This window comes from Ranitomeya variabilis, chromosome 2, assembly GCF_051348905.1.
Source record: "Ranitomeya variabilis isolate aRanVar5 chromosome 2, aRanVar5.hap1, whole genome shotgun sequence".
Taxonomy (NCBI): Eukaryota; Metazoa; Chordata; class Amphibia; order Anura; family Dendrobatidae; genus Ranitomeya; species Ranitomeya variabilis.
The window spans coordinates 492,959,253-493,103,431 of record NC_135233.1 but is presented as its reverse complement, the minus strand read 5'-3'; the positions used below and the strand labels follow the sequence as shown (position 1 = coordinate 493,103,431).

Here is a 144,179-nt window from a genome sequence, read left to right as displayed (position 1 = left end):
CATCTTTGATACCAGACCACATGGATCTGAAGCAGGAGATGGCAGCCATCTTAAGTGTCTTACTTTGTCTGGGGAAAACTTATGTAAGGTTAAACAATACATGTTATAGGTTGCCTCTCTCAATTACCTTATGTGTTGAGGTTAATTAAGTATTTGATCTTATGGCTCTCCTCAACAGTCCCCCCTAAATACTTTATTAACCTTTTCTTTTATCTTGATCCCACCGTGGTTCCCTAACCCACCGATGTTAAGTGTTATTATGACATCAGAAGCTTCATGACAATATGGATGCTACTGACACCAGATAATGTGTGACCAATTATGGGTATACTGCGGAGGTATATTGGTGCGCATTACCCATGTCCTCGGGACTTCCCTACCTGTTGGATCTATTACTCTCCAATCTCCCATCTCCATGGTTACTTACAGTAAAATACACATGTGACTAACCCTGATGTACACATCCTAGATCTGACCGTCTTGCCCGGGAGGGGGAATTGGAGTTTTCACCAGTTTGAGACAAGTTTTCCCTTGTGGAAAACCTCCCTTTGTAGCTGGACTTTGACAAGCAGGTCAGATCCTACTCTGTTCCTAACTGTCTAACAAGTTTACAATGTGAGAGATGGATCCAGGAGGCGCTCAGCAACCCTGACCGAAGTAGGAGTAGTCAGGAGCACTTGGTAGGGACCCTTAAATCTCGACTCCAGGAATGTCTTTTCTGATGCACTTCTTTACCAGCATGTAGTCACCAGGTTAGAAAGTATGGGTACCGTCACTGGAATCTGGACCTGGAATGGATGATAAAACTCGTACATGTGTTACTGACAGTTCTTTAGTAACAACAATTGCATAATTTACAAGAGTATCACTTCCTAAGGCTAGCTGTTGTGGAAAATATTGACCCAATCTTGGAGGCCCCCCAAAAAAGAATCTCGAATGGTGTGAGTTTAGTAGAACCCCTCGGAGTGTTTCTGACTGAGTATAAGGAAATGGGCAAAATGTCTGTCCATGGAAGTCTGACCTCCTGACTGGCTTTCAGTATTTTATTTTTCAAGGTGCCATTCAATCTCTCTACTTTCCCACTGCTCTGAGGGTGATATGGAGTATGTAAACCCAAATCCGCTCCCACCAGTGTCCATAGTTCCTTAGTCAGTGCTGCAGTGAACGCAGGTCCTTGGTCACTCTCAATTACCTCTGGGACCCCATATCTGCAGACTACTTAAGTCATTAGTCTCTTAACAGTCACTCTGGCAGTCATGTTTGTTACTGGATAGGCTTCGGGCCATCCTGAGAACATGTCAGTCACTACCAGTACATACTCGTACTTCCCTACTTTTGGCATTCGAATGTGGTCAATCTGAATTTTCTGAAAGGGATAAAGAGGTTTAGCCAAATGTTTCTGAGTAACTTTCTGAGGTGGTGCTGGATTGCATGTTGCACACACAAGTCAGGACTTGCAATATTTTTGGGTAACAGTAGAGATTCCAGGTGCCATATAAGTCTTCCAAATTAGGTCGTTCATCTGATTCTTGCCTCTGTGGGTGATACCGTGTGCCCATTCTGTCACTGAGGGGTACAGATTACGGGGTAGACCTTTATGTTCACCCTCCAGACTCCATCTTCATCCTTTTTTAGCTCCTCCTTCTTGCCATGACTTCTTTTCATCATCTGATGTCTTGTCTTGATGTAGATGGATAATCCTCATAAGAGAGGCTTTAGTCCCTTCTTCAGTGTCTTGTGACACGTACACCGCTGCTTTCTCTTTCCCAAATGGATCCACAGCGTAGGTTTTTGCTGTTTTGTCAGCAAATAAGTAGTTTCCCCTTGCTTCTGGAGAATCCAGTCTCCCGTGAGCTTTGATCTCGATCACTGCAACCTCTGAAGGTAGATCTAGAGCGGCCACAAGTTCTTGTATGATAGCAGCATGTTTTACAGGAGTTCCACTGGACGTTAGGTATCCTCTGGCTGCCCAGATACTGCCGAAGTCATGAGCCTCTCCAAAAGCGTATCTTGAATCCGTGTAGATGTTGACCACCTTCTCCGTCGCTTCCTGACAAGCCAGTGTCAAAGCTTTAAGTTCCGCTTCTTGTGCAGACATGTGCGGTGGTAGCGATCCAGCTGAGATGATCTGGTCATGTGTAACCACGGCATATCCCGTATGGAATCTTCCTGTTTCATCTGCAAATCTGGAACCATCAGTGAAGAACGTCAGGTCAGCATGTGGGAGTGGGTCTTCAGACACGCTTTTCTGGGAGGCTACTTCTTCATGCATTTGTTCAAGACAGTCATGATCCTCTGAGTGTGTAGAGGCATCTTCTCCGAGAGCATCAGTATCATTCACATCCCCCCTGGAAAGAGGAAGCAGCGTGGACAGTTTGAAGATGCTGCAGCGGACAAGAGTGACATTATCCGGAACCAAGAGCCAACATAGGAGTCTCATATGATGCTGTACCAACAGATGTTTAGGTTCCAACAATAGCAATTATGTCGTGTGGAGCCATTAAGAGAACTGGATGTCCTCAGATGATATCAGAAGTTTTGTCCAGAAGCATATGTGCAGCATGAACAGCTCCGAGGCAAGTCGGGGAAGCTTGAGACACAGAGTCCAGGCGGGCAGAGTAGTAGCCGATTGGTCTTGTTCTTCCCCCATGTTTTTGTGCTAGGACTCCGGAAGCATGTCCTGCTACTTCACTGACAAACAAGTAAAAAGGTAGTTGATAATTTGGGATTCCAAGAGCTGGTGCAGACTGTATGGCCTGTTTAAGAGCGTAGAAAGCTTCCACGGATTTAGTACATAGTGGAAACGCTGACGTCTTGAGGTCATCGTACAATGGCTGCATCAGCTTTGAGGCATCTGGAAACCTTTGGCAACAATAATAATTGATAGGTCAGCCAACTCATCCAAGGCCCTTGTCTTAGGTTCTTGGCAGAACTCAACACCAGAGTCCCATGTCTCGTCATGCTCCTGTAGAAAGGCATCGGCTGTTTTTCTGGATCTAGAACTTGGTTCAACAGAGTAGCAGCGTGCCGGGGTGTAAACTTGACACAGACGGTGGGCTCCTCAGACATGAGCATTGGCACTGTTGGCGGTGGCACCTGAGGCGGGAGTAGAGATGGCACCGGGAGTGCAGATGTAGTCCCTTGTGTATGAGGAGCAGGAGGAGTCTTGGAATGAGGAGCTCTATTTGGGCAGCTCCAGTATCATGGTGTGGGGTCCAGGTGACACAAGCAGTCTTAAAAGCTTTAACAGTCCTGTCCTCATTAATGCGAGTTATCGCTGCACGAAGTTGTTGAGCACTAACGTCTGGATGAATAGGGTCATAAGTAGGGGTCACAGTGTGTATGATCATTCTACACAGGAGATTGCCAGCTTTAGTCACCGCTATATCCCCAACAGCTATCTGACCACGTGACTCAACAATGATTCGACTGTCAGCTTGAATAGTCGCCCCTCCTGCTTCCACTATAGCTCTAGCTACACCTCCATTGTGCTCTAACCGAGAATTGGCAGCATTAACAATAGCGTCTGTCTCCATTGTTATGTCACCCTTTCCCACCACTAACAAGGGTCCCTCAGGAAGTTCTTTTTCAAAAATAGGTTGCCAACATTCCCTCCCCTTTGTGCTTCCTGTGCTATTGGTATCCCCCTCCCACATTGAGCCCCCCCTTGATACAGTCGCCACCGTCCCATACAGGTGTGCGCTTGGCTGCGAGACAGCCTGTGAGGTACCAGGTATAGGGTTAGGTAGACTGCATGAGAGTGCTGTTGTGGAAGCATTGGGAGGAGAGGCCACTGTTTGGAGCATCTCATGTGGGTGTGTGGCTAAATTGGCAGTGGAAGTGATAGTAGAAAGGGTTGGTGCCTCATTGGAAACCACTGAGATAGGAAACATGGGTAAAGCCTGTTCACTTCCCGAAGGAATATAGTATTGGCCATCAGTGGTCATTACTAGGTAACAAGGATTTGGTGATGTGGTGTGTAGCCTTAATCTGAGATGTTCACCACCAGGAGCAGCACATTCGCCATCCCCAACATGGCTGCCGTCAGAATTATATTTACCACCAACAAGATGGCTGCCGTCAGAATTGTATTTACCACCAACAAAATGGCTGCCGTCAGAATTGTATTTACCACCAACAAGATGGCCGCCATCAGAATTATATTTACCACCAACAAAATGGCTGCCATCAGAACTGTATTTACCACCAACAAAATGGCTGCCGTCAGAATTGTATTTACCACCAACAAAATGGCTGCCGTCAGAATTGTATTTACCACCAACAAGATGGCCGCCATCAGAATTATATTTACCACCAACAAAATGGCTGCCATCAGAACTGTATTTACCACCAACAAAATGGCTGCCGTCAGAATTGTATTTACCACCAACAAAATGGCTGCCGTCAGAATTGTATTTACCACCACTAACAAAATGGCTGCCGTTATTACATTTACCACATGGCTCTGGGCCACCATTTTGGCTGCTATCACATTTAACACATTCGCCATTAACAAAATGGCCGCTATTACATTTACCACATGGCTCTGGGCCACCATTTTGGCTGCTATCACATTTAACACATTCGCCATTAACAAAATGGCCGCTATTACATTTACCACATGGCTCTGGGCCACCATTATACGGTGGTGGCCGCTCACAAGATATATTTTTGTAATACACAACTCAAAACTCTATTCTTTCTATTCCTTTTCTCTTCTACCCAATTTCCAATTTTTTTCCTTTTTTTTTTTTTTTATACAGACTTTCAGAGACTCTTTCTCCTGCCCTAGCAATAGACAACAATCCATTATCTTCCAGGATACCTTTTCTTTCTTTCAAGACAAGCTTCCACTCCAGGGGCTGTAACCATCCCCCTTCTGGCATTCCACACAATTTCCACTAATGTGCATGAGTCTAACTTGCCATCTGAATTTGGCTTAGTGCCCATACGGCAGAACTGCATTACTTTCTCCATCTTTCTATAGATACACAGTATATATATCTATCTATCAAGATAACAAACACCAAACAAACAATAAGACGGGGGAGATGACTCAAACCTGAGATTCTAAAGGGAACTGAGTCTGCAGTACCCCAGCTCCTATTGCTTATTGTCACGTGGTCCCTGTCTGACTTCCGTGCTCCGTACTTTACAAACCAATTATTCCCTACTTTGTCAAATTGCTCCCTAACTTACCGGTCCCCGTGCAGAGTCAACTCACTCGATGTCACGGGGCAAAAAAAGAAAAACTATAAATTTAATTGGCCCAAACTGAGCCAACTCGCTCCAAGTTTCAATGAGCCGCTACACAATTTATTATGCCCGAACTGAGCCAATTCGCTCCAAGATTTACCGGGCCCCCCTAGGCCGAGTCAATTCACTCAAGGTCCTAGTCTCTCTTGTACAGAACTGAAAATCTTATCACAGGCGACAACCGTATACCACAGACAAAAATTATTTTTCTACACTTGCTTGCTTTCCTTCTCTATAAAAAAACCTGCTTATCCCGTTCTCCACATGCTTTTCTTGCTCATCCTGTTCCAAACACAATGCTTTTCCTAACTACCAGCCATCTCCTTCTGTAAAAACCTGTTTTATCACTTGCCTATAGCCCTCTGTAAACACTTGTTTTTTTGTTTGTTTTTTTTTTTAGAAACCCCTTTGTCTGTCCTTACACAATACTTCTCTTTAACTAGTAGTCATCTCCCCTCTTCACAACATGTAACAGGCAGTAGGCAACTAAAATATGTGACGGTTCTTGCAATTAAATGACCAGCAGCGGAGATACCCTTTCTGCCGTCTTACAGATACCAAGAAAACCGGACACGGTCAGGCAATCTGCACAGGATACCCCGAAAGACACAGGTAAAGACTACAGATTATAAAAATCAGCAGACTTACCGTGTTCTGTTAAGGAGTTGATCAGTCTCCAGGTTCGGGGTACTCAGTGCATCCAGCCGTTCCACTCGCCGGTTTTTCAGGGTTCAGGGCTCTCCTCTGCTGGCCCCAGGTTGGGCGGCCAAATATTAGGGTTGAACAATTAATATAAATGTTCAATTCTCTAGTTGCCTACTCCTGGCCTAATGTATATTGATCATGTGCACTAAAGAAATACACCAGACACAGTCAGCTGTAACTCTCCTTGATCAATGTGTGGCACAGCTCCAAGAAGGGCTTTTATTAGTGAAAACACAATGTTATATATCTCCTGTAAGGGGGCTCGGTTAGCTCTAAAATGGGAGTGATCGGATGTATTCCATTGGTTAGTGGGTTGGGCATGAGCAAGTCCATGGGCGGATCCATGAGGTCATCAAGGTGGGTTGGTCCGTGAGGTCATCAGAGTGGGCGTCGCTGTGGGTGGATCCATGAGGTCATCAGAGTGGGCGTCGACTTGGATACCAGACCACATGGTCTGGTGAAACAGGAAATGGCGGCCATCTTCAGTGTCTTCATTGTTCATCTTTGATACCAGACCACATGGATCTGAAGCAGGAGATGGCAGCCATCTTAAGTGTCTTACTTTGTCTGGGGAAAACTTATGTAAGGTTAAACAATACATGTTATAGGTTGCCTCTCTCAATTACCTTATGTGTTGAGGTTAATTAAGTATTTGATCTTATGGCTCTCCTCAACAATATTACAACACCCGCAAGTAAGAAGCGGTGTGTTTTACACGATTATAAAAAACCAAAGACACGATATTGTAAAAATTCAAAAAGATTTTATTGTTGTAAAATAAAAACATCTCAAAGACATTTCAATACTATAAAAATTATTACAGAGTATAAAAGCAAAAAAATTAAATAGTACAATGATCATACATCAACACAGTTCTTACAAAATAAATAAATAGCATCACAAGTACAATGAACATACATCATTACACTTCTTGCTGAAATAAATAATATAGTGTAACAAGCCAAGTACAGCATTTATCCAGTACATTCTTTACATCGTGAGCCACATGGTTTGTAGCATCGGTAGAGGCCTTTTTTTAGGCATTAGAGTTCCGCGTGTGGTGCCTAATGACGGGGAATGTAAAGATTGAATTGTACGTGGCATCGGAGTTAACTTCTGTGGAGTAGATGCAGCGTGTGTCTCGCTGCTGGAAATTTTTAATTCATCTAAAAGCTTCCTAGTAGTGGGATTACCCACAACTGTAGACGGTATATTTAGCTCGGCCATAGCCTGCATAAATGAATCCCAACCCGGAGGTAAATTCCGGTTGGTCAGAGCATGACTCTGCATTGTACTACGTACCAAATCCAGTAAGTTAGACCCTGGTATTACGGATCCTTTGAAAATAAATTCGGCTTTATTATTCCAGGCTGTAACATTTTTATTCTGCAGTAGCCTGTTTAGTAAAAATTCGGCATTCTTTTTATATCTTTGGTTTATATGACTGACAATTTCAGCGACCTCTTGATTTTTATCAGAGTCGGTATTTGAAAATTGTTGCTGACCAGGATCAGGAGTGCTAACGAGATTTAAAGCCATTACTTCTTTTGAGCTGTGCCGCGTATGTACCAAATAGCGCCGTAGCACGGTGCTATACATTTTAATTTTCACATCATCGGGAATGTCACGACGTTGTAAAATGGCGCTAATTTCACTATCAAGGCTCCGAATAACACTGTCGCGTATGTTATCTGTAGTACTGGGCCTTAGTTTGTCTAGCTCCTGTTTGGGCACTAGATACATTTTCTCTGTATGCTCCATTATCTTCCTGCGAGCAGGCTTGTTATTATTGGAATTGCAAAAGCGAAAAGAGGCCGATAAACCCGCCGGCCCGCTTTAGTAGCCGCTTCTTTTTCTTTATGGGCTGAGATCTGTCGCTCAGGGTTCTTATAGCTTTACGACACTTCTTTAATATACCTTTTTGACGCTCTTTGAGAGGAATCCTGCCTTTTAAGATGTTTAAAGCAATCTCGCCTATGGCTGTAATTAAATCATTGCTTGCATTGCGCAAAATAGACTTTCTGACAGCGGGGGTTGCTTTCACCAGAGTTTTTAAGAGAGCCCAGTTACGCCGGAGTCTCTCAGACATCTTTACATCACAACGCACACAGCGTAGGATGTCTGATACCGGGTAAAATTCACTTTTTAGAAGGTTTTTTCTTTTGAACATAAACAGCAGGCAACGCTGGTGGAAACAATCCAGTCCTTAAGCGATGATCCTCAGGGGTATTCGCTCTCAAATCTACAAGCAAATACCCATAAGGCTACCGCGTGCCATCCTCAAAAGCTTCTAGGAAAAAACGTGCTTTTCCAGGATACATCTGCCGAGCTAGAGTTAAAATTTGTAATTTATCTCGGGGGTTATTAAAAAGCACCATGTACTTTGTGTTTAAATTTATCGTGCGGCTTTTCTTACCCTGACAAAATATGTTTTGTACCAGGTAGAAAATGCTGAGATTTCTGTGGTGCACATACTTGGTAAAGGCTTTTTCTATCTCACAATTTTCACTAGCACTCTCCATGAGATCATCAACAATAGCCAAATTCACCTTCTCCGGTGGGAATAATTCGTCATCTACGAATGTATTCGGCAGACCCTCCACAAATCTGGCGTTGGGAAAAGAGAGAGAGATTTCATCATATAGTTTCTGCCAACACGAATAAAACCAAACAATATTATCAGGTTTCTGAGAAAAATTAGTTTCAATATTATATAGCAGTTGTTTTACAAAATAGCTCTTTCCAGAATTAGACGGCCTGCTAGAATGCATGAGAATGGGTGTTGCAGGCGTGTATCCATCACAATACTCGGCTAATAGCCAAAAGGCAAGGTGGTGAAACCGTCTAATAGTCGCCGATTTGTATAAGCGCACTTTTGGGTTTTGCGTAATTGTCTTGTTTCAATGTCCCAGTACTTTTTATTTCTCACAATGGCCTGCTGCTGTACGACAATACGTTTCTGAGTTTCTGTGGCAGAATTGCGCGGGTAGTCCAGAACTAGATCTTTTAGACTGTTGAAATTAATAGATTGAGAGTTACCAACATTTAATGTTATCCCCTTAACTTTTAAGACAGTTTTACCGGTGTTGAGTTTGTATCCGTAAGTTTTGGGCCCCGCGGATACAAATTCTGTGATGTGTGTACCATCGGGTATTTCACTGGTCAGCTCCCCCAGGTAATCGCCTAAAGGCGGCTGCCACTCACCATCTCTCTGTACAAAAATAACTGAATCTGTGCCGGTCCAGCAGCGAATAGAGCTCTAGCCGGGCATACGCTGTTGTAAAACACGCTATAAAAATGTTTGTGTTTTTGTTGAGTGTGTGGTGGCCTTTTGCGTATTTCCAGTTAATGGTTGCGGTGTCATCATCAAGGAAATGTAGCATCGGAATGTCATGGTAAGGCAGGAACAAATACTTAAAAAGCTCATCTGGATCCCTAAGGGTACCGTCACACAGTGCCATTTTCATCGCTACGACGGCACGATTCGTGACGTTGCAGCGTCATATGATTATCGCTCCAGCGTCGTAGACTGCGGTCACACGTTGCAATACACGGCGCTGGAGCGATAATTTCATGACGTATTTGCGATGTAGAAGCCGTTGGTTACTGTGCGCACATCGTATACAACCTGTGTCACACGATGCAATCATGCCGCCACAGCGGGACACTAGACGACGAAAGAAAGTTTCAAACGATCTGCTACGATGTACGATTCTCAGCAGGGATTCGGATCGCAGTAGCGTGTCAGACACAACGATATCGTAACGATATCGCTAGAACGTCACGAATCGTGCCGTCGTAGCGATGAAAATGGCACTGTGTGACGGTACCCTAACAATGCTGGTACATGATAGATTAGATCTCTGAGCAAACTTTCCCCATAGAGAATTTAAGAAAAGCTTGGAGATCTGTCTCTTAGCAGGATTGACCGCTATATTTTCAGGCCGTAATTGGACACCTTCTTTTTCAAGAAAAGAGTCAATGTACTGCCTTTTCTTGTCGTCATCAGTACACCAGCTAGGGTAACCAGAGGCTTCCTGCTTATCCCTAAGATGTAATTTAATGTAGGGAGCAAACAGTTCATCAGTGGTTTTAGGAAAATGCCATATTTCATAGATGTGCGCGATCCGATACCCTTTATCTATCGCCATCTCGAGCTCTATAGTGCACCAGGTGCCTGTCAGGGCATGTTCTTCATCACTATGAGTGCAAACACCTGCCTGGGAATTTACAGCGCAAGTGTAGCAAAGGGGAAACATTAATTTTTTGTTGAGTTTTACCGGTAGAACTGGAAAAAATAAATCTCTCGGCGGGTAGACCTTGACTTTAGCAATGCCAAAGTATTTTTTAATGAATCCAAAATTGTCATAGATGATGTCTGGATGGCCTACAGGGTATGTTTTAGTTTTGTTTACAAAGGGGTACAGACTGGTGAAATCGTAGTAATGTAAAGTCTCCCCTTCTTCCAGATGGTGATAGAGCTTAATGGTGTTAGTTTGGCCGCCATAAAGCGCATCACGGGGGTCTAAAGGAACGGGGAATTCCATCTGGCGGAGAAATGTTTGAAGGTTAAAATCATTTTCAACCATTTCATTCCACGAATGCTCCCACATCACTCTTACTGTGTACCCACAGCACTGTAAGTAACGCTTTTTAGCTAAAAAGGTATAATATTACTGACCGTAGGACGTGTTTGTGACCTTATTCGTGTCATTTTCATTATAGCACACGGGACATCCGTGGTAAAAACACCCCTGAAATTCAAAGGCTATGTGTCGGCCGTTAACATAGGCATAACCATCTAGAAAATATTTCCCGACTTGTTTTTCACCGCCTCTCAAAGCGTGCTGTATGTCGATGTTCTCGGAGTGGGCTACATACATGAGCCACTAAACCACTAGACCCATCAAAAAATACAAAAGGCACAAAAAACCAAACTTATATAATCAATCACAAAGAGAGAACCGGTATAAAGTGCCAGTATATACTGGAAAATATTTTATTAAATAATCCACATAAGAATGGTGTAGACCAATCTATGTAAGTGCCGCTGTTTACTTTCATATCTTTTCCCAGCACATCACCAATATGTACTTTAACAGGGTGGTTTACCCCTACAATATGTAGTATTTGGAGTTGATGTGCATGGGGATGTGTATATATATATACAGGCATAGGTGTGGTGGTACTACTAACATCTCTAATCAGTTGTGGCTGTCTCTGCTTCATAGTAGCAATCTTGCATGTACTATTATTTTGCGTTTTTCTGTTTATTCTTATGTGGATTATTTAATAAAATATTTTCCAGTATATACTGGCACTTTATACCGGTTCTCTCTTTGTGATTGATTATACATGAGCCACTGTATAGCGGGTGACGAGTAGCGCTTTTTTGCCTTGTGATAATTATCACCAGGTAAAATGGCGATTGTCTTTTTTGGAAGAAATTTAAATCAGTACATTGCCATACACACCGAGGTGAGGAGCTGAAAAGGATCAACACATCTGCTCACTACAATCGTTTGCTTTTGATGCTTACAGTATTTTTTGACATTTTTCTGTGTCATTTGCATAATACGCTCTCTATAGATCTCGCAGGAGCGTCTCAAAATTTCAACATCCTGTTTGCAATAAGATTTTAGCTCGGCCTTGAAGTTAAAATTTGTATTTACCTGTGTCTCAAACCACTCCAGGAACTCTACCTTCTCACCAGGTGACATGTACTCCACCCCATAATATTTTACATCAGGTACGGGGCCTACATAATTTTGATTTTCTCGGGTATTGAAAAAGTGTGGAAAATGTCCTTTGCCGCCTGAAAAGCCCATGGCCTGTGGTAATTTACTGAGTTTCATGGGAATAAAATTTAGAGAGTCTATGAACCTTATAGACAAATCGGGTAGCGTCACACACAAGAGACGGCCACCTTGGGTTATCAACTGTACATCTAGTTTTTCAGAAATCAGTTCCTTAACAATAAAGTACGAGTCGTATTTTCCGCCATTGTGGGCAATAAATGTATGATCTGAGAATTTGCCGCTTGTAAAGAACTGTACAAAGTCATGTGTACAGGTATCCCCCTCAAACTCCCAGGAGGGGTGACCATACAGCGTAGTAGCATAAATGTAATTCGGGATGTGCGTGCCTGTCTCCTGCATATATTCAAAATCATAAAAGATATAACAATCTGACTCATCCTGTGCTACATACTTCCGCATGTAACAGAGATGGGCATCAAATTTATTTATACGTCTGCGACATACAGGACAGCGCAAACCATTACATCTATGCTCAGTCTCGCTATTTCTGAGAGAACGGTTGCATTTATCACAAAATGTTTGTGATAATCTAAGCACTCGCTCGAGCGACAATAAACTCTGCAAACAGGGCACCTGGATTGTTGGTCGGCACTGCTTTCTACACAACCCTCTCTCTGACAGGCTTTACAAAAATACTGACAGGAATGGTTGTTCTTGTGGTGAAACACTGAATTGCAGAGCTCACAAAAGTAATCAGCACTGATAAAACCCTTCATATTTTTGATACCGTAGTAGTGATTATCATGGAACAATATGAATACGGTTTTACCATTCGCTGTATTGCCGCTCTGAAAGTAACGCCAATCACCCTGACTATAGTACAGTACTTTAATGGTGACCCCCAAATATTTTTCAAATGCTGGAATGTCGCTAAAACTCACTAATTGTCCATCAGGAATGCCCAGGGCTGTGTGTATGTTTTTAGAGCGGCTCAGTAAAACAGCATCAGCGACATCCGTGCCGTCCATCAGGGCGCACACACTAGCAGCCAGACACAGATTTGTCGTGTAATTGTTAAAATCATACAGCCATTGCCTCTTTTGTTTAATGATCTGACTGCTCGCTATAGCTTTCAAGCGCCTTTTTACACCACTGCGTCGGTTTTTAATGATGGTGACGACTAGCTTTAGCGAATTGGATGATATGCATTCAGCGTTACTTTGAAGTGTGCTGGCAACAGCATTTAAAAAAGATTCGGAATTAAAATCTTCCCTGGTTTGTTTTGTAGTGAAAATAGGGTCTAAAGTATCTCCACATTCAAGCCTTAACCCCTTTACCCCAAAGCCTGTTTTCACCTAAGTGACAGGGCCAATTTTTACAATTCTGACCACTGTCACTTTATGAGGTCACAACTCTAAAACGCTTCAACGGATCCTGCTGATTCTGAGATTGTTTTCTCGTGACATATTGTACTTCATGATAGTGATAAAACTTCTTCGATATGACTTGCATTTATTTGTGAAAAAAAACAAAATTTGTCGAAAATTATGAAAATCTAGCAATTTTCAAACTTTTAGTTTTTATGCCCTTAAATTAGAGAGTTATATCTCATAATATAGTTAATAAACAACATTTCCCACGTCTGCTTTACATCAGCACAATTTTGGAAACATAATTTTTTTTTGTTAGGGAGTTATAAGGGTTAAAAGTTGACCAGCGATTTCTCATTTTTGCAACAAAATTTGCAAAACCATTTTTTTTAAGGACCACCTCACACTTGAAGTGACTTTGAGGGGTCTATATGACAGAAAATGCCCAAAAGTGACACCATTCTAAAAACTGCACCCCTCAAGGTACTCAAAACCACATTCAAAAAGTTTATTAACCCTTCAGGTGCTTCACAGGAATTTTTGGAATGTTTAAAAAAAATTGAACATTTAACTTTTTTTTCACAAAATTTTTAACTTCAGATCCAATTTGTTTTATTTTACCAAGGGTAACAGGAGAAATTGGACCAAAAAAGTCGTTGTACAATTTGTCCTGAGTACGCCGATACCCCACATGTTGGGGTAAACCATTGATTGGGCACATGGCAGAGCTCGGAGGCGAAGGAGCACCATTTGACTTTTCAATGCAAAATTGGCTGGAATTGAGATCGGAACCCATGTCGTGTTTGGAGAGCCCCTGATGTGCCTAAACAGTGGAAACCCCCACAAGTGACACCATTTTGGAAAGTAGACCCTCTAAGGAACTAATCTAGATGTGTGGTGAGCACTATGAACCTTCAAGTGCTTCACAGAAGTTTATAATGTAGAGCCGTAAAAAAAAATTCATATTAATTTTCACAAAAAATGATCTTTTTGCCCCAAATTTTTTATTTTTCCAAGGGTAACAGGATAAATTGGACCCCAAAAGTTGTTGTGCAATTTGTCCTGAGTATGCTGATACTTCATATATGGGGATAAACCACTGTTTTGGCGCATGGCAGAGCTCGGAAGGGAAGGAGCGCCATTTGACTTTTCAATGCAAAATTGACTGGAATTGAGATCGGAACCCATGTCGTGTTTGGAGAGCCCCTGACGTGCCTAAACAGTGGAAACCCCCACAAGTGACACCATTTTGGAAAGTAGACCCTCTAAGGAACTAATCTAGATGTGTGGTGAGCACTATGAACCTTCAAGTGCTTCACAGAAGTTTATAATGTAGAGCCGTAAAAAAAATTCATATTAATTTTCACAAAAAATGATATTTTTGCCCCAAATTTTTTATTTTTCCAAGGGTAACAGGATAAATTGGACCCCAAAAGTTGTTGTGCAATTTGTCCTGAGTACACTGATACTTCATATATGGGGATAAACCACTGTTTGGGCGCATGGCAGAGCTCGGAAGGGAAGGAGCGCCATTTGACTTTTCAATGCAAAATTGGCTGGAATTGAGATCGGAACCCATGTCGTGTTTGGAGAGCCCCTGACGTGCCTAAACAGTGGAAACCCCCACAAGTGACACCATTTTGGAAAGAAGACCCCCTAAGGAACTTATCTAGATGTGTGGTGAGCACTTTTAACCCCCAATTGTTTCACTAAAGTTTAGAATGTAGCGCTGTGAAAATTTAAAAATCATTTTTTCTTTCCACAAACTGTTGTTTTAGCCTGCAATTTTTTTTCCCCAAGGGTAACAGGAGAAATTGGACCACAAAAGTTATTGTCCAATTTGTCCTGAGTATGCTGATACCCCATACATTGGGGGGAACCACTGTTTGGGCGCACGGCAGAGCTCGGAAGGGAAGGAGCGCCGTTTGAAATGCAGACAGATGGATTGGTCTGCAGGTGTCATGTTGCATTTGCAGAGCCCCTGATGTAGCTAAACAGTATAAACCCCCCACAAGTGACCCCATATTGGAAACTAGACCCCCCACGGAACTTATCTAGATGTGTTGTGAGAACTTTGAACCCCCAAGTGTTTCACTACAGTTTATAACGCAGAGCCGCGAAAATAAAAAATATATTTTTTTTCCACGAAAATTATATTTTAGCCCCCACGTTTTTATTTTCCCAAGGGTAACAGGACAAATTGGACCCCAAAAGTTGTTGTCCAACTTGTCCTAAGAACGCTGATACCCCATATGTTGGGGGGAACCACTGTTTGGGCGCATAGGAGAACTCGGAAGGGAAGGAGCACTGTTTTAGTTTTTCAAAGCAGAATTGGCTGGAATTGAGATCGGACGCCATGTCGCGTTTGGAGAGCCCCTGATGTGCCTAAACAGTGAAAACTCCCCAATTCTAACTGAAACCCTAACCCCAACCCTAACCCTAGCCCTAACTCTAGTCCTAACCCTAGCGCTACTTTTACACTAGCGTTTTTTTGCATACGTCGCAATGCGTCGTTTTGGCGAAAAAACGCATCCTGCAAAGTCATCTGCAGGATGCGTTTTTTCCCCATAGACTAACATTAGCGACGTATTGACACACGTCGCAAGCGTCGTGCGACGGTTGCGTTGTGTTGTGGCGGACCGCCAGCAGCAAAAAACATTACATGTAACTTTTTTTGTGCCGACGGTCCACCATTTCCGACCGCGCATGCGCGGCTGGAACTCCGCCCCCACCTCCCCGCACCTCACAATGGGGCAGCGGATGCGTGGAAAAACAGCATCCGCTGCCCCCGTTGTGCGGCGCTTGCACAGTATGCGTCGGTATGTCGGGCCGACGCAGCGCGACGGCCCCGTACCAACGCTAGTGTGAAAGTAGCCTAACGGGAAAATGGAAATAAATATATTTTTTTAAATTTTATTATTTTTCCCTAACTAGAGGGGTGATGAAGGGGGATTTGATTTACTTTTATAGCGTTTTATGGGCGGATTTTTATGGTTGGCAGCCGTCACACACTAAAAGATGCTTTTTATTGCAAAAAATAGTTTTTGCATCACCACATTTTGAGAGCTATAATGTTTCCATATTTTGGTCCACAGAGTCATGTGAGATCTTGTTTTTTGCGGGACGAGTTGACGTTTTTATTGATACCATTTTCGGGTACATGTCATTTTTTGATCGCTTTTTATTCCGATTTTTGGGAGGCGGAATGAACAAAAACCAGCAATTCCTGAAATTCTTTTAGGGGGGGCGTTTATACCGTTCCGCGTTTGGTAAAAAGGATAAAGCAGTTTTATTCTTCAGGTCAGTACGATTACAGCGATACCTCATTTATGTAATTTTTTTATGTTTTGCCGCTTTTACACAATAAAAACTACCGTATTTTTCCGACTATAAGACGCACTTTTTTTCCTCCAAATTTGGGAGGAAAGTGTGGGTGCGTCTTATAGTACGGATATAGCATGTGGGGAGGGGGGCAGCAGCGAGTGGGATCACAATGATATCCCACTTCAGGATGTCCCCGCTGCCGGAATCAGCTGCTGGGGAAACCACATGGCCCCGCTGATTAAGTGCAGTGAATATTCATTAGCGGCTCCCTGCCCACCGATCAGCTGAGCGGGGAGCAGCAAATGAATACTGCACTTAAGCAGCGACACACAGTTTCCCCAGCACTGATTCTGGGGAGAATCTGTGTGTCCGGGGGAGGAGGCAGCAGCAGCAGGGGCCAGGAGATCGCTGCATACCTGCCTTTGCTGGACGCTGAGCTGTCTGTGGTGCACAAGGAGGACCTGTGTGATGTCAGAAGTGAGCGGGCTGGAGCATCACATGGCAGCTCAGAGCCCTCCCTCTTCTGACATCATCATAGGTCCTTCAGACTCCCACCTAGAATCTGCAGCTTCCTCTTATGTCCTGCGCGTGCGCTGTGGAAAGGCAACAAGAGAGAGGGCTCTGTGTGTGCAGCCATGGGATGCTCCAGCTTTTACCTCATCACAGGCTGGCTCCCACAATTAAGAGGTTAGTCTTTACAAAACACAATAAAGCACTCTGCCACTCCTTTGGTGAACTATAACTCCCAGCATGTCATAGGATCTGCAGGACATGTGGGAGTTATAGTTCTCCCATGGGATTTTAAAGCAGCACTCCAGTGTTATTTTGCAGTGCTGGAGTGGTGCTTTCACTATAAGCCCAGTGCCCCCATTCTTATACTCACCCTCCAGTGTCTTCATATAGTACTTTACAGACACCACACTGGTCCTGCAGCTTCCAACATAATAACGTACTATTATATATAATAACACCACATATAATAGTATGTTATTTATGTTATTAAATATTTTACCACATTTTTTTTGCTTCAAATATTTTTTTCCCTATTTTCCACCTCTAAAACCTGGGTGCGCCTTATAGTCCGGTGCGTCCTATAGTCCGAAAATTATTTTTTTTATATAAAATACCGTATTTGTTTTTGCATCCCTTTATTCTGAGAGCTATAACTTTTTAATTTTTCTGCTGATGATGCTGTATGGCGGCTTTTTTTTTGCGGGACAAGATGACGTTTTCAGCGGTACCATGGCTATTTATATCCATCTTTTTTATCGCGTGTTATTCCACTTTTTGTTGGCGGTATGAGAATAAAGCGTTGTTTTTTGCCTCGTTTTTTTTTTTTTTTACGGTGTTCACTGAAGGGGTTAACTAGTGATAGTTTTATAGGTGGGGTCGTTACGGACGCAGCGATACTAAATATGTGTACTTTTATTGTGTGATTTTTTTTTTATTTAGATAAAGAAATGTATTTATGGGAATATATTTTTTTTTTCTTTATTTAGGAATTTTTATTTTTTATTTTTTTTTACACATGTGGAAAAAATTTTTCTTTACTTTTTTACTTTGTCCCAGGGGGGGACATCACAGATCGGTGATCTGACAGTGTGCACAGCACTCTGTCAGATCACCGATCTGAGAGGCACGTTCCAGAGGCTTGCCGGCGCCTGCTATGAGGAATTCTCAGCAGGCGCCGGCAAGCAGGGTCATCTCATGACCCGGAAGGAGTCCCGCGGCCATCTTGGATCCGGGGACTCCTTCCAGGTCACCGGAGCAGCGCGATCTCATCGCGTTGCTCCGGTGGGAGAGCGCAGGGAGCCCCCGTCCCTGCGCGATCCCCCTCTATGCCGCTGTCACTATTGACAGCGGCATCAGAGGGGTTAAATGCCCGCGATCGGCGATAGCACCGATCGTGGGCATTGCTGCGGGGTGTCAGCTGTCATATACAGCTGACACCCGCACCCCTATCACCGCGGCGCTCAGCGCGAGACCGCGGTGATCGGGGCGCCGTACTAGTACTGCGGCTGGCACAAATGCAGTGCCGCCAGCGCAGTACTAGTACAGCGCATGTCGCGAAGGGGTTAACTGTACAAAGTCGCCAGGTTCAATGTCCCTGATGATTCTATCCAGTAATGCCTGAATACCGTCATGAACAATATTCACACCCTCCTCAAATGATCGTACACGCTCCAAATTTACAAATCTAAAATGATTTGTATGTATATGACCATTGAAATTGCGGAGGGCCCTTTGATGATGATGGATGCGCTGCAAAAATACTGCATGATCGGGGTACGGCACATCACCATCAGCGACAAAGCCAGCGTCTGAGGCTTGTGAATTTTGTGTAGATGCATGCATGACATTTGCAGAGTTGTCTCGGGTATGTGAATGCTGTTCTGACTCTTGTGACGACAGCTGGGGTGTCTGTAGAGGCATTGCAGGACACATGCCACCACGACGCCTCCTAGCGCATAGCGCGCGTCTAGCGCTGGCCAACAATTTTAGAGTCCTCTTTATAACTCTAGCCCTATTATGCCTGGGTAGTGCTGGTTTAGGTGGTATATGCAGCCGGTAGCCGACCATATCCAGTCATAATGGGCTAGCTGCAGATGTTGTCTCCCCATCCAGCTGCAGATTCCGGAGTGCATATAGTTCGACCTTATTAGCATGTGTTGGGATTAGTGTTGATAATAATTTTTCAAAAGTATCACAAAAAAACATTATTTTGGGGACCCGGAGTTTGTAGCGTAAGTAGCGGCAGAACTGTTCCTGAAACACCGCCATTTCAGCGGTGCCCCAGCCGATGGAATCATGCCGCAGATTTGTAGATGCCGCCTGAATCCTTGGCTTTTTACACACCTTAACAGCCGATGGTAACGACCTCTTTAACCGTTTCTTAACATTAATAGAGTTGGATACACAGACATGAGATGTGCCACCCAAATTAGAGGCTCCTGAGGGGCCGGCCCCAGAGGAATTAGCAGGTACAGTTAGACATGCCGCTGGCGGTTGCATAGTGTGTGCCACGCGTATAATGAGCGGTTCTACGGATGATTGCTTACCATCAGCGAGCTGATCAATTGCGCGATCAAGCACTTCACCAGCCATCGGAGCTGCGGTACCCACGGCGCTGGATGTGGTCGGTGGCTCTGTAATATGCTTTGTTTTTCGCTTATGTTTTCAGGGTGGCTCTACCACTTCTTGGCATAGTTGCGGTGGGTCGTTCACACAGCTGGTCGATGGCTGTCCAGCACTTGAATGGAGTATTTCACGCTGGTCCGCCGGTACAGGGTTTCCTGCGCCCTGCACCACACAGATCGGTGATAGCGGGATGTTCTAACAACTCCATTAGCCGACTGTATTGCCGTCCACACTGGTACTGCGCCATTCTCGGAGAGCTGTAGCGGCTGTAGAGGTGCTGGAGGTGTTTTTCTCATGACTTTGCTTTTAGCTGCAGGAAAGATTATACATGTGAACCCTTAAAAAATTTCCTTCAGACCAGATTATATTAAATAAAATATATTTTTTATTAAAAATAAATTGCAATCACAAAAAACATCACCAAAACGTATGGAAATTTTTATTATTATTAAAATTGTATAATCTACAACAGATATTTATTTATTAAGAATATAAAACATACAACTATAGATAATATGTATCTCCTCCAATCGAGGTTTACTTAGGGATAGATAAAAAAAATATATATAAAAATCCCGTATGTGCAAGACAGGGCAAGTCCAAACTGATCAGTATAATAAACATAAAAATATATATAATGCAGCAAATAATAATTTAATAATATAATATGTGATAAAAATCAGTCAAATAAATTTGTGAATAATATGTGTGTATATCCATATACAGGTCCTTCTCAAAAAATTAGCATATAGTGTTAAATTTCATTATTTACCATAATGTAATGATTACAATTAAACTTTCAGATATTATAGATTCATTATCCACCAACTGAAATTTGTCAGGTCTTTTATTGTTTTAATACTGATGATTTTGGCATACAACTCCTGATAACCCAAAAAACCTGTCTCAATAAATTAGCATATTTCACCCGTTCAATCAAATAAAAGTGTTTTTTAATAACAAACCAAAAAACCAACAAATAATAATGTTCAGTTATGCACTCAATACTTGGTCGGGAATCCTTTGGCAGAAATGACTGCTTCAATGCGGCGTGGCATGGAGGCAATCAGCCTGTGACACTGCTGAGATGTTATGGAGGCCCAGGATGCTTCAATAGCGGCCTTAAGCTCATCCAGAGTGTTGGGTCTTGCGTCTCTCAACTTTCTCTTCACAATATCCCACAGATTCTCTATGGGGTTCAGGTCAGGAGAGTTGGCAGGCCAATTGAGCACAGTAATACCATGGACAGTAAACCATTTACCAGTGGTTTTGGCACTGTGAGCAGGTGCCAGGTCGTGCTGAAAAATGAAATCTTCATCTCCATAAAGCATTTCAGCCGATGGAAGCATGAAGTGCTCCAAAATCTCCTGATAGCTAGCTGCATTGACCCTGCCCTTGATGAAACACAGTGGACCAACACCAGCAGCTGACATGGCACCCCACACCATCACTGACTGTGGGTACTTGACACTGGACTTCAGGCATTTTGGCATTTCCTTCTCCCCAGTCTTCCTCCAGACTCTGGCACCTTGATTTCCGAATGACATGCAAAATTTGCTTTCATCAGAAAAAAGTACTTGGGACCACTTAGCAACAGTCCAGTGCTGCTTCTCTGTAGCCCAGGTCAGGCGCTTCTGCCGCTGTTTATGGTTCAAAAGTGGCTTTACCTGGGGAATGCGGCACCTGTAGCCCATTTCCTGCACACGCCTGTGCACGGTGGCTCTGGATGTTTCCACACCAGACTCAGTCCACTGCTTCCTCAGCAATCTTCCTCAGGGTCCGGTCACCTCTTCTCATTGTACAGCGTTTTCTGCCACATTTTTTCCTTCCAACAGACTTACCATTGAGGTGCCTTGATACAGCACTCTGGGAACAGCCTATTTGTTGAGAAATTTCTTTCTGGGTCTTACCCTCTTGCTTGAGGGTGTCAATGATGGCCTTCTTGACATCTGTCAGGTCGCTAGTCTTACCCATGATGGGGGTTTTGAGTAATGAACCAGGCAGGGAGTTTTTAAAAGCCTCAGGTATCTTTTGCATGTGTTTAGAGTTAATTAGTTGATTCAGAAGATTAGGGTAATAGGTCGTTTAGAGAACCTTTTCTTGATATGCTAATTTATTGAGACAGGTTTTTTGGTTATCAGGAGTTGTATGCCAAAATCATCAGTATTAAAACAATAAAAGACCTGACAAATTGCAGTTGGTGGATAATGAATCTATAATATATGAAAGTTTAATTGTAATCATTACATTATGGTAAATAATGAAATTTAACACTATATGCTAATTTTTTGAGAAGGACCTGTATACACACACACACCTATTGTGTGCAGCAAAATAAATCAATTCATAATAAAGTGCAATAGTGCAATAAAAAATAAATTGCATACAAAACAACCAGTGTGTCCACAAAAGTTGTGAGCCAAAAACAAAAAACAAATAATTATATATTACCCAGTAAAAGCGCTGACAAATGTGCCAAAATATATTATGAATACTGACCAGTTAGGAGTACCACTGCCCTGCACACACCACTCCAATGCCGTTTCGCTCACTGCTTCATCAGGGCAATTTATTTTTTATTGCACTTTATTATGAATTGATTTATTTTGCTGCACACAATAGGTGTGTGTGTGTATATATGGATATACACACATATTATTCACAAATTTATTTGACTGATTTTTATCACATATTATATTATTAAATTATTATTTGCTGCATTATATATATTTTTATGTTTATTATACTGATCAGTTTGGACTTGCCCTGTCTTGCACATACGGGATTTTTATATACCGTATTTTCCGGCGTATAAGACGACTTTTTAACCCCTAAAAATTGTCCCAAAAGTCGGGGGTCGTCTTATACGCCGGGTACGGCGTGTGCAGGGAGCGATCCTGGATGTTCCCAGGGTCTGAAGGAGAGGAAACTCTCCTTCAGGCCCTGGGATCCATATTCATGTAAAAAATAAAGAATAAAAATAAAAAATATGTATATACTCACCCCTCCGAGAAGCCTGGCTCTCACCGGTGTAAGCGTCTGCCTCCGTTCCTAAGAATTGCAGAGCGTGAAGGACCTTCGATGACGTCACGGTCAGGTGACTGGTCACATGAGCGGTCACGGACCAATCACAGGCCGGTCACCTGACCGTGATGTCATCGAGGGTCCTTCATGCTGCAATTCTTAGGAACGGAGGCAGACGCTTACACCAGTGAGAGCCAGGCTTCTCGGTGGGGTGAGTATATACATATTTTTTATTTTTATTCTTTATTTTTAACATGAATATGGATCCCAGGGCCTGAAGGAGAGTCTCCTCTCCTTCAGACCCTGGGAACCACACGCTGTATAAGATGACTGGGCGTATAAGATGACCCCAGTCTTATACAGCGGGCATATACCAAATTCCATATTTTATATGGAAAAGTTGGGGGTCGTCTTATACGCCCAGTCGTCTTATACACCAGAAAATACGGTATATTTTTTTTATCTATCCCTAAGTAAACCTCGATTGGAGGAGATACATATTATCTATAGTTGTATGTTTTATATTCTTAATAAATAAATATCTGTTGTAGATTATACAATTTTAATAATAATAAAAATTTCCATATGTTTTGGTGATGTTTTTTGTGATTGCAATTTATTTTTAATAAAAAATATATTTTATTTAATCTAATCTGGTCTGAAGGAAATTTTTTAAGGGTTCATTTCTATAGTGTTTTTCCTCAGTTTATAAAAATTATTATCTCTGGTGTTTCTTTCTATATAGGTTGAAGATTATACATGTGTCAGATATGTGCGAGACCGCCGCATGTCGCTGCGCTTACCTGGGGGAGAGATTATACATGTGGCAGATATGTGTGGTACCAGGATCTCATTGGAGAAGCACGTGTATTATTGATTGTACAGAGACTGTGCATGTATATCAAAATATACACTTACGGACTAGCGATTGTGGGGCGGATGATTGCCGTGGCGGCTTCTGGAGCTTCTATGGGGTTCTCCATTAGCAGGTGTATATTCTCTTTTGTGAAAATTCTTCTAGGCTTCAGTTTACAAGCTATAAAGATATAGGACTTAGTAGAGGCGTGGTGGATTTACTCAGAGCGGTTGTACAAAAACGCGTTTTCATACGATTGCTGCCTTTTCCTTTCTTGCTCGCTGGCCCTCGCGGTTTTTTAGGAGTTCTAGAAACAGGGCTGTTTCTCGGTGTGGGGGCCTGGTACAGCAGGTCTTCAGCGGACATCTGATTGTGTTCCGAGGTAATTGGTTCTGGAATCAGGTCGATATCTGTAAAGAATTAATATATATTTACACGTCTAAATACTTAAAAGATATTCAGGCCGACATCTGTAAAGAATTAATATATATTTTCACGTCTAAATACTTAAAAGAGATATATATATATATATATATATATATATATATATATATATAAATATATATATATATACACACACACACAACGCACCTATGATTTCTTGTGCCAAATCCCACAAAGCCGCGTCAGCGTCACTAGTGTTACTATACTCAGCTCCGGCTGTATCACACTCCAGAGCAGGCATGCTGAAGCTGTTTAAAAAAATCAGTGGGCATGGTCCTGATAAATTCATCTTAAACAAGAAAGAATAAAACAATATAAAAATAATATACAAAACAGCCCTTACTTAGAATGGCACACTAACAGATGCATTTATATAAAGCTTGAAACATACCTAATACCGAATCCTCAACTTGGTTGGAAAAATCCAAAAAATTTTGGGATTCCATCTAAAATAAATTATCTGTGTAAATTTTTGTGCTATCTATATTAATTTTACAACACAGACAAACTCATTTATATACCCCAACAAATAAAATTGCGCCTAGTGTATAAATATGTTTATACTAAGCAAATCATAGGTAATACAGATAAGTCTTAAACTATAATATACAGCGCAACTAAATTTGCACCACTGTATAAATATGTCTGTCATGCAAAACATAGGTAATGAGTAAGTACGCTAGTTAGGATGTATTAACAGCTATTAACTACTGTATTACACAAATTATGTCATAATAAATGTGCGGTTAAATTATTAAAACAAATAATGCCGCTAACTATCAGTATAATACTAACTTATTAAACAAATAACATCCTTAATTATGGTTTTAGAGATGCATAGTTAAATATAATTAGCCACTTGCGAATAATAAGACAAAATAGAATAATGCTGTACTCTGTATATACTTACAATTAGAATAGCTCTGCTGTTAGTCTAGTCTGACTTCTGGTAGCTGTCTGGTGTAGGGCAGTGGTTCAGACAGCTGTATTTATCCCGAGTGTCAGAAACCAGCCCTTCTGTTATCACCCAGAAACACACCCAGTTACGCCCTGCCACACGTCTTCTGTTAACACCCAGAACACACCCATACAGACAATTATTGCTTGTATTAACTCAAGCATGATATAGCCGGATTAAAACAGGAAATTTTATACAGCTGAATTTCTGAAAGAAGCAGATGGTTATTGATCATCGAGACACAATCATTTTATTCAATCATGACCCCTAAATCGTATGATGCCACATTAAAAAAACAATATTTTACAGCTAAGGGGCCCGGATCATTCTGCGGAATTGACAAATTATTTAGAGAGACGAGAGACCGCGGAATAAAGAAATCTGATGTGTCTGAGTGGTTGAATAAGCAAGATGCCTACACTCTACACAAACCTGTTAGAAAACGCTTTTTGACAAATAAAATTTACGTCTCGGACATTGATGCGCAGTGGCAAGCGGATCTTGTAAGTTTAATTGACTATTCAAGGGAAAATGATAATGTCAAATACATCCTGACGGTGATTGATACTCTATAGAGATACGCATTGTGCGTGGCCTTGTCAAACAAGACCGGCGCGAGTGTCGCCAGATCGTATGAATTAATATTTCAAAAGGATAAGTGCATACCGAAGAAATTGCAGACGGATCGCGGCAAAGAATTTATAAATTCACAACTCAAGCAACTATGTAATATGCATAATATTCATCACTTTTTCACCAATAATGATGTGAAGGCATCTATGGTAGAGCGCTTTAATCGCACATTAAAAACCCGTATGTGGCGCTATCTTACACAGCATAATACCTTTAGGTATATTGATATTTTACCGGATTTGGTGCATAGCTACAATCATACTTATCATTCTACCATACGCTGTAGTCCCGCTGAAGTGAGTAGGCAAAACGCTATGCAAATCTGGCGCAATATTTACAGTTCTACTATTACTAATAAACCGATTAAACCGTCTTTAAAGGTTGGAGACCATGTCAGAATATCGCGCTATAAGGGAACATTCTGTAAGAGCTATGAGAAAATGTACAGCGAGATTTTTTTAATTACCGCAGTCTCCAATAAATTTCATAAACCTCTTTATAAAATTAGTGATTTAGCCGGCGAGGCTGTAGAGGGGTCATTTTATAAGGAAAAGCTGCAAAAAATACCTATGGATGAGAATCATGTCTACAGAGTAGAAAAGATTTTGAGAAAAAAATGTGTCGGGGGTGTGAGTCACTGCTTCGTCAAATGGCTGGGGTACCCCGAAAAATTCAATAGTTGGATCCCGGCTTCGGAGTTGACAGATATATAGCCATGGAAGGGGGTTCGTTTTTCGTCACATTACCCAGCAATTCCTCAATTAACATCTACGCCGACAACACCATATCGAATTACAATACCAAGTTAGCGAGGGCCGTTCATCTTTCAGACGCTTATGAAGTGGCATTAACGGAAATACAGTACCCCCATACGTGGAACACGTTTGAGGCTTTTGAAGGGAACTTCTACGCTGCAAAACACAACGATCCGATAGAACATTATCACATAAAATCAGGATTTTACTCGAACATTCATAAGCTGGTTGGCGCGGTCAATGCCCGAATAGAGGCGCTGAATTTATCCACGCCTGCCTACAGAATACGGTGTGATGAGCTACGCCGAGAGGTGATCCTGCCCGACTGTTGGAGACAACATGGACAATGCATGTATCATAGAAATCACTGAGATATATTGAATTTATGAGTGCTGAATATGTCCAGGACTCTGTTGATGATATAAACCAGTTACAAGACTGTAAACGTATTTTTGCAGTCAGGCCTGAGTTCTTTTGTGTTATGTCCTTTGTTTCAGTGATAAGGCAGAGGTGCATCTACATACGAAATGAATATTGGCCCTAAAGCCTAATGGAAGACACAGGTATACACTGTGGAAATCGTGATTGAATAGCCTCTATCCTGTTTGAGACCTATCATTATCTACATATGTACACAACTCCTGTGGGTTTCCATTATAAGCCAGTGGTCCTGAGATAGACATCCTGTCTTCAGCCTATGGATATGTATATTGATACACAATGCCTGTGGCGTTTGGGTGACAAACCATTGTTCTTTGAATAGACATCTTGGAGCCATCCCAAAGGGGGTTGAACTGTCCTACACAAGAACTTTCTTCCCAAGTACGAGGATGCCATCTGCAGGAAGGTGATGATTACTGCAGCCAATGACAGTGTTCACATTGCCAGAAGACGATTGGACATTTGCCACAGAAGATACCGGAAGCGAGGGTGGAGTCATGGCTTGTATGTGGGTGTGGATGTGTATTGGTTTAATATATATGTAAGGATCAGTTATGCATCCTCTCCTTCCCACATCCCAGTTTCCTCTACCCTCTCCCATGACCTTTTCCCTTTAATTTACCCTTGTCCCTTAGTTACACTTCCCTTATGTATGTCATTGTAAATACCTTGTTTGTAATAAACCCCCTTTTAAAGATCTAGTAGTTCTTGTTAATTAGTATTAACTGGCACCCCAAAGCTCAGCAGATTCTACATTTGGCACCCCAGATAGGACTGTGATTAAATTCCACAGAGAATTCGCAAGAAATTAATCTGCTTTATTTCACATTTGGAAAAAGTGTGGAAACCAAAGAATCGAGGAGTCTGGATCTTGATTTAAAAGAAAATATTGGTGAGTAAAGAATTTCCTTGAAGATTATTTTGTGTGCTTGTGTATATTGTGTTGTATTGACAGTTTGTTGTTGGATGCATTTAGCAAAAGAGAAATATCTTTTGTAGATAGGACAGTAATTTATATCAGAATTGGATCTGTGTTTGCTAAGTGTAGGAGTATTGGAGCAAAGAGTTTAGACTTTTGGGAAGATTGTAGTGTAAGGTCTAGTTTTTAGTTTTCACTTTGTAATTTTGTAAAGTAAAGTATTTGCAGTTTGTTGCTGAAAATGGAGTTTGTGGAAAAGTTTGTGAAGAAGTACGCCTCTGCTGTTGATCATGTCAGTGTCGATAAATCTTTGGAAGACCAGTACAATGACTTGATAGCCCAATGTAAAATCTTTAATAATAAGTTGAATAGTAAAGTGCTGAGCAAGAATTTGAAAAAGGAAAAGTTAAGCAATGAAATTTCAGTGTTGCTGAAGATGAAAGAGTTGGCTGAATTAAAAGAAGCAAATTATTTGATGCAAAGGCTACAAGCCAAGGAGGACATAGACAAAATTAGTGATTCTGTTATTGGAATTTCTGATAAAACAGCTAGTAAAATACATGATTTGCAATCAGATGTAAATGAATTAGCTGTGAGAAATAGACAGTTGGAGGAACAATTGAAGGTGTGTAGACTGAGCCTCACTTCACATGCAGCTCAGGTTTATTCTTTAGAACTGAAAAATAGTCAAATGGAGAAGTTAATTGCAACACTGGAGAGTCAACTGGATAAAGCCAATTGTCAATTGCATGACAAAGAGCAATGTATACAGTCTCTTACATCAGAGAAATGCAGCACTGAGACAGTCAATGTATGTACTCTTTCTAATGAGGGTACAATGGATGCCGGATATAGATCTCCACTCATTGATAATTCTCCATTGCTCACTATTTCTAAGAAGCTTCATCTGTGTCAACTTCTTGGTAAATTTGAGTCACATATTTCTCCAGTCATTCTGTCCAATAGATTTGAACATGTTGTCCAACAGTATAATCTGAACAATAAAAATGCTTGGTCTCTATTACAAGTTTGGCTTCCAGGGCCAATTGCAACACAACTAAAAACAGAACAAATGGGTGATAGTTGTAATGATGCAGAGATAAGAAGGAAGGAATTACAACGCATCATAGGTGGACGAGACATTAGAGGTGAAAATGCCCTAGCAATGACCAGATTCAGGCCATATGATGATCCATTGCTCTTTTGTAATAATTATCTGTCCCTATATAGGACTGTTTACAACTGTCAGGAAATTAGCATCATCCTGAGACATTTCCAATGTTCAATGGCAAATCATTGTAATGTAGATTACACCACAAGAATGACTCTAAGGAATACTAGCTCCTATGAAAACTTTGTGAATATACTTAGGGACTGGTGTAATGAGTCTAAAGAGCAATATGAACCGTCAGAAAATGTATCTGCTGTATACAGACCCAGGAGGCGAGGATATGTTAGGTATTGTTATAAATGTGGTCAACCAGGACACATTAAACGGTATTGTAATACACCTAACATGTACCCAGAAAGCAAAAGTCATTCGTTGCACCAAGAAATTGATAGTGTTGAGGCTGAAGAGGAAAGTATCTCCTATCACACAGAGTTCATAGAGACATGTGAGGAGATAGGTAATGTAGAAGCTGGCCCTGATGCAACCCAAATGACAAAAGTAAGACAGAAAAACGTCAGGAGATGTCATATAATAAACAACAAAAGGAAGGTGCTAATATCCCTATGATCGATCCATGGGTATCTCTACCATTCTGGTTATTTTGGAGTTGGTCACAAATTGCCCTACCGCTGTTGCTAAGCTGCCCAGCACCATTTGCCAATATGGTTAGGTAAACATAGAGAGTTTGGCTGCCATGTTAGATGTGAATCAATTAGCATATGGATAATGGACAGGATAAAGTAATGTTTTGTGTATGGTTTGAATTGTGTTCTAACTATGTTTGTGTTTCTTTTTAGACTGGAGACCATGTATCGTGTGATATTAAAGCAAGGAGGTTAACCAGTGTGTTTTGTTCAACAGATCATATACAGCACTGTATCCATAGATGAAACAGGTTATTTCTCTGTAATAATTAACTATATGAATGCATTCATAAGGCCAAATTTAAATCCACGCGGTTTAGACAATGAGCTCAAAGTTAAAGGTTTAAGAAATTGTTTGCAAACAATTAAACAAGTAGTCATCCCATTGTGATTGTGTGTATTGTATTTACCTAATGCATGATTGTTTGTTGTGTATGTATGTTCTTTATCTTGTTTCACAGGTAAGGGTACTGTCACACAGTGGCACTTTGATCGCTCCGACGGCACGATCCGTGACGTTGCAGCGTCACTTGATTATCACTCCAGCGTCGTAGACAGCGGTCACACTTTGCAATGCACGGCGCTGGAGCGATAATTTCATGACGTAGTTGCGATGTAGAAGTCATACGGGACATTGGGAATATCGTGCACACCTTTGTTACACGCTGCGATCATGCCGCCACAGCGGGACACTTGACGACGAAATAAAGTTTCAAACGATCTGCTACGATGTACGATTCTCAGCGGGGTCCCTGATCGCAGTAGCGTGTCAGACACAGCGATATCGTAACTATATCGCTGGAACGTCACGGATCGTGCCGTTGTAGCGACCAAAGTGCCACTGTGTGACAGTACCCTAATAGTCTTCAATCAGCACCTGAAGTTGGATGGTTAATTTACATGATAGTGCTAACTAGGGCAAAGCTGAGGTTTCTATATGAAATCTGCAGATTCAGCTTTGGTCATCTTTAGTCATCATGAGACAGATAAAGTTGAGTCGCCCTAATTGTTTTATGTTTGTCTGTTTTATGTCTTCCTGTGCAATGCATTGAATCACAGTATTATTTTTTTTATTCTTTTAAATATTCTTGCTGCTCAGAATTTTTTTTTTTTACATCCAGAATCATTATTTTGAAAATTTTCTTACCTCGCATTTAAATTCTATTTTTTTTTTCTCTCCCTTTCTTTTTGTTTAACCCCTTAATCCCGTATGACGTACTATACCGTCGAGGTGGGGTGGGCCTTAATTCCCGGTGACGGTATAGTACGTCATACGCGATCGGCCGCGCTCACGGGGGGAGCGCGGCCGATCGCGGCCGGGTGTCGGCTGCATATCGCAGCTGACATCCGGCACTATGTGCCAGGAGCGGTCACGGACCGCCCCCGGCACATTAACCCCCGGCACACCGCGATCAAACATGATCGCGGTGTACCGGCGGTACAGGGAAGCATCGCGCAGGGAGGGGGCTCCCTGCGGGCTTCCCTGAGACGATCGGTACAAGGTGATGTACTCACCTCGTACCGAACGTCTTCTCCCTGCAGGCCCCGGATCCAAAATGGCCGAGGGGCTGTATCCGGGTCCTGCAGGGAGCACTTCCGGGTCGGAGCAGGCTGCAGATGAAAGCTGCAGCCTGCACGGCTGTAAGTGAGATCGGAGATCTCACAGAGTGCTGTGCACACTGTGAGATCAGCGATCTGTAATGTCCCCCCCTGGGACAAAGTAAAAAAGTAAAAAAAAAAATTTCCACATGTGTAAAAAAAAAAAAAAAAAATTCCTAAATAAATAATAATAAAAAAAAAAAATATTATTCCCATAAATACATTTCTTTATCTAAAAAAAACAAACAAAAACAATAAAAGTACACATATTTAGTATCGCCGCGTCCGTAACGACCCAACCTATAAAACTGGCCCACTAGTTAACCCCTTCAGTAAACACCGTAAGAAAAAAAAAAAAAAAACGAGGCAAAAAACAACGCTTTATTACCATACCGCCGAACAAAAAGTGGAATAACACGCGATCAAAAAGACAGATATAAATAACCATGGTACCGCTGAAAGCGTCATCTTGTCCCACAAATAACGAGCCGCCATACAGCATGATCAGCTAAAAAATAAAAAAATTATAGTCCTCAGAATAAAGCGATGCCAAAATAATTATTTTTTCTATAAAATAGTTTTTATCGTATAAAAGCGTCAAAACATAAAAAAATGATATAAATGAGGTATCGCTGTAATCGTACTGACCCGACGAATAAAACTGCTTTATCAATTTTACCAAGCGCAGAACGGTATAAACGCCTCTCCCAAAAGAAATTCATGAATAGCTGGTTTTTGGTTATTCTGCCTCACAAAAATCGGAATAAAAAGTGATAAAAAATGGTCACGTGTCCGAAAATGTTACCAATAAAAACGTCAACTCGTCCCGCAAAAAACAAGACCTCACATGACTCTGTGGACCAAAATGTGGAAAAATTATAGGTCTCAAAATGTGGAGACGCAAAAACTTTTTTGCTATAAAAAGCGTCTTTTAGTCTGGTTTCACACTTGCGTTTTTATCTGCATGCGTTTTTTAAAAAAACCGCATGTGTGAAAAAAATGCATGTAAACGCGGTAAAACGCATGCGTTTTTATAGAAAAACACAAGAAAACAAGAAAAAAACAAAAAACCCTAACCCTACCCCTAACCTGAAATACGTGGCACTGAAATACGTGGCACTGAAATATACGTTTATATACGTATATACGTATATAAGTGCCACGATATTTCAGTGGCCACGTATATAAGTGCCACGTATTTAAGTGCCACGTATTTAAGTGCCACGTATTTAAGTGCCACGTATTTAAGTGCCACGTATTTAAGTGCCACGTATTTAAGTGCCACGTATTTAAGTGCCACGTATTTAAGTGCCACGTATTTAAGTGCCACGTATTTAAGTGCCACGTATTTTTCAGTGCCTGAAATACGTGGCACTGAAATACGTGGCACTGAAATATCGTGGCACTTAAATACGTGGCACTTAAATACGTGGCACTTAAATACGTGGCACTTAAATACGTGGCACTTAAATACGTGGCACTTAAATACGTGGCACTTAAATACGTGGCACTTAAATACGTGGCACTTATATACGTGGCACTTATATACGTGGCACTTATATACGTGGCACTTATATACGTGGCACTTATATACGTGGCACTTACATACGTGGCACTTACATACGTGGCACTTACATACGTGGCACTTATATACGTGGCACTTATATACGTGGCACTTATGACTGTCAGAAAATGTTCAGTAAACGGTTAGGGGTGAGGTTAGGGGTAGGGTTTCAGGTAGAATTGGGGAGTTTCCACTGTTCAGGCACATCAGGGGCTCTCCAAATGCGACATGGCGTCCAATCTCAATTCCAGCCAATTCTGCGTTGAAAAAGTAAAACAGTGCTCCTTCCCTTCCGAGCTCTCCCGTGCGTCCAAAAAGGGGTTTACCCCAACATATGGGGTATCAGCGTACTAGGGACAAATTGAACAACAACTTCTGGGGTCCAAGTTCTCTTGTTATCCTTGGGAAAATAAAAATTTGGGGGGCTAAAAATCATTTTTGTGGGAAAAAAAATATGTTTTATTTTCACAGCTCTGCGTTGTAAACTGTAGTGAAACACTTGGGGGTTCAAAGTTCTCACAACACATCTAGATAAGTTCCTTGGGAGGTCTAGTTTCCAATATGGGGTCACTTGTGGGGGGTTTGTACTATTTGGGTACATCAGGGGCTCTGCAAATGCAACGTGACGCCTGCAGACCAATCCATTTAAGTCTGCATTCCAAATGGCGCTCCTTCCCTTCCGAGCTCTGTCATGCGCCCAAACAGTGGTTCCCCCCCCACATAGGGGGTATCAGCGTACTCAGGACAAATTGGACAACAACTTTTAGGGTCCAATTTATCCTGATACCCTTGTGAAAATACAAAACTGGGGGCTAAAAAATCATTTTTGTGAAAAAAATAATAATTTTTATTTTCACGGCTCTGCGTTATAAACTGTAATGAAACACTTGGGGGTTCAAAGTTCTCACAACACATCTAGATAAGTTCCTTGGGGGGTCTAGTTTCCAATATGGGGTCACTTGTGGGGGGTTTGTACTGTTTGGGTACATCAGGGGCTCTGCAAATGCAACGTGACGCCTGCAGACCAATCCATTTAAGTCTGCATTCCAAATGGCGCTCCTTCCCTTCCGAGCTCTGTCATGCGCCCAAACAGTGGTTCCCCCCCACATAGGGGGTATCAGCGTACTCAGGACAAATTGGACAACAACTTTTAGGGTCCAATTTATCCTGATACCCTTGTGAAAATACAAAACTGGGGGCTAAATTTCATTTTTGTGAAAAAAAAAAAAAAAAAAATTATTTTCACGGCTCTGCGTTATAAACTGTAGTGAAACACTTGGGGGTTCAAAGCTCTCAAAACACATCTAGATAAGTTCCTTAGGGGGTCTACTTTCCAAAATGGTGTCACTTGTGGGGGGGTTTAATGTTTAGGCACATCAGGGGCTCTCCAAACGCAACATGGCATCCCATCTTAATTCCAGTCAATTTTGCATTGAAAAGTAAAATAGCGCTTCTTCCCTTCTGAGCTCTGCTATGCGCCCAAACAATGGTTTACACCCACATATGGGGTATCGTCGTACTCAGGACAAATTGCACAACAACTTTTGTGGTCTAATTTCTTCTCTTACCCTTGGGGAAATAAAAAAATGGGGGTGAAAAGATCATTTTTGTGAAAAAATATGATTTTTTATTTTTACGGCTCTGCATTATAAACTTCTGTAAAGCACTTGTTGGGTCAAAGTGCTCACCACACATCTAGATAAGTTCCTTAGGGGGTCTACTTTCCAAAATGGTGTCACTTGTTAGGGGTTTCAATGTTTAGGCACATCAGGGGCTCTCCAAATGCAACATGGCGTCCCATCTCAATTCCAGTCAATTTTGCATTGAAAAGTCAAATGGCGCTCCTTTGCTTCCAAGCTCTGCCCTGCGCCCAAACAATGGTTTACACCCACATATGGGGTATCAGCGTACTCAGGACAAATTGCACAACAATTTTTGGGGTCCAATTTCTTCTCTCACCCTTGGGAAAATAAAAAATTGGGGGTGAAAAGATCATTTTTGTGAAAAAATATGATTTTTTATTTTTACGGCTCTGCATTATAAACTTCTGTAAAGCACTTGTTGGGTCAAAGTGCTCACCACACATCTAGATAAGTTCCTTAGGGGGTCTACTTTCCAAAATGGTGTCACTTGTTAGGGGTTTCAATGTTTAGGCACATCAGGGGCTCTCCAAATGCAACATGGCGTCCCATCTCAATTCCAGTCAATTTTGCATTGAAAAGTCAAATGGCGCTCCTTTGCTTCCAAGCTCTGCCATGCGCCCAAACTGTGGTTTACCCCCACATATGGGGTATCAGCGTACTCAGGACAAATTGTACAACAACTTTTGGGGTCTATTTTCTCCTGTTACCCTTGGTAAAATAAAACAAATTGGAGCTGAAATAAATTTTGTGTGAAAAAAAGTTAAATGTTCATTTTTATTTAAACATTCCAAAAATTCCTGTGAAACACCTGAAGGGTTAATAAACTTCTTGAAAGTGGTTTTGAGTACCTTGAGGGGTGCAGTTTTTAGAATGGTGTCACACTTGGGTATTTTCTATCATATAGACCCGTCAAAATGACTTCAAATGAGATGTGGTCCCTAAAAAAAAATGGTGTTGTAAAAATGAGAAATTGCTGGTCAACTTTTAACCCTTATAACTCCGTCACAAAAAAAAATTTTGGTTCCAAAATTGTGCTGATGTAAAGTAGACATGTGGGAAATGTTATTTATTAAGTATTTTGTGTGACATATGTCTGTGATTTAAGGGCATAAAAATTCAAAGTTGGAAAATTGCGATATTTTCAAAATTTTCGCCAAATATTCGTTTTTTTCACAAATAAACGCAAGTTATATCGAAGAAATTTTACCACTAACATGAAGTACAATATGTCACGAGAAAACAATGTCAGAATCGCCAAGATCCGTTGAAGCGTTCCAGAGTTATAACCTCATAAAGGGACAGTGGTCAGAATTGTAAAAATTGGCCTGGTCATTAACGTGCAAACCACCCTCGGGGCTTAAGGGGTTAATACCAAGTTTTGGTATCAAAGGGGCATAAGTGTAACAATTACCATGCAATACCATAAATGCAATGGTGTTAGAATTTTTGTAATTAAAATTTTATTTTTGGAATTTATTTATTTTTCCACGTTTGATATATTTATTTCTTTTTTGATTCTTGTAAAAGAAACAATATATATAGATTACAACTGCTAAGAATCTGATACTGCTCTTGTTCTTTATTTCCAGGATCTATGATAGAGCATAAATTTGCATCCTGGATAAGCTATGATTTGATGGCAATTTGATTCATAAACAACTTTTATGGAACATCTTCTTGACATGGATTATCCTGTATATAAAACTCGTGGAAGGCCATGTTTTAACCGGGCATTGGATACCCCTTATCTATTGATACCGTGTGCAGCAGCAGAGTCTACATAAGCAGCATGAGTCGCATGTGATATATTGTTGTAAACTATTCATGTTCTGAATTTATTAGATATATTCAAAGCACAAGGGGATTGTCTAAAAGTATGACTAGCAAACATCATGATCAAAATGAATTAGGAGGTTACCTATCTATTGGAAAATAATGCTAAGGGTTATTGGTGGGAGGTCATATTTTGTCATTCAAATGCAGAAAACGGCATTCTGAATTATTTAATCCATCTGATTTTTATACTACTCATTATTTATCTAATTTTGTCCCTGCTACAAAATATACATGTGCTATGTTACCTGTTACTTATATAAGACGATTCAGATGTTAAATGTGAATGAACAAACCGCTGTTAAAATTGCATCATGTGACACAAATGTACAAACTCCCATTGAGTTAGAGGAAATTGTAGTATGTGAGAACTGTGACAGAAGAGGGCACAGTAGGAAAGACTGATTCCAGAATGAAACAAAATAGGAAAATCCTAGTGGGAATAGAAATCAAGCTATAACAAAGTTAATTTTTTTTCGGAGTGAATGTTGCTAGATGGTGAAGTGAATGTGTCAAGACTCCTTGCCCTAAGAGGAATCAACTACAGTGGTGAAGAGGATTATGGATTTGTGGCCCTTTAACAGTTATGTGTCATTCAGACACAAAGAGGTGAATCTCAAACCAATAAATACGGCCTCTTAAAGTGACGCTTCCCTAAATTATACAAATACCAAAGAGAGAGAAACACCAATGGAAGCACCGTCACAGTATTAAAAGCTGGTAAATTTTATTAAAGGTCAATTGACACAAACATTATAAATAAATATTCATATAAAAATATTAATATGATACCATCCTCTGGGGAACAACATACAGTCTGAGACCACAGGTGCAAGGCCCCATATAGCAGCCACATATAAATGCTCAAAAGACACTCAGAGTAATCAAGAAGGTAGATATATAGAATTCCCATTAAAAAGTAAGTCCATGTTTTTTACTATGTTAGTTCTTAGTAGGGGTTCCACCCCTTACCACAGTATGCCTGGATCAGTACAAAAAAAGGAACTATAAATATAACTATATATTATATTTACCTTTAATAAAATTTACCAGCTTTTAATACTGTGACGGTGCTTCCATTGGTGTTTCTCTCTCTTTGGTATTTACAAAGAGGTGAATGTTGGAGACAACATGGACAATGCATGTATCATAGAAATCACTGAGATATATTGAATTTATGAGTGCTGAATATGTCCAGGACTCTGTTGATGAGATAAACCAGTTACAAGACTGTAAACGTATTTTTGCCGTCAGGCCTGAGTTCTTTTGTGTGATGTCCTTTGTTTCAGTGATAAGGCAGAGGTGCATCTACATACGAAATGAATATTGGCCCTAAAGCCTAATGGAAGACACAGGTATACACTGTGGAAATCTTGATAGAATAGCCTCTATCCTGTTTGAGACCTATCATTATCTACATATGTACACAACTCCTGTGGGTTTCCATTATAAGCCAGTGGTCCTGAGATAGACATCCTGTCTTCGGCCTATGGATATGTATATTGATACACAATGCCTGTGGCGTTTGGGTGACAAACCATTGTTCTTTGAATAGACACCTTGGAGCCATCCCAAAGGGGGTTGAACTGTCCTACACAAGAACTTTCTTCCCAAGTACGAGGATGCCATCTGCAGGAAGGTGATGATTACTGCAGCCAATGACAGTGTTCACATTGCCAGAAGACGATTGGACATTTGCCACAGAAGATACCGGAAGCGAGGGTGGAGTCATGGCTTGTATGTGGGTGTGGATGTGTATTGGTTTAATATATATGTAAGGATCAGTTATGCATCCTCTCCTTCCCACATCCCAGTTTCCTCTACCTTCTCCCATGACCTTTTCCCTTTAATTTACCCTTGTCCCTTAGTTAGACTTCCCTTATGTATGTCATTGTAAATACCTTGTTTGTAATAAACCCCCTTTTAAAGATCCAGTAGTTAATTAGTATTAACTGGCACCCCAAAGCTCAGCAGATTCTACACCGACCCAGCCCCTATACAGTTTGCTCTGGGTACTAAGCTAAAATTTATTTTCGGCCTACAGACCATCGATGACTCCCCCATTGCTTTAATGCCGTGGAATTGCCGCTTTTACCCCGATTCAAAGGCGGGTTTTTATTCGCTTTTTGTATACACTGATATAATTCAACATCAGCTTGTAGGCGACAGTTACGTTCAACTGTTACGAACCGTAGAAGTTAGCGGCGATGATAATGATAGTCACGATGCGCTAAACGCGTCCCGATTACATACCGCTGTGCAAACAACACTTTGACTCCATAAACATTACAGTCATGTCGGACCAGGCTACGCCGGTTAAATTCAGATACGGCAAGTCTATAGTGCGATTACATTTTAGACCGCGACAGTATTGACACGATAAAATGGTGTCTCAAAGGGTGTATGGAGATCCCGCTGTTTATGCCCGCTACTATACATCGCGACGGACGCCATCACGACCGCCTCAACGGCTCTTATGAAACGGATAAATACACAACCACAGCAAGACGGATCTGGGGTAATTTATGTCGCTAAAAAAGCACAAAAAAGAAAGAGGCGCGCTTGCCCCCCTTTACCGCCGATGCTCATAAATAAAACTACCACCAAGAGACGCCCCCGTCAGAAACGAGTAAGACGCTCTGCGGACGACATCTTCTAATCAGTTATCATGGCTTTCCTGCATGACGCTTCTGTAGATTGCGCAAAATCTGAACTGGATATTTTTGACGTCCCCCGACACAAACAAGTATAGAGAAATCTCTATTTGTAGAAGTACAACCGGTTGCGGCTCTGTCAGACAATGGACCGTTGGAATTTTTCATATCTGGGAGCGGCGATTATTATTATGATCTGAACAACACGCTGTTGTACATAAGCTGTCGCATCGTGAAGCATGATAATACGGCTATCGCCGATGGTGCCCGTGTGGCCCTCATAAATTACCCTCTAGCCACTCTTTTTAACCAGGTCGATATTACTCTGGGAGATCGACTTATCTCACAATCGGACAATCTCTACAGCTATAGAGCGTACATAGAGACTCTTTTAAATTACAGCTCGCAGACGCTGTCATCACAATTTACAGCCAGTTTGTTCTATAAAGACACTGCGGGCCATCATAATGACCGGAGCTTGGATGGCGCAAATGCAGGGTTTATCAAAAGAGCCAATGCCGCTTCTCGCTCAAAGCCCATCGACCTCTTGGGGCCCATTTTTGAGGATATATTTAATCAGCCAAAGTTAATATTGAATGGTCTTGACCTTAAGGTTAAGTTAACAAGAAATAAGGATGCTTTCTGCCTCATGTTCGCAGAAGCCGAGCCGCTGAAGGTGCAAATCTCGCAAGCAGCTCTCTATGTGAAAAGAGTGCAGGTGTCTCCGGCTGTCCGAATCGGCCACAGCCAGGCCCTCCTATCCGCAACCGCCAAGTACGCTATTGAACGAACATGTCTGAAAGTGTACAGCAACGCCGCAGGGGCGCGGATCACGAACCACGAGAACCTCTTCCTAGGCCAGATACCAAAGACTGTTATATTGGGGTTTGTAGATAATGATGCCTTCAGCAGTTCATACTCGAAAAATCCGTTGCACTTCCACCACTACAACATCAACCACGCCGCTTTATATCTGGACGGCCAGGAGATACCCGCGAGACCTTATAATCCTAATTTTAATGATGATTTAGCCATCAGAGAGTATATGGCACTTGCCCATATATCTGGCAAGCAGAAGGCTGATTGTGCCATGGCGATAGATTGTGAAGAATTTATGGCCGGATTCACTCTATTTGCTTTTGATTTATCGCCTGATCAAGAGCCTGGAGGCCATTTCTCGCTCATTAAAACAGGCAACCTACGTGCTGAAGTTCGCTTTGCTCTAGCAACACCCCACACGATAAATATGATTGTTTTTGCAGTCAACCACACCATTCTGGAAATTAATAATAGACGTGAGATCTTGTACGATTTTAATTAAGTAGCGATGGACAGTCTGCAGCTTACAGCGATACTGAAGGCCGATAATTATACAGACCGCATATTCGCCGGTGTGTTTCCGTGTGATTTGCTTCCGGAAGAAAGAGTGACTCAGAGACCCGCGGCATATATCGTGAATACAGACCCGGCGAATCAAGCTGGACGCCACAGGGTATTAATCGTACTCTGCGATGATAAGACGGGCATATTTTTTGATAGTTATGGGTTTTGTGCGGACAATATTATCTTCCCACGCGATTTTGTGGCATTCCTGAACAAGAATTGTGACTCGTATTGTTATCAAGACGCCCAAATCCAAGATGTGTATAGTCGTGTATGCGGCCATTATTGCATATATGTTCTGCACCATTTAGCGCTCGGGTTACCATTCAAGAAACTTTTACAACATTTCACTCCTGACTTGCAAAGAAATGATAGAATCGTATCAGAGTTTGTGGAATCAAAATTAGCAACTTTAAAGGACCGTTATAACACTCGTCATCTTTTTCATCAAAAATGTGTCTTTGTGCGCAGTTGTATTGAGATTTAGCCAACAGTTGTGCACAGTTGTATTGAGATTTAGCTAACATTATCATGCTGTGTATATCACGCTGTAATCCACATACAATGTATTGTGTCTGATACATACTTTAATAAAGCCTTTTTAAAAACCCATACAATGATTGTCATCTTTTCATAATATTGAGAATTACACTATCATGCAATGATGAGAAGAGAATTATACTATCATGCAATGATGAGAATTAGCTAACATTGCAAAGTGTTAAGCCGTGTGATTGTGGTTAGCTGACTGCGCTTTGCATGGCCGTTATCTGTACAGGGTGGGGCGTTATCACACCTAACACAACCCTGGACACGCTGAAATGCTGATGGTGCTTTCATTCTAAATATGTCATGGTCAGCTCCCTGCGCAGCACTTGCAAATAAGGCTACTTTCACACTAGCGTTAACTGCAATACGTCGCAAATGCGTCGTTTTGCCGAAAATACGCATCCAGCAAAAGTTCTTGCTGGATACGGTTTTTCGTCATAGACTAACATTAGCGACGCATTTGCGACGCATTGCAAAACGTCGCGTCCGTTTTGCGACGCTTGGGCGTGTGGTAGCGGACCGTCGGGAGAAAAAAACGTTACATGTAACGTTTTTTGCTCCCGACGGTCCGCTTTTTCCGACCGCGCATGCGCGGCCGGAACTCCGCCCCCACCTCCCCGAACTTCCCCGCACCTCACAATGGGGCAGCGGATGCGTGGGAAAAGTGCATCCGCTGCCCCCGTTGTGCGACGGAGACCATGCTAGCGTCGTGAACGTCGGCCCGACGCACAGCGACGGGTCTTTCCCGACGCTAGTGTGAAAGTAGCCTAAGAGTAAACTTAATACAATACACATTACAGAAGCCACAAACAACTGTTTGTGTTAATCTCGCAGCTCCATATAATGAGGCTGTTGTTATAAAAGAAACACGACATACCATGGGGGTAATAAAACACAGGGCGCTGATTACAGAATGCAATCGCTGTATCAAATTAACAATATCAAAATCTAATATAAAAACAATACTGGGATAATAATCCCTGGATCCAATTAACAATTCAAACTGTATCAAAAGCTGACAGCCAGACAAGGAGGGACAGCTGGCTGACAGGGCGGGGAGGGGTTACACCCTTTTGATACATCTTGATAGGGGCAGGGCACCTGTCAGATTGAGTTTGACGAATGGACCCGATTATACACTAATGGTATTATTATCTTCATTTAATTTGTCTTAAATGAAAAAAACACAAAAAGAATTGTCCTAAAGCCAAATTGGATATAATTCCACACCAAACATAAAAAAGGGGGTGAACAAAAGTATTGGCACCGTTCGAAAAATCATGTGATTCTCTAATTTGTGTAATTAACAGCACCTGTAACTTACCTGTGGCACCAAACAGGTGTTGGCAATAACTAAATCACACTTGCAGCCAGTTGACATGGATTAAAGTTGACTCAACCTCTGTCCTGTGTGCACCACATTGAGCATGGAGAAAAGAAAGAAGACCAAAGAACTGTCTGAGAACTTGAGAAACCAAATTGTGATGAAGCATGAGCAATCTCAAGGCTACAAGTCCATCTCCAAAGACCTGAATGTTCCTGTGTCTACCGTGCGCAGTGTCATCAAGAAGTTTAAAGCCCATGGCACTGTGGCTAACCTCCCTAGATGTGGACGGAAAATAAAAATTGACAAGAGATTTCAACGCAAGATTGTGCGGATGTTGGATAAAGAACCTCGACTAACATCCAAACAAGTTCAAGCTGCCCTGCAGTCCGAGGGTACAACAGTGTCAACCCGTACTATCCATCGGTGTCTGAATGAAAAGGGACTGTATGGTAGGAGACCCAGGAAGACCCCACTTCTTACCCCGAGACATAAAAAAGCCAGGCTGGAGTTTGCCAAAACTTACCTGAAAAAGCCTAAAATGTTTTGGAAGAATGTTCTCTGGTCAGATGAGACAAAAGTAGAGCTTTTTGGGCAAAGGCATCAACATAGAGTTTACATGAGAAAAAAAGAGGCATTCAAAGAAAAGAACACGGTCCCTACAGTCAAACATGGCGGAGGTTCCCTGATGTTTTGGGGTTGCTTTGCTGCCTCTGGCACTGGACTGCGTGACCGTGTGCATGGCATTATGAAGTCTGAAGACTACCAACAAATTTTGCAGCATAATGTAGGGCCCAGTATGAGAAAGCTGGGTCTCTCTCAGAGGTCATGGGTCTTCCAGCAGGACAATGACCCAAAACACACTTCAAAAAGCACTAGAAAATGGTTGAGAGAAAGCACTGGAGACTTCTAAGGTGGCCAGCAATGAGTCCAGACTTGAATCCCATAGAACACCCGTGGAGAGATCTAAAAATGGCAGTTTGGAGAAGGCACCCTTCATATATCAGGGACCTGGAGCAGTTTGCCAGAGAAGAATGGTCTAAAATTCCAGCAGAGTATTGTAAGAAACTCAGTGATGGTTACCGGAAGCGGTTGGTCGCAGTTATTTTGGCTAAAGGTTGTGCAACCAAGTATTAGGCTGTGGGTGCCAATACTTTTGTCTGGCCCATTTTTTGAGTTTTGTGTGAAATGATCAATGTTTTGCTTTTTGCTTCATTCTCTTTTGTGTTTTTTCAATTAAGACAAATTAAATAAAGATAATACCAAAGAATTTGTGTTTGCAATCATTTTCAGGAAGAAACTGAGTATTATCTGACAGAATTGCAGGGGTGTCAATACTTTTGGCCATGACTGTACAGTAACCATTTTTTATTTTTTTTAACATTAGATCTTTTTACTATTGATGCTGCATAGGCAGCATCAATAGTAAAAAGTTGGTCACACAGGGTTAATAGCAGCGTTAACGGAGTGCGTTACACCGCGGCATAACACGGTCCGCAAACGCCGCCATTAACCCTGTGTGAGGGCTGACTGCGGGGAGTATGGAGCGGGCACTGACTGCAGGGAGGAAGGAGCGGCCATTTTGCCGCTGGACTGTGCCTGTCGCTGATTGGTCGTGGCTGTTTTGCTGCAACCAATCAGCAACTTGGGATTTCCGTTACAGACAGACAGGACAGAAAGACGGAAGTGACCCTTAGACAATTATATAGTAGATATATATATTTTTTTTTTTACAATGATTTAAAAACAATTTTTTTTACTTTGTCCCACTATGGGACAATCAATTTTTGCAGGCTGACAGCTTCTATAGCATGTAGATGCAGTAGCTGTATAAACCCTATGCTGTAGAAACTGTCAGCTCTACACTGACAGAGAAACTTGCTGATCATGTACTGCACATGATCATTATGTTACCTAGCTCTGGTGACCTGGATGTCGTTATGACGACATCCGGTCACCATGGCAATGATCGGGACCCCTTGTCAAAGGCAGAGGGGCTGTCAGCAGTCCCCACTACTCCCTGTATAGATCCCTGCGGTACCCCACTGCTCCCAGTACAGATCATTGTGGCCCCACTGATTCCAGTACAGATGCCTTCAGTCCCCACTGCTCCCAGTTCATAACCCTGCAGTCCCCACTGCTCTCAGTACGGATCCCTGTGGTCCAACCTGATCCCAGTACAAATTCCTGCAGTCCCCACTGCTCCCAGTACAGATTCCTGGGGTCCCCACTGCTCTCAATACAGATGCCTGTGGTCACCACTGCTCCCAGTACAGATCCCTGCGGTCCCCACTGCTCCCAGTACAGATCCCTGCGGTCCTCACTGCTGACTATATCCCATTTACAGAACGTACCATTTATGATAACTTTGTTTCCTATCATTTAGCCAATTCCGAAGGGTATGTGTCCACGTTCAGGATTGCATCAGGATTTGGTCAGGATTTTTCATCAGTTTTTGTAAGCCAAAACCAGGAGTGGAACAATTAGAGGAAAAGTATAACAGAAACATATGCACCACTTCTGCATTTATCACCCACTCCTGGTTTTGGCTTACAAATACTGATGAAAAATCCTGACCAAATCCTGATGCAATCCTGAACGTGGACACATACCCTTACCCATCTGCATAGTTTCCCCCAGTCCTTGCTTCTGTAGCTTCAGTATAAGGCTGTTATATTGAACAGTATCAAATGCCTTTGCAAAGTACAGATAAATCGCATCAGCCGCATTACCTACATCCAGATTTGCAGTTACCTCCTCATAGAAACCCAACATGTTAGTTAGCGATGACCTACCCTTCACGAATCTGTGCTGGTTGTCAGTTATTATATTATGCTCTGTAATCTATTTCTGCAGGTCATCTCTTGCAATGCGCCAAAAACTTTGCACACTACTGATGTCAGGCTTACTGGACGGTAGTTGCCTGGATCCACCTTCTTACCTTTCTTAAATATCGGTACCACGTGAGCCATCCTCCAATCCTGTGGCACAACCCATGTTACAAGACAGTCTAAGAATATAAAATACAGCGGTCTGTCAGTTATTGAGCTCAACTCCCTCAGTATGGTGGGGATGGAGACAATAGGTTGAGGATTGTAGGAGCTCCGATGTTGGTGAGGCGGTAGCTTCAGTAGTGGTGAGGAGGCAGCGGGGTCAGTGCAGGCTGTAGGCTTTCCTGAAGAGGTGGGTTTTCAGGTTCCGTCTGAAGGATCCAAATGTGGTTGATAGTCAGACAGGTTGGGGCAAAGAATTCCAGAGGATGGGGGTTATTCGGGAGAAGTCTTGGAGGAGGTTGGGTGAGGAGCGAATAAGTGTGGAGGAGAGAAGGTCTTGGGAGGACCGGAGATTACATGAGAGAAGATATCAGGAGATTAGTTCAGAGATATATGGAGGAGACAGGTTATGGAGGGCTTTGTAGGTCAGTATTCGTCATTTGAACTGGATACGCTGAGGGAATGGGAGCCAGTGAAGAGATTTGCAGAGGGGGGAAGCGGAGGGGTAGCGAGATGAATTAGTCAGGCAGCAGAGTTAAGAATGGACTGTAGAGGTGCAAGGGTGTTAGCAGGGAGGCCACAGAAAATGATGTTGCAGTAGTCTAGGCAGGAGATCATGAGGGCGTGCACAAAAATTTTAGTAGATTGACAGTTGAGGAAAGGACGGATTCTGGAGATATTTTTGAGCTGGATGCGACAGGAGGTGGAAAGAGCTTGGATGTGTGGTTTGAAGGACAGGGCAGAGTCAAGGGTTATTCCGAGGCAACGGACTTTCGGTACGGGGGAAAGCGTGATGTCGTTAATTGCGATAGATAGGTCAGGTAAGGAAGATCTATGAGATGGAGGAAAGATGATGAGTTCAGATTTGTCCACATTGAGTTTGAAGAAGTGAGAGGATATGGCTGATAGACGCTTCGGGATTCTGGACAGCAGGGAGGTGACGTCTGAGCCAGAGAGGTAGATCTAAGTGTCAGCATAAAGGTGGTACTGGAATCCATGGGACCTTATGAGTTGTCCCAGGCCAAGTGTATAGATTGAGAAGAGTAGGGGTACTAGAACAGAGCCTTGGGGGACTTCAACAGAGAGAGGGCGGGATGAGGAAGTGTGGGAGACGCTGAATGTGCGGTTGGAAAGGTATGAGATCCAGGATAGGGCGAGATCTTTGATGCCAAAGGAGGATAGGATCTGTAGTAGGAGGCAGTGGTCAACTGTGTCGAAAGCAGAGGACAGGTCTAGGAGGAGTACAGAGTATTGTCCAATAGCTTTGGCTGTAAGTAGGTTGTTAGTAATTTTGGTCAGGGCGGTCTCAGTTGAGTGATGGGGGCGGAAACCAGATTGTAGAATGTCAAAGAGCAAGTAAGATGAGAGGTGTTTATTAACACAATCGTCAGCAAATATTTAAACATAAGGCGACTCAAAATCATATTATAAATTTTTGGAGAACAAAGAGTCAAGAAATGGCCCAAAAGTATTAAACATTAAAATGATCTGAACACTCATGGGTAATTAGCCTTTATACTTTTATGTTTTATAAGTTGCAAGAGATATATATATACATGTATGGTCATATGATCAGTACCATTGATAGATGCTAACACTTGTTTTTGACTGCCATGTATTAGATCTAACTCTCCTTATTTATATGGAGTTTATTGCCATCTGTGCTGCAACATACAGCTTATATTCTGATTACAATTGAGCCCTGATCTGTGAACCTGGTGTATTGGTTGCACCAAAGGACACAGTCACAAATCACTATTTTACCACATGAAGCTTTTTCTACATGTGCTATGTATGTGCTTATATGTAAAGTTGAACTACTAATAAATATATTTTAATGTTTAATACTTTTGGGCCATTTCTTGACTCTTTGTTCTCCAAAAATTTAAGATGAGAGGTGGGAGGAAAGTTCAGCGTGGACGTGCTGCTCCGGGAGTTTGGAAGCAAATGGGAGCAGCGATATTGGGCGATAGCAGTTGGATCAAGGGTTGGTTTTCATGATTGTGGCATGTTTGAAAGCAGAAGGGAAGGTGCCAGAAGTTAGTGATAGGTTGAGGTGGTGGGTTAGGGATGGGATAAGAGTGGCGGTGAGATTGGGGAGGAGGTGGGATGGGGTCGAGCGCATAGGTCAGTGTTCCCCAACTCCAGTCCTCAAGAGCCACCAACAGGTCATGTTTTCTGGATTTCCTTAGTATTCCACAGGTGATGGAATTATTGCCAGTGAAGGTGATGCAATTATCACCTGGGCAATACTAAGGAAATCCTGAAAACATGACCTGTTGGTGGCTCTTGAGGACCGGAGTTGGGAAACACTGGCATAGGTGATGAGGTGCAATTTGGATAGGAGACAATTAAGCCCCCCCTTCAGTAATGTTGGATAGGGAGGTTATGAGGTTTGGGAATTGGTCTGGTATACAAAGGGGTTGTGGTGGTTGAACAATGAAGATTTGCCTCGTTTGGTTGATCTTATTTTTAAAGTGTGTGGCAAAGTCCTCAGCAGAGATGAGGTTGGAGGGGGCAGTGGAGGGCGGAGTTAAAGGTATAAGATCTTTATACTCCTAAAGTGCTATTTCTGTATTCTTGGCCTTCAAGATTTTGAATGACCTTTGTTTTTGTCATATTACACTATGTCAGGCCTTTTTATCCATAATGGTTTCTTTTTATTCCTGGACATTTTATTACCCTAGGGTATACATTTCCTACAGGATTCTAGTAGTATTTCCTTAAACACATCCCATTTATGGTCGGTATCCTCAGTTACCAGGACATAGTCCCAGTCTACTAGATTAAGCTCTTCCTTTAATTTGTTGATATCGGCTTTCCTAAAGTTCCAGGTTCTTGTTTTTTCCCCTTTGAAATGTTTAATTGAATATTTCATTGAAACTTACCATGTTATGGTCACAGCTTCCCAAATGCTCCTTGTCCAGTAGATCTAAAATTGTATCTGGTCTATTTGACAGATCCAGATTACCTTCCTTGGTCAGTTTATAATCTTATGTTATTCTTCCAGGCTCCGGGGTGTGCGGTGCCTGGAAGAAATCATTGCCTCCCCACTTCATTATCATGGTACCCCCTCTGATCAGCATCGTACTGACCTGGTCAGCGCTGTAATCCCGCGCTTGCGCTGTGCGATGACGCGGTTACTCAAACACTGTCCATCCTTGTATGGGCAAGGTCTGAATTGATGTTCTGTGCAGGCACCGCAGAAGATATATACTTTAATTTGTAAAATCAACCAAATATTCTGGACCTTGTGCGTATTGTTCATGACACTCGTGTGTGTCCAGTGAGGCTTAGCCGCCACATACAAAAGTGATGCACGACACAAGCAATCACGGTCTTCTATTATGGTGTGCTATCTGGTTTAACGGTTTGAATCTGGCGTAAAACTTTCCAAAGCCCCTGATTTATCAATCTGACAAATTTGAGGCAGACTGTCATCTGGCTGTTAAATATTTGTGTCTCTATTCCAATAGTTTTTGTCTCTTTAGAATGGTAGGTCTTGCGGATATGAACCTGCTCCCGATTTACGTATGTGCCAATTTTGGTGTAGGTTAGTCATTTGGTAGCAAATTAATATTTGCTCACATATTCCAAATATCTCGTGAATGCTTTTGTTTTCAATTTTTTTTTTTGCTAAATATGGCCACTGGTCACTTAAATAGCGTTAAGTATTTATAGTGCACCAGCCCCAGACAAAGCTTTTGTGAAGGCGAAACTTGAGTTGGGTGCAATGACTTCTGCTGTTCTTTTTGCTTTGTCTTCAGTAATAGTAAATTTTGTGCAAGGGTGAATTTGTTCTTCTACAATGCAGCCGTTTGTCGATTGTATGTCCACAGCATTGCACTTTCACTGCCCTTGTTGTTATATAATATACTCCAGCTTTTGAATGTTGTTATAAGGCCTTTTTGTCTATTACAGGAGGAGTATGCTACAGTGGGGAAAATAAATATTTGATACACTGCCGATTTTGCAAGCTTTCCCACCTAGAAAGAATGAATAGATCTGTAATTTTTATTGTAGGTACACTTCAACTGTGAGGCAGAATCTTAAAAAAAAAAAAAAAATCCAGAAAATTGCATTGTATGATTTTTACATACCGTAATTTGCATTTTATTGCATGAAATAAGTATTTGATACAATAGTAAAACAGATCTTAATTGCAATTACAGAGGTCAGATGTTTCCTGTAGTTCTTCACCAAGTTTGCACACACTGCAGCAGGGATTTTGGCCCACTCTTCCATACAGATCTTCTCCAGATGTTTCAGGTTTTGGGGCTGTCACTGGGCAACACAGAGATTCATCTCCTTCCAAAGATTGGGTTTTATTGGGTTCAGGTCTGGAGACTGGCTAGGCCACTCCAAGACCTTGAAATGTTTCTTATGGAGCAACTTCCTTAGTAGCCCTGACTGTGTGTTTCGGATCAGTCATGCTGGAAGACCCAGCCACGATCCATCTTCAATGCTCTTACTGAGGGAAGAAGGTTGTTGGCCAAAATTTCACTATACATGACTCCATGCATCCTCCCTTCAATACCGTGCCCCAAAGTGTTTCTCCCACCATGCTTCATGGCTGGGAGGGTATTCTTGTGGTTGTACTCCTCCTCCTTCTTCCTCCTCCAAAAACATCAAGTGGAGTTTATAACAAAGTTCTATTTTGGTCTCATCTGACCACAGGACTTTCTCTGGATCATTCAGATGGTTATTGACAAACTTCAAAAGGGCCTGGACATGTGCTGGCGTGAGTAGGAGGACCTTGATACACACCCCCTAAGGAAGAAGCTAACGCAAAACGTGCATTTGGGCGTCTCATCTGTTTACAGATCAGGTATATGGGCTGGTGGGACTCATACTCACACAATCGAAAGCTGCTTTATTTTGACACAACCTAATGGTCTTCACTGCTATGCACTCTTGCACCTTATGAGGCAGCTATTATATTGGGTAATTCTGGGCACAGGTCTCTTATCTAACTTAATTTGGACAATGTATTTACTCCCATTTAGTCTGTTTATTATGCACAGATGCACTTTTAAGCATATATACCACAATTAAGAGATACGTATGACCCTAAACTCAGCCAGAGTAGCCTAAGTTATGCATTAAAATTACCGTATATACTCGAGTATAAGCCGACCCCCCCCTAATTTTGCCACAAAAAACTGGGAAAACTTATTGACTCGAGTATAAGCCTAGGGTGGAAAATGCAGCAGCTACCGGTGAATTTCAAAATTAAAAATAGATGCTCCATACAGTTCATTATGGCCCCATAGATGCTCGACATAAAGCTGTGCCACATATAATGCTCTGCACCGTTCATTATGGCCCCATAGATGCTCCACATAAAGCTGTGCCATATACAATGCTCTGCACCTTTGATTATGGCCCCATAGATAGCTGTGCTATATATTACCTCTGCACCTTTGATTATGGCCCCATAGATAGCTGTGCCATATATAATGCTCTGCACCTTTGATTATGGCCCCATAGATAGCTGTGCCATATATAATGCTCTGCACCTTTGATTATAGCCCCATAGATGCTCCACATAAAGCTGTGCCTTATATATATAGTGCTCTGCACCGTTGCCCCATAGATGCTCCACATAAATCTGTGCCATTGCTGCTGCTGCTGCAGCAATAAAAAAAAAACAAACACATACTCACCTCTCTTGCTTGCAGCTCCTCAACGTCCCGTCCTGGCGTCTCTCCGCACTGACTGATCAGGCAGAGGGCAGCGCGCACACTATATGCGTCATCGCGCCCTCTGACCTGCAGTCAGAACAAGAGGACGCGAAGACTGAGCGGTGCCCGGCGTGTGGAATGAGGGAAGGTAAATATGACATACTTACCTGCTCCTGGCGTCCCGCTCCTTCCCCCGGACAGCTGGTCTTCGGTGCCGCAGCCTCTTCCTCTGTCAGCGGTCACCGGCACCGCTGATTAGAGAAATGAATTATGCGGCTCCGCCCCTATGGGAGGTGGAGCAGCCTATTCATTTCTCTAATGAGCGGTCCCATGTGACCGCTGAACAGGGGAAGAGCTGCGGCACCGAAGACCGTGGGACGGGCAGGGGGAGCGCCAGGAGCCCCGGAAGCAGGTAAGTATGCCTCAGCGCCCTCTCCCCGTGACTCGAGTATAAGCCGAGGGGGCACTTTCAGCCCAAAAATTTGGGCTGAAAATCTCGGCTTATACTCGAGTATATACGGTATATATATATATATATAATTTTTTTTTTTATACACCAGCCCAATGTCTATATACTGAACACATACAGTACTTTCAGGGATTCATTATTTGCTATACCCCTATGCCCATTGTTAATCTGGCTTAATGTCACCTTACAATAGCAAGGTAACATTAACCCTTCATTACCCCATGTCCCACCACTACACGGGAGTGGGAAGAGAGAGGCCAAGTGCCAGAATAGGCGCATCTTCCAGATGTGCCTTTTCTGGGGTGCCTGGGGGCAGATGTTTTTAGCCAGGGGGGGCCAATAACCATGGACCCTCTCTAGGCTATTAACCCCTTCACCCCCAAGGGTGGTTTGCACGTTATGGACCGGGCCAATTTTTACAATTCTGACCACTGTCCCTTTATGAGGTTATAACTCTGGAACGCTTCAACGGATCCTGGTGATTCTGACAATGTTTTCTCGTGACATATTGTACTTCATGATAGTGGTAACATTTCTTTGATATTACCTGCGTTTATTTGTGAAAAAAATGGAAATTTGGTGAAAATTTAGAAAATTTCGCAATTTTCCAAATTTGAATTTTTATGCAATTAAATCACAGTGATATGTCACACAAAATACTTAATAAGTAACATTTCCCACATGTCTACTTTACATCAGCATCATTTTGGAACCAAAATTTTTTTTTGTTAGGGAGTTATAAGGGTTAAAAGTTGACCAGCAATTTCTCATTTTTACAACACCATTTTTTTTTTAGGGACCACATCTCATTTGAAGTCACTTTGAGGGGTCTATATGATAGAAAATACCCAAGTGTGACACCATTCTAAAAACTGCACCCCTCAAGGTGCTCAAAACCACATTCAAAAAGTTTATTAACCCTTCAGGTGTTTCACAGGAATTTTTGGAATGTTTAAATAAAAATGAACATTTAACTTTTTTTTCACACAAAATTTAATTCAGCTCCAATTTGTTTTATTTTACCAAGGGTAACAGGAGAAAATGGCCCCCAAAAGATGTTATACAATTTGTCCTGAGTACGCCGATACCCCATATGTGGGGGTAAACCACTGTTTGTGCGCATGACAGAGCTTGGAAGCGAAGGAGCGCCATTTGACTTTTCAATGCAAAATTGACTGGAATTGAGATGGGACGCCATGTTGCGTTTGGAGAGCCAGTGATGTGCCTAAACATTGAAACCCCCCACAAGTGACACCATTTTGTAAAGTAGACCCCCTAAGGAACTTATCTAGATGTGTGGTGAGCACTTTGACCCACCAAGTGCTTCACAGAAGTTTATAATGCAGAGCCGTAAAAATAAAACAAAATTTTTTTCCCACAAAAATTGTATTTTAGCCCCCAGTTTTGTATTTTCCTGAGGGTAACAGGAGAAATTGGACCCCAAAAGTTGTTGTCCAATTTGTCCTGAGTACGCTGATACCCCATATGTGGGGGGGAACCACCGTTTGGGCGCATGGGAGGGCTCGGAAGGGATGGAGCGCCATTTGGAATGCAGACTTAGATGGAATGGTCTGCAGGCGTCACATTGCGTTTGCAGAGCCCCTAATGTACCTAAACAGTAAAAAAAAAACCACAAGTGACACCATTTTGGAAAGTAGACCCCCTAAGGAACTCATCTAGATGTGTCGTGAGAGATTTGAACCCCTAAGTGTTTCACTACAGTTTATAACGTGCAAATAAAAAAAATTGTTTTTTCCACAAAAATTATTTTTTAGCCCCCAGTTTTGTATTTTTCCAAGGGTAACAGGAGAAATTAGACCCTATATATTGTTGTCCAATTTGTCCTGAGTACGCTGATACCTGATATCTGGGGGGGGAACCACCGTTTGAGCGCATGGCAGAGCTCGGAAGGGAAGGAGCATCATTTGCAATGCAGACTTAGATGGATTGGTCTGCAGGCGTCACATTGCGTTTGCAGAGCCCCTAATGTACCTAAACAGTAGAAACCCCCCACAAGTGACCCAATATTGGAAACTAGACCCCCCCAAGGAACTTATCTAGTTGTGTTGTGAGAACTTTGAACCCCCAAGTGTTTCACTACAGTTTATAACGCAGAGCCGTGAAAATAAAAAAATAAAAAATTTCCCCCCAAAATTATTTTTTAGCCCCCAGTTTTGTATTTTCCCAATGGTAACAGGAGAAATTGGACCCCAAAAGTTGTTGTCCAATTTGTCTTGAGTACGCTGATACCCCATATGTGGGGGGAACCACCGTTTGGGCACATGGGAGGGCTCGGAAGGGAAGGAGCGCCATTTGGAATGCAGACTTAGATGGAATGGTCTGCAGGCGTCACATTGCGTTTGCAGAGCCCCTAATGTACCTAAACAGTAGAAACCCCCCACAAGTGACCCAATATTGGAAACTAGACCCCCCCAAGGAACTTATCTAGTTGTGTTGTGAGAACTTTGAACCCCCAAGTGTTTCACTACAGTTTATAACGCAGAGCCATGCAAATAAAAAATATTTAGCAGAATTGGCTGGAATTGAAATGGGACGCCATGTCACGTTTGGAGAGCCCCTGATGTGCCTAAACAGTGGAAACCCCCCAATTATAACTGAAACCCTAATCCACACACACCCCTAACCCTAATCCCAACGGTAACCCTAACCACACCTCTAACCCAGACACACCCCTAACCCCAACCCTATTCCCAACCGTAAATGTAATCCAAACCCTAACTTTAGCCCCAACCCTAACCCTAACTTTAGCCCCAACCCTAAATGTAGCCCTAACCCTAACCCTAACCCTAGCCCTAACCCTAGCCCTAACGGGAAAATGGAAATAAATACATTTTTTAAATTTTTTAAATTTTTCCCCAACTAAGGCTACGTTCACATTAGCGTCGGGCGCCGCAGCGTCGCCGCATGCGTCATGCGCCCCTATATTTAACATGGGGGCTCATGGACATGCGTTGCACTTGCGTTTTGCGACGCATGCATCACTGCGGCGCACGCGTCATGGCGCAGAGGACGCAGCAAGTTGCATTTTTTGTGCGTACAAAATCAAGCAAAAAAAGGACGCATGCGTCGCAAAATGCAGTGTTGTGCATGCGGTGTTCCTGCTTTGTGCGTTGCGTCGCCGACGCTGCGGCGCACAACGCAAATGTGAACGTAGCCTAAGCGGGTGATGAAGGGGGGTTTGATTTACTTTTATAGCGGGTTATTTAGCGGATTTTTATGATTGGCAGCCGTCACACACTGAAAGACGCTTTTTATTGCAAAAAATATTTTTTGCGTTACCACATTTTGAGAGCTATAATTTTTCCATATTTTGGTCCATAGAGTCATGTGAGGTTTTTTTTTTTGCGGGACGAGTTGACGTTTTTATTGGTAACATGTTCGGGCACGGGAGATTTTTTGATCGCTTTTTATTCCGATTTTTGTGAGGCAGAATGACCAAAAACCAGCTATTCATTAATTTCTTTTGGGGGAGGCGTTTATACCGTTCCGCGTTTGGTAAAATTGATAAAGCAGTTTTATTCTTCGGGTCAGTACGATTACAGCAATACCTCATTTACATCATTTTTTTATGTTTTGGCGCTTTTATACGATAAAAGCTATTTTATAGAAAAAATAATTATTTTGGCATCGCTTTATTCTGAGGACTATAATTTTTTTATTTTTTCGCTGATGATGGTGTATGGCGGCTCGTTTTTTGCGGGACAAGATGACGTTTTCAGCGGTACCATGGTTATTTATATCCGTCTTTTTGATCGCGTTATTCCACTTTTTGATTGGCGGTATGAGAATAAAGCGTTTTTTGCCTCTTTTTTTTTTTTTTTTTACGGTGTTCACTGAAGGGGTTAACTAGTTATGTAGTTTTATAGGTGGGGTCGTTACGGACGCGGCGATACTAAATATGTGTACTTTTATTGTTTGATTTTTTTTATTTAGATAAAGAAATGTATTTATGGGAATAATTTTTTTTTATTATTTATTTATTTAGGAATTTTTTTTTTTTTTTTTTACACATGTGGAAATTTTTTTTTTAATTTTTTTTACTTTGTCCCAGGGGGGGACATCACAGATCGGTGATTTGACAGTGTGCACAGCACTCTGTCATATCACTGATCTCACTGACAGGGCTGCAGGCTTACCAGCGTCTCCACTGAGCAGACACTCTGTAAGCCACCTCCCTCCCTGCAGGACCCGGATGCCGCGGCCATCTTGGATCCGGGACCTGCAGCGAGGAAGGAGGTAGGAGACCCTCGGAGCAACGCGATCACATCGCGTTGCTCCGGGGGTCTCAGGGAAGCACGCAGGGAGCCCCCTCCCTGCGCGATGCTTCCCTATACCGCCGGTACACCACAATCATGTTTGATCGCGGTGTGCCGGGGGTTAATGTGCCGGGGGCGGTCCGTGACCGCTCCTGGCACATAGTGCCGGATGTCAGCTGCGATAGTCAGCTGACACCCGGCCGCGATCGGCCGCGCTCCCCCCGTGAGCGCGGCCGATCGTGCTGGACGTACTATTCCGTCCTTGGGAAGTAGGGCCCACCCCACATGGACGGAATAGTACGTCCAATGAGAGAAAGGGGTTAATATCTGCCCTCAGTCACTGGCTTTACCACTCTGGCGGAGAAAATTGCGCGGGAGCCCACGCCAATTTTTTCCGCAATTCAACCCTTTAATTTATAGCGCGCCGAAGTAAATATATATACATACATATATATATATATCTCACTGACATATATATATATATATATATATATATATATATATATATATATATATATATATATACACACATACATATATATATAAATATATATATATATACACCTATTCTACAGTATGTGTACACATTTATTCTACCTATTCTATTCGTGTGATTTTACTGTACACCGCAATGAATTGCCGGCTTTTCTAGAGAACACCGCTGCGGCGTATTTCTCGCAAGTCACAGGCATGGTCCGTGTGTAATCCGTATTTTTCTCACCCCCATAGACTTTCATTGGCGATGTTTTTGCGCAATACGGTGACAAACGCAGCATGCTGCGATTTTCTATGGCCGTACAAGACCGGATAATACGGATCAGTAAAATACGGCAGATAGGAGCTGGGCCATAGAGAATCATTGTACCGTATGCAATCCGCATTTTCTGCACCTCTCATACGTCCGTAAAACTCGCTAGTGTGACGCCGGCCTTATAGATCTGAGTGTCAGCCTCCAGTAGTGGTACATGCCTGAAAATGAGGCCTCGTTGGCGCACAAGTCCAAATCCCATTTTGCAGGGGGCGGGTGGTGTGTTTGGAGATATGCCCCGACGTGACCACTGAGCATGTGGTAAACAATGTGAAAGCACCCTACGGTTGGTCAAGCAATGGTCTGGAACCTAGTTCTTAAGTTGACCTGAAGATTTAAAGAGCAAGTGTGTAGTTGGCATTATGACATACAAGTTAAGATTGAGTGTTTTCGATTCACTCTTTGGCCACCCCTTGCGAACTCAATCTGCAAACGTTAATGAGTCCTATATAATCTCGATATGTGTAGTGCTTTCTTTTCTATATTCAGCACATCATATTATCTTGGTATAATGAAAAAGAAGAAGACTCATGTAAAATATTGACAACGTTATCAAGTTTATTCACAATTCCCAGATAGAGATAATGAATGTTTGGTGGAAAGGGTGAATTCCTCACTGCTCTAAGGCAAGGGTATTAAATGGTGTCTTGTAAGCTACAATATCCCACTGTAGATGCGCAACTAAAAGTCTTGATACAGTTTTCATTTTTTTTAATTAAAAAAAAAAGTTATAATTTTTAGACCAAGCACTGAACTCACCTCTCTCACACCCAACCAGGTTAATGCACTCCCTCCATACAACCTAAAATACTATGGTATTAAGATCATGGGGCAGGGAGTTAGTTCAGTTCTCCAGTTCCCCTCAACACTGAATGGTTGTCTCATACAACACATTCTGCAGCATTTTCCAGCACACCTTACCCATTCTGGCAACCATGAGACAAAAGGGGGAAGGGGATCAAAACAGGCGGTATTATGTCAGTGCACTTACAGAACAGAGATGGAACTTACACGTGTCACTGTATAGAAGTTAGATCCACTTTAGATAAATAATAATCTCTATATGAACAGAACTGCAACAAGAACAACAAGAGAACACATGGAGGAGTAGAAAGAAATTTGTTATTGTCTGGTGAAACCATGGAAATCTTTCCAAAGCAAAAAAATATTCATCTTGGGAAACAGACAGAACGGCCTGCACAGATGAGAGGCTGCATCTTCTGAGTTTCCGGGGCAGATGTGTTGATTTGGGAACGGATGGAGAGAGCTGTGCTTTGTAATGGAGAGATGATGGTCCCTGCATGAAATGGAATAAATCCCAGGGAAGGGGTGCAACAATTTGAAGCTGGAGGGTCAAGCATCAGCTGTAGGTCACAGCAACAAAATTGTCCCTCTTATTAAAAAGAAAAAAAAAAAATGTGTGCATCATCCTGGAGACCTGAAAGAAGAGATCATTGCTGTTACATAGTTCTTTACTATACACTAAATAAATCTCAATGCTGGATGTTGGTCTTGTATGACCAACTGTTATACTGCATTATGTTTCTGTTTTACGTTGATCTGTTCAACCTTAAATGTAATTAAAAAAATTAAAAAAAATGGATATAATATAAATGTCCAATATATTTACCGTATTTCTCGGACTACAAGATGCACCCCAGGTTTAGACAGCAGAAAATAGGAAAGACATTTTTCCTATTAGTTGAAACTTCCCTGTCGGCTAAAGTGGAAGCATCATTATCACTAATTTTAAAGGGAATCTGCCACCACTTTTTTGGCATATCACGTAAAAATAAAATTCAATTCAGTGCCAACTCTGCATTATAACAGTACTTTAGATACCCCTTGACTCCCCACCTTTGATTAATAAATACCGTTAATATTCCTCCCACGGTGTATGTAAATCAGCTTGGCCCGGTCCGATGGGCGGGGCTTATTGTCCGTCTCTCCCCCCTCCTGGCTTACTCTACATATTCTTTTTGTTGAATAACATAGATCGCGTATAGTTTTGGCGCATGCGCATTCAAATGGCCTCTCGCGTGTGGGCAAAGCATACAATCATTATTACGCATACGCCATAGCTTTCATTGGCCTGTAAGTATACTTCCAGGCCATAAAACACAATTGCGTATGCCGGGGCATGCCCAATACTGTTTTTCGGCTTCGCGCACACGCGAGAGGGAGAGACAATAAGCCCCGCCCATCGGACTGGGCTGATCTGATTTACATACACCGCGGGAGGAATATAAACGGTATCTATTGATCAAAGGTGGGGAGTCAAGGGGTATCAAAAGTACTGTTATAATGCACAGTTGGCACGGAATTAAATGATATTATTACATGATATGCCAAGAAAAGTGGTGGCAGATTCCCTTTAATGTACTGGAGGTAATAGATCTATTGTTAGTGTGTATTATACACATACACAGCTCTGTTACAGGGCAGAGCAGGGGGAGAGAGGGCATTCTCTGATCGAGAACGACGTGGTGTCAGCGTGGTCCTCCATCACAGGAAATTTCCTCCGGTCTATAAGACACACACACTTTTCAACACATTTTTTTTGTTAAAAAATGTGTCCTAGAGTCCGAAAAATATGTTATGCAATATCAGAATATGATTATACACACAGACACATTTACATGATATCAAATGAACAAAAATCAATGAAAAAAAAATTAAACAACAAAAACAGGAATGGCAAAAAACGTATCCTGTATAATCCATGTGAAAATTTTATACCAAACATCAAACCCCCAAAAAAGGATGTATAAGGATGTATATAGGGTAAAAACTGTTGTTTTTTTTTCAATGATACGAAATGATTTAACCCTTTGACCAGGCTACAAAAAAGTATATATTACATTATAATAAATAAATATATCTATTTATCTTGGTCAAGGGGCTAAATCACTGTGCATCATTGATTAAAACGGTTTCTGCTAGGAAATGATCTTTCAGCAATACCTCTCTCCACTATTACCTGTACTAACGATGACGATCTTTATCGCGATGCCGGTCATGATAATAATCATCTGATCGATCTTCATGTGGGTCTCTGTGACGTCGACTGCTGCCTTCCCGTGACCGGCTAGGTGATCTCTCTCTGGAGCGGTGTCGCTTCCTGTTGGAGTAATATGTCAGTTGTGTGAAATGGTATGGCGGATAACGTCTTGTGCTGTCACATGCAACCCACACAGCAAAGCTGATTTACCCAGTCCCTCGTTTGCCATAGGGTCCCAATTAAAAATACACTGCTCAAAAAAATAAAGGGAACACTTAAAGAACAGAATATAACTCCAAGTAAATCAAACTTCTGCTAAATCAAACTGTCCACTTAGGAAGCCACACTCTTTGACAATCAATTTCACATGCTGTTGTGCAAATGGAATAGACAACAGATGGAAATTATTGGCAATTTTCAAGACACACTCAATAAAGGAGTGGTTCTGCAGGTGGGGACCACAGACCACATCTCAGTACCAATCCTTTGTGGCTGATGTTTTGGTCACTTTTCAATGTTGGATGTGCTTTCACACTCGTGGTAGCATGAGACGGACTCTACAACCCACACAAGTGGCTCAGGTAATGCAGCTCATCCAGGATGGCACATCAATGAAAGCAGGTTCACACTGGTTGGCCCCCGGTTCCTCCTAATGCAAGACAAAGCCAGACTTCATGTGGCTGGAGTGTGTCAGCAGTTCCTGCAAGATGAAGGCATTGAAGCTATGGACTGGCCCGCCCGTTCCCCAGACCTGAATGCGATTGAACACATCTGGGACATCATGTCTCGCTCCATCCACCAACATCATGTTGCACCACAGACTGTCCAGGAGTTGGCGGATGCTTTAGTTCAGGTTTGGGAGAGTTCCTTCAGGAGATCATCCGCCGACTCATCAGGAGCATGCCCACGCTTTGTAGGGAGATTATACAGGCAAGTGGAGGCCACACATATACTACTGAGCATAATTTCCTTGTCTTGAGGCATTTCCACTGAAGTTGGGTCAGCCTGTAACTTCATTTTCCACTTTGATTTTGAGCATCATTCCAACTCCAGACCTCTGTGGGATTAGTTGTGATTTACAGTGATCATTTTTAGGTTGTATTGTTTTCAACACATTCCACTATGTAATGAACAAAGATTTACAACTCTGGCTGGAGACACAACGTTCCTGAAAATTGAGAAACTCCTTTAACCTACTTAAGGAGACTTAGCTGCTTCTAAATGCTTAATCTACGATTCTCACTACTTACAGCAGACCTCCGCCTGCAGCTCCATAATACACAGGAATCCATTTTTATACAGCACTATGTTAAGTATTAAGCCCACACAAAGTCTCCCCCACACAGTGATATCTCTGAGAGCAAAGGCAGTAAGTCTCCCAACTGTCAAGATAGTGAGACGGTGGAGAGCCCAACTTTAGCCTCCCTCTATGAAAGAGCCATCTGTGGCGGAGCCAGACTTGTCTCGTCACTGATTATGGTCTTCATCTGGATCTTTAAAGTATGTATGTGTTCTCTGAAATGCCAGAGAATTTAACAGAGAAATGTACATGTGTGCAGCCAGGTTCAGATTCATGAAGCCCAAGGTTTGGCCAGCAGTAATCAGATGACAGCTTATTTTTATATAATATGACTTACACGAATGTTGCACAGTCTGCCTAGGATATATATTTTTTTAAATGCTCAAATACAGTAACTAAAGCAGTAAACCAGAAGGATTGCTAGAGGTCTGGATCTCCAGGTACTCAAGCATCTATAAAATGTGATCTGTCGTATCCCGGTGGATGATGGAATTAGCTCACATTGCTTGCCTGGAAGAGTTGGCCTTGTCCTGTATTCCATGTAGGCAATCTCTGAGGGAGGTCAGGAGGACACGACACCGATCATCGTTGGCTACACGAGACTCCTTGATAACTGCAATAGCTGTCTCTAGGGTTTTTATGGCATTTGCATAATCTCCTGAAAGGTAAAAAATATAAAATGTCAACTACTATAGGGGAAAATCAACCTATGTCCAAATTGTGCTAAGGGCACTTTACAATAATGCAACAACGACTCCCAAAATCATGAGTAGAGGGCCATATTCTACCATAGTCAATCAAATTTAAAATATTCACAAATATATAGGCTCTCTCGTAAGTATCCAATATAAATAAATAACTCAAACAGTATTATAGGTGGCAATTCCCAATAAAAATAACCTATTCTTACTACGGTAAAGGACTGAAAGCTCCAGAGAATCACAAGGTATATATAACTAAGGTCAAGTGAAAATCACAGTGTCCCTGTGTATGGTGACACAAGGGTACATAGGAGCTAGGTCACAAAAGTTAAACCTCCAATCTCGATAACAAATAAATTAAGATAATCAATATAACTATACCAAGAGACAGATCATAGTGGAGAAAATTACTACCAGGTGGAATGCAGTAGAGAGTTCAGTCCTTTACTGTATTCAGAAGGGGTTATTTTTATTGGGAATTGCCACCTATAATACTGTTTATGGAGTTATTTATAAATATTGTTGGATACATAGGAGACAGCCCATATATTTATGTGAATATTCTAAATTTGATTGACTATGGTAGAATATAGCCCTCTACTCATGATTTTGAGATTTTGGAGCTAATTTTTGTATTATACTGTTTAATACCCCTTTTGGAATTCTATCTATTTATGTAGTGTGTCCTAGCGTCCCCTAGATGGCATTTTGGTTTTTTACACATATGTTCTTTTTAAATGATGATCAATAAAAATTTTGTTTTTATATTTTAATTTTTGGGATCTCTTCTTTGTCCTATATGTATATTATATGGAATTCGTTGTTGTACTATTGGGGAAAGCAAAACTATGACAAAAGACAAACAAAGCAAAAAAAAATCGGAAACAAAAGGCAGAAGATGAATTTATACCCGACGTTGCTCCACAAACTGCATTGGAAAGAGCACTCCTTGATATTGCTCGGTTTCTGTTCATTAACTCTTCAAATTCTGCATCACTGACAGGGGGTTGGTGGAGTTTCATTTCACTAAAACATTACAAAAAAAATTGATTCACTGTTTTTACTAAATCCCAGAGGATAAGCAAATGCAAATAGCACTTTATCTCTATAAAGGGCAGCACGGTGGCTCAGTGGTTAGCATTGCAGCGCTGGAGTCCTGGGTTCAAATCCCACCAAGGACAACATCTGCAAGGAGTTTGCATGTTCTCCTTTTGTTTGCGTGGGTTTCCTCCGGGTTCTCGGGTATCCTCCAGGTTCTCCGGTTTCCTCCCACATTCTAAAAACATACTTATAGGGAGTTTAGATTATAAGCCCTATCGGGGACAGCAATGATAAAGTGTGCAAACTGTAAAGCCCTGCGGAATATGTTAGCGCTATATAAAAATAAAGATAATTATTAAGAAGTATAAAGTATAACCTAGACAGACTGTGCAACATTCATGTCAGTCATATTACATAAAAATAAGCTGTCATCTGATTACTGCTGCCCAAACCTTGGGCTTCATGAATCAGAACCTGGCTGCACACATGTGTATTTCTCTGTGAAATTCTCACCTCTCTGCTGCCCAGAATCCAAGAGTGTCTATCAGCCATATCCTTCTTCTCCTCTCGCTTCCTCAAACTCAATGTGGACAAATCTGAACTCATACCTGACCTATCTATCGCAATTAAAGACATCACGCTTTCCCCCATACCGGAAGTCCGCTGCCTCGGAGTAACCCTTGACTCTGCCCTGTCCTTCAAACTGCACATCCAAGCTCTTTCCACCTCCGGTCGCCTCCAGCTCAAAAAAATCTCCAGAATCCGTCCATTCCTCAATCATCAATCTACTAAAATGCTTGTGCATGCCCTCATCATCTCCCGCCTTGACTACTGCAGCATCCTTTTCTGTGGCCTCCCTGCTAACAACACCCTTGCACCTCTCCAGTCTGTCCTCAACTCTGCTGCCCGACTAATTCATCTCTCTCCTCGCTACTCCTCCGCTTCCCCTCTATGCAAGTCTCTTCACTGGCTCCAATTCCCTCAGCGTATCCAGTCCAAATTACTAATACTGACATACAAAGCCATCCATACCCTGTCTCCTCCATATATATCTGAACTAATCTCCCGATATTTTAATCTCCGGTCCTCCCAAGACCTACTTCTTTCCTACACACTTATTCGCTCCTCACCCAACCGCCTCCAAGACTTCTCCCAAATATTCCCCATCCTCTCGAACTCTATTCCCCAAAACGTCCGATTATCCACCACCCTTGGATCCTTCAGACGGAACCTGAAAACCCACCTCTTCAGGAAAGCCTACAGCCTGCACTGATTCTGCTGCCTCCTCACCACTACCGGAGCTACAGCCTCACCAACAGCCTCCTGCAACCCTCAACTTATTGTCTCCTTCCCCTCCATCCTGTAGAATGTAAGTTCGCAAGGGCAGGGTCCTCGCCCCTCTGTATCAGTCTGTAATTGTTCGTTTGTTTACTGTAAGTGATCTGTAATTTGTATGCAACCACTTCTCATGTACAGCACCATGATTCAATGGTGCTATATAAATAAATAATAATAAAATAATAATTTCAGAGAACACATACATACTTTAAAGATCCAGATGAAGACCATAATCAGTGACGAGACAAGTCTGGCTCCGCCACAGATGGCTCTTTCATAGAGGGAGGCTAAAGTTGGGCTCTCCACTGTCTCACTATCTTGACAGTTGGGAGACTTACTGCCTTTGCTCTCAGAGATATCACTGTGTGGGGGAGACTTAGTGTGGGCTTAATACTTAACATAGTGCTGTATAAAAATGGATTCCTGTGTATTATGGAGCTGCAGGCGGAGGTCTGCTGTGAGCAGTGTAAGTAATGCGAATCTTAGATTAAACATTTAGAAGCGGCTAAGTCTCCTGTAGTAGGTTAAAGGAGTTTCTCAATTTTCAGGAACATTGTGTCTCCAACCAGTTTGTTGTATAAAAATAATAAAAATTGTGCTTAACTCACACACCCAGGGCCCAGCACTTAAGTCTCCGATGCTGCGCTGGTGTTAGTTGTTGCCTGCAGCATTGACATCATGTTGACAGCTCTGCGGCCAAACACTGAACTCAGTGGCTCTGTCCGTGTAGGCAGCATAAGCGCTGCTGCCAGACGCCGGAGGCCGCAGCAGCAGAGATTTAGTACCAAGACCCGTGACGTGTGAGTAATGCACAGTTTTGTTTTTTTTTAACATACAGGAGATTGGGACATTGGCATGCAAGACAGGAGGGACAGGTTGATTCTATGACTTAATGCACATACAGCTTTGCATAACATCTTATATTCAGTGTACTTAACACTTACCGTCCTTGTAGATATGGATTGGAAATCATCTTGTATGGATCAGGTGGAGGACCAACCATGGAATTTGGTGGAGGGAAAAACGCAGGGTTTAAGTGAAGAGCTGGAGGCACACCTCCTGGAGGAGGCATGCCTAGTGGAGGTGGCAGCCTTGGGGGTGGGGGCATGAGATGAGAGTAATGCAGAGGAGGAATAGGAGGAGCGCGGTATACAGCTGGCAAGGCAGATGAAAGAGGTGGAGGAACAGGCATTGGGGGATGAGGGATGCTCATAAGAGGGATGCGGGAATTGTTCTCAATGAATGGTGGCCGTGTAAAGTATGGGAGAACATTTTTGGGAGTCTCTATCCGTGGTGATGACACAACAAGCTCAGTTGGGCTAAAGAAGCCATCTGCAGGATCCACAGAGTCCTTTGAATTAGAGACACCCTCCGCTGTAAAAATAATAAGATAGTAGATCACTTATTAATTTATGCCAAGCCCATTATTCTGACTAGTTGTCCTTAAAACATAAAAATCCCATTTTTTTTTCTTTTTGGAGGGGGGGGAACTGTTCTTTGGTTAATACCACCTTAAAGGTATAGTCCAGTTAAAACAAATTGGGTCCTGCACTGGTCAGCAAAGCAAGAAACGTTTCACCCAGTTAGAAATGGCTGGCAGTGTGCATGCTGGACCGCCAGTACATTCATTCCCTATGGGGCTATCGAGCGCTGCACTAACAGCAGCCTAACAGTGAAAGAATCAAGCATCTGATTCTGCTGATACACTTTGGAACAGTTGATAAAAGTCGCAATTCTGCTACCGGACACCCACCGATCAATTGATCACACCCCCTGTGGATAGGTGATGTCTGACTAATACAAGATAACCCCTTTGATCCATTATGTGGAAATATGATGACTAAGATATGACTATCAGAATACGCAAACTTAATCCAAGACCACCATTTTTTGGTTTTCTATGGAAATGCATATGTTCTTACTTTTTCGTGCAATTGCCTCAAAGAATGATAGGTTCTGCCTGTTAGCCGGTCGAACATCAAGCTTCTTTCCATTTACTTTCTTTGTAGGCAACTGCTCCAAAACGTGACTTAAAGAGGCTTCAGAAGAAACGATCACCTCAGCATACCTACATTACAGAGACCGTCCGTTACCAATGGTGCACACGGGGTGAAGTCCAGAACAAGACAGTGCATTATGCTCTTATGTGAGGAAGCATTTGGTAACATTCACAAACGTACGTGTTCTCGTTTCCATACCAGAAATAGGAAACTCTGTGTGGCTTCCAGACCGAAGTCAGGCAAGGGGAAGGGGTTTCCTTTGCACTTCTCACTGGGCACTTTATTCATAGGCTCTTGCTTGAGAAGGATAAAGGAACATTGCTTCCTCTGTGTTCAATTGCCTTAAAGCACAATTAAACGCAAAAATAAAAACACTTTAGTTGAATCTATAGACTGATTTTGATAGGCTAAAAAAAAAAAATAATCTATATATATTTCCTGCCTCAAGTATTTAATGACGCTCAAATAAAAACTTAGAGCTTGTTAACACAGCCGTATTGTCCACCTGTCTTTAATTTACAGATAAACAGCTGTGCATTGCAAATGCTATAGTTAAAGGGGTTGTGATAAAAAGCTCTTTAGATACTTAAGGTACCTTCACACTGAGCAACTTTCCAACGAGAACGACAGCGATCCGTGACGTTGCAGCGTCCTGGATAGCGATCTCGTGTTTGACACGCAGCAGCGATCTGGATCCCGCTGTGATATCGCTGGTCGGAGCTAGAAGGCCAGAACTTTATTTCGTCACTGATCACCCGCTGTCATCGCTGGATCGGCGTGTGTGACGCCGATCCAGCGATGTGTTCACTTGTAACCAGGGTAAACATCGGGTTACTAAGTGCAGGGCCGCGCTTAGTAACCCGATATTTACCCTGGTTACCATTGTAAAAGTTAAAAGAAAAAACACTACATACTCACATTCTGATGTCTGTCACGTCCCTCGGCGTCCACAGGGTTAAAACTGCTTTCGGCAGGAGCGCTTGCTAATGCTGCGCTGCTGCCGAGAGCTTCCTGCACTGACTGTCAGCGCCGGCCGTAAAGCAGAGCACAGCGGTGACGTCACCGCTGTTACTGCCGGCGCTGACACATTCAGTGCAGGAAGCTCTCGGCAGCAGCGCAGCATTAGCAAGCCCTCCTGCCGAAAGCAGTTTTAACCCTGTGGACGCCGGCGGGGGACCTGACAGACATCAGAATGTGAGTATGTAGTGGGTTTTTTTTTTTTTTGTTTTTTTACTTTTACAATGGTAACCAGGGTAAATATCGGGTTACTAAGCGCGGCCCTGCACTTAGTAACCCGATGTTTACCCTGGTTACCCGGGTGCTGCAGGGGGACTTCGGCATCGTTGAAGACCGTTTCAACGATGCCGAAGTCGTTCCCCTGATCGTTGGTCGCTGGAGAGAGCCGTCTGTGTGACAGCTCCCCAGCGACCACACAACGACTTACCAACGATCACGGCCAGGTCGTATCGCTGGTCGTGATCGTTGGTAAATCGTTTAGTGTGAAGGTACCCTTAAGTCAGCATAGAAAACAGTAATAAATACCAGCCATAACAGTGAATGGCTCACCACTGACAAGGCCATAGAAGCACCTCTGGCTAGTAGATATGGTCCCCTAACAGGATATATAGTATATAGACAAAATTATTGGGACGCCTATGAATTACACCTACAGGAGCTTTTCTGACTTCCCATTATATAATCATAGCCATTAATAGGAGTTAGTCCCACCAGTGCTGTGGAGTCAAGAGTCCATTTTGGTGAAGTAGGTATAAAATGGAAAATAAGTGGGTACAGTAGTTCAGTGCAGGATGTGCTGTAAATGTTTTCATAATAATTTGGGAAAGTTATAAAATGTCCTATAAATGTATGTTCTGTTCCTGATCTAAGGATCTAGGCTTTTAGTTGAGATGAATATGTGCTGCACTTTATGTACATGCTCAGTAGTGACCAGTGCTGTGGAGTCGTAGATGAGATGAATCTGTGCTGCACTTTATGCACATGCTCAGTAGTGACCAGTGCTGTGGAGTTGTAGATGAGATGAATCTGTGCTGCACTTTATGTACATGCTCAGTAGTGACCAGTACTGTGGAGTTGTAGATGAGATGAATCTGTGCTGCACTTTATGTACATGCTCAGTAGTGACCCGGGCTGTGGAGTCGTAGATGAGATGAATCTGTGCTGCACTTTATGTACATACTCAGTAGTGACAAGGGCTGTGGAGTCGTAGAGGAGAGGAATCTGTGATGCACTTTATGTACAGGCTCAGTAGTGAGGCAGGGCTGTGGAGTAATAGAGGAGATGAATCTGTGCTGCACTTTATGTACATGCTCAGTAGTGATCAGTACTGTGGAGTCGTAGATGAGATGAATCTGTGCTGCACTTTATGCACATGCTCAGTAGTGACCAGGGCTGTGGGGTTGTAGATGAGATGAATCTGTGCTGCACTTTATGTACATGCTCAGTAGTGACCAGGGCTGTGGGGTTGTAGATGAGATGAATCTGTGCTGCACTTTATGTAAATGCTCAGTAGTGAGGCAGTGCTGTGGAGTCGGGAGTCAGGGAAATTGAGGAGTGGGAGATTTGGCTTACTGACTCCACAACCCAGGGTCCCACCTTTGCAGATATAACAGCTTCCACTCTACTGGGAAGTTTTCTACAAGATTTGGGAGAAGCCTGTCGGAATTTTTTATTCTTCGCACAGAAGAACATTTGTGAGGTCAGACCCTGATGTGGGAGGAGAGATCAAATTCACAATCTAGTCTAGTTCATTCCAAACGTGTTGGATGGGGTTGAGGTCAGAGTTCTGTGAGGTCGGTCATGTTTTTCTGCACCAAACTCCCCCAACCATCTCCCTATGGACCTGGTGCATTGAGCACAGTAATGGGGAACTGAAAAGGGCCTTCTGAAAACGGTATCCCTAAAATTGAAAACTACAATTGTCCAAAATATTGTGTGTGCTGAAGCATTATATTTTCCCTTCACTGGAACTAAGGGGCCGACCTCTGACAAATAAGCACATTATTATCCTCCTCCACTAATCTTTACAGCCGCACAGTGCAATTCTGAGGTAAAATCTGTATTCAGAGAAGACTCTCCCATTACTGAGATAGGCGATGATGGCTGCTACTGATAAGATTCTGTGTATATACAAAGGAGAGGAGTTCTGACTCTAGCTCCTCCAGTCTACATGGAATAGAGTCAGAGCTCCTCTTCTTTGTATATACACAGAATCTTAGCAGCAGCAGCCGCCATCTCCTCCCTCACTAATGGGAAAGTCTGTCTTCACTAAATACAGATTTTACCTCAGAATTGAGATTTTAGATAATGACTGAAAAACTGATCGAGAAAGAAGCAAATGTCTTTGATAAGACATATTACACAGTTTATTTTCAAGTGTACTATTGATTTATGAAATAAAAATTAAAACACCGGTTACGCTTTAAGGATTAAAAGCCAATTTCTGATTGGTTGCTATGGGCAACTAGGCCTGTTTCTCTATTAAATACCGCAGGATCTCATAACAATATAACTCTAAATTCACTATATCACAAAAAAAACCCCGTTGAAAATTAATCAAATGAGGTCAAGAGTATTTTAACAAAATATTAATATTTTATTATACACACAAAATTTGTTTACATAGGATTAGAGTACCACAAACCAAGCAGGTTAAAGGGGAATTATAACCAGGTATGTTATAAATCACATTTTACACCATCAATATTTTATAAATATAGATATCAAAACTGCCATATCAGGTGCCATATACATCCATATCATATTTATTATTACTTATGCAAAGTTGCTATATATAATAAAAATTAAAAATAAAAAGAGTGTCTGGTCCTTTAAGCAGAAAAGTAAGCAAAACATAAACTGGGCTGTTTTATATATAAGTAACTGGATTATCTTGAGCATTCATTAGGGCTGATATAGAGAATTTCTTGTAAATCTGCAGGTGCCATGTATCACAGCCCTACCAAAAAGATAAATGCCAGGTGCTATAATAAACCTAAGTTAGGCGACCCAAATTAAGGATAACTTACTTAGAAATGGAAACCTGGTATCCCCGCCTGCCGCCCCGACGCGCGTTTCTGTTTTCTTCTTCAGGAGGCGTATACACTTTTGAGAAGTGAGACCAAATAATTTTAAACAAAGACAAAAGGCCTTGTTGCCCATAGCAACCAATCAGAAACCTGCCTTTATTTCCTAAACTACTATGAGAAAATGTCAGCTGCACTTGCGGTAGAGGCAAGTCTGGTTGCTGTGGACCCAGTTGCTGATTTTCACATGTACTATTGATTTATTAAATAAAAACTAAAACGACATGTATGCTTTAACCTTCTGTGCGAAAATAAAAGCAGTGTTGTGATTGATCTCTACCACATTGCAGCTTTCATTTTCCCATAGCCGTTTAGGAAATGATGGCCAGTGAGGTGTGTTTCTGCCTACTTGGCCTCATTTTTCAAACACGTCTAGGATAAGTGTCCCTATTCATTAAGTTTACACCGGAACAGGCGTACATTTGGCAACTTTCTGCGTTTTTACGCCAGTCATGGTCAGCATTGGCAAAATTGTCAGTGCATGGGTAGGATGGGGTATAGCTACATGCGCCCCTCTAATTACTGAAAAGTTATACCAGTTTAGTAGTGTAAATTATGCCAAAAATGTATTCTAGTCCCCCACTGGAGTACATCTCTGACGGAGACGTGCGGCACTTGTAAGATGCGGCAAATTTATTAAGTGGTGTGTGCCTCTCAATGAATTACATAGTTACATAGTTATTATGGTTGAAGGAAGACAGTCCATCTAGTTCAACCCATAGCCTAACCTAACATGCCCTAACATGTTGATCCAGGGGAAGGCAAAAAAAACCCATGAGGCAAAGAGTAAGCTCCACACTGGGGAAAAAAATTCCTTCCCGACTCCACATACGGCAATCAGACTAGTTCCCTGGATCAACGCCCTATCAAGGAATCTAGTGTATATACCCTGTAACATTATACTTTTCCAGAAAGGTATCCAGTCCCCTCTTACATTTAAGTAATGAATCACTCATTACAACATCATACGGCAGAGAGTTCCATAGTCTCACTGCTCTTACAGTAAAGAATCCGCGTCTGCTATTATGCTTAAACCTTCTTTCCTCCAGACGTAGAGGATGCCCCCTTGTCCCTGTCTCAGGTCTATGATTAAAAAGATCATCCGAAAGGTCTTTGTACTGTCCCCTCATATATTAATACATTAACATAAGCTCACCCCTTAGTCTTCGTTTTTCCAAACTAAATAACCCCAAGTGTAATAACCTATCTTGGTATTGCAGACCCCCCAGTCCTCTAATAACCTTGGTCGCTTTTCTCTGCACCCGCTCTAGTTCAGCTATGTCTTTCTTATACACCGGAGACCAGAACTGTGCACAGTATTCTAAGTGAGGTCAAACTAGTGACTTGTATAGAGGTAAAATTATGTTCCCATGAGCATTTATGCTTCTTTTAATACATCCCATTATTTTATTTGCCTTTGTAGCAGCTGCCTGACACTGGCCACTAAATGTGAGTTTGTCATCCACCCATACACCCAGGTCTCCTTCATTGACGGTTTTGCCCAGAGTTTTAGAATTAAGCATAGCTATACATCTTATTACTTCTACCCAAGTGCATGACCTTACATTTATCCCAGTTAAAGCTCATTTGCCATTTATCAGCCCAAGCTTCTAGTTTACATAAATCATCCTGTAATATAAAATTGTCCTCCCCTGTATTGATTATACTGCAGAGTTTAGTGTCATCTGCAAATATTGAAATTCTACTCTGAATGCCCCCTACAAGGTCATTAATAAATATGTTAAAAAGAAGAGGGCCCAATACTGACCCCTGTGTTACCCCACTGCTAACCGTGACCCAGTCCGAGTGTGTTTCATTAATAATCACCCTGTTTTCTATCCCTGAGCCAGCTCTCAACCCACTTACACATATTTTCCCCTATCCCCATTATTCTCATTTTATGTATCAACCTTTTGTGTGGCACCGTATCAAAAGCTTTTGAAAAGTCCATATACACTACATCTACTGGGTTCCCTTGGTCTAGTCCAGAACTTACCTCTTCAAAGAAGCTGATGAGATTAGTCTGACAGGAACGGTCCCTAGTAAACCCGTGCTGATACTGGGTCATGAGGTTATTCCTCTTCAGATACTCCAGTATAGCATCCCTTAGAATGCCCTCCAGGATTTTACCCACAGTAGAGGTTAAGCTTACTGGCCTATAATTTCCGAGTTCAGTTTTAGTCCCCTTTTTGAATATTGGCACCACATTTGCTATACGCCAGTCCTGTGGTACAGACCCTGTTATTATAGACTCTTTAAAGATTAAAAATAATTGTCTATCAATGACTGTACTGGATTCCTGCAGTACTCGGGGGTGTATCCCATCCAGGCCCGGAGATTTGTCAATTTTAGTGATTCTTAGACGCCGCCGTACTTCCTGCTGGGTTAAGCAGGTGACATTTAATGGGGAATTTTTATTGTCTGCCATGGGATTTTCTTGTGTAAATACTGATGAAAAAAAGTCATTAGACACAAGTTACTCCACTACAGCCCTCCATTATGACTGGTGCATACAATGCCAATTTTACTGAATCGACCCCATACTTGTCTCAGCCTGCCCTGGCTGATGGGCAGTAATTGACCAATTATTCTTTTAAGTAAAGCTGTGCTCTGCTTTACGGCCGGCGCTGACAGTCAGTGCAGGGAAGCTGACGGCGGGGGACGTGACAGACATCGGAATGTGAGTATGTACTGTTTTTTTTTTAACTTTTACAATGGTAACCAGGGTAAATATCGGGTTACTAAGCGCGGCCCTGGTTTACCCTGGTTACAAGTCACACACGCCGATCCAGCGATGACAGCGGGTGATCAGCGACCAAAAAAAGGTCATGATCATTCCCTACGACCAACGATCTCCCAGCAGGGGCCTGATCGTTGGTCGCTGTCACACATAACGAGATCGTTAAGTGGGATCGTTGCTACGTCACCAAAAGCGTGACGTTGCAACGATATCGTTAACGAAATCGTTATGTGTGAAGGTACCTTAAGCATAGGCCATCAATATAAAAGAACTGGGCAACCTCTTTAAACATTATAAAGAAATTAGGCAATTGAGAGCTTATTTCTAGTGATGTCTGGGGGGGGGGGGGGATTTCTGTAGACTCACTGCATTACTTTTGCTTCAAGGCAGACTTTTGCTAACCATGCACAAGAACTGCACTGTACTTCTTTGCCAAGGACATGAAAGTTGCATCATTCTCACCAGGCCAACCTTGAATGTCAATAATGCCTTATACTCCTGGACACAACCGGTTTCCCTGCAGTGTATGTTCAACTATGATGAGGATAACAATGTCATATTAGAGAACGGCTATTAAAGCTATTCTCTGATATAAGGAAGTTTTCTTGTCATTGACAGGTCTATGAGGGCCTACACATTAAGATATAGAAACTAATTTGTGAATGTTACAAAATGTACTTTAATTGCACAGGGAGTTAAAAAAAAAATGTAAGGCGTCCCAATTCTCACCCTTTTGATTTGCCATTTGCTCGATTTTCTGCAAACTTCAGCTCCACAGGGTCATGGACGCCAACAGAACGAATGGCGGCGAGGAGCTGCTGATCTGTTGTCCACTGGTAAATAAAAGAGCGAATAACATCAGGTTCAATCTATCATTGCTTATCAGAAGCACTCAGAATCTGAGCCCAGTGGCAGTCGGCTTGTTGCTAACATCATTTTGCCAGAAAAAAAATGAGTCCATCTAAGCATGATCCCTTACCATTTTTCAGTCCTAGGCCCTAAAACCACCAATCCATTGACCTCTGGCTGAACCGACCTCATGGCTGCTACATGGTAGTTATATGGTTTCCAAAATGACACCATTGCAAACCTTCAGACCCATAGGGGTCAAATGAAGTATGATCAGACCATAACACACTGTTCGCTAACTGAACTTAAAAAGGTGGTCCAAAACTAACACTGATTTAATCCTAAATGTCTATTTAATGTAATCTAATAGCTTTTCCAATATGCAGTGGGTATGGAAAGTATTCAGACCCCTTTAACGGGTCAGCAGTTTTGCCCAATATAAGATACGGCCATTGCCTTTCAGGGCTTATATACAGTATTCTATAATGCCGTAGATAAACTCTCGGTCCGACCTGAAAGATAAGAAAAATAAGTTTTATTATACTCACCCGGGGGGCGGTCCGGTCCAATGGGTGTCGCAGGTCCGGCGCCTCCCATCTTCTTGCGATGCCGCCATCCTGTTGCTTCATCGCTCCAGGTTGGATGGTGAACAGCCATTTTCAGGTCTCTCCAGAGATGCTCAATTGGGGTTAGGTCAGGGCTCTGGCTGGGCCAGTCAAGAATGGTAACAGAGTTGTTCTGAAGTCACTCCTTTGTTATTTTAGCTGTGTGCTTAAGGTACCTTCACACGAAACGACTTTACAACGAGAACGACAACGATCCGTGACGTTGCAGCGTCCTGGATAGCGATATCGTTGTGTTTGACACGCAGCAGCGATCTGGATCCTGCTGTGATATCGCTGGACGTTGAATAAAGTTCAGAACTTTATTTGGTCGTCAGACCGGCGTGTATCGTCAGGTTTGACACCAAAAGCAACGATGCCAGCGATGTTTTACGCTGGTAACCAGGGTAAGTATCGGGTTACTAAGCGCAGGGCCGCACTTAGTAACCCGATGTTTACCCTGGTTACCAGCGTAAAAGTAAAAATAACAAACAGTACATACTCACCTGCGCGTCCCCCGGCGTCCGCTTCCTGCTCTGACTGAGCGCCGGCCCTAAAGTGAAAGTAAAAGCACAGCGGTGACGTCACCGCTCTGCTGTTAGGGCCGGCGCTCACACAGTACAGGAAGCGGACGCCGGGGGACGCGCAGGTGAGCATGTACTGTTTTTTATTTTTACTTTTACGCTGGTAACCAGGGTAAACATCGGGTTACTAAGCGCGGCCCTGCGCTTAGCAACCCGATGTTTACCCTGGTTACCCGGGGACCTCGGCATCGTTGGTCGCTGGAGAGCGGTCTGTGTGACAGCTCTCCAGCGACCAAACAGCGACGCTGCAGCGAACGGCATCGTTGTCGCTATCGCTGCAGCGTCGCTTCGTGTGAAGGTACCTTTAGGGTTATTGTCTTGTTTGAAGGTGAACCTTCGGCCAAATCTGAGGTCCAGAGCACTCTGGAAGAGGTTTTCATCCAGGATATCTCTGTACTTAGCCACATTCATGTTTCCTTCAATGACAACCAGTCATCCTGTCCATGCAGCTGAAAAACACCCCCATAGCATGATGCTGCCACCACAATGTTTCACTGTTGGGATTGTATTGGGCAGGTGATGAGCAGTGCCTGGTTTTCTCCACACATACCGCTTAGAATTATCACCAAAAAGGTCTATCTTCATCTCATCAGACGAGGGAATCTTATTTCTCATAGTCCTGGAGTCCTTCATGTGTTTTTTTTTTAGCAAACTATGTGGGCTCTCATATGTCTTGCACTGAGGAGAGGCTTCCGTTGGGCCACTCTGCCATAAAGGCCCGACTGGTGGAGAGCTGCAGTGATAGTTGACTTTGTGGAACTTTCTCCCATCTCACTAATGCATCTCTGGAGCTCAGCCACAGTGATTTTGGGGTTCTTCTTTACCTCTCTCAGGAAGGCTCTTCTCCCACAATTGCTCAGTTTGGCTGGACGGCCAGGTCTAGGAAGACTTCTGGTGGTCCCAAACTTCTTCCATTTAAGGATTATGGAGGCCACTGTGCTCTTAGGAACCTTGAGTATTGCAGAAATTATTTTGTAACATTGGCCAGATCTGTACCTTGCCACAATTCTGTCTCTGAGCTCCTTGGCCAGTTCCTTTGACCTCATGATTCTTATTTGGTCTGACATGCACTGGGAGCTGTGAGGTCTTATATAGACAGGTGTGCGCCTTTCCAAATCAAGTCCTATCAGTTTAATTAAACACTCCAATGAAGGAGTAGAACCATCTCAAGAAGGATCACAAGGAAATGGACAGCATGTGACTTAAATATGAGTGTCTGAGCAAAGGGTCTGAATACTTATGACCATGTGATATTTTAGTTTTTCTTTTAATATATATGCAAACATTTCTACATTTGTTTTATCCCAGTAAAGATGGGGTGCAGAATGTACATTAATGTGAAAAAAATTGAACTTTTCTGAATTTACCAAATGGCTGCAATGAAACAAAAAGTGAAAAATTTAAAGGGGTCTGAATACTATCTGTACTCACTGTACTTTAATTAAAAATGCTTTACCATTCCCTTTCTACTATAACTGCTTTATTTTATTTTTTTATTCATGCTGAGATACTCAAACGAGACGTCATAAGGGGGCATCATCGCAGTCTCTGACCCCACCCTCAAATGAAGCATCACCTCCATTTCAGAAGCTGGGCTAGTTCCTTCTCTACTGTGCATGCGTCGCTTGTCAATTCTGACGTATGCGCAGTAAGATCTTGTCACTGCAATATTCTTTATAATGCCCAGTGACAGTGCGCTTGCTCACCAGCTATGATGAGAAGTGATGAGCCAGCGAGAGAGCACTGTCAGTGCGCATTGTAAGGAAATAACCCAGTGAGCAGAAACTAGCCTTGTTCCCAAAAGTAACATAGGTTAACTGGCCACATGCAGGCTAGTCCAACACCACCTGCAACACTAATTAGCAGTTCTCATCCACTACACAATGTACAAAGAAAGCAGTGGTGTGGATGGGATTAACACCTGAGATCTGCAAAATCTGCAGCAGAGAAAATGATAATTTCATAATTGGTACATCCCTGGAATCTGGGTCTTTGCCTTCCTACTCCATGCTGCTGTCGTATTACATAGCAAAAACCTGCTGACAAATTCCTGTTAATTATTTGATCAGTTAATTAAATGACTAATGTTAATTACTTGTGCAAAAGCATTAAGATTGGTATTTCCCTCCTGTGCAGCATCATTAGATGTGGCTGTAGCAATCCCGCAGTAATTCACATTTCAATGAATGGATGCAATAGAAAACTAGTTATAAAAAAAATAAAATCATCTTACCCATGTAAAGTTTCCAATATATACAGATGCCTTCTTTTTGACATTCTTGTATGTGTACAGTACGGCAGGCGCCTTTTTTGATTCAGCATTGACCTGTACAGGGGAGGTTGGCTCAGATTTCCCATCATGGTGAGACGAGCCAAGAGATGCAACTGCCAAGACATCATCATACAAATCTACCTGCTCAGCAGCAAAATCAGCTTCCTAGGAAAAGAGAATCAATATTAATTCTGAAAAACAAACAAAAAACAACAATGCGACATGCAGAGGGATGGTGATCATGCCACAGAAATCAAGACATTCGGAGTCTAAGGCTACATTCACAAATTTGTGTGAATTTTACCATCCATGAGAAATGGACCAATCTTTTCACTGGTGGCATTCTGGTTTCATAATTTTTTTTTCATTGAAAATAAGTTTTCCTTCCCATATTAAAAAACACCCTTGAATTTGTTCTTTTTAATTAAAAATATATTCAAAATCAAGTACTAAACAACAGAAAGCAAGCATGGATCAGATTACGAACATTCCAGAGTCTCCCTCCCAGATCCATGTTTCTCATGTATAGGTGAACAGATCCATGAAACTTTATAGGTCCATGTGCTATCCGAGAAAAACAAAACAAAATTGGACAACACATGGATATTTCACAGATGTGTGAACATAGCCTTAGTATGAGGAAGGAAAAAAAAATCATGCACAATTCTAAAGAGTGTTCCCACCAGGGCAGTGCAGTCAGAGTCGGTATAAAATGGACTGACTCCAACTCCTAAAATATATAATTGTGCACAGTAGTACAATGAAGGAGGTGCTGTGAATGTTTTCATAATAATTTGGGAAAGTTATAAGACGTCATATAAATTAAGGATCTCGGCTTTTAGTGGAGATGAATCTGTGCTGCACTTTATGTACATGCTCAGTAGTGACCAGTGCTCTGGGGTCATAGTGATCAATCTGTGCTGCACTTTATGCACATCCTCAGTAGTGACCAGTGTGGTGGGGTCATAGATGAGATGAATCTGTGCTGCACACTTTATTATTATTAATTTATATAGCACCATTAATTCAATGGTGCTGTACATGAGAAGGGGTTACATAAAAAGTTATAGATATTGGTTACAGTAAACAAATTTACGCTGACAGACTGGTTCAGAGGGGAGAGGACCCTGTCCATGCGGACTTACATTCTACAGGATAATGGTGAAGAGATAGAAGGTCGGGGGTGCGGCACCTCTGGTGGTGGTGGTGAGGCGGCAGAATGGTTATTGCAGGCTGTAAGCTTTACTGAAGAGATGGGTTTTCAGGTTCCATCTGAAGGATTCGAGGATGGTGAATAATAGGACGTGTTGAGGCATGGAATTCCAGAGGATGGGGGATATTCGGGGGAAATCTTGGAGGCGGTTGTGTGCGGAACGAATAAGTGTGGAGGAGAGTAGGAGGTCTTGAGAGGATCGACGATTACGTGAGGGACGATATTGGGAGATTAGTTCAAAGATATAGGGAGGGGACAGGTTGTGGATGGCTTTGTAGGTCAGTGTTAGTAGTTTGAACTGGATTCGTTGAAGAATTGGGAGCCAGTGGAGGGATTTGCAGAGAGGAGAAGCAGGGGAGTAGCGAGGAGAGATGTGGATTAGTTGGGCAGCAGAGTTGAGGACAGACTGGAGTGGTGCAAGAGAGTTAGCGGGGAGGCCACAGAGGGTGTTGCAGTAATCAAGGCGGGAGATGATGAGGGCATGCACAAGAGTTTTAGTAGATTGAGGGCTGAGGAAGGGACGGATTCTGGAAATATTTTTGAGTTGGAGGCGACAGGAAGTGGCAAGAGTTTGGACGTGCGGTTTGAAGGAGAGGACAGAGTCGACAGTTACTCCAAGGCAGCGAATTTCAGGTGCAGGAGAGAGCGTGATGCCATTTACCATAATAGATAGGTCGAGTAAAGGAGATACGCGAGATGGAGGAAAGATGATGAGTTCGGTTTTGTCTACATTGAGTTTTAGGAAGCGAGAGGTGAAGGAGGATAAGGCTGATAGACACTCCAGGATTCAGGACAGCAGAGAGGTGACATCTGGGCCAGAGAGGTAGATATGAGTGTCATCCGCATACAGGTGGTACTGGAAGCCATGAGACTTTATGAGTTGTCCTAGGCCAAGGATATAGAAGGAAAAGAGTAGGGGGCCCCAGGACAGAGCCTTGAGGGACTCCAACAGAGAGAGGCTGGGATTAGGAGGTAGCGTGGGAGTGGGAAACGCTAAATGTGCAGTTGAAAAGGTATTAGGCAATCCAGGACAAGGCAAGGTCTTTGATGCCAAGGGAACAAAGAATCTGTAGCAGTAGGAAGTGGTCGACTGTGTCTAAGGCAGATGACAGGTCGAGGAGGATGGAGAACTGTCTGTTAGCTTTGACTGTGAGTAAGTCATTAGTAATTTTGGTCAGGGCAGTTTCGATGGAGTGGTGGGGGCGGAGGCCAGATTGGAGGTCATCAAGGAGAGAGTTAGATGAGAGGTGGGAGGAAAGTTGAGCATGGACATGCTGCACAAGGAGTTTGGAAGCAAACGGAAGCAGTGATATGGGACGATAGCTGGGCATAGCAGTTGTGTCAAGGTTAGTTTTTTTTGAGAATGCGTGTGATGGTGACATGTTTGAAGGCAGAGAGGAAGGTAACAGAAGATAGCGATAGGTTGAAGAGATGGGTTAGGGCTGGAATGAGTGTGTTAGTGAGGTTGAGGAGCAGGTAGGAAGGGATGGGGTCAAGTGCACAGGTGGTGAGGTGTGATTTGGAAAGGAGATGAGTAAGCTCTCCTTCAGTGATGTTGGAGAGAGAGGTTATTAGGGATGGGCAGAGGTCTGGTATATGGAGTGGTTGGGGTGGTGGAGCAGTAAAGGATTGCCTTGTTTGGTCTATCTTATTTTTGAAGTAGGTGGCAAAGTCCTTGGCAGAGATTAGGGAAGTTGGAGGAGGCAGTGGTGGGCTGAGGAGAGAATTGAATGTGCTGAACAGCTGTTTCGGGTTGTAGGATAATGAAGATAAAAGGTTTGTGAAATAGGTTTGTTTAGCAGATGTGAGGGCTAATTTGAAGGCAAGTGTAGCTTGGTTGAAAGCGGTGAAGTCGTCTGGCAGGCGTGTTTTCTTCCAACACCACTCCGCAACCCTGGATGCTTGTCGAAGTTTTTTGGTGAGACTGTTGTGCCATGGTTGCCTATTGATTTGACTTTATGTACATGCTCAGTAGTGACCAGTGCTGTGGGGTCGTAGTTGAGATGAATCTGTGCTGCACTTTATGTACATGCTCAGTAGTGACCAGTGCCATGGGGTTGGCATCGGAGTCAGGGAAATTTAGGAGTTGGAGGTTTGACTTACTGACGCCACAGCCCTGATTCCCACCCAAAATGCAGGACAAGGTAGGTCATGTAAACTGCTTAAATTTGCATCCATTTTTTCCTAATAATTGCTACCAATACCCATATTACAAATCTGCACTATTTTTGGAGAAAGCTGATGTAAAAGTAGCCAATTCGTCATCACACATCTTTCTCAGAAACTATTTTAACCCCTTCACGACATGCACCGTACTAGTACTGGGCATGTCGTGTCTCCCCCTTTGATGTGAGCTCCGGAGGTGAGCCCACATCAAAGTCGCGACATGTCAGCTATTTCATACAGCTGACAAGTGCGCGCAATAGCGGCGGGTGAAATCGCGATTCACCCGCCGCTAATAACCTGTTAAATGCCGCTCTCAAACGCTGACAGCGGCATTTAACTACCGCTTCCGGCCGCGCGGCCGGAAATGAGCGCATCGCCGACCCCCGTCACATGATCGGGGGTCGGCGATGCCTCAGGATGGTAACCATAGAGGTCCTTAAGACCTCTATGGTTACTGATGCCGGCCTGCTGTGAGTGCCACCCTGTGGTCGGCGCTCATAGCAAGCCTGCAATTCAGCTACATAGCAGCGATCTGATGATCACTGCTATGTAGCTGAGCCGATCGAGTGGTGCCAGCTTCTAGCCTCCCATGGAGGCTATTGAAGCATGGCAAAAGTTAAAAAGAACTGTTTTTAAAAAAAAAAATATATATATAAAAGTTTAATTCACCCCCCTTTCGCCCCATCCATAATAAAACAATTAAAAAAAAAAAAATCAAACCTACACATATTTGGTATCGCCGAGTTCAGAATCGCCCGATCTATCAATAAGAAAAAAAAGCATTAACCTGATCGCTAAACAGCGTAGCGAGAAAAAAATTACGTCTTTTTGGTCACCACGACATTGCATTAAAATGCAATAACGAGCGATCAAAAGAAAGTATCTACACCAAAATAGTATCATTAAAAATGTCAGCTCGGCACACAAAAATAAGCCCTCACCCAACCCCAGATCATGAAAAATGGAGACGCTACTTGTATTAGAAAATTGCGCAATTATTTTTTTTAGCGAAGTTTGGAATTTTTTTCACCACTTAGATAATAAAGAACCTAGACATGTTTGGCGTCTATGAACTCGTAATGACCTGGAGAATCATAATTGCAAGTCAGTTTTAGCATTTAGTGAACCTAGCAAAAAAAAGCCAAACAAAAAACGAGTGTGAGATTGCAATTTTTTTTGCAATTTCACTGCATTTAGAATTTTTTTTAAACCAATGGTGTCGTTCAAAAGTACAACTCGTCTCGCAAAAAATAAGCCCTCACATGGCCACATTGACGAAAAAAGAAAAAAAAGTTATGGCTCTGGGAAGGAGGGGAGCGAAAAACGACAAAAGCTCCGGTTATTAAAAGGTTAAAGAGTGAAGGACTAGAAAAAAAAAAAAAACAGGTTTGCTTCCATCCAAAACCACTGCCAGACCTCACCAAAAGTGATCTGTGGTATAGCTCAGGTTTAATAAATTCAAGTTTTGCACTGTTTATGTTTTTTTTTTAATCCTCTTATCTCTTTGAGACAGCCATAGACCTAAACCAACAGTTTACCTGACAGCCTTTTATCCAGACCCCATCATGTTGTACATGCTCATGTTTATTCAAATGAGGAAAGCTGAAAGAGTAGCCTCTATGGGTTCAATGAATGGAACCCCCATTGAACACCAAATTAAGGGTCCCAAATCCACTGTTTGACTGTAGTGCGCAAAAACAGGGCAGTTTCTTTCAGAGGGCACTTTCGGAAACTAGTTCTTGGAATAAGTGGGGGCCACAGCAGTCACATCCAATCATACACTTGTCATCTTCCCTGTGAATGGCTGATTAGTGAACACATATAACAATAATATAAACGATGTTCTACACTTTTTCTGATGAATACTGCCGCCTGAGATAGGGACAGGAGTGACTGCCGCTGAGCCGTTTCCACCTTTGTGGTCAGCTTCAAACATTATACAGGTGAAATTTATCTTGCGGAGACTCATGTCTGGAAAGACGCGCCGCATGTCCGTCTCCGCCGCGGACGGATAGTGGACATGGGATTTCTTTCTTCTTCCTCTTTCCAGACCACAGCATGTCGACTTCTCTTGGAGATCCACTAGAGAAATTCCCCCATAGAATGTATTGGATGCAGTGAATCCGCACGGTTCAGTGAACACATGCGGATTCAATAGAACGCAGCGCTTCGGACGCAGTAAACATGTGATGTGTCCAAAGAACTGCTACTTCCGAATCGTGTGCACCCACCCTTATTCTTGAAGATTTCTAATAAGATGTAATTGGCTAAGTTGATGGTATGTATAATTTTACCAAGAGATAACCCCTTTGTGGTGAAATGTGTGTGTGCGTGTATATACATATATACACATAAATATATATATATATATATTTATTTGTTTAAGGGTCACTTCCGTCTGTCTGGCTGTGCTATATGCTACGTGGGCTGTGCTATATGCTACGTGGGCTGTGCTATATGCTACGATGCGTTAGAATCGGGCCACGGCCTATGTACAGTTGTGGCCAAAAGTATTGACACCACTGCAATTCTGTCAGATAATACTCAGTTTCTTCCTGAAAATGATTGCAAACACAAATTCTTTGGTATTATCTTCATTTAATTTGTCTTAAATGAAAAAACACAAAAGAGAATGAAGCAAAACATTGATCATTTCTCACAAAACTCCAAAAGTGGGCTAGACAAAAGTATTGGCACCCTCAGCCTAATACTTGGTTGCACAACCTTTAGCCAAAATAACTGCGACCAACCGCTTCCGGTAACCATCAATGAGTTTCTTACAATGCTCTGCTGGAATTTTAGACCATTCTTCTTTGGCAAACTGCTCCAGGTCCCTGATATTTGAAGGGTGCCTTCTCCAAACTGCCATTTTTAGATCTCTCCACAGGTGTTCTATGGGATTCAGGTCTGGACTCATTGCTGGTCACCTCAGAAGTCTCCAGTGCTTTCTCTCAAACCATTTTCTAGTGCTTTTTGAAGTGTGTTTTGGGTCATTGTCCTTGCTGGAAGACCCATGACCTCTGAGGGAGACCCAGCTTTCTCACACTGGGCCCCACATTATGCTGCAAAATTTGTTGGTAGTCTTCAGACTTCATAATGCCATGCACACGGTCAAGCAGTCTAGTGCCAGAGGCAGCAAAGCAACCCCAAAACATCAGGGAACCTCCGCCAAGTTTGACTGTAGGGACCATGTTCTTTTCATTGAATGCCTCTTTTTTTCTCCTGTAAACTCTATGTTGATGCCTTTGCCCAAAAATCTCTACTTTTGTCTCATCTGACCAGAGAACATTCTTCCAAAACGTTTTAGGCTTTTTCAGGTAAGTTTTGGCTTTTATATGTCTCGGGGTAAGAAGAGGGGTCTTCCTAGGTCTCCTACCATACAGTCCCTTTTCATTCAGACACCGACGGATAGTACGGGTTGACACTATTGTACCCTCAGACTGCAGGGCAGCTTGAACTTGTTTGGATGTTAGGGTACCGTCACACAGTGCAATTTTGATCGCTACGACGGTACGATTCGTGACGTTCTAGCGATATCGTTACGATATCGCAGTGTCTGACACGCAGCGTCTGACACGCAGCAGCGATCAGGGATCCTGCTGAGAATCGTACGTCGTAGCAGATCGTTTGGAACTTTCTTTCGTCGCTTGATCACCCGCTGACATCGCTGGATCGTTGTGTGTGACAGCGATCCAGCGATGCGTTCGCTGGTAACCAGGGTAAACATCGGGTAACTAAGCGCAGGGCCGCGCTTAGTAACCCGATGTTTACCGTGGTTACCAGTGTAAAAGTAAAAAAAAAAAAACCGTACATGCTCACCATCTGATGTCCGTCCGGTCCCTTGCCGTCCGCTTCCCGCTCTGACTGTCTGCCGGCCGGAAAGTGAGAGCAGATCACAGCGGTGACGTCACCGCTGCACTCTGCTCTCACTGTACGGCCGGATCTGTCAGAGCAGGAAGCGGACGGCAAGGGACCGGACGGACATCAGATGGTGAGCATGTACGGTTTTTTTTTTTTTACTTTTACGCTGGTAACCACGGTAAACATCGGGTTACTAAGCGCGGCCCTGCGCTTAGTAACCCGATGTTTACCCTGGTTACCCGGGGACTTCGGCATCGCTCCAGCGCCGTGATAGCAACGTGTGACCGCAGTCTACGACGCTGGAGCGATAATCATACGATCGCTGCGACGTCACGGATCGTGCCGTCGTAGCGATCAAAATTGCACTGTGTGACGGTACCCTTAGTCGAGGTTCTTTATCCCACATCCGCACAATCTTGCGTTGAAATCTCTTGTCAATTTTTATTTTCCGTCCACATCTAGGGAGGTTAGCCACAGTGCCAGTGGCTTTAAACTTCTTGATGACACTGCGCACGGTAGACACAGGAACATTCAGGTCTTTGGAGATGGACTTGTAGCCTTGAGATTGCTCATGCTTCATCACAATTTGGTTTCTCAAGTCCTCAGACAGTTCTTTGGTCTTCTTTCTTTTCTCCATGCTCAATGTGGTACACACAAGGACACAGGCCAGAGGCTGAGTCAACTTTAATCCAGGTCAACTGGCTGCAAGTGTGATTTAGTTATTGCCAACACCTGTTTGGTGCCACAGGTAAGGGTACCGTCACACAGTGGCATTTTCATCGCTACGACGGCACGATTCGTGACGTTCTAGCGATATAGTTACGATCTCGCAGTGTCTGACACGCTACTGCGATCAGGGACCCTGCTGAGAATCGTACGTCGTAGCAGATCGTTTGAAACTTTCTTTCGTCGCTGGATCTCCCGCTGTCATCGCTGGATCGGTGTGTGTGACAGCGATCCAGCGATGCGTTCGCTTGTAACCAGGGTAAACATCGGGTTACTAAGCGCAGGGCCGCGCTTAGTAACCCGATGTTTACCGTGGTTACCAGCGTAAAAGTAAAAAAAAAAAAAAACGTACATACTCACCATCTGATGTCCGTCAGGTCCCTTGCCGTCTGCTTCCCGCTCTGACTGAGTGCCGGCCGGAAAGTGAGAGCAGATCACAGCGGTGACGTCGCCGCTGTGATCTGCTTTCACTTTACGGCGGCACTCAGTCAGCGGGAAGCAGACGGCAAGGGACCTGACGGACATCAGATGGTGAGTATGTACGGTTTGTTTGTTTTTTACTTTTACGCTAGTAACCACGGTAAACATCGGGTTACTAAGCGCGGCCCTGCGCTTAGTAACCCGATGTTTACCCTGGTTACCAGCGAACCTCGGCATCGTTGGTCGCTGGAGAGCGGTCTGTGTGACAGCTCCCCAGCGACCACACAACGACTTACCAACGATCACGGCCAGGTCGTATCGCAGGTCGTGATCGTTGGTAAATCGTATAGTGAGACAGTACCCTAAGTTACAGGTGCTGTTAATTACACTAATTAGAGAAGCATCACATGATTTTTCGAACAGTGCCAATACTTTTGTCCACCCCCTTTTTTATGTTTGGTGTGGAATTATATATCCAATTTGGCTTTAGGACAATTCTTTTTGTGTTTTTTCATTTAAGACAAATTAAATGAAGATAATAACAAAGAATTTGTGTTTGCAATCATTTTCAGGAAGAAACTGAGTATTATCTGACAGAATTGCAGGGGTGTCAATACTTTTGGCCACAACTATATAGGTATTGTGTGACTAGTAACATCTGTCCTGAAGGCTGCATGTCTCACCCAGGTGTTAATATGTATTTTCCTGAGACAAGCAGACTCCTGTCTCCAAATCTCACCAGGGGGTCCAGCTAGGACCAAGAAGAAAGGGAACATTTGACAACTCCTAGCCCTTGGAGGAGAGATGTCAATTACGGCATGATAGTGTCTCTGAGAACTTTTACACAAAGGATCTCAAGAGAAAATAATATATTCATTGGTAGCGCGGCCATGGTCCAATCAAAAACAAGCAATTATGATATCAACCTGAGGGGCTAGAAATCTGACCTCTAGACCAAAGCTATAAATTAGATCTGTATACCTAGAATTGTGTTCACATGTGAACATATTTTTATACCTTTTCCTTATTGTAAGCACTGAACCTTTTTGTATTAAAGCATAAAACTTTAACAAGTTGAACCTTGAATGTTCTAAAAGAATCCATAGCCTTAAACTGTATGATCCGTATGAGTGGTAGACAGTATTAGTACTATTTCCGGGACTCATCGCCCGTGTATTTGGTGAGTGGTGGCAGCGCGTATGAGCGGATGTGTGGCCTGGGTTGGTGTGTGATTTATGCTCCCATTACAGCATAGGACAGAGGTTGAATGCTGGACAGAGTGGGGAGATAAATTAACCCTTGCAGGCACAACCCTAAGTCACGTGCTGAGAGCGGGTACGTGACAAATTAGTGACACCACGGAGAGGGATCCGTGACACCCTTTAAGAAGCTTTTCCAAGTATGAACATTAAAATTAGACCTCTACTAACAGAAAAGGGAATCCTGCTAACCCCACCTATTGGCGTATTCGATTATTTACAAGTATATACCCTGTAAGGGTATTAATAATATGTAATATTAGGGTGCTTTCACATTGCGTCTAGGGACACATTTTCTGTTGGGCATACATCCAATCCCCCAGCAAAACAGAATCTGATCGCATGCGCAGGCAAGGCCATACATTAAAGGGAACTTGTCACCCCCAAAATTGAAGGTGAGCTAAGCCCACCGGCATCAGGGGCTTAGCCACAGCATTCAGTAATGCTGTAGATAAGCCCCCGATGTATCCTGAAAGATGAGAAAGAGAGGTTAGATTATACTCACCCAGGGTGGTCCCGCTCGGATGGGCGTCGCGGTCCGGGGCCTCCCATCTTCTTACGATGACGTCCTCTTCTTGTATTCATGCTGTGGCACCGGCATACTTTGTCTGCCTGGTTGAGGACAGAGCAAAGTACTGCAGTGTGCATGCGCTGCGCCTCTGACCTTTCCCGGCGCCTGCGCACTGCAGTACTTTGCTCTGCCCTCAACAGGCCAGACAAAGTACGCCTGCGCCGAGCCTGAAGACAAGAAGAGGACGTCATCGTAAGACAGGAGGCCCTGGACCGGACCGCGATGTCCATCGGACCAGAACTGCAGCGGGAACGCTCCTGGGTGAGTATAATCTAACCTCTTTTTCTCATCTTTCAGGATACAACAGGGGCTTATCTACAGCATTCCAGAATGCTGTAGATAAGCCCCTGATGCCGGTGGGCTTAGCTCACCTTCGATTTTGAGGGTGACAGGTTCCCTTTAATGGGGATGGCAGAGTGAATGTGTCCCTAGACGCAATGTGAGAGCACCCTTAGCCGGATTAGACACCCATCTACAGATAACTGTAATACGGGGGTACTTTCTGTATCCAAAATCAATTAAACCAGCTCCCCAGTGTAGATATGCACCACTAATCCCGGGCACGAATTACGCTCCTGTTTAGAGTTCCAACAGGAACAACAAAGAAACATTCATAGTCCAGCCAGATGGTTTAAACAATTAATTCTTAATTTATTGAAAAGCCAATAAAGTCCCAGCAGACAAGGTAACATGCACACTGACTATATGTTTTAAGCAGTTAGACCGTCCTTTTTATATGCAGCGGGTGTCTGGTTTGGCTAATAACCCTGGTTATGTTACAATGTGCTCTAAAGGGATGGACATTAAAGTACATTTACACTGACCAATCCAAACTAGTAACTGCAGAGCGAGGCTCTCATAGACTTGCATTGAGAGCTTGTAACAGTTACCTCTGACTTCCAGGCAGGCAGAAGTTACAGTCACAAGTTGGTGCCGTGGGACCAGGAAAAGCTGAAGACGGCAGCTAGTAAGTATACGATTTGGGGCAGGGAACATACAGTACATTAGTAGCACCACTCCAATAAATAAATAAATTCTGGAGTGCTGCTTTAAGAATTAAAGGGAATCTATCACCTACATGCAGTACAATCTGTGGACAGGAAGACACAGAAGAAGTTGATTAGAATTATATATAGGATTTTTGCAAAAGATTCAGTAAAACTTGCATTTTATTCATTGACATCCCTGGTGTTTTCATGTATACGAGTCCAGTGGATGGGCCTACTAGTGACTGACAGCTATATCCGCAGGCGGTGATACATTGAAGACTGTCAATAGAACCGCCCACTGGACTAATATATACAAAACACAAGGGATCTCAATAAAATGCATCTTTTGCTGAAAATAAAGTACCGTATATACTCGAGTATAAGCCGACCCGAGTATAAGCCGACCCCCCTAATTTTGCCACAAAAAACTGGGAAAACTTATTGACTCGAGTATAAGCCTAGGGTGGAAAATGCAGCAGCTACCGGTGAATTTCAAAATTAAAAATAGATACTCCATACCGTTCATTATGGCCCCATAGATGCTCCACATAAAGCTGTGCCACATATAATGCTCTGCACCGTTCATTATGGCCCCATAGATGCTCCACATAAAGCTGTGCCATATATACAATGCTCTGCACCGTTGCCCCATAGCTGTGCCATATATATAGTGCTCTGCACCGTTGCCCCATAGCTGTGCCATATAGTGCTCTGCACCATTGCCCCATAGCTGTGCCATATAGTGCTCTGCACCATTGCCCCATAGCTGTGCCATATAGTGCTCTGCACCATTGCCCCATAGCTGTGCCATATAGTGCTCTGCACCATTGCCCCATAGCTGTGCCATATAGTGCTCTGCACCATTGCCCCATAGCTGTGCCATATAGTGCTCTGCACCGTTGCCCCATAGCTGTGCCATATATATAGTGCTCTGCACCGTTGCCCCATAGCTGTGCCATATAGTGCTCTGCACCGTTGCCCCATAGCTGTGCCATACAGTGCTCTGCACCATTATTGCCCCATAGCTGTGCCATACAGTGCTCTGCACCGTTCATTATTGCCCCATAGCTGTGCAATATAGTGCTCTGCACCGTTGCCCCATAGCTGTGCCATACAGTGCTCTGCATCATTATTGCCCCATAGCTGTGCCATATAGTGCTCTGCACCATTATTGCCCCATAGCTGTGCCATATAGTGCTCTGCACCATTATTGCCCCATAGCTGTGCCATACAGTGCTCTGCACCGTCCATTATTGCCCCATAGCTGTGCCATACAGTGTTCTGCACCGTTGCCCCATAGCTGTGCCATATAGTGCTCTGCACCGTTGCCCCATAGCTGTGCCATATAGTGCTCTGCACCGTCCATTATTGCCCCATAGCTGTGCCATATAGTGCTCTGCACCGTCCATTATTGCCCCATAGCTGTGCCATATAGTGCTCTGCACCGTCCATTATTGCCCCATAGCTGTTGCTGCTGCTGCAATTAAAAAAAAAAAAAAAACATACTCACCTGTCTTGCTTGCAGCTCCTCGGCGCCATCTTCCCGGCGTCTCTCTGCACTGACTGATCAGGCAGAGGGCGGCGCGCACACTATATGCGTCATCGCGCCCTCTGCCTGAACAGTCAGAGCGGAGAGACGCCGGGAAGATGGCGCGACGCCCGGCGTGTGGAACGAGGACAGGTGAATATGTAATACTTACCTGCTCCCGGCGTCCCGCTCCTTCCCCCGGACAGCTGGTCTTCGGTGCCGCAGCCTCTTTCTCTATCAGCGGTCACCGGCACCGCTTCATTAGAGAAATGAATAGGCGGCTCCGACCCTATGGGAGGTGGAGCCGCCTATTCATTTCTCTAATGAGCGGTTCCACGTGACCGCTCAGGGGAAGAGGCTGCGGCACCGAAGACAGTGTGACAGGCAGGGGGAGCGCCAGGATCGCCGGGACTAGGTAAGTATATGACAGTGCTCACCCGCCGACCCCACCACCGATCATGACTCGAGTATAAGCCGAGAGGGGCACTTTCAGCCCAAAAATTTGGGCTGAAAATCTCGGCTTATACTCGAGTATATACGGTACCCAAATAGATAACTAAAAAAGAATACAAATATACACTCCCTGACAGAAGTTATGTCGCTTATCCATGTTATGTAAATAAAAGCTTGTAACCTGACCTGAAATTCATCCATTGGTTGTATAAATTATTCTTTTGAAAGCTGAAACCCTCCGAAGTGTGGTTTAGGTTAAGAAAATAAATTGGCATCAATGCTGAAATATTGATCAGTTAATGGAAGCAGAATGGTAAGATTTTGGCAAGACAAAAGTTTTGTCGCCCACAGAAAGTAATGTGATATTCAAACAAATAATTTAGGCTACTTTCACACTGGCGTTTTTTGTCCTCCGTCGCAATGCGTCGTTTTGGTCAAAAAACGCATCCTGCAAAAGTGCTTGCAGGATGCGTTTTTTCTCCATAGACTAACATTGGCGACGCAGTGACACACGTCGCAACCGTCATGCGACGGATGCGTCGTGCTTTGGCGGACCGTCGGCACAAAAAAACGCTACATGTAACTTTTTTTGTGCGACGTGTCCGCTTTTTCCGACCGCGCATGCGCGGCCGGAACTCCGCCCCCGCCTCCCCGCACCTCACAATGGGGTGGCGGATGCGCTGGAAAAATGCATCTGCTGCCCCCGTTGTGCGGCGTATACAACGCTAGCGTCGGTAACCTCGGCCCGACGCACTGCGACGGGCCGAGCCCGACGCTAGTGTGAAAGTAGCCTAACTTAAAATACAAATATATGTTGCATACCATTGGTGAATGAAGTTGTGGTGCTATTAGAGTCATATTTAATATTTTGTGTGACTTCCATGAGCTTGAAGGACTGCATCCATACGTTTCAATAATGATTCATACAATTTATTAATGAAGTCATCAGGAATAGCAAAGAATGCAGTCTTACATGCCTCCCAGAGTTCATCTAGATTCTTTGGTTTTGTCATCCAAGCTTCCTCTTTCATCCTACCCCAAACATGCTCAATGATGTTCATGTCTGGTGACTGGGCTGGCCAGTCCTTGAGCACCTTGATGTTTTTTGCTTGGAGGAACTTTGTTGTAGAGATGGATGTATGAGATGGAGCACCATCCTTCAGCAGAATTTGACCCCTTTTATGATTTGGAATCTAAGAGGTAGCTAATACTTCTTGATATTTTAGGCTATTGATATTGCCTTCCACCTTGCAAATGTTTTGCACACCCCCATACAGAATGTAACCCCAGACCATGATTTTTCTACAACCAAATGTAACTGTTTTCTGGGTGTATTTTGGATCCATACGGGCTCCAGTAGGTCTCCTGCAGTATTTGCGGCAGCTGTGGTGTAATTCTACTGAAGATTCATCAGAGAAATCCAGCTTCTGCCATTTTTCCAGTGTCCATCTGTTTAGCAGGCTGTGGGACTTTGCAAATGCCACACGGTTTTTTACTTGCCTTTTGTTTAGTGCTGGCTTCTGGGCACTGATTCGACCATGGAGGCCATTTTGAGACAGAATCCTACGAACTGTTCTAGTTGACACAGGGACTTGAGGTGACCAGGCCTGTTGGAGCTCTGCTGCAGTGGAAGAGGGGCTTGCTTTGGATTTTCTAACCAACAAACGTTCCTCCTGAGCAGTTGTCTTGCAGGGTCTTCCGCACTTGGGATTGTCAAACATGTCCAGTCTCTTCAAATCTTTTTTTTTTATTCTTTGTACTTGACGATGAGACACATTAAAGGTGCCAGCCACCTCTGCAGTGGATCTGATCTTCAGCCTCTTGATAATCCAGGCTTTGGTCACAGGGTGGATTTTTGGCATGTTGTCAGAGCTCAAGTTGCAGTTCAAGTGAAGGTCTTGGGTGCTGGGTTTCTTTTTATACACACACTAATTAACCGATCATTTACTGAGCACAGGTGAGGATGTAAAGTAGGATTGGGGGCATTATACGACCAGCCAACAAAACTTTTGTCTTGCCAAAATTTGACCATTCTGTGTCCATTAACTGATCAAAATTTCTGCATTGATGACAATTTATTTTCTTAACCTAAACCACATTTCGGAGGGTTTCAGCTTTCAAAGGAAAAATTTATACAACCAATGGATGAATTTAACGTCAGGTTATAAGCTTTAATTTACATAACAAGGATAAGCGACACAACGTCTGTCAGAGTGTAGTACAATCTGATCAGCTTCTACTGAAGAAGGCTATGGAGGGAGCATAGTATGGTGTGAAAAGGAAGAAGGCCGCACTATGGAGGGAGCAGTCAGGTGTGCATATGAGGCCGCACTGTGGGGGGAGCACAGTGTGTATAGGAGGCAGCACTGTGGGGGAAGTACAGTGTGTATAGGAGCCCGCACTGTGGGGGGAGGAGTACAATGTGTAAAGGAGGCCGCAATGTGGGGGGAGCAGTGTGTATAAAAGGGCGCAATGTGGGGGGGGAGTACGGTGTGTATAGGAGGCCGCACTGTGGGGGGAGCACGGTGTGTATAGGAGGCCGCACTGTGGGGGGAGCACGGTGTGAATAGGAGGCCGCACTGTGGGGGGAGCACGGTGTGAATAGGAGGCCGCACTGTGGGGGGAGCACGGTGTGTATAGCAGGCGGCACTGTGGGGGGGAGCACGGTGTGTAAAGGAGGCCGCATTGTGGGGGGAGCACAGTGTGTATAGCAGGCCGCATTGTGGGGGGAGCACAGTGTGTATAGCAGGCCGCATTGTGGGGGGAGCACGGTGTGTATAGGAGGCCGTACTGTGGGGGGGGGGGAGCACGGTGTGTATAGGAGGCCGCACGGTGTGAATAGGAGGCCGCACTGTGGGGGGAGCATGGTGTGTACAGGAGGCCGCACTGTGGGGGGGGGGGGGAGCACAGTGTGTATAGGAAGCCGCACGGTGTGTATAGGAGGCCGCACGGTGGGGGGAGCACGGTGTGAATAGGAGGCCGCACTGTGGGGGGAGCACGATGTGAATAGGAGGCCGCACTGTGGGGGGAGCACGGTGTGTATAGGAGGCCGCACTGTGGGGGGAGCACAGTGCGTATAGGAGGCCGCACTGAGGGGGGAGCACGGTGTGTATAGGAGGCCGCACTGTGGGGGGAGCACGGTGTGTATAGGAGGCCGCACTGTGGGGGGAGCACGGTGTGTATAGGAGGCCGCATTGTGGGGGGAGCACGGTGTGTATAGGAGGCAGCACTGTGGGGGGGAGCACGGTGTGTATAGGAGGCAGCACTGTGGGGGGAGCACAGTGTGTATAGCAGGCCGCATTGTGGGGGGAGCACGGTGTGTATAGGAGGCCGTACTGTGGGGGGAGCACGGTGTGTATAGGAGGCCGCATTGTGGGGGGAGCACGGTGTGTATAGGAGGCAGCACTGTGGGGGGGAGCACGGTGTGTATAGGAGGCAGCACTGTGGGGGGGAGCACAGTGTGTATAGCAGGCCGCATTGTGGGGGGAGCACGGTGTGTATAGGAGGCCGTACTGTGGGGGGGGGGGGAGCACGGTGTGTATAGGAGGCCGCACGGTGTGAATAGGAGGCCGCACTGTGGGGGGAGCACGGTGTGTATAGGAGGCCGCACTGTGGGGGGAGCACAGTGTGTATAGGAGGCCGCACTGTGGGGGGGGGGGGGGGAGCACGGTGTGTATAGGAAGCCGCACGGTGTGTATAGGAGGCGGCACTGTGGGGGGAGCACGGTGTGAATAGGAGGCCGCACTGTGGGGGGAGCACGGTGTGAATAGGAGGCCGCACTGTGGGGGGAGCACGGTGTGAATAGGAGGCCGCACTGTGGGGGGAGCACGGTGTGTATAGGAGGCCGCACTGTGGGGGGAGCACGGTGTGTATAGGAGGCCGTACTGTGGGGGGAGCACTGTGGGGCGAGCACGGTGTGTATAGGAGGCCACACTGTGGGGGGAGCACGGTGTGTATAGGAGGCCAATCTTGTGGGGAGGAGCACTGTGTGTACAGCAGGCCGCACTGTGGGGGGAGCACGGTGTGTATGAGAGGCCGCACTGTGGGGGGAGCACGGTGTGTATGAGAGGCTGTACTGTGGGGGGGGGGGGGGGGGGGGGAAGTACAGTGTGTATAGGAGCCCGCACTGTGGGGGGGGGGGAAGAGTACAATGTGTAAAGGAGGCCGCAATGTGGGGGGAGCAGTGTGTATAAAAGGGCGCAATGTGGGGGGAGTACGGTGTGTATAGGAGGCCGCACTGTGGGGGGGGGGGAGCACGGTGTGTATAGGAGGCCGCACTGTGGGGGGAGCACGGTGTGAATAGGAGGCCGCACTGTGGGGGGGGAGCACGGTGTGTATAGGAGGCCGCACTGTGGGGGGGAGCACAGTGTGTGTAGGAGGCCGCACTGTGGGGGGAGCACGGTGTGTATAGGAGGCCGCACTGTGGGGGAGCACGGTGTGTATAGGAGGCCGCATTGTGGGGGGAGCACGGTGTGTATAGGAGGCAGCACTGTGGGGGGGGGGGGGAGCACGGTGTGTATAGGAGGCAGCACTGTGGGGGGAGCACAGTGTGTATAGCAGGCCGCATTGTGGGGGGAGCACGGTGTGTATAGGAGGCCGTACTGTGGGGGGGGGGGGGGGGGGGGGAGCACGGTGTGTATAGGAGGCCGCATAGTGTGAATAGGAGGCCGCACTGTGGGGGGAGCACGGTGTGTATAGGAGGCCGCACTGTGGGGGGAGCACGGTGTGTATAGGAGGCCGCACTGTGGGGGGTGGGGGGGGGGGGGTTAGCACGGTGTGTATAGGAAGCCGCACGGTGTGTATAGGAGGCCGCACTGTGGGGGGAGAACGGTGTGAATAGGAGGCCGCACTGTGGGGGGAGCACGGTGTGAATAGGAGGCCGAACTGTGGGGGGAGCACGGTGTGTATAGGAGGTCGCACTGGGGGGGGGGGGGGGAGCACGGTGTGTATAGGAGGCCGCACTGTGGGGGGGGGGAGCACGGTGTGTATAGGAGGCCGCACTGGGGGGGGGGGGGGGGGGGGGGGGGGGAGCACGGTGTGTATAGGAGGCCGCACTGTGGGGGGGAGCACGGTGTGTATAGGAGGCCGTACTGTGGGGGGGGAGCACGGTGTGTATAGGAGGCCGCACTGTGGGGGGGGAGCACGGTGTGTATAGGAGGCCGCACTGTGGGGGGGGAGCACGGTGTGTATAGGAGGCCGCACTGTGGGGGGGGGAGCACGGTGTGAATAGGAGGCCGAACTGTGGGGGGAGCACGGTGTGTATAGGAGGCCGCACTGTGGGGGGGGAGCACGGTGTGTATAGGAGGCCGCACTGTGGGGGGAAGAGTACAATGTGTAAAGGAGGCCGCAATGTGGGGGGAGCAGTGTGTATAAAAGGGCGCAGTGTGGGGGGAATACGGTGTGTATAGGAGGCCGCACTGTGGGGGGAGCACGGTGTGTATAGGAGGCCACATTGTGGGGAATGCGGCTGGAGCACGGTGTGTATAGGAGGCCGCACTGTGGGGGGGGAGCACGGTGTGTATAGGAGGCCGCACTGTGGGGGGAGCACGGTGTGTATAGGAGGCCGCACTGTGGGGGGGGAGCACGGTGTGTATAGGAGGCCGCACTGTGGGGGGAGCACGGTGTGAATAGGAGGCCGCACTGTGGGGAGAGCACGGTGTGTATAGGAGGCCGCACTGTGGGGGGAGCACGGTGTGTATAGGAGGCCGCACTGTTGGGGGGGAGCACGGTGTGTATAGGAGGCCGCACTGTGGGGGGAGCACGGTGTGAATAGGAGGCCGCACTATGGGGGGAGCACGGTGTGAATAGGAGGCCGCACTATGGGGGGAGCACGGTGTGTATAGGAGGCCGCACTGTGGGGGGAGCACGGTGTGTATAGGAGGCCGCACTGTGGGGGGAGCACGGTGTGTATAGGAGGCCGCACTGTGGGGGGAGCACGGTGTGAATAGGAGGCCGCACTGTGGGGGGGAGCACAATGTGTATAGGAGGCCGCACTGTGGGGGGGGAGCACGGTGTGTATAGGAGGCCGCACTGTGGGGGGAAGAGTACAATGTGTAAAGGAGGCCGCAATGTGGGGGGAGCAGTGTGTATAAAAGGGCGCAGTGTGGGGGGAATACGGTGTGTATAGGAGGCCGCACTGTGGGGGGAGCACGGTGTGTATAGGAGGCCACATTGTGGGGAATGCGGCTGGAGCACGGTGTGTATAGGAGGCCGCACTGTGGGGGGGGAGCACGGTGTGTATAGGAGGCCGCACTGTGGGGGGAGCACGGTGTGTATAGGAGGCCGCACTGTGGGGGGGGAGCACGGTGTGTATAGGAGGCCGCACTGTGGGGGGAGCACGGTGTGAATAGGAGGCCGCACTGTGGGGAGAGCACGGTGTGTATAGGAGGCCGCACTGTGGGGGGAGCACGGTGTGTATAGGAGGCCGCACTGTTGGGGGGGAGCACGGTGTGTATAGGAGGCCGCACTGTGGGGGGAGCACGGTGTGAATAGGAGGCCGCACTATGGGGGGAGCACGGTGTGAATAGGAGGCCGCACTATGGGGGGAGCACGGTGTGTATAGGAGGCCGCACTGTGGGGGGAGCACGGTGTGTATAGGAGGCCGCACTGTGGGGGGAGCACGGTGTGTATAGGAGGCCGCACTGTGGGGGGAGCACGGTGTGAATAGGAGGCCGCACTGTGGGGGGGAGCACAATGTGTATAGGAGGCCGCACTGTGGGGGGGAGCACAGTGTGTATAGGAGGCCGCACTGTGGGGGGGTAGCACAGTGTGCATAGGAGGCCGCATTGTGGGGGGAACACGGTGTGTATAGGAGGCCGCACTGTTGGGGGAGCACGGTGTGTATAGGAGGCCGCACTGTGGGGGGGGGAGCACGGTGTGTATATGAGGCCGCACGGTGTGAATAGGAGGCCGCACTGTGGGGGGAGCACGGTGTGTATAGGAGGCCGCACTGTGGGGGGAGCACGGTGTGTATAGGAGGCCGCACTGTGGGGGGAGCACGGTGTGAATAGGAGGCCGCACTGTGGGGGGAGCACGGTGTGAATAGGAGGCCGCACTGTGGGGGGAGCACGGTGTGAATAGGAGGCCGCACTGTGGGGGGAGCACGGTGTGAATAGGAGGCCGCACTGTGGGGGGAGCACGGTGTGAATAGGAGGCCGCACTGTGGGGGGAGCACAGTGTGAATAGGAGGCCGCACTGTGGGGGGAGCACGGTGTGAATAGGAGGCCGCACTGTGGGGGGAGAACGGTGTGAATAGGAGGCCGCACTGTGGGGGGAGCACGGTGTGAATAGGAGGCCGCACTGTGGGGGGAGCACGGTGTGAATAGGAGGCCGCACTGTGGGGGGAGCACGGTGTGTATAGGAGGCCGCACTGTGGGGGGAGCACGGTGTGTATAGCAGGCGGCACTGTGGGGGGAGCACGGTGTGTATAGCAGGCGGCACTGTGGGGGGAGCACGGTGTGTATAGGAGGCCGCATTGTGGGGGGAGCACGGTGTGTATAGGAGGCCGTACTGTGTGGGGGGGAGCACGGTGTGTATAGGAGGCCACATTGTGGGGAATGCGGCTGGAGCACGGTGTGTATAGGAGGCCGCACTGTGGGGGGGGAGCACGGTGTGTATAGGAGGCCGCACTGTGGGGGGGGGGAGCACGGTGTGTATAGGAGGCCGCACTGTGGGGGGAGCACGGTGTAAATAGGAGGCCGCACTGTGGGGGGAGCACGGTGTGAATAGGAGGCCGCACTGTGGGGGGAGCACGGTGTGTATAGGAGGCCGCACTGTGGGGGGAGCACGGTGTGTATAGGAGGCCGCACTGTTGGGGGGGAGCACGGTGTGTATAGGAGGCCGCACTGTGGGGGGAGCACGGTGTGAATAGGAGGCCGCACTATGGGGGGAGCACGGTGTGTATAGGAGGCCGCACTGTGGGGGGGGGGGGGAGCACGGTGTGTATAGGAGGCCGCACTGTGGGGGGGGGGGGGAGCACGGTGTGTATAGGAGGCCGCACTGTGGGGGGGGGGGGGGAGCACGGTGTGTACAGGAGGCCGCACTGGGGGGGGGGGGGGGGGGAGCACGGTGTGTACAGGAGGCCGCACTGTGGGGGAGCACGGTGTGTGTATAGGAGGCCGCACTGGGGGGGGGGGGGGGGGGAGCACGGTGTGTGTATAGGAGGCCGCACTGGGGGGGGGGAGCACGGTGTGTATAGGAGGCCGCACTGGGGGGGAGCACGGTGTGTATAGGAGGCCGCACTGGGGGGGGGAGCACGGTGTGTATAGGAGGCCGCACTGGGGGGGAGCACGGTGTGTATAGGAGGCCGCACTGGGGGGGGGAGCACGGTGTGTATAGGAGGCCGCACTGGGGGGGGAGCACGGTGTGTATAGGAGGCCGCACTGTGGGGGGAGCACGGTGTGTATAGGAGGCCGCACTGTGGGGGGAGCACGGTGTGTATAGGAGGCCGCACTGTGGGGGGAGCACGGTGTGTATAGGAGGCCGCACTGTGGGGGGAGCACGGTGTGTATAGGAGGCCGCACTGTGGGGGGAGCACGGTGTGTATAGGAGGCCGCACTGTGGGGGGAGCACGGTGTGTATAGGAGGCCGCACTGTGGGGGGAGCACGGTGTGTATAGGAGGCCGCACTGTGGGGGGGAGCACGGTGTGTATAGGAGGCCGCACTGTGGGGGGGAGCACGGTGTGTATAGGAGGCCGCACTGTGGGGGGGAGCACGGTGTGTATAGGAGGCCGCACTGTGGGGGGGGGAGCACGGTGTGTATAGGAGGCCGCACTGTGGGGGGGGGGGGGGAGCACGGTGTGTATAGGAGGCCGCACTGTGGGGGGGGGGGGGGAGCACGGTGTGTATAGGAGGCCGCACTGTGGGGGGGGGGAGCACGGTGTGTATAGGAGGCCGCACTGTGGGGGGGGGGGGGAGCACGGTGCGTATAGGAGGTCGCACTGTGGGGGGAGCACGGTGTGTATAGGAGGCCGCACTGTGGGGGGGGGGGGGGAGCACAGTGTGTATAGGAGGCCGCACTGTGGGGGGGGGGGGGAGCACGGTGTGTATAGGAGGCCGCACTGTGGGGGGGGGGGGAGCACGGTGTGTATAGGAGGCCGCACTGTGGGGGGGGGGGGGAGCACGGTGTGTATAGGAGGCCGCACTGTGGGGGGGGGGGAGCACGGTGTGTATAGGAGGCCGCACTGGGGGGTGGGGGGAGCACGGTGTGTATAGGAGGCCGCACTGTGGGGGGAGCACGGTGTGTATAGGAGGCCGCACTGTGGGGGGAGCACGGTGTGTATAGGAGGCCGCACTGTGGGGGGAGCACGGTGTGTATAGGAGGCTGCACTGTGGGGGGAGCACGGTGTGTATAGGAGGCCGCACTGTGGGGGGAGCACGGTGTGTATAGGAGGCCGCACTGTGGGGGGGAGCACGGTGTGTATAGGAGGCTGCACTGTGGGGGGGGAGCACGGTGTGTATAGGAGGCTGCACTGTGGGGGGGGAGCACGGTGTGTATAGGAGGCTGCACTGTGGGGGGGGAGCACGGTGTGTATAGGAGGCTGCACTGTGGGGGGGGAGCACGGTGTGTATAGGAGGCTGCACTGTGGGGGGGGAGCACGGTGTGTATAGGAGGCCGCACTGTGGGGGGGGGAGCACGGTGTGTATAGGAGGCTGCACTGGGGGGGGGGGGAGCACGGTGTGTATAGGAGGCCGCACTGTGGGGGGAGCACGGTGTGTACAGGAGGCTGAACTGTGGGGGGAGCACGGTGTGTGTGGGGGGAGCACTGTGTGTGGGGGGCCGCACTGTGGGGGGGGGAGCACGGTGTGTGTGGGGGGCCGCACTGTGGGGGTGACCGTGGGACCATCACCCAAGACTTCCCACCTCTGGCCTCATTGATACCCCGGCCCCTCCCCCCGCCTTTGTGGCGGATAACAGACCCCAGCAGCACATTGCATGCAGACAGCCCCATGCACCTCACTCCGCCCGCGTCCATCATGCGCCCCACATATAAGAAGTAAATAAATGCTGTACATCTCTCTTGGCGGTGGCGGCCCGGGTCTCTCCCACCTGCATGAACTCTTCATCGGCGTAAATATCTATAAGATCCGCCCCGTCCGCCATACCCAGCCCGGAACCCCGGATGTACGTGTCCGGCGCTGTGTCCCCGTGTGTGACGTCAGTCCGGGCTGCAGTCGTTCCTGGATCCCGCGCGCGTCTCTCCGCTCTGAGAATGGAACTCCACAGCTCCCACAATCCCGCGCTCACCGGAACTTCCGGCCTGCAGGGTTCCTGCTCTCAGCAGCTTCCGGTTCCGAGGGTCGGATTGTGTGAGTGACGTCAGAGGCGCGCAGGATGCTGTCGGGGAGCAGAGCCCGGGTGAGGACCTCCAGCTCAGTGATAGGGGGGCGCCCGGGGACCTCCGTCCTCCCCTGTTACATGTTACTGCTCGACCACCTGTGTGTGCGACTATTGTGTATGTCTGAGTGTAGTCTGGACATCTGTGCTTTGGAAACTACACTTCCCAGCATGCCCTGGCTAGCTGCAGATATTGGGGCATGCTGGAAGTTGTAGTTTAGCTACATGTAGGTGCTTTGGCTTAGTACAGCTTGTCCTGTGGGTTGTTGTATGGCAGCATTCACAGTCCGCAGATTTACATGTAGATATTGATATGCCGTAAGGACTTTAAAGGGGTTGTTGGTTAACCGGGCTAAAGACTTGGTGGGTCCGGCCACTGGGTCTCGCGCTGCAGAATGGGAACTTGTATTCCTGTTACCGACCGCAGCCCTATTGGTTTTCTATGAGGCTGACACATAAGCCGGTATAGAGCTGTGGTTGGGTATGTGCACCGCCATTCCAGTCTGTTGTGCTGGTCGGTGCAGGACACAGCCCCAGCAGTCGGACCGCCACCTATCCGTAAATTGCCACGTATCCTGTGGATATGTGACGACTTGTTTTCACTGGACAACCCCTTTAAATCCACAGAATGTCAATTCCTTTTGCAGATTTCGCCCTTTGCAATGTGGATTTTTGCCATCTTTGTGAACGTCCTCTTAGACCGTATGTAAATGAGGCGTGAAGCAACAGCTGGACATTTCCAGCTTTCTGTATAGCCGGGCCGGAGCATGCACACAAGGGAGTAAAGCCTTTATCCACTACGGGCAGTTCCCAATGTGCATGCGCCGGGCCCAGTTTGGGGAAGAATGTGGGTGAGGCAGGAGACGCCATCTTCAGTAATCAATACCTGATCACAATAATCAAGTCAGCCTTCTAAGAATGTGATTAGTTTCTGTTACATTTGAGGCATGATCTTTGCTCACCCTGTGCAGAAACTGCAGCATTTCCCCATTTATTCAACTCCTTCATGACATCCGCTGGACGTGTACGGGGCGATTTGGAAGGGTGTGCATGGAGCAGACTCACGGGGTGAGATGGCTGTGTGATACAGCCAGGACCTGCCTCTAACAATCACTGGTGGAGGACACTGACAGCGTCATTTATAACATGCTGGCATAGGTGCACTTTATTCAATGCACCCATCAATTCCGTGTTCTGATTGTGGGAACCCTATGGGTTGCTATGACAGCTGGGGGTCTGCTGAAGACCCCTGTGCTTTTCACTATGAAGTTCCTTTGAATCCCTGGGACTAACAAGAATAGTGAAAAGAAAAAAGAAAGTATAAATGAAAAAAAGACCAAAAGCTCCTTTTCCCCCATTTAAAAATAAAGCTATTGAAAAAAACTAAAAAAAAGAAAACACTACTCACAAAAAGTTAGGGGTATTTGGCTTTTGGGTGAAATTTCAGGATTATCCTAATATGCATTTTAAACCAAAGACTGAGGAGAAAATTAGTACCCAAGTAAATATACGTAACAAAAGTTCAAGTAGACACCACAACACGGTTTTAGAAAAAAAACTACTTGAGAAACTAATCACCAAAAATCATTCAATGTAATACATTTTCATTTTATTAAATAAAGACACCGATAAGGACAAAGGTACCGTATATTAAAACATTTGACAAGACATACTGAAAGAAAAAACATATAATAAAAACCAAGGGGAGCAGGTCAGCACATACAGCAATATTCGTGATCACCATATATCAAAAGTAAACACTAAAGATTGGAAACCATAGTATGAAAACCAAGGGAAAAAAAAAATATATATATATATATATATATATATATATATATATATATATATATATATATATATATATATATATATATATTCCCAAGATAATATAAAGTGCAGTACAGCGTAATATATATGTACGGTATATTTTATCTAATAATAATCATTTAAATTGTATTAGTTTTATTAATTACCTAAGAAATTCATATCACAGGTCCAATCAACAGTAATCATGATCCTCTATGTACCATTACCTGTTGAAAAAGTGCACAGTGCGATATAACATAAAGATATGCAGTGTTTTCCATAGGTATAAATGGAGGAAAGGGTAATGCTAACTGAAATTCATGCTTCATGTTCTGGCGCCCCACACTCCAAGGCGCGTTTCACACGTTGCTTCGTCTGGATTATCCTAATATGCCCTCTAACCTTTTCAGGAGAACTAAATATGACCATATCTAAACTTCTGAGTGCCCGTGTCCAACCGGTCAGTGTTTCAGTACTTTTTGCACAATTTGCTCTTCTCTAACAAGGAGCTTAATGGCAAAATTCTCATCAAATGTTTTATCCATGAATTGGCCAATACATTTTCGGGGTTCAGTTAGAATTGGTACTACAGTTCTTCTCATCACCCTGTTCACATTTTGACATCATGAGACCAAGACAAGACCTATCAAATGCAAATAAAGGAGGACAGCGCCACAATGGAAGGTGAGAAAATACAGCTCACACTTTATTCTGCCTACTGCGGCGACGTTTCGGTCAACAGACCTTTATCAAGGTCTGCAGGAGGCAGAATAACGTGTGAGCTGTATTTTCCAGTTCACCATCCTGACAGCACCATTGGAGGACGTCCTTCTTACCCTCAGTGGGACAGGAACAACAAGCGGTTAAAAGGACCTTCCCCACTCCACCCACCAGTGTTTTTCCTGTCCCACTGTGGATAGGAACAGCAAGCTTTTCCTCCGACGGTGCGGTGTAGATGGTGGGGATCGGGGGGCCCAGCCTTTCCCTTCCCTGCCGCAAGATATCTGCGGCTGATACCTACTATGGGGGGTCCCTCAGCCTCTCCAGTGCAGCGCTGCTCCTGGGGTCGGGTCCGTCTCCTCCGCTCAGGGGGCTCTCGATCCGGGCGCTTTCTGCCGGGGGGTGAGTGCGGCGGCCGCTTCCAGCAGCGGCCGGCTCCAGCAGGCGGCCGCAGCGTTCCCCATCAGCTTCCATGGCTTCCGGGTCCAGCGGCCGCGTCACTTCCGGCCGCGGCAGCGTGGGAGAATGGCGCCGGCAGCAGCGCCTGCCTCAAGGCATGGCAGCACCGTAAACCGCAACGGCGGTAAGGAGGGCAGGATCAACCAGGTAAATCCTATATACACGTCTTATGGGGGTCTGTATGCCGCCGACCATCCTGACAAAGGAGCACTAGGCTATATGGTAAATTGTCCTCACTATGGAGGAAACAGCCAGACCTGAGGGGACTGACCAGCTTCAGGGGCACGTGAGTAGGCTATACTAAGCCATACCACAATGCTCACCCCTCCCCCTACTTCCCTATCTACAAGGTGTACCGATGTATTTCTATCTATCCTAGGCAGAGCCTCCTATCCCCGCATCCGAAAGGAAAAAATGAGGGAAAAGTAAATGCCCGATATGTGCTGCTAAATTTCCGGAAAATTGGCGGAAGCCACTATGCAAGTCGTGCACATCTAAAATTGTGGGTGATGAACAGACTGCATTATTAGCCAGTATGAGGACATTGATTCGTCAAGAGGTTCAGGCATCCATCTCAAGCTTGAATCTTCAAGCCAGTCGGAACCGCAAACATCACGGAAAAGGCCAAGAGAGTCTAGTCCCTCTTCCGAAGGAGAGATTTCGGAGGATTCAGACCAGGAGCGGATCATTGGGCAGAGGAAAGAGATATCTCTTCTCGGCGGCAGATACAGATGAGCTTCTTCATGCAGTTCGTAACACCATGCAGTTACAGGACACGCCAGAGGAGACCTCGATCCAGGATGAGATGTTTGGCGGATTACATGCCCAGGTCACAAAGGTTTTTCCAGTCAACAATCACATCCGTTCCATGATTCTAGAAGAATGGCAGGAAGCGGAGAAAAGACTAGTAGTTCCCAGAGATTTCAGACTCCGTTTGCCTTATAATCCAGAGGACATTAAAGTGTGGGATGAAGTTCCCAAGATTGATGTTCCGTTGGCAAAAGTGGCGAAGCAGACCTCAATTCCATTTGAGGACTCCTCTGCTTTAAAGGATCCAATGGATTGCAAAGCAGATGGACTGCTCAGGAGAACTTGGGAATCCTCCACAGCAATAATACGGGCCAATATAGCTGCAACATCGGTAGCCCGGTCAATGCATCTATGGATAGATGATTTGGAGGAACATCTCAAAGCTAAGACTTCCAGAGATGTTATTCTCAAATCTCTACCGTTACTTACGCTCCCAACAGGCTTTATGGCAGACGCTTCAGCAGAATCTGTACGCTTCGCCGCCAGAAGCGAGTCCTTATCCAATGCGGCCAGAAGAGCTATCTGGCTAAAGACTTTGTGGGGGGATATCCAATCAAAAAATAAATTGTGCGGAATCCCATTCTCAGGGAATAAAGTATTTGGGCCTATTCTAGATGACATCTTAGAAAAAGCCTCTGATAAAAAGAAGGGGTTCCCTGAGGAAAAGACAAAAAAGTACCAGCCCTTTCGTAGATCCCGACCTAGTCAGAAGACAGACTACAAGGGGAAAGGGAAGACTGGGAGGTGGTCTTATCCCAAGGGTGGAAAGGGTAGAGACTCCATCTTCCCAAGTGCAGGTGCAGGAAAGCAGAATAAATTACATCAAGGTGGGTGGTCGGTTACAAACATTTCTAGGGGGTTGGCAAAAAGTATCCCAAAATCCTTGGATTCTGCAGGTAATTGCTCAGGGGTACAAGCTAGAGTTCTCCAGCAGTCCCCCAGAAAGATTTGTTGTAACCCGACCCTGTCCGCTCTCAGACTCCTCTATGTAGACAAACATCCAGGAGTTGATAGAGTTAGACGCAATAATCCCAGTACCCATCTCAGAAAGAGGCAAGGGCCATTACTCTCACTTATTTTCAATAAAAAAAACGTCGGGGGACTCCCGAACGATCATAAATTTAATACCCCTAAACAGGTGGATCCGGTACAAAAGATTCAGGATGGAATCTATAAAGTCCACAACGCCTCTCATAGACAAGGACATGGTGATGTGCACCTTAGATCTAAGCAATGCATGCTACCATGTCCCAATACACACTGCCTACCAAAAGTTTCGCCCTAATGAACAAGGGAATAATGTATCACTTCCAGTTCAGATGTCTCCCCTTCGGACTTGCTTCGGCGCCCAGAATATTCACCAAACTAATGTCAGAAGTTGTGGCCTATCTAAGGAACCTGAATGTGACCATAGTGCCATATCTGGACGATTTTCTGATAATGGCGAGATCAGAGAAACTTCTCAAAATAGACTGCAGCTTCACATTTTCCATCCTACAGGATGAGACCACTTGTGAGGAAATCAACTCCTCCTTGGGACCTAAACCTGGTCCTTAATGCCCTGTGTAAAACCCCGTACTTGTTATCAGAAGATATGGGCATAGCCAATCTCTCCTTTAAAACTGCCTTTCTGATTGCCATCACGTCAGCTAAAAGATTGGGGGAGATGCAGGCTCTTTCCACTCAGGACCCATATCTTCAGATCTTTGACGACAGGATAGTCTTAAGACTTAACCCAGCCTTCCTCCACAAGGTAGTATCCTCAACGAATATAAATCAGGAGATAATCCTTCCCTCATTCTGCCAACACCCTAGAAACACAAAGGAGGGGGTCTACCATAACCTTGACGTTAGGGATACTGTTCTAAAATACCTGGGGGCGACGGAAGGTTGGAGACGAGACACTAACTTGTTCATACAGTACGGGGGTCCAAATAGAGGTTGCAAGGCAGCAAAATCAACCATTGCTAGGTGGATCAAAACCATGATAAACCTAGCATATTCAGACCAAGGGAAAGATCCCCCGGATATTCTTAGAGCCCATTCAACCCGAGCTATCTCAACATCATGGGCGGAGAAGGGGGGAGCCTCAGCTGAGCAAATTTGTAGGGCGGCGACTTGGACCAGTCTTTCTACCTTTGCTAGACACTATAAATTAGATGTCTCATCAGATCAGTTAGCTTTTGGTAGAAAAGTATTACATGCAGAAGTCCCACCCTAGTTTAACATCCTTTGGTATTTCTCCAATGGTGCTTTCAGGACTACTAGTTCCCTCCCACTGCAAGTTTATACTATTGACTAATGTGATGTAACATTGGTATATACTGTTAATAAACTCTCTCTTTGCATCCATCCAGATGTGGTACTTAGAAAATCACTGGTGGGTGGAGTGGGGAGGGTCCTTTTAACCGCTTGTTGTTCCTGTCCCACTGAGCGTAAGAAGGACGTCCTCCAATGGTGCTGTCAGGATGGATTCCTGGAAATACAATTACCGGTAAGACTAATTACCGTTTTTCACCTTCCATTGTGGCGCCGTCCTTCTTGATTTGCTTGGATATGGTACGTTTGCTGGGATGGACTTTCCTGTTTTGGGACGTGCGCTCTAAAGTCCTTGGAGACTGGACATCTTAAGGGTGCTGTTTGACTTTTCTATTTTTGTGACATTTAAGACCTATCAACTGGTCACCAGGACCTCGCCATTGTGAGGCTTCAAGCAGAATGTTCTCAGACGGAAGTGACCACTGAGCTTAGAGAGTCTGTCATCAGCAGGTGACAACAGAGAGACTGGAAGAGTCAGAAGAAGTGGACAGCCTTTGGCCACATCGCACATTGATGACCGCTTCATTGTGGACAATGCCCTTCGGCACCTGATGATGAATGCCACACAACTCCAGCCACATTTAGAGGAGGTGGAAAGCATCCAAGTGTCACGTCAGACCATTCAAAACCGTTTACACCAGCGAGGTCTGCGTGCTAGATGGCCTGCAAGGGTACCTGACCTCACCACCAGGCATAGGAGTCATCTACGCTGGACGAGGGACCAGTGGGCCTCAGGACTGTGCAGTGATGAAAGTGGATTCACGCTGAGCAGAAATAATGGCCGCCAACTATGTTGGAGACATCAAGGAGAGCGCTATGCATCAGCCACTGCTGTCTCCAGACGAGCCTTTGGTGGTGGTGTTAGTGTGGCCAGGGGTGCCTAGTCAATACAGAAATGCCCTACACTTTGTGAATGGCACAGTGACAAGCCCCTACCACTTGAAGGACATAATTAATCCAGTCATTGTGCCGCTGCATGAACACGACAGGCTAAATTTCATCTTCATAGATGACCATGCTCCAGCTCATCGAGGTCACATAATTAGGGAATGGCTGCTGGAGACTGAGGAACCTCAAATGGAGCGGCCTGCACTTTCTCCAGACCTCAATCCCATAGAAAACCTATGAATGAATGAAATGTCATTGTCAGCTCTAATAGATGCTCAAGGCCACATAAAAAGTTATTGAGACACTGACATTTTTTGTTGTTGTATATCCACCACTGTTGTTGGCTTTTGTTTCAATAAATTGTTTGGGATGAGGAAATCACCATTGCTGCTTCTACTTAAATGTCCTTCGTTCATAATAAAATATCACTGTAGCGTGAACTTTTTAAGTTATCCATAAATTTCACCCAAAAGCCAAATATCTCTAACATTTTATAACTAGTGTATATATGTGGTATCGCCACATCGAGAAAAGTCCAATCTATCAAAATAATAAACCCTATCAGTAAACACCGTAAACGGAAAGAAAAAAAATTAAGAACTCCCAAATTCCATTTTTTGGTCTCTGCAATTCCACAAACAATATAACAAGCCATCAAAACCACATATATCCCACAATGATATCAATTAAAACGTTGTTTCGTCCTGCAAAAAATAAGCCATCACACAGTTCCATCCACTGAAAAATAAAACGTTATTGCTCTCGGAAAATAGCAACACAACCCTAAATTTTGTTTTTTGTTTAAGCTTCTGATTTTTTTCATAAATGATAAAAACTGGACATGTTTGGTATCACCATTATCGTACTGATGAGCAGAATCCTATTTTTATGGTAATTTTTAGTACATAATGTACGCCATAAAAATAGTTCACAAAAAAAAATGTAAAATTTTTATTTATTTTTTTTTTTTTTTTAGACAATTTTTTCCCACTTGGAATTGTTTTCCAATATACTATGTGCTAAAATGATTGGTGTCATTTATAAGTACAAGAAGTCTCGCAAGAATCAAGCCCTGATACAGTGCCTTGCAAAAGTATTCGGCCCCTGGAACTTTTCAACCTTTTCCCACATATCATGCTTCAAACATAAAGATACCAAATGTAAATTTTTGTTAAAGAATCAACAACAAGTGGAACACAATTGTGAAGCTGAACAAAATTTATTGGTTATTTTTACATTTTTGTGGAAATTCAAAAACTGAATAGTGGGGCGTGCAATATTATTCGGCCCCTTTAACTTAATACTTTGTTGTTCCACCTTTTGCTGCGCTTACAGCTGCAAGTCGCTTGGGGAATGTCTCTATCAGTTTTGTACATGGAGACACTGAAATTCTTGCCCATTCTTCCTTGGCAAACAGCTCGAGCTCAGTGAGGTTTGATTAGGATCGTTTGTGAACAGCAGTTTTCAGCTCTTTTCACAGATTCTCGATTGGATTGAGATCTGGACTTTGACTTGGCCATTCTAACACCTGAATACGTTTATTTGTGAACCATTCCATTGTAGATTTTGCTTTTATGTTTGGGATCATTGTCTTGTTGGAAGACAAATCTCTGTCCCAGTCTCAGGTCTTTTGCAGACTCCAAGAGGTTTTCTTTAAGAATGGTCCTGCTCCATCCATCTTCCCATCAATTTTAACCATCTTCCCTGTCTCTGCTGAAGGAAAGCAGGCCCAAACCATGATGCTGCCACCACCATGTTTGACAGTGGGGATGGTGTGTTCAGGGTGATGAGCTGTGTTGCCTTTATGCCAAACATAGCGATTGGCATTGTTGCCAAAAAGTTCGATTTTGGTTTCATCTGACCAGAGCACCTTCTTCCACATGTGTGGTGTGTCTCCCAGGTGGCTTGTTGCAAACTTTAAACATCACTTTTATGAATATCTTTGAGAAATGGCTTTCTTCTTGCCACTCTTCCATAAAGGCCAGATTTGTGCAGTGTACGACTGATTGTTGTCCTATGGACAGACTGTCCCACCTCAGATCTCTGCAGTTCATCCAGAGTGATCATGGGCCTCTTGGCTTCATCTCTGATCAGTCTTCTCCTTGTTTGAGATGAAAGTTTAGAGGGACGGCCAGGTCTTGGTAGATTTGCAGTGGTATGGTACTCCTTCCATTTCAATATGATCGCTTGCACAGTGCTCCTTGGGATGTTTAAAGTTTCGGAAATCATTTTGTATCCAAATCCGGCTTTAAACTTCTCCACAACAGTATCACGGACCTGCCTGTTGTGTTCCTTGGTCTTCATGATGCTCTCTGTGCTTCAAACAGAACCCTGAGACTATCACAGAGCAGGTGCATTTATACGGAGACTTGATGACACACAGGTGGATTATATTTATCATCATTAGGCATTTAGGACAACATTGGATCATTCAGAGATCCACAATGAACTTCTGGAGTGAGTTTGCTGCACTGAAAGTAAAGGGGCCAAATAATATTGCACGCCCCACTTTTCAGTTTTTGAATTTCCACAAAAATTTAAAATTACCAATAAATTTATTTCAACTTCACAATTGTGTTCCACTTGTTGTTGTTTCTTCTCCAAAAATTTACATTTGGTATTTTTATGTTTGAAGCATGATATGTGGGAAAAGGTTGAAATGTTCCAGGGGGCCAAATACTTTCACAAGGCACTGTATGTTTATGTCGACAGAAAAATAAGAGTTATGGCTCTGGGAAGAAGGGAGGAAAAAACGAAAATGCTAAAGTGAAAATTGGCCCTGTTGTGAAGGGGTTAAAGGGAGTCTTTCAGCCCAAACTGACAGTATAAGCTCAGCACATAGCTTTGTAGGGTATATAGTAGGGATGTGTGAGTGTGCTCGGAATTCGTGTTATCAGAGCACTCTTGCTCATCACTAGTATATAGCTAGTATAAAGGATACTCGGTGCACCCATGGTGTGGCCAAGATACTCAGTGCACTGCTGTGCTCAATGGCTTTCCATGGCCTTGCCTCCCTCCCTCTCTGTTGGTTGTCAGTGCTGTCTTTCCTAGAACTGCACTCTGCAGACAAAGTTCGGGAAAGCCTGTGCTGTTAATCAGCAAGGGAGGACGGGACATGGAAAGACAGTGAGTATAGCAGTGCACTGTGCCGCTTAGGTACACTCAGGGTGCACCAAGTAGCCTACTTAGCATATGTCATTAAGCCTTAGTTCCTGCAGATCAGAGGCAGTGATTAGAGCACTAATGTTGTGATCATTACAGGGTCTATATCCCCTACAAAGCTATGATGCTTAGTTGTCATGATCAGTTGGGGCTGACAGTCTCCGTTTAAAATTAGGCTTCTGTAAGAAATGCCAGCTTTTCATGCTCTCGAGCAGATTTGTCTTTTCGAACCTTTGCATTACCGCTCTTTTTGTTTTTGTTATAGTTTGCACTTCTCTCATCTGTGTTAATACGCCAAGGACCACGGTACATGACATCTGGTGATACCGGAAGGAATGCCGGAGAGATACATTTGCCTGTTTGGAAGGAGCGAAAAAATGAAAGTACAAAAATAAAGAGAGCAAGATTATTATATGAGAGCCGCAAGAGAGGCATGCTGGAAAACTGTATACTGCTCAGGTACGGTGTGTGTCTCTGCTTGGGCTTGCTCAGGTTTTCTCCCTGACTGATTGTAGGTGAAGGTGAGAACTTTGCTACAACCCACTATCACACCTACAGTTTCCCCCTTCCTGATTTCCTATTCTTTTGCATGTTTGTCACACTTAAATGTTTCAGATCACCAATGTAAATATTAGACAAAGATAACATATGTAATCACAAAATGCAGTTTTTAAATTAAGGTCTTTATTATTAAGGGAAAAAGAAATCCAAACCTACAGGGAAAAAGTAATTGCCCCTAAACTTAATAACTGGTTGGCCACCCTTAGCAGCAACAACTGCAATCAAGTGTGTCACGGATCCCTTCTCCGTGGTGTCACTTATTCGTCACGTGCCTGCTCTCACACGTGAATTGGGGTTGTGCCTGCAAGGGTTAATCTGTCTCCCCACTCTCAGTCCAGCATTCAACCTCTGTCCTATGCTGTAATGGGAGCATATATCACACACCGACCCAGGCCACATACCCGCTCATACACGCTGCCACCACTCACCAAATACATGGGCGATGAGTCCCGGAACTAAGAATACTAATAAAATATGTCTATCACTCATAAGGCTCACACGCCTTAAGCTGTGGATTCTTTTAGAACATTCAAGGTTCAACTTGTTAAAGTTTTATACTTTAATAACAAAAAAGGTTAAATGCTTACAATAAGAAAAAGGTATAAAAATATGATAATAAAAAGACCTACAACTTATGCAAAACAGTATAAAATAAAGAGGCGAAACTTACAGAAATGGTCTAACTAGTAGTTGCTTTCTGCTCCCTGAGGGTAGGACGAATGTAGATTGGATCACATCAGCTTCTCAGGCTGCCCCCATCATGTGAACACAATTCTCTGTCTGCAGCCTAAATTTATAACTTTGGTCTGGAGGTCAGGTTTCTATACCGGCCCCTCAGGTCAATATCATAACTGCTGCCTGTTTGATTGGGCCACGGCCGCGCCCCCAATGAATATATTATTTTCCCTTGAGATACTTATGAAAAGGTTCTCAGGAATAGATGCCCTCCGGCCGCAATTAACATCTCCCCTCCAAGACCTGAGAGGTGCCAAATGTTACCTTTCTTCTTGGCCCTAGCTAGACCTCCTGGTGAGATATGGAGACACAATTTCTACTAGTCCCAAGGAAGTACCTATTAACACCTAGGTGCGACTTGCCTTCAGGACAGATGTTACATTATCACTAGTCACACATATAACCCTAGACATATGTCACTACACACATATAGATATATATACACACATATTTCACCACACCTCCCTCCTTATGAACGTGCATGGGGGTTGACTTACAGGTCAGCTCCCTAGCACGTATCTGGTTCTTCCCCATCTTGGCGAGATAGGCCATCAGCATTGCCGTGATCGACTCCCTTCTTATGCTGAATTGTAAAATCATATTGCTTGAAGTATCAAACTCCATCTAAGCAATTTCCCATTGTCCCCAACTACTCTGTTGAGCCAACTCAATGGGTTATGATCTGTGATCACGGTGAAGTTGCGCCCATAGAGGTATGGTTGCAGCTTCTGCAGAGCCCACACAATTGCCAAACATTCTTTTTCAATGGTGGCATAAGCCACTTCTCTGGGCAGGAGTTTCCTGCTTAGGTACAGAATTGGGTGTACCTCTCCTTGTTGGTTCACCTGGCGGAGAACTGCACCTAGCCCATAGGTGCTGGCATCTATCTGCACTACAAACCGGCGAGTGAAATCTGGGGCCTGCAGGACAGGTGAACTAACCAATGCCAACTTTAGGGCAGAAAATGATTCCTCACACTGAGGACTCCAGGAGACAATTTTAGGAAGTCTCTTCCTGGTCAGATCAGTTAACGGTTTGGCCAGAGCACTGTAGTTTGGTACAAACCTCCTGTAGTAGCCAGCCATACCCTGGAAGGACAGTACCTGCTTCTTGGTTCGTGGGGTGGCCCAGGCTGTAATGGCTTCTACCTTCCCTGGCTCAGGTTTTAGCAGTCCTCCCCCCACCCGGTGTCCCAGGTATTGTACTTCCCGCATGGCTACCTGACACTTCCCTGGCTTAACAGTAAGACCTGCAGTTTTAAGTTTTTGCAACACCTGAGAAAGATGTACGAGGTGTTCCTCCCAAGAATCACTAAAGATGGCTATATCATCAAGATAAGCAACGGCAAAACCATCACATCCTTCCAATAAGTGATTGACCAACCTCTGGAAGGTCGCAGGGGCATTCTTCATACCAAAGGGCATCACCAGAAACTCAAACCGCCCGAATGGCGTTATAAAGGCAGACCTCTCCTGAGCTTCTCTGGTCAGGGGTATCTGCCAGTATCCCCTACTCAGGTCCATGATGGTATGGTACGATGCTTTAGCTAGCTGCTCTAACAGCTCATCTATCCTCGGCATGGGGTAGACCTCACATGTAGTGAGTACATTTAATTTCCTGTAATCTACACAGAACCGGGTAGTACGGTCCTTTTTTGGGACAAGAACCACAGGCGAGGCCCAGGCACTCTGGGATTTTTGTATCACCTTGAGTTTCAGCATCTCCTCTACCTGTACCCTCATGTGTGCCTTCACCTCTGCTGACACACGGTATGCAGACTGCCGTACTGGGGAATTAGTACCAGTGTCCACATGGTGAACTTCTAAGTGTGTCCTCCCAGGCTGCCCTGTGAAGACTTCGGTGAACTCGCTGAGCGCCCCCATCAGCTCAGACCTCTGACTGTGGGATAGCTCAGGTTTAAACTCTGCTGACTCCAGGGACTCCATGTACTGAGTCCCGTCCCCCACATCCAGTAACAGATCAGCCTCCCCCTCTTCAGGCAGGTTACAGACAGGTAAGACACAGGCCTCCCTGGCATGATGAGCCTTCAACATATTTACATGAAACACTTTCTGACGCTTTGCATGCTCATCTAGTGTCACCACATAATTAACATCATTCAGCCGCTTATGTACAGTATATGGTCCCTCCCATGCGGCCTGCAATTTATTCTGTAGCATAGGTACCAACACCCAAACTTTCTGCCCTTCCTCGTAGGCCCTCAGTCTGGCATTACGTCTTACCAGACCTTCTGGTTGATTTGGGCCTGGGTCACTTTCTCATGGGCCAGGTTGCTCAGTTTTTGCATTCTCTCTGAGCCGCAGTACATATTCGACCACTGAGACTCCAGTAGTTCTGGGGTCGTCCTCCCAACAGTCCGTAATCAAATCAAGTGGCCCCCTGACTCTCCTCCCATAAACCAGTTCAAAGGGGGAGAATCCAGTAGACGCCTGGGGTACCTCTCTGTCGGCAAACAACAGATGGGGGAGGTACCGCTCCCAGTCTCTCCCTTCAGTCTCCACCAGCATTTTGAGCATTTGCTTTAATGTTCCATTAAAACGCTCACAGAGTCCTTTGGTTTGGGGATGATAGGCGCTGGCCACAAAATGCTGTACTTGTATTCTTTCACAGAGGCTTTCCATCAGACCAGACATGAACTGGGTTCCCTGATCGGTCAACATTTCCCTGGGGAAACCCACACGAGAGAATACAGTCAGTAAAGCATCCGCCACTTTGTCTGCCCGAATGGAGGACAGTGCCACAGCTTCCTCGTATCGTGTAGCATAGTCCACCACTGTAAGGATGTCCTTTTTTCAGAGCTGCTAGGGATTGCAAGTGGCCCTATGATATCCACAGCCACTTGCTGGAAAGGTTCATCAATCACAGGCAGTGGTATCAATGGAGCTTTCTGTATATTCCCGGACTTCCCAACTCTCTGACAAACTACACATGATCGGCAGTAATTGGCAATATCTGTCCCCATCTTGGGCCAATAGAAGTTGTGTCAGGCGAGCTTTAGTCTTTTGTATTCCAAGGTGTCCGGCCAAAGGAATTTCATGGGCAATCCTCAATAATTGTTCCCTAAATGGATAAGGGACGATCAGCCGCCGTTCATAGTCCCAAGATTCTGTAGTATCCGTGGGGATAGTCTCTGTATACAGTCTGCCCTGGTCCCAGTATACTCTCTCTTTGTCAGAAGCAGCAGGGGGTCGGTCTGCAAGACATCTGAGCTCCTCCAGACTGACATCTGTCTGCAGGGCCTCCTGGAAGCTCTGACGGTCAGCCTGCAGGCCCTGGCCTAGTGTGACTGCCAGGCCCTGGTCTGAAGCTGAGTTTTCAGTGTCTGTTATCAGGGACCTTGGTGGGTCTGCCATGTATGGAGGCTCCGGGACCACAGTATGGGCCTCCTGTCCTGGAAGTTCTGTCTGAGACTCATCCTCTAATCTCTGGGCCTGAGTCTGAGCCGCAGCCTGACTCCGGGTCACAGTTGCCACATAATTACAGTCCTGTGCATTGGGACATTTTCCCTCCTCGCACGGGATCTCAGGTGGGTCACTTTCTTCCACCTTCTCTGCATCATTTACTTGCAAGGGAGGAACATAGTGGGACACCATCCTCCCCAGGTCCGTGCCTAGCAACACATTGGTAGGAATAGCCTCTGATACTCCCACTTCCCTCAGTCCCTTCCCTGCTCCCCAGTCCAGGTACACACGGGCCATGGGCACGGCAGGGCTGACCCCTCCAATCCCGGTTATAGACATAGTCTTTCCTGGTATGATATCAGCAGGGGTTATCATGGCTGGACGCACCAGGGTCACCTCTGCCCCAGTGTCTCTGAGAGCAATGGTGACTTTATTGCCAACAGTGACAGATTGGCAGTTCTCATTCGCCCTCGCATCAGAGACAGCTACAAAGAGGACAGACGGTGGGGGCACAGACAGCTTTGTGGTGGTAGTTGGGCGTTTCTCCCTATCAGGGTAGACAGCGCTAACCTGTCCCACTTTGTTGCAGGAGAAGCACCGGCATGCATCGCCTAGAGCAGAGGTGTCAAACTGCATTCCTCGAGGGCCGCCAACAGGTCATGTTTTCAGGATTTCCTTGTATTGCACAGGTGATAATTTAATCACCTGCACAGAATGATTCCAGCACCTTGTGGAATGCTAAGGAAATCCTGAAAACATGACCTGTTGGCGGCCCTCGAGGAATGCAGTTTGACACCTCTGGCCTAGAGAATGTCTATTCCCCACATAGCAGTCCGCAATCCTTGGAGCCTGATCCACAGTTTGTGGCTCCCGATTACACACAAATTGTCGTACATCAGTGGGGCACATGTGAAGAAATTGATCCTTGACCATAAGATCCGTTAAGTCCTCAAAACTGTTAACAGAAAGTCCCCTAATCCATTGGTGGAATGTGGTCCTCAAGGTGCTCACAACATCTGCATAGCTGTCCGTTGATCCACGTTGTAGGTTCCGGAACTTTCTACGATACACTTCTAGTGTCAGGTTGTATTTCCTGATCAGGGCCTCTTTTATGGCCTCATAGTTCGCATCTAGCTCTGGTGGGAGGCCAGCAAAAACTTCCAGGGCTTTGCCTCTCAACCCTGGGGTTAGATACTGTGCCCACTGCTCACGGGGTAGATGGTACTGCCTGCAAGTTTTTTCAAATCCCCGCAGGAAAGTATCTAAGTCCGTATCCTTCTCCATCACAGGGAAGTTTTCTAGACGTGGTCTCCTTGGATTTATGTCCTGGGAGGGGGTTATCTGAGGACTGATACCCCTCTCTATTTGAGCCATCTGAAGCTGGAAAGTTCTGTCCTCCCGGCGTTCTGCAGCCTCTCTCTCAGCCCGGTCCCGGCGTTCTGCAGCAGCAGCCTGGCGTTCTGCAGCCTCTCTCAGCCTGGCGTTCTGCAGCCTGTCGGTACTGTAGAATAAGCTGCATGCGCAGATTGGGATCACTTGTTCCCAGCCGTTGTAAGTCCATTTGTAAAGTACAGTCCATAGGCTCCTCAGCACTGGCATTTCCAGCAGGTATCTCCGGTGCAAGAGCTGGCATTGCTGGGTCTCTGAGGTGTACTCTCTCCTTGGCCAGATGCTTCAGCACTTTGCTCCATGTCATGCTCTATCAAGGAACATATCAGCCACTCTCTGGATCTGTCGGCTGTCTCTATTCCTCTCTGCTCACAGAGGCTGGTCAGAGCCTCTTTGCTCAGCTTCTTGTACTGGGCTGCCGTATCGATGAACAGCCTTTGCCAAATAAAAGATAGAAAAGAAAAACGGGGAAGGGAAACTGTTTGCAAGTATGTCTAAGTAAGCACTGAGTTGAAGAACTGGTGCACTCCTCGCAAGGATACCAATTCTTTAGTACAGGCAATAGTTGCTTAAACCATGCACTAATGCTCTAATAGAAATAATTCTATCCCACCGCTGCCACCAATTGTCACGGATCCCTTCTCCGTGGTGTCGCTTATTCGTCACGTGCCTGCTCTCACACGTGACTTGGAGTTGTGCCTGCAAGGGTTAATCTGTCTCCCCACTCTCAGTCCAGCATTCAACCTCTGTCCTATGCTGTAATGGGAGCATAAATCACACACCGACCCAGGCCACACACCCGCTCATACACGCTGCCACCACTCACCAAATACATGGGCGATGAGTCCCGGAACTAAGAATACTAATAAAATATGTCTATCACTCATAAGGCTCACACGCCTTAGGCTGTGGATTCTTTTAGAACATTCAAGGTTCAACTTGTTAAAGTTTTATACTTTAATAACAAAAAAGGTTAAATGCTTACAATAAGAAAAAGGTATAAAAAATATGATAATAAAAAGACATACAACTTATGCAAAACAGTATAAAATAAAGAGGCGAAACTTACAGAAATGATCTAACTAGTAGTTGCTTTCTGCTCCCTGAGGGTAGGACGAATGTAGATTGGATCACATCAGCTTCTCAGGCTGCCCCCATCATGTGAACACAATTCTCTGTCTGCAGCCTAAATTTATAACTTTGGTCTGGAGGTCAGGTTTCTATACCGGCCCCTCAGGTCAATATCATAACTGCTGCCTGTTTGATTGGGCCACGGCCGCGCCCCCAATGAATATATTATTTTCCCTTGAGATACTTGTGAAAAGGTTCTCAGGAATAGATGCCCTCCGGCCGCAATTAACATCTCCTCTCCAAGACCTGAGAGGTGCCAAATGTTACCTTTCTTCTTGGCCCTAGCTAGACCTCCTGGTGAGATATGGAGACACAATTTCTACTAGTCCCAAGGAAGTACCTATTAACACCTAGGTGCGACTTGCCTTCAGGACAGATGTTACATTATCACTAGTCACACATATAACCCTAGACATATGTCACTACACACATATAGATATATATACACATATTTCACCACAAAGTGTATACGATAACTGGCAATGAGTCTTTTACACGCTCTGGAGGAATTTTGGCCCCCTCATCTTTGCAGAATTGTTGTAATTCAGCCACATTGGAGGATTTCAGAACATGAACCGCCTTTTTAATGTCATGTCACGGCATCTCAGTCGGATTAAGGTAAGGACTTTGACTAGGCCACTCCAAAGTCTTAGGGTATGTGCACACGTTGCAGATTTGCCTGTGGAATTTTCTGCGCAGATTCTTCATCTCTTGGCAGAAAACGCAGGTAAAAATCCACATGGATTTGATGCTTTTTTTATGCAGATTTTCATGCATTTTTTCATGCGGATTTGTATGCATCTTTGTTGGCTAAATAAAGATCTATTTAACAAAAAAAAAAAAAAAAAAAAAGAATTGTGATGTAATTTCTTGTCCAACCTCTTCATTTACATACTCCACTAAAGAGTAGTGTTTACACACACAGATAGATAGATAGATTGATAATAGATAGATCTATAGATAGATGATAGATAGTTCCATACATGGATAATAGAGATATATATATATATATATATATATATATATATATATATATATACATACATACATACATACATACATACATACATACATACATACATACATACATACATACATACATACAGTGGGGCAAAAAAGTATTTATTTAGTCAGTCAGCAATAGTGCAAGTTCCACCACTTAAAAAGATGAGAGGCGTCTGTAATTTACATCATAGGTAGACCTCAACTATGGGAGACAAACTGAGAAAAAAAAATCCAGAAAATCACATTGTCTGTTTTTTTATCATTTTATTTGCATATTATGGTGGAAAATAAGTATTTGGTCAGAAACAAACAATCAAGATTTCTGGCTCTCACAGACCTGTAACTTCTTCTTTAAGAGTCTCCTCTTTCCTCCACTCATTACCTGTAGTAATGGCACCTGTTTAAACTTATTATCAGTATAAAAAGACACCTGTGCACACCCTCAAACAGTCTGACTCCAAACTCCACTATGGTGAAGACCAAAGAGCTGTCAAAGGACACCAGAAACAAAATTGTAGCCCTGCACCAGGCTGGGAAGACTGAATCTGCAATAGCCAACCAGCTTGGAGTGAAGAAATCAACAGTGGGAGCAATAATTAGAAAATGGAAGACATTCAAGACCACTGATAATCTCCCTCGATCTGGGGCTCCACGCAAAATCCCACCCCGTGTGGTCAGAATGATCACAAGAACGGTGAGCAAAAATCCCAGAACCACGCGGGGGGACCTAGTGAATGAACTGCAGAGAGCTGGGACCAATGTAACAAGGCCTACCATAAGTAACACTACGCCACCATGGACTCAGATCCTGCAGTGCCAGACGTGTTCCACTGCTTAAGCCAGTACATGTCCGGGCCCGTCTGAAGTTTGCTAGAGAGCATTTGGATGATCCAGAGGAGTTTTGGGAGAATGTCCTATGGTCTGATGAAACCAAACTGGAACTGTTTGGTAGAAACACAATTTGTCGTGTTTGGAGGAAAAAGAATACTGAGTTGCATCCATCAAACACTATACCTACTGTAAAGCATGGTGGTGGAAACATCATGCTTTGGGGCTGTTTCTCTGCAAAGCAAAACGTGGCTGGGTCTTTCAACATGACAATGATCCAAAGCACACCGCCAGGGCAACGAAGGAGTGGCTTCGTAAGAAGCATTTCAAGGTCCTGTAGTGGCCTAGCCAGTCTCCAGATCTCAACCCTATAGAAAACCTTTGGAGGGAGTTGAAAGTCCGTGTTGCCAAGCGAAAAGCCAAAAACATCACTGCTCTAGAGGAGATCTGCATGGAGGAATGGGCCAACATACCAACAACAGTGTGTGGCAACCTTGTGAAGACTTACAGAAAACGTTTGACCTCTGTCATTGCCAACAAAGGATATATTACAAAGTATTGAGATTAAATTTTGTTTCTGACCAAATACTTATTTTCCACCATAATATGCAAATAAAATGATAAAAAAACAGACAATGTGATTTTCTGGATTTTTTTTTCTCAGTTTGTCTCCCATAGTTGAGGTCTACCTATGATGTAAATTACAGACGCCTCTCATCTTTTTAAGTGGTGAAACTTGCACTATTGCTGACTGACTAAATACTTTTTTGCCCCACTGTACATACATACATACATACATACATACATACATACATACATACATACATACATAGCGACTGAAAAAATGGAAGGCAGCACTCCAGGTTTTAGCAAAAATATAAGTGGACTTTATTTGGCCCACATGGCGTGGTGCAACATTTCGGCTTCTAAAAGCCTCTCTCAAGCAGATCTATAGATAGATCTATATATAGATGATCGATAATAGATAGATGATAGATAGATAGATACATATATAGATAGATACATCTATAGATAGATAATACCAAGCCCAATGTTTAGTAATAAACATAATAAAATGGTACATAAAGAGTTAAATAAAGACACACACCCACACAATCTGCGTTAAGCAGAGGTCACACTTGCGAGAAACTCGCACAAGTCTTGTACCTCAGTACCCGGAGCGTGCAGCTATATAGAAATACATGCAGCTGCACACTCCGGTCCCGAGTGCCAGGGGCAGTGTCGGGTATTGAGGTGCGAGTTTCTTTCTAGTGTGACCCCGGCCTTAAACGCAATATCTGTTTAATTTTTTTTTAAAAATGCCGTGGGCTCCCGTGCAATTTTATGCGCCAGAGAGGGAAAGCCAGCCACTGGGGGCAGATGTTGATAGCCTAGGAAGGGGTTAATACCCATGAATATTAGCCTGCAGCTGTATATTTAGCCTTTACTGGCTATTAAAATAGGGGGACCCCGAAAAATAAAATGACATGGGGTCCCCCTATAATTAATAGCTAGGAAAGGCTATGCAGACAGCTGCGGACTGATCTTCATAGCCTAGGAAGGGACCATTGTTATTGGCCCCCTCTGGCTACAAACACCAGCTCTCAGCTGCCCCAGAAATGGCGCATCTCTAAAATGCGCCAATTCCGGCATTTCGCCTCTCTCTTCCCACTCCCCTGTAGCAGTGACATATGGGGTAATAGGGGGTTAATGTCATCTTTGTGTTGTAAAGTGACATCAAGCCCGCTTAGTAATGGAGAGGTGTCAGTAATACACCTATCCATTACTAATCCTATAGTTGTTATAAGTTAAATAAACGCACAGCCAGAAAGTATTTTAATGATATAAAACACCACACAGTTTTCCCATATTTATTGTTCTGCTAATCCATGCGACTCCCTCGATCACAAGTAAAAAAATAAAATAAAATAATAAACCAACACAAATATTCCCTGGTACGGCTTAGTCCATTTATTAACGAGTGTCCCACGACCATCTCCCCTATAGAGCTGTCACATAAGGAGATTTGACTGCTCTATAGGCCTCCCACGATGCATTGACAGGAGACAATGGCTCTTACAGTGCATCACTGAAGAGGTTACCCAAGTTCGGGCTCTCACTTTACGGCTACGCTGCGTGTGAATTTTCCCACGCAACGTTGCCAGTGACAGCAACCTCTGACGGAGGAGTGATACCCTGCGGAAGGATACCTTCTGTCATTGTATCACTGGAGCCCCTGGAGAGCGGTCACATCTGCTGATGTGACAGCTCTCCACAGGAGATCATCGTGGGACACTCGTTATTTAATGGATTTATTAAATGGATTACATCGGAACGGAGTATACTGTTGGTTTATTTTATTTTTATTTTTTTACAGGTGATCCAGGGCATCAGGGATTAGTTGTATGGTGAGTACATACTATATATGTCTGTATGTATTTTGTTTTTCTTTTACACAGTAGCCGGATGATGGGACTACTACTGTCCCATCATCGGCTAGCTGTCTCTGTAGCAGGCATAGTCGGATGGGACTAGTAGTCCCATCGGACGATGCCTGCCTACATACAGACCCACATACACACACACACACACACACACACACACACACACACACACACACACACACACAGATACACAGACACCCGCACACAGACACGCACATCTTCTCCGCACATGCACAGTCTCCGCCCACACACTCTTCCTCCTCCTGATCTGCAGCGTTTCTCGCACCCAACTCCGCAGCAAAACTGCAGATCTTTTTAAACCTGCGGTTTTGCTGCGAATTTGTCTGAATCAATGGAAGTCAATGGATGCAGAAACGCTGCAGATCCGCAAAAAGAAGTGACATGCTGCGGAAAATAAAATGCTGCAGATCCACGCGTTTTTGTGCATGTGCACACCAAATGTCAATTTCCCATTGACTAACATTGCTTATGCACTACACTGCACATTTGATGCAATTCTGCGCGTCCAAAAACGCTGCGGAAACGCATCAAAATCCGCAGCGAGTGCACATAGCCTTAATTTTTCTTAAGTCTTTCAGAGGTGGACTTGCTGGTGTGTTTTGGATCATTGTCCTGCTGCATAACCCAAGGGCGCTTCAGCTTGAGGTCATGGGCAGATGGCCGGACATTCTTCTTCAGGATTTTTTGATAGACTGCAGAATTCATGTTTCCATTTTCCACAGGAAGTCATCCAGGTCCTGAAGCAGCAAAACAGCCCCAGACACCACCACCATCACAAGATGTAATGGGACATACATCTTCCAAAAAGTTAAACTTTTATCTCATCAGTCCACAGAGTATTCTCCCAAAGTCTTGAGGATCATCAAGATGTTTTCTGGCAAAACTGAGATGAGCCTTTATGTTATTGCCAAGTGGTTTTAGTCTTGAAACTCTGACATGCAGGCCATTTTTGCCTAGTTTCTTTCTTCTGGGTGAGTAATGAACACTGACCATAAGTGAGGCCTGCAGTTCTTTTGATGTTGTTGTTGGGTCTTTTGTGACCTGGATGAATTTCTTTGGTTCGCAGCATGATGTCTAGCTTTTGAAGATCTTTTGGTCTACTTCACTTTGTCAGGCAGGTCCTATTTAAAGGGACTCTGTCACCTGAATTTGGAGGGAACAATTTTCAGCCATAGAGGCAGGGTTTTCGGGTGTTTGATTCACCCTTTCCTTACCCGCTGGCTGCATGCTGGCTGCAATATTGGATTGAAGTTAATTCGCTGTCCTCCGTAGTACATGCCTGCACAAGGCCTCTATGGCTGAAAATTGTTCCCTCCAAATTCAGGTGACAGAGTCCCTTTAAGTGGTTTCTTGATTGTAAACAGGTGTGGCAGTACTCAGGCTAGGGAATTTGAATTCAGCTTCCCAAAGATGTGATAAACCCCAATTAATTAATATTGTAAGGGTGTGGCAATCACGTTTTCACACAGGACCCTGTAGGTATGGATTTCTTTTCCTTTAATAATAAAAACTTAAATTTAAAAACTACGTTTTGTGATTACTTGTGTTTATCTTAGTCTAATAATTTATTCGTTGATCTAAAACATTTAAGTGAGACAAACATGCAAAAGAATAGGAAATCAGGAAGGGGGCAAACACTTTTTCACACCACTGTAGATGCCCTAATAGACTGTATTCTGTATTTTTCTTTTTGCCATATATTCTGCTGAAGCAGAGAAACATACGCTGATTTTTCTGTCTTTGTAGTTTGTTTGCCAAAAAATACCTGAACACCATGACAGAGGCACAGATGTCCCAGTATGATCGCCTTATCAATGAGCCGAGCAACGACTGGGATATTTACTACTGGGCCACAGGTACAGATGCTGTGAGAAATAGATTAAACCCTTCATACTATAAGTTGGAATAGAAAGCGAAGCTCAGTGTTTACAGCTACAGTGAAGTCCAGGCATATTTGCACAGTGACACAAGTTTTTGCATTTTAGCTGTTTACCAAAACATATTAAAGGTAGAGTTCTACAATCTGTATGGGATTAAAGTGCAGACTCTCCGCTGTAATTTCAGGGTATTCACATCCTAATTAGAGTAAGGGCTGTTTCAGATGTCTGTGATAATTGTTCCCATGTGGGATCACCATGCACGGGCCGGCCGCACATCTCCTGACCCAAGCATGATGTATTTCTATGAAGCTGTCGCCCTCGGGTGAGTAGATGTGCGGCGGCCGGCCTGTGCATTGCCATTCAACATCGGAGCGATTATCACAGACATCTGGAACCGCCCTAAGGGGTTAGGAATTACCTCTCTTTAATATGCAGCTGCCACTTTTTTAAGGGGACCAAAGATATTTGGACAATTATTTCAAAAGCTCTTTTTTCTAACTGAATTTTTATTGAACTTTCAAAAATAGAATTGTTGAGGGAGGATCTAAAGTGACCCTTCACGGTTGACCTTAGTGATTTTCAAATTAATTAACAGGGTGTTGCCGGCAACTGAGAATGACCAGATGGAGACGTAGCTCTGTTTGGGAGAATCAAAGGAGATTCCTAGCCCCCGTTTATTGTGTTGTACTTTTATCATGTTAGCAAATTCTACTTCAACCAATAGTATAAAAACACACTTTCAGCACTTAACCTATAAAAATGCAGGAAAAACTTAACCTATGAGAATACAGAAAAAAATGGAAACTACATATATGGTCGTGTCTTTTTGGCACAAACAACATATTAACAGGTGCCTCAAAGTCTTATCTAGTGATACACCCCCGAGTCCCTTCCCTGGCTCGAGTTAGAATACTCAAGGTCTTTACACCAACTATAAACCATAGCCTAATTAAGTAACAAAATGTTATCTTCGTGAGAAACAGGACAGAGGTACAAGCAAAAAAAATAAAGCCTTTAGTTTTGATCTTAGTTTAACCCTTCACAATCCCCCCTAGATAAATTTTGTTAATTAATGTCCAGCATCAGAGGTACTATCCCAAGCTATAAGCTCGAGGGGTACTGGTCTTCACATGACTGGTGCCATGTTACCAGCCATGGCTGTTGCGGCGTACCCGTCCCCCCTGTATGCTAGAATTTACGAATAACAATTGTTGATGACAATGGTGGGGATCTTTTGAAAATAGCCATGCGCTTGGCTTCAACATCTTCATCAGGTAACTTTGTGAAATCGGTGTAGAGAAGAGCAGGGGTGACAACACTTTTGGTTTCATCATTAGTTGTCTTAGTGCAGAATTTCCTAATACATACAGAAATACACCAAAGAACAAGTTTTAGTATTACATACATAACAAGGATAAAGGCAGCGATATGTAACAAACTTTGCAAGATTCCAGCTATCCAGCCCCCAAATCCCTTAAACCAATTGGCTGGATTAAGAAAGGAGAAGGTGTCTGTCCACCAACTGTCCTTATTACGGTCATTGTCTTTATCATATTGATCTCTGAGTCTTTGAATATCCTCTAACTTTAACTTTAACTTCATAGTGCTATTGGGATCTATATAATGACAGCATGCGGGTCCAATAACCTGACACATACCACCCTGTGCTGCTGTTAAGTAATACAGTACTACAGTGTGTTGATTAGTGACTATGATAAGTTGGTTTTGGACAGCAACAGTAGTATTAAGTATATCCAATATATCCCAAATTTGATCATCTAGATAGTCTGTGGCCCTAACCAATTTATCCCACATTTGTGTAATCATAGGGTAAATGAAAATAGAACTGACAATTTTATTGGCTATACCCATCTGTACTACATGTGGTCTCCCCGAAGGGCGGGGTGAGTTATCTGCAGCTCTTTTGTATAATGTGTGTTTGGGTATAGTCTGTGTATCCAACTGTTTACTTGAGAGGACAAAGGTGGCCGGGGTCAATCGACCTAGAGTACAAGTGCCCTTTAGCCCTACTGGCAACCATTTGTAAGCATTGTCTCCACACACCCAGAACATATCAACAGGTAAATCCCATAAGGCTGAATGTTGTAGTACCAATCTATGCGCTAAGTCTACGAAGGCTGAGACATTCTGGAGCATGCACCAAGGTGGAGACTGTCCTAGAGGACTACAATAACCTACATTAGGATTCCCACAAGTGGGGGTTCCTGGCACATATCCAGAGGACTCATTGCAAGGTATATTGCCAGGAATGCTAGCACAGATATCTTTAGAACCTTGTAAAAACAGACTAGAAAATTTCCATGACGTATTATGTATCATTCTTTCTAACATTATTGGTTTGAAAGCATCAGTAGAGTATGAAGTCACATCAAAACTAATTTGTAAACCATATGTTGGAACTTGCCCTAGATTAGTTAGACTAGTCTTATTCTTAGGTACCCAAACCCCTCCTTCATAGGCCAGATATTGAAGGTGTGTATCGCTTCCTGAAAGGTTACCTTGCCACCAGGGGTACCCCACCCATCCCACAATAGGTATACCGACAGTAGTATTCCATAATTTAGCATTATCTGTGGCATTGTTAGCGAATGTGTCAGAACAGTTAGTCCAGGCAAACAACTCCTCAGGTGGGACGGGAATAGCCAAAAAAGGGATACTTGTGGCTGACACTGGTGAATGTGTGCAAATCCAGCAATCTGCCAGAGACTGGGAATTATCCAACAAATCTCTCAGTAATCTTTCATGATGTTGTACAAACTTATTATTCAAGGAAGTTGGGGAATTTAGGCTGTCCCATGCGGTTACCAATAATAATATGGAAAATGCGAAAAACCAAAACATTATGTTCTCTTATTTGCTACTAGTCTGTTTGACCAGCTTGCAGTGCGATGCGTGGATCCACGTCGGCCTTCCTTCCAGTTTCACTGACGTAGGGGTGATGAGGAGGACTTGGTAGGGACCGTCATACAAGGGTTCTAGTCCGTGTTTTCTGACATGCCTTTTCACGACCACAAAATCACCAGGCTTCAAGTTGTGACAAGTGTCCGTTTCTGCTGAATCTGGAAGGGAAGAAGAAACTAGAGCATGGGTGTTAGCAAGATTTCTACTAAGCTGAATAACATATTGAACAGTACGGTCAGTTTCCTCTGACAACTGCTGAGGCTGGAAATTTGCAACTGGGGGCCTAGCACCAAACAATATCTCATATGGGGACAGACCATGTTTTGCAATAGGGGTAGTGCGAATGTGGTACAGTACAATGGGTAGGAGCTCTGGCCATGGAGCCGTAGTCTCCTGCATCATTTTGGTCAATTGTCCCTTCAGTGTGCCGTTCAACCTCTCAACCTTCCCACTGGATTGTGGATGGTACGGAGTATGGAGGGCTACAGTGGATCCAAGCATTGTCAGAACCTCCTGATACACATGAGAAGAAAAAGCCGGACCTTGGTCACTTTCGACAACTTCTGGAACACCGTATCTGCATATAACTTCCATCACCAGTTTCTTCGCTGTGGTCTTTGCAGTCATGTTGGTAACTGGGAATGCTTCTGGCCAACTGGAGAACATGTCGACAACTACCAGACAATATTCATACCTTCCAGACTTAGGCAACGTGATGTGGTCCACCTGGAGCCTTTGGAAAGGATAATCGGGCTTAGCAAGGTGTTTCGGGGGTACACGCTGAAGTTGACCGGGATTGCAGGTCTGACAGATATTACATGCACGGTTGAGTGCTGTCAGGACTGTAGAAATACCTGGAGCCCAGTAGAATTTTTGTACCAGGGCAAGGGCCTGGTTTTTTCCTCGATGTGTGGGCCCATGTGCCCACGTGGCAATAGCAGGGTACATCCGCTTTGGGAGACACACAAGTTGGTCCTTTTTCCAGAGACCATTGTCCATACATGCTCCATCAGCCTTCCACTGCTTCACTTCTTCCTTTGGAGACATTCTCTGCATCGTCAGTAAGCGGTCTCGTGGGGTCCGGCAGAAAACCTCAGTCTGTCGTGGATCATCAGGTTCCTGTAAAGTCAGTGTTTCTTGTAACTGTTTACGCTGAGAGCGTGTGGTCACCATAGTAGGTATGGTCAGTTCAACAGGCAGAAGAGCAGCGGCTTTTGCTTGCATATCCGCAAAAGCGTTACCAACACTCTGTGGACTGTTCCTTGGACCGTGTGCCTTGACCTTGATAATGGCCACCTGGTTAGGTAATTTGATTGAGTCCATGAGGGTTTTAACAGCTTCAGCATTCTTGACTGGTGTTCCGGCAGTAGTAATAAACCCTCGATTGGCCCATAGAGCCCCAAAATCGTGAGCAATACCAAATGCATACTGTGAGTCCGTGTATATATTAGCCCGCCTGTCTTTGGCCAGAACACATGCAGTAGACAGAGCCTGAAGTTCTGCTTCTTGTGCTGACTGTGAGGGAGGGAGTGCAGCTGCGTGCACCACAGTGTCTTCCGTAGTAACAGCGTATCCGGTGTGGAATCTGCCAAACTCATCAGCATATCTTGAACCATCCGTGTATAACACCAGATCAGGATTTGGAAGTGGATTTTCACTGACATTTAGCGGAGTAGCTGTTTCTTCAGTCAGAAGTTGGGAACAGTCATGTTGGAGATAATCCTCATCACTGCCATCCTTCTTGGGGACCGGCAGTAAAGTAGCAGGGTTGATTGTAGTACAGCGATGCAATTTGACGTAGTCAGGCAAAAGGAGTGAACACTGCAGCCGTAAGTGTCGTTGTACGGTCAAATGTCTTGGCTGTTGGAGTGTCAGTATTGCTGCGATATCATGCGGGGCAAAAATGTGCGTCTCATGTCCAAGAATTATGTCTGCAGTTTTGTCAAGCAACGAGTGAGTGGCGTGAACTGCTCTCATGCAACTTGGTGATGCTCAGGCCACAGGGTCGAGGCGGGCCGAATAATAGCCCACTGGTCGTTGCCTATTGCCATGCCACTGTGTAAGTACCCCTGCTGCGTGTCCTTCATTCTCAGACACATACAAATGAAATGGTCGAGTATAGTCCGGGATGCCCAAGGCAGGGGCGGATGCAATAAGTCGCTTTAATTCAGAGAAGGCACGATAAAGGCTTTCCATACAAACTGGTGATCTTTCCTTATAGTTCATTATACCATCTTTTAAGGCATTGTAGAGAGGTTGCATTATGCGGGATGCATCCGGTATCCACTGACGACAATAAGTACATAGTCCAAGAAAACGCTGGAGTTCAGTCTCATCTTTTGGGAAAGGAAGGGAGCTGACGGCTATTTTTCTTTCTTCTGTGAGGTGTCTGGCACCCTGAAGGAGACAGTGACCCAAAAATATCACTTGACCAAGGCAAAACTGAAGTTTCGAGGCCGAAACCCGACAGTTCAGATCTGCCAGATACTTGAGGAGGCTAACAGTGGCAACAATGGCTTCCTGCTCTGTTTGTGCACACAACAAAAGATCATCCACATACTGAAGCAGCGTGACATAGGGATGTTCTAACTGCCAGGGTAAAAGACACTCGCCCATATTTTTTGCAAACTGATTGGGACTGTTTTGGGCCCCTTGTGGCATAACTGTCCATGTCAATTGTCGTCCCTGATAAGTGAATGCAAACAGAAACTGGCAATCTAGGTGTAATGGGATGCTGAAGAAGGCATTGGCAAGGTCAATAACTGTGAACCAAGCAGCATCCTGAGGTATCTGGGACAAGAGAGTATGTGGATTAGGCACCACCGGAGTTTCTAGAACAGTAACTGCATTAACTGCCCGTAGATCTTGTACCAGCCGGTATGCAGGGGGTTGGCCGGGTGGTGTCTTTTTCTTAACGGGAAACAAGGGCGTGTTACATGGGGAAACACAGGGTACCAGGGCACCATTATCGAGTAACGTTTGTATTTGCCCCTTGAGGCCCTGCTCCTGATCATGTTTCAAAGGGTACTGATGGACTTTGGGGAAAGGGGCACCAGGTTTGAGAAACACTTTTACTGGTTCTACAGGCATTTTCCCTATATCATCTGGCCCTTTTGACCAAAGTTTGGGTGGTATCTCTGAGAGATATGGAGCGAGTCGCTGGTCCTCGGGCATGATTGGGGGTGGATCTGGGCCTATCAGGGCCATCATCACTGTGGGAAGGGCATGTAGGATACAGATCTCCTCATGGTGTTCATCTGCATAAGGGTTATATAATGTGAGGACCATCTGACCATCATCTTGGAATTGTATTCTGGATCGGAACTGTGATAATAAATCTGCCCCCAGTAAATTTACAGGACATGTGGGAGAGATTACGAACTGAGCAGTAACTTCAGGGAAAGGCCCCACAGGAATGGGTTTTGTAAGAGTATGTTTATTGGGTTTTCCATCTACTCCAATTAAAACAAGCTCTTGGTCTGAGAATTGAATAGGGATATCTGTAGGTACATCTGATGACTTGATTATAGAGTTGGCCGCCCCAGTGTCTACCATGAACTTAACAAGGGTGTCCCCGACAGGAAGCGTGACAGATGAGCATGCCCCAGGTTTGGTGGAGGACATTGTGATGGCAGACCCTGGTTGGCCACCCCTTCAGTATGGGCGATTATCAGGATTTTGAGGCTGTCTGTAATTGGGGTATCCTCTGGGGTTCCCTGTATTCAGGTTGTGACTGGAAGGGGGAACTTGAGGGTAGCATCTGTCAGCAGGGGTGTGACAATCTCTCTGAAAGTGACCGGGTCGGCCACAGCGCCAACACTGCAAGCGAGAACTGGTGCGGCGGGGCTGGGGAGCGATACTTCCAGAAGGTGGGAGGGCTGGAACTGGAATTTGCTGCTGGGCAGGCCACTGATAAGGAGCCAACTGCATGCTTGTACCTGGGGTGGGGGCTGGAATTGGAGCAGAGACTGCTGCAGCTACAGTTTTAACCCTTGATTTTCCTGTTGATGCAGAACGTGCTAAATTTTTCTGAAAACTTTTAATTACTTTTAATGCATCGTCCGGAGTGGAATTCTCGACGTCAGGTCTAACCGACATTATTGCCTCTTTCAATTCAGATTTAAGGCCAGACATCAAAGCTGCCACAAAAAGATGTGAATGGGCTTTATTATACAATGAGAATCCCAAATCTTTAAACACTACCATAAGACGCCCATAGAACTTCTCGGCACTCTCCCCTTTGTCCTGTGTGACATCTGTTAGGGAGGTAGCTTGGTCCGCTAGTCTATCTTGTGCCCAAACCTTTAAAGCATTACAGAAATCAACACCACTCTCATAGGTTCCCCCATCCAGGTTCACATTATACATTATACCACCCTCAATAATTGGAAAATACCCCTCTCCAGCCTTCACCTGGAGTAAGTGTAACAGATCTCTCCGGGGAGTGGAATAAATCTCTCGATTTGCTGCTATTTGTCTATAGAAGGCCATGGGGGATGCTTCTGGATCGGGTAACTGGTTACAAAGGGTGTCTATCTGCGATGGAGAAAAGGGGGTATACTTTGGCCTGTCAGGAGTAGTTTCCACATCATCCTCTCCAAACTCTGATATTACTGACTCGGAGGCGGGAGGAGGTGGCGGTAGTACAGGTACAAGAGGCATCTGCTGCGGAAGCGGGGCAGGAGGCTCTGTTACAGTTAGAGATTGTATTGCCTGATGGGCCGTTAGGCGGCTGTCAAGGACAAATCGGACCTCCTCCAATTTTATGGGGTTTTCCTGTATACACCGCTCTATTGCTGATACTATGATCATGGCAGCATCCTTCCTGGGATATTGAAAGATACCGGCAGAGATTAATGGTATGGCCATTGTACGTTGAGGCATCGTACCGGGGGGTACAGAGGAGGCATACAAGATTGCATTCTGGACAGCCTCGGTAAGTAATTGTTGGGATCTTGGGATATTGGTAGGATCATATCGTGGTCCCACTGCATGTATTACATATTGGCACGGCAGCTGTCCTGCTCTGGTTGCTGCGACCTGTCCTGTTTCTACCTGGCCATACGTTTGTATATATGAATTAGATTCTTCCTGTATCATGGGTCCGCCCTTCTGTGAAATTGTTGCGGCCAGTCCCCCAGCATGGTGGAGTTGATTATTTGCAGCATTTACTATGGCCCCAACGTGCTGCTTCGTAAGATCCCCTGTCCCTATCCTAAAGAGCACATCATGACGGTTGGGTCCAGGAATAACATTGGAATACATTTCCTGGAAATCTTCTGTCTCCTCTGTGTATCCCGTCTCTGAGCGGGTGAATAAAGTAGGAGGGGGTGGAAACTCATAACCGCTAGCAGTACTAGGCATAGCAGGGACCGGTGCTGGCGGTGGCTGATAATAGGTGCCATCAGCGTTTAGCAAGGGAAAAATGGGGGCTACAACTCCGGGTCTTTTTGCTTCACAATTGTAACAGACCTGTCTCCACTGAGAATTAATAACTCTGCATACATCACAAATCCACCCAGCAGGATCATAGGGTGGGGGCGCACTGAGTTTTGACAACCCAGGATATATTGGAGCTTTGGGGTTAAGGGGCACAGAGCTTACAGTCGGGAGAAGAGGCTTGATTTCCTGGGGAGGGACCTTATCATCAAGCAGGGAGACCCCCTGTTCCAGATCATCATTTTTAATTGTTTGTCTTTCTGACACATTATTCTCAAACGCTTTCTCAATACCTTCCTGCACCACAAAACATCCAGACTTTATCATAGGAGTAGACAGCTTTCCTTTTTCCACGTAGCAATAACAGAGACAATCAGAACTCACTTCCTCTTCTACCTCCACATACCCTTCGTCACATAATTCATGTGCCAGACTACGGAATTCCACAGCATCTTTAAACAAACCATTATCAATCAACCTTCCCTTGTTCTTTCTGATACCTTCGTCCCATAATGTAGGCTGTAGCCTCCCGCCCTTAGGAAAACCCATAATTGAGAATATTTTTCCTGCATTCCTGACAGATTTCTTTCCCCGTCTTTGAATCATAAGACTAACAGTATCAGATCCATCACGCAAATTCAAAGTCTTCTTTTTGTTCCACGGAAACATGATTCACCTTTTGAGCTAAATATCCTGATTTTACTTGTGCACAATACCGAGTGGCCTTACGGTTGTTCCACGGGTCTCTCTGTCCCCCACTGGGACAACCCAAAAACGCGGTACTCAGTGAAAGGAGGAGGGCGTCTTAGACTCCCCTCCGGACACCTCCTGGATATATACTGTATACTTCTATATATTCCTGAGTTACGTATCCTACCCAATCTTCGATCACCTCACCGCGCCTGATTCTAACAGTGATCAGGAATTCAGGATATTTTGACTAAAAAGAGAATTACAATCACTGGTCAATCCGGGGTGTCCGTCCCTTATGAGGTACGGTTCGAGCACTGGGCCCCCAACGGAACTACACCTCTATATGATTCCACCCAAGAATCACCCCACCATAGGGGACAACCTCAGATCCTCTTTGCAGCAACAAACACAGGAAAACCACACCAGACGGTCAGTCTGAACAGTATAACTGCCAACTTACCGTGGTTGTGGGGGATGATCAGTCCCAATTTTCCAGTGCCTGTGTCCGGTCCGAGGGTCCTTTGTCTTGTTGTCCTCCGGGGAAGAGGAGTCCCTAATTGGGAGCCCCACGTTAGGCGCCAAGCTGTTGAGGGAGGATCTAAAGTGACCCTTCACGGTTGACCTTAGTGATTTTCAAATTAATTAACAGGGTGTTGCCGGCAACTGAGAATGACCAGACGGAGACGTAGCTCTGTTTGGGAGAATCAAAGGAGATTCCTAGCCCCCGTTTATTGTGTTGTACTTTTATCATGTTAGCAAATTCTACTTCAACCAATAGTATAAAAACACACTTTCAGCACTTAACCTATAAAAATGCAGGAAAAACTTAACCTATGAGAATACAGAAAAAAATGGAAACTACATATATGGTCGTGTCTTTTTGGCACAAACAACATATTAACAGGTGCCTCAAAGTCTTATCTAGTGATACACCCCCGAGTCCCTTCCCTGGCTCGAGTTAGAATACTCAAGGTCTTTACACCAACTATAAACCATAGCCTAATTAAGTAACAAAATGTTATCTTCGTGAGAAACAGGACAGAGGTACAAGCAAAAAAAATAAAGCCTTTAGTTTTGATCTTAGTTTAACCCTTCACAGAATTACAGAATAAAAGCATAGAAAAATATTTAGAATTGAGAGTCCTCAGTGGTTGATACCTTTTAAAGGCTAACTGAAAAGATGGTAACAAATTGCAAGCTTTTGAGACTACTAGAATAAAAGCATAAAACTCAAGATGGTAGCATTCAGTTCATATCTGTAACATAGAAGAAGATACAGCCTTACCAACAACAAGTCAGATTATAAATGCACTAGCAAGATGCAGGAGACCCCCCCCCCTCCCCCCAAAAAAAATACTGATGAAAACAATCACTCACTAACCTACCAATTTTGGGAGGGGGTGGCTGCCTCGTATTTAAAATGCACACAGATGAGGCTTGTATAGGACACCCGACACACAGGTACGTGTGAGGCACAGTGTCTGGGTTACAACCCGTTGATGACCCCCATACTATTAGATCAGACGGGTTGCCCAGCACTATATTAGTGCATCCCACAAGGACAGCGCCCCAGTACACCCAACCAACACTAAAGGGCCTGGCTGCACCCTGCATAAAGATGGAAAATAATGTACAAAATACATTACATGAGGTTTTGGTCGATATTTTGGCCAAAATACATAAGCTCGCAACCCACGTCAAGGGTCCTCATACTTGCGAGTCCAAAGACTAAAATTAAAGCATAGAAAACTGACATGAAAATAAGTGGATTGTACACTGAAAAGTCCTTTAGTTGAGACCCAGGTTCTGCATAATTCTTAAAAAGAGTAGGGTGAGAGACTTTAAAGGAGGAGAAAAGAGAATACATGTAGTGGGGTGGCTCAGTGGTTAGCATTGTAGCCGTGCTGCGCTGGGGTCCTGGGTACAAATCCCACCAAGGACAACATCTGCAAGGAGTTTGTATGTTCTCCCCGTGTCAGCATGGGTTTCCTCCCACACTACAAAGACAGAATGATAGGGAATTTAGATTGTGATCCCCAATGGGGGCAGTGATGATAATGTCTGGAATTAATGGCGCTATAGAAGTGAGTAAAATATAAAAAATATAGTGTCTAATTTGTAGAGAGCGATAGTGGGAATTGGAGTGTAAGTCATAGCGAGATTGTGTATCAAAAGGTAATAACCATAGAGCGCGTATCAACTATATCTGCAAAACAAAAAAGTTCTTTGTTAAATCACGGTTTAGTCAAAATTATTATGAAACTATCAAGTAATGCAGGATTAAATAAAAATGAGTTCGTATGGGAATGCTCAAACTTTAGTGGTAACTTTTTTCAAATCTGTTTCCTTAATTGTTTTAGTGAAGGATATTGGTCCTAAAATGTTGAGTCTAGTTTATTGAAGTGGCCCCCCATAGGTAAGAATTTGGGTGAATCAGGAATAACCTGATAGTTTTCAACTTCCATCCATCTCGAAGATGCTTTAAGAGCAGACCAGGCTGGGATGTGGCCAAGATGGGTTGCCCAATAGTATTTGCTAAAAAAACTACTGACACTGTCAGGTTGGCAGTGTTAACCCCTTTCTGCCATCGGACGGAATAGTACGTCCGATGGCACAATCACCCCCCTTTCACCCCATTCAAAATAAAACAATAAAAAGAAATCAAACCTACACATATTTGGTATCGACTCGTTCAGAATCGCCCGATCTATCAATAACAAACATGGATTAACTTGATCGCTAAACGGCGTTGCGAAAAAAAAAAATTAAAACGTCAGAATTACTTTTTTTGGGGTTGTCGCGACATTGAATTAAAATGCAATAACTGGCGATCAACAGAATGTATCTGCACCAAAATGGTATCATTAAGAACGACAGCGCAGCACGCAAAAAATAAGCCCTCACCCGACCCAAGATCACGAATAATTGAGACGCTATGGGTCTCAGAAAATTGCAAATTTTTTTTTTTCTTAAACCAAAGTTTGGATTTTTTTTTTTACCACTTAGATAAAAAAAAAACCTAGACGTGTTTGGTGTCTATGAACTCGTGATGACCTGGAAAATAATAATATCAGGTCAGTTTTAGCATTTAGTGAAGCTAGCAAAAAAGCCAAGCAAAAAACAAGTGTGGGATTGCACTTTTTTGCAATTTCACCGCACTTGGAATTTTTTTCCCCGTTTTCCAGTGCAAGACATGGTAAAACCAATGGTGACATTCAAAAGTACAACTCGTCTGCAAAAAATAAGCCCTCACATGGCCATATTAACGAAAAAATAAAAAAGTTATGGCTCTGGGAAGGAGGGGAGCGAAAAACAAAAAACGCAAAACTGAAAAAAGCTCCGGGAGTTACGGGGTTAAACTGATGAAAATGATACCTGGGGTGAAGAAATCCATCTTGTAGTTCTTGTGCAACTAGTGTTAGAAGTTTTCAGTTAATGATATGCCCGTGCTCCTGGGCGGGACTGTGCAGGCAGAGTCTTGTTTTCCTCTCTAAGCCAGAGATACCAAGGAAAGACCTCACATCAGGCCACCCTGCAATGCTTGTAGTTTACTTAGCAAAATCCTGCTGACAGGTTCGCTTTACGTTGATAACAATCGTGTCCTGAGGATGCCGATACTGATAACAGTATAGCGGACAATGCAGACCACGGTCAAACCGGTCCATCTTTCATTTGCACATATGCCAACCGGATGTACACTACACAACTCACATATGCCAACCTGATTCACGCTACACAATTTACATATATGCCACCACATTATAAAATTCACATACCAGGAAAACAATAGATCAATTCCAGTATAGGGTCACTTGTGGGTGATTCTACTGTTAATGCACATCAGGGCTCTACAAACGCAACATGACGCCCGCAGACCATTCCTTCAAAGTCTGCATTCCAAAAGGTCACTCCTTCCCTTCTGAGCCCTGCTGTGCACCCAAACAGTAGTTTTCTCCCACTTATGGGGTATCAGCGTACTCAGGAGAAATTGCACAACAGATTTTGAGTTCTATTTTCTTTTGTTACCCTTGCAAAAGTAAACATTGTGGCTAAAATAGCATTTTTGTGGAGAAAAAAATAGATTTTTTTATTTTCACAACCCACCGTTATAATTTTTTGTGAAGCACCTGGGGGATCAAAGTGCTCACCACACATCTACATAAGTTCATTGAGGGGGTCTAGTTTCCAATATTGGATCACTTGTGGGGGGTTTTCACTGTTTAGGCACATCAGGGGCTCTCCAAATAGGGCATGGCTTCCGCTAATGAGTCCAGCAAATTTTGCATTCAAAAAGTCAAACAACGTGCCTTCCCTTCTGAGCCCTGCTGTGTGCCCAAACAGTGGTTTTCCTCCACATATGGGGTATCAGCATACTCAGGAGAAATTGCACAACAAATTTTGTTTTCCATTTTTTTCATGTGTTTTGTGAAAATAAATAAAATTGAGTCTAAAATAAAATTTTTGTGAAAAAAGTTTAAATGTTCATTTATTTCCTTCCATATTACTTCAGATAGTGTAAAGCACCTGACAGGTTAATAAACTTCTTGAATATGTTTTTGAGCACCTTGAGGGATGCAGTTTTTAGAATGGTGTCACATTTGGTTTTTTTTCTGTCATATAGACCCCCTCAAAGTCACTTCAAATGTTATGTGGTCCCTAAAAAAAAAAAAAAAGTTTTGTAAATTTTGTTGTAAAATGAGAAATCATTGATCAATTTTAACCCTTATAACGTCCTAACAAAAAAAAATTGTTAAAAAAATTGTACTGATGTAAAGTAGACGTGGGAAATTGTATTAACTACTTTGTGCGACATGACTCTCTGATCTAAGGGCATAAGAAATCAAAGTTTGAAAATTGCAGAATGTTCACCAAATTTCCATTTTTTTCACAAATAAACACAAGTCATGTCGAAGAAATGTTATCACTATCATGAAGTACAATATGTCATGTAAAAACATTCTCAGAAATAGTGGGATACATAGAAGCGTTCCAGAGTTATTACGGCATAATTTGACAGTGGTCAGAATTGTAAAATTTGTTCTGATTATGAAGTGGAAAACAGGCTCAGGGGTGAAGGGGTCATCAATATCTGATCGATGGGGCTACGACACCTATTACGCCTGATGTTCCGCTGTTCTCGGTGTCGGCAGCAGTCTACTGTATAGTCGATTTGGCCAGGTACTACACATCCGACCTCTATTGATTAGGTCATAAACGTTAAAGTAGTGGACCACCTCTTTAATGACATATAGCTCATCCATATGAGATCACCTGTCACCCCAGCCTTCCATTTAAGCGAATAATAATCTGCAGATCTCAGCAGTGACTAATAAACCCTGGCCAACCCCTTTAAATATGGCTGTAAGGACTCTACTCCCCCAGGGGTTAACATTAAATCTTATAAAGTGATGACTTGTCGCTCTGGGACCCCCACAATGTGATAAGCCATCACTTTATGGAGATGTGAATTCCCCATTAACACCATTTTACAGTACTGAGCCGGGGTTGCATCGTATGGACAGTGGACTCATCTGCCGATCATTATTTTTACAGGGGCACAGGATCCCCCTGAGGACTTCAATAACGAAATTATGCATTTACTTAAGGAGTTTGCCAAAAATCGCAATATGGAGCAACGTCTGAGGCAGCCGGACCTGGAATATTTATTCCCAGAGGCGCAGTAAGGATCACCGTGTGCATCAGACTGACAGCAGCTGAGTCTGTCCATCCAGTGGTAATGAAATGTATGGTGGATGATTGCCCCCCATACGTCAGAGGCTGGGGTGGGTGATCAGGAACATTGCATTTCACTATGCCCTACCCTTTCTTCTTATGGGACATAAGCCTCTACCAAAGACGTATTTTACAGACGGAGAAAAGACATCAGTATAAAATATATAATATTGATAATAAAGGAAATTCCGCTGTGAAAATGTATATTACTGTTAGAAATAAAATAAATGTTGAACTTGGGAAACAATTGTATTTATTGTAGAATTATTACTGAAAGGGTTTTCTGATTAAGAAATCCACAAAGCATCTTCCTGCCTAGATTACACACAGCCCATTCATTTCCTCGGTAATGTGTAATGCCCCATTTCTTCCTTGTGCTGCAAGTTCTCCTGCAAATCCCAGATGATTCCTGAAGCTCTGAAGAACCCCTTGTAATGAGATATCAGTGAGACCCTTATTCCCCACCACAGGCTACAGCGCAGAAAACACTTCCCAGATCCCTCATTTGTGTATAGTTCACAAGCAGAAAGACAGTGTATGAAGCCAGACAAAGGCATTAGTAATAAAGAAGGCCATGTTATTGGGGTTTTCCCACAAACAAAATTCCTTTCAATCAATAGATCTTGGAACAATAATTATTTCCACAGTTGGGTGTGTCAAAAAATAATGTTCCTGTGCTGAGATAATCTTATAGATGTGCCCCTGCTGTGTACTGTGTAATGGCCATGTCTGACCGTGCAGGGACATGGTCTGATCATGTCCACCACCCACAGCACTTGCAGCTCATTAGCATATAATTTACACTATGGATTTCTCTAAAACCGCAAAATGAAACTCTACAGGAAAGATAAGGATTTAATCAGCCATAAGGAACCTTTTATATACTTTATATACATGCCATTTATTTGGGGTATAAAATCCCGATGACAGGTTCTCTTTAAACCTGACACATCACAACAGCTATCCTTGTATGAGACCCCCGCTGTACCGCGGATCCACGAAAATGTGTTTCATATTTCCCCTGCTAATCAACGCTGACCAGTCCAATGTGTGTACCAGGTCTTGGCTCGGTGCCCACTCTCTCCATAATCGCTGGCATTCTGGTCTTCATAGACAAAAAAGTAATCTGACTTAAGAGGATGACACGGGGGGATGACATACTAATTATTGTTTTTTAGCACTATGATAGGGTCTATCGCAGTGATCAAAATGAACCAATAGAAATAATCCCAGCTGTTGCCAGTTGCATGCCAGCGAAGGGTCAGGGGATTGCGTAAGTAACGGGGGGAATTGGGGACCTCATTTCTCTCTCCTATAACATATAATGTCAGAAGAGAGAGAATTTTTTTAATAGCTGGCACACTTTTTTATGACTTGATGCGCAGGCGTGTACTCCGGAGGACAGAGAATGAACTTCAATCCAATACTGCGGCCAGCATGCAGCCAGCGGGTAAGGAAAGGGTGAATCAAACACCCGAAAACCCCGCCCATATGACCCAAAACTGGTCCCGCCAAATTCAGGTGACACGTTCCCTTTAAGTCCTTCACTGGTTTATTAGGTACATGCAGCATAAACCATGGTGAAGTAAAATAAACAGGGCCCTTTGGGCAAACAGGAAAACAAAACAAAATGGCATCTCACAGTCCATATGTTCGTAGGGATTAGCAAAAACAAATAATTCCGTTTAGCATCAACACAACCACTTTCCTGGAGTAACTTTCTCCAAACACACTAAAACCTGAATGCCTCAGAAGGTTGACTGTTTAAGCCCCAGATCACGCCCTAGAGTGTAGATAAGGTGGACAACATCCCACCTGCTCTATGGTTGCCCACAAAAACGCAGCCCTTAAACAAAGTGGCTGATTAACCTCTCTCAACACTCAGTGTGCAGGAGCAAAACTTCTGGGTTTCAAATGACTGAAGCCAATAGCCTCAGTGAAACATATCTCATCTCCAGCACTTTGCCATTGACTTTGTCACACATGTAAAAAAATAAATAACAATTCTTATACTCGCCTCACTGGTCCTTTTGCTCCAACCCTGTCACCCATCCAGTCCTCACTGCATCTTATGATCACTGCCAATGCTGAAATACTTAGTAGCATACCGCCAATGGCGGCAAGCCACCAGGCTGCTTTGGGGCCCGTAAACGCTCCCAAAACCGTCATCTGCTATATGGAGTGTGCATTATACTTACTGTATGGAGGACTATGGGGGAGTGCATTATACTATTCAAAAGTCTATGGGGAGTGCATTATATTTACTGTATGGAGGACTATGGGGAGTGCATTATACTATATAAAGGACTATGGGGAGCGCATTATACTTACTGTATGGAGGACTATGGGGAGTTCATTATACTATATAAAGGACTATGGGGAGCGCATTATACTTACTATATGGAGGACTATGGGGAGTGCATTATGCTATATAAAGGACTATGGGGACTGCATTATACTATATAAAGGTCTATGGGGAGTACATTATATTTACTGTGTAGAGGACTATGGGGTGTGCATTATACTATATAAAGGACTATGGGGAGTGCATTATACTATGTAAAGGAATATGGGGAGTGCATTATACCTTAGGGAGGACAATTGTTGTGGATTCTGTTTTTGGGCTCCCTCTGGTGGTTACAACTGGTACTGGGTGACTTTGGTGGGTTGCGGTTTCTGGTTTCCACCTGTCCATCAGAGGCTGGGTGTTTCCTATTTAACCTGGCTTCCCTGTCATTCCCTTGCCGGCTATCAATGTTCTCAGATGTTCTCAGTTTGGTTCTGACTACCTGCTTCCAGATCTCTCAGGATAAGCTAAGTTATGCTTTTCAGTTGTTTTGTTTTTTGTCCAGCTTGCTAAATATTACTCTATGCTAGTTGGAAGCTCTAGTGGGCTGAGGTGCTCCCCATGTGCCATGAGTTGGCACATGGGTGCTTGTAATCTCAGGATGGTTTTTGATTAGGGTTTTTTGCTGACCGCTCAGACCCCTTTTGTATCCTTCTGCTTTCTAGTTATAGCGGGCCTCGTTTTGCTAACTCTATTTTCATATCTATGTGCGTGCTTTCCTCTCATTTTCACCGTCAATACATGTGGGGGGCAACTATACCTTTGGGGTTTATTTCTCTGGAGGCAAGTTAGGTCTTTATTTTCTCTGCAGTGCTAGTTAGCTCTTAGGCTGGCGCGAGGCGTCTAGAATCAACGTAGGCACGCTCCCTGGCTATTTCTAGTTGTGTTTGTCAGGAGTAGGGCAGCGGTCAGCCCAGGTTCCATCACCCTAGAGCTCGTCCGTTATTTTAGTTATTTTTGCTTGTCCAGTGCGATCCCCTAGCCATTGAGATCCATAACAGTATAGCCGGCCTACAAAGTGTTAATTGTTTGGGCTGAAGCAGGAGAAAAAGAAGTGTTGAGAGGAAATTTTTTTTTTTTTTTTTTTTTTCCTTTTCCCTCAGAGTTTTGCTGCCTAGCCTTTAATTGCTGTCTAGCTGCTTCTTACCTCCTCTTAACCCTTGAATGGCTCTGACCTTAGCTGTTTAACATGGATGTCCAGAGTTTGGCTTCCAGCCTGAATAATCTCGCTGCAAAAGTTCAAAACATACAGGATTTTGTTGTTCACACTCTTATGTCTGAACCTAGAATTCCTATTCCAGAGTTTTTTTCTGGAGATAGATCTACCTTCCTGAATTTCAGGAACAATTGCAAATTGTTTCTTTCTTTGAAATTTCGCTCCTCTGGAGACCCTGCTCAGCAGGTCAAGATTGTAATATCTTTCCTGCGGGGCGACCCTCAGAATTGGGCATTTGCATTGGCACCAGGGGATCCTGCATTGCTCAGTGTGGATGCGTTTTTTCTGGCACTGGGATTGCTCTATGAGGAACCTAACCTGGAGATTCAGGCTGAAAAGGCTTTATTAGCCCTCTCTCAGGGGCATGATGAAGCGGAAGTATATTGTCAAAAATTTCGGAAATGGTCGGTACTTACTCAGTGGAATGAGTGCGCACTGGCTGCAAACTTCAGAGATGGTCTTTCTGAGGCCATTAAGGATATTATGGTGGGGTTCCCTGCGCCTACAGGTCTGAATGAGTCTATGACTATGGCCATTCAGATTGATCGGCGTTTGCGGGAGCGCAAACCTGTGCACCAGTTGGCGGTGTCTTCTGAACAGGCACCTGAGACTATGCAATGTGATAGAATTCAGTCCAGAAGTGAACGGCAAAATTATAGGCGGAAAAATGGATTGTGTTTTTATTGTGGTGATTCAGCTCATGTTATATCAGCATGCTCTAAACGCACAAAAAAGGTTGATAAATCTTTTGCCATTAGTACTCTGCAGTCTAAGTTCATTTTGTCTGTAACTCTGATTTGTTCACTGTCATCCATTTCCGTCGATGCCTATGTGGATTCGGGCGCTGCCCTGAGTCTTATGGATTGGTCATTTGCCAAACGCTGCGGTTTTAGTCTGGAGCCTCTGGAAGTTCCTATTCCTTTGAAGGGAATTGACTCTACACCATTGGCTATGAATAAACCGCAGTACTGGACACAAGTGACCATGCGCATGACTCCCGTTCATCAGGAGGTGATTCGCTTCCTTGTACTGTATAATTTACATGATGTACTAGTGCTTGGTCTGCCATGGTTACAAACTCATAATCCAGTCCTGCATTGGAAAACAATGTCTGTGTGAAGCTGGGGATGTCAGGGGGTTCATGATGATGCACCTCTGATTTCAATCGCTTCATCTACTCCTTCTGAGGTCCCTGCGTTTTTGTCTGACTATCGGGATGTTTTTGAGGAGCCTAAGCTCAATTCGCTCCCTCCTCATAGGGATTGTGACTGTGCTATAGAATTAATTCCTGGCAGTAAGTTCCCTAAGGGTCGTTTATTTAATCTGTCAGTGCCAGAGCATACTGCTATGCGGAATTATATTAAGGAGTCCTTGGAAAAGGGACATATTCGTCCATCTTTGTCCCCTCTGGGAGCAGGTTTTTTTTTCGTGGCTAAAAAAGATGGTTCCCTGAGGCCTTGTATAGATTATCGCCTTCTGAATAAGATTACAGTCAAATATCAGTATCCATTGCCATTATTGACTGATTTGTTTGCTCGCATTAAGGGGGCTAGGTGGTTCACTAAGATAGATCTTCGCGGTGCGTATAATCTTGTGCGGATAAAGCAGGGTGATGAGTGGAAAACCGCATTTAATACGCCTGAGGGCCATTTTGAGTATTTGGTAATGCCTTTTGGACTTTCTAATGCTCCTTCAGTCTTTCAGTCCTTTATGCACAATATTTTCCGTGAATATCTGGATAAGTTTATGATTGTGTATTTGGATGATATTTTGGTGTTTTCTGATGACTGGGAGTCTCATGTTCTACAGGTCAGAAAGGTGTTTCAAGTCCTGCGGGCCAATTCTCTGTTTGTGAAGGGCTCGAAATGTCTCTTCGGAGTCCAGAAGATTTCTTTTTTGGGGTACATTTTTTCTCCTTCTACTATTGAGATGGATCCCGTCAAGGTTCAGGCGATTTGTGACTGGACACAACCTACATCTGTTAAGAGCCTACAGAAGTTCTTGGGGTTTGCTAATTTT

The 144,179-nt window shown here is 44.5% G+C and overlaps 3 protein-coding genes and 1 long non-coding RNA gene across 8 annotated transcripts; 2 read left to right on the top strand and 2 right to left on the bottom strand.

The window, feature by feature from the left end:
* Positions 1–24,142: 24,142 nt before the first annotated feature.
* LOC143809656 (uncharacterized) lies at positions 24,143–24,802 on the bottom strand. Its single transcript, XR_013222367.1, has 3 exons — positions 24,787–24,802; positions 24,268–24,322; positions 24,143–24,165 (listed from the first exon to the last, which is right to left on the bottom strand). It is a non-coding gene; the product is annotated as an uncharacterized LOC143809656 (long non-coding RNA).
* Positions 24,803–27,823: 3,021 nt separating this feature from the next.
* Positions 27,824–29,643, top strand: LOC143803864 (posterior protein-like). Its single transcript, XM_077281627.1, has 2 exons — positions 27,824–29,251; positions 29,551–29,643. Exons 1-2 carry the CDS (start codon positions 27,824–27,826, stop codon positions 29,641–29,643), a joined length of 1,521 nt encoding a protein of 506 aa, XP_077137742.1.
* Positions 29,644–56,710: 27,067 nt separating this feature from the next.
* On the bottom strand, positions 56,711–100,136 carry CPSF7 (cleavage and polyadenylation specific factor 7). Of its 5 annotated transcripts, none has more exons than XM_077287974.1 (9): positions 99,943–100,136; positions 76,670–76,873; positions 73,131–73,234; positions 65,481–65,626; positions 64,503–64,932; positions 62,090–62,205; positions 60,989–61,136; positions 59,158–59,298; positions 56,711–57,615 (listed from the first exon to the last, which is right to left on the bottom strand). In XM_077287974.1, exons 1-8 carry the CDS (start codon positions 99,994–99,996, stop codon positions 59,163–59,165), a joined length of 1,338 nt encoding a protein of 445 aa, XP_077144089.1. In that variant the 5' UTR covers positions 99,997–100,136; the 3' UTR covers positions 56,711–57,615; positions 59,158–59,162. The 5 variants fall into 5 exon arrangements, with proteins under 5 accessions (XP_077144089.1, XP_077144088.1, XP_077144086.1 ...); XM_077287973.1 differs by having other exon boundaries at positions 60,980–61,136; positions 99,943–100,073; XM_077287971.1 differs by having other exon boundaries at positions 60,980–61,136; positions 99,907–100,041.
* SDHAF2 (succinate dehydrogenase complex assembly factor 2) lies at positions 100,113–138,825 on the top strand. The gene is made up of 4 exons (XM_077287976.1): positions 100,113–100,251; positions 110,660–110,853; positions 123,677–123,786; positions 138,418–138,825. Exons 1-4 carry the CDS (start codon positions 100,228–100,230, stop codon positions 138,546–138,548), a joined length of 459 nt encoding a protein of 152 aa, XP_077144091.1. The 5' UTR covers positions 100,113–100,227; the 3' UTR covers positions 138,549–138,825.
* The last annotated feature ends 5,354 nt before the right edge of the window (positions 138,826–144,179 follow it).

What these genes read in the sequence shown, in the direction of transcription:
- LOC143803864 (XM_077281627.1), top strand. Translation starts at nt 27,824, where the DNA reads ATGGAGTTTGTGGAAAAGTTTGTGAAGAAGTACGCCTCTGCTGTTGAT. An exon ending in ATGCAACCCAAATGACAAAA is followed by an intron (nt 29,252 to 29,550) that starts GTAAGACAGAAA and finishes GTTTCTTTTTAG; the next exon opens with ACTGGAGACCATGTATCGTG.
- CPSF7 (XM_077287971.1), bottom strand. Translation starts at nt 99,996, where the DNA reads ATGGCGGACGGGGCGGATCTTATAGATATTTACGCCGATGAAGAGTTC. An exon ending in GCAAATGGCAAATCAAAAGG is followed by an intron (nt 65,627 to 73,130) that starts GTGAGAATTGGG and finishes TCTGTAATGTAG; the next exon opens with GTATGCTGAGGTGATCGTTT. An exon ending in TGAGGCAATTGCACGAAAAA is followed by an intron (nt 64,933 to 65,480) that starts GTAAGAACATAT and finishes TTATTTTTACAG; the next exon opens with CGGAGGGTGTCTCTAATTCA.
- SDHAF2 (XM_077287976.1), top strand. Translation starts at nt 100,228, where the DNA reads ATGCTGTCGGGGAGCAGAGCCCGG. An exon ending in GAAAACTGTATACTGCTCAG is followed by an intron (nt 110,854 to 123,676) that starts GTACGGTGTGTG and finishes CTGTCTTTGTAG; the next exon opens with TTTGTTTGCCAAAAAATACC. An exon ending in TATTTACTACTGGGCCACAG is followed by an intron (nt 123,787 to 138,417) that starts GTACAGATGCTG and finishes TTATTTTTACAG; the next exon opens with GGGCACAGGATCCCCCTGAG.